We start from the raw sequence: 144,179 nt of genomic DNA, 5'->3' as shown, positions 1-144,179 counted from the left end.
AGGAGGGAGGATTTCAAACACACGTTCATGAATACTCGTACGCTTTACTGCTCTTGGGTGCGCATTCTGTTGCATTTTCACCGCTTTGACTTTCTTTGTTCAGCCAGCTGACGTTGCGTATACCAACGGGAGCAAAACTCAGTTTTCAGACGCTGTGCGTAGCATCATGTGCACCTCCAAAAAGATCCTCCAGCAGCGACACTGGCGCTTAAAAGAAAACCGCACTTTTTTGGGGAATTTTGCCCATCATCCACAAACCTTATGTGAGACATGAACACACGTCTTTCTCTTTTCTGTGCGTTCTAAAGATGTAAAAACAGATAAAAAGAGGCAGCTAATTAATACACGTAATGGGACACACCTATTCCGCCTAGCAAGGCCGCTATTAAAACACCTCCAACAAGGTTTTATGGTTTTCTATGCAGGTACATTCATGATAACATGATAACATGTCATACTTACAGTATTTTGCCCTATTTTGGTCATTATAAGCTTTGAGTTTTAAGTTTTAAGCGCACAGGGGGGCTAAACTCAAAGCCTACTTTAGGTTGTGGGCCGAACTGGCCGAACTACCCCCCACCCCCCCAACTTTGTATCTTTATTATGTAGCCTGACATTTTCAACACTTGTATATTTCTGCATATTGAAAGTATTAAAAAGCTTCTTGTCCTTTTAAGCAACACAATTGGTGAATGAAGCACACTCATATGGAAGTACACACACACACACACACACACACACACATGCTCGTTTGAAGTTGCCAACATGACAAGACATGCTCCAGAAGGCTTTACAGGGGTCGCATTAGGAGTATGGGTGATGGGCAAACATTTTTGTAGTTTTCCTTTAAGGGTGTGATTGGTCGGCTTGTGATATGTTATTTCCTGAGTGTATATGACTCGTTAAACAACTCCGCAAACGCCTTGTCCTCCAATTTCGGATCTACTGACAGCTGTCACTCGTGGATTAGTTCCAGCAGCAATAACACTCCGATTCTCTCATTCACTCACAACGGGAGGCTAACAAGCCAAATAGTGGACGAGGTTGTTTACCCACAAGTCAAGGTTTTTCAAGTACTCATGAAATGTCTGCAAGGTTAGCAGGTCTTCTTTCACTCCGTCCCACTTCCTGTTTGCCTATCAGATGAACGACAGCAGAGAAAAGGCTGTCAAAGACTAGAGGGAGAGGAAAACAAGCTACCGTGTCAAATTCCCCAGAGAAGCCAGAACCACTCTGCATGCCATTTCTCCACTCGGAATCACGGCCTGTCTCTCGACTCAGCTCCTCATCGCTCGCCAGCTGGCCCCCCACCACACCCCAATGCTCGCTTAAACCTTGTTAGCCACTCCACCAGTCTTTTTCCCAGCCGCCTTCTGACTCTCATGTGCCACTTTCGCACAGGAAGGGCTTTCATTCGTGAGATGCAACATCTTTCTTTCTTAGCGTGTGTGCACGTTAATGCATTAAAGTTAATCATGCGATGTTATGAAGCGATTGTCCTCACTCCACTTTTAACGTTCGGCTGGGTTTGAGTGGCTGAACGAGCAATAAATACCTGTTTTATCAGCTCAGGTTTTTAGCACTGGTGACCAGATGTGTCCATCAAACGTGTTGATGATCAAATTTATTTTCATTTGTGGAAAAGCAAAACCTCGTAAACACAACTGAGACCAAAGCTGTCATGACTTTGTTTGAACGATTCAAGTAGTATGGAAGCCGCTGGAAGGGATGGTCATTGTTGACACCGTCATAAGAGATCACTGATATAAACAACACAGAGCAGTCGTTAGGGTATGTTTTTGTGAAATAACCGCTTCTCTGTTCAAACACTGAAAAAAATTACCTGTGTCTGATCAGGTCAGGTACAGGGTCACGGTTGATTTGTGTCTGTCATCACTCTCTTCTTTCTGCCTCTAGGGATCCAGTCTGCTCTGAAAACTCACAGCACTGAGCAATGAGGAAAAGGGACAGGAAGTGCTCGTCCAATCAGAGAGGCAGACGCCCACGAAGGACATGAGGGTCGACCACTCGGGACCGATTTAAAAACCTAAAGGAGCCTTGGTGGATTCCTGACACAAGCTTGTGATATTCTAGAAGAAACGTCTCTTCTAAATGTGTTCATCCATAAGTAAATGTCCCATGGCGACAACCTCTCGGCGACTTTCTCCGATGGATACCCTGGCGCCGTCCCCTCAGACCCAGAAGGCAGCACCGGGAGGGCTGAGACGAAGCGGGACTTCTAGGTTGACATTCCTCGGCTGGCTGGCACTGCTCTCCGTCTTGGGCTTACCGACGGTTGCGGCCGATTGTTGGCTCATCGAGGGGGAGAAAGGCTTCGTGTGGTTGGCCATCTGCAGCATGAACCAGCCGCCCTACGAGGCCATACCCTCGCACATCAACAGGTAAGAAGACCTGCCCGTCACTCCCTCAAAACACGATTACACCAAGTTGTCCAGTTCAATTTGGTCTGCCACGGTACGGTTCTGCTATGTAACCACCTTGCATTTGCAAACGGTATAGAAGCGGTATAGAAAATGGATGGATGGATGGATGAGCTGGATGGATGGATGAGCTTCATTAAAACTTGGTTGAAAGCCTGATCCTTATCTGCGCAGCACCATTGTGGACTTGAGGCTGAATGAGAACAAGATCCGCTCGGTCCACTATTCCTCTCTCAGTCGCTTTGGCAACCTCACCTACCTGAACCTCACCAAGAACGACATCAGCTATGTGGAGGACGGAGCTTTCTCTGCACAGTTCAACCTGCAGGTGAGTCTGATCTGATTTGTCCCATGTGAGCCAGTCTGATGTATGACAAACAGAAAAAACACCTTCAAGGTTATCTCAGGGTACTTTCCATATGAAGCAGGTCTTCATACGTTAAACAAAACCAACCACATGGTCGAGCACTTTGGCAACAGAGGCAAGGGAAAACTCCTTCATCTTTATATCTGAATCAGGTTTTGATCATATGTGGATAAAACTGATATTAACGGGCCCAGCTATACATTAAATAGAGTGAAAGACCACAGGTATGTAGACCATTAAATAGTGAAAATGATGTGAAGTAATGTGGAGGTTACCAGACCAAACTAAACATCATATAGCTCCTTACATGTGTAACACAAGCTGCTGCGCCAGCAGGTGAAATGCAAACATGAGACCATCTAAAGCGTCAGCAGCTTTGATCAGCATGCAAAACATGAAGTGTGCTGCTGAGCCCGTCATCTTGCAGCTCTGTAGCGAGCTGGCCGCCTCTCTTTGGAGATTAGGAGTAATCCCACTTGTCTTTGTACCGACCTCCCACCACCCCCCCACTCACTTCTCAAGGTTCTCCAGATGGGCTTCAACAAACTGAGGAACCTGACAGAGGGGATGCTGCGAGGGCTGGGGAAGCTTCAGTACCTCTACCTGCAAGCCAACCTCATCGAGACGGTCACGCCCAACACCTTCTGGGAGTGCCCCAACATTGAGAACATTGATCTCTCCATGAACAGGTATTTCGGTTTTGTCATGAACAGGAAAAGTTCATCATGGCAGTCGCTAACAAGATTTGAAACGGGCCACAATTGAAAGATTCGCTGTCTTAAAACCAGGCTGAAAATGCGTTTAATGTGAACTGTGCATCATTAAAAGTAACCCAGGCCATTTAAACCTTAAAAGCCGCTCACTGATGTTTAAAAATTAACCCTGAACAATTATTATACTCAAATGTAGCCCTTTTTGTTTCCCAGTAATATGTCTGAGCAGAAACCCCATACTATTTAAAGCAGGGGTCTCAAACTCAATTTCACTGGGGGCCACTGGGGTAGAGTTTGGGTGAGGCTGGGCCGCATCAAGTATTGGGAGTAGGACTGGGAATCTCAGGGTACCTCACGATACGATACAATTCACAATACATCCATGTGATAACACCACTGTTAGTTCAGTGTTGGTGTTTACTTGCCCCTGTAAGTATGTAAGTAACACTGAGCTTGCCCGGATGTTGCGGGCTGCAGTTACACTACTCTTTGATGTCCAGTCGCGGGCCGCAAGATACGATTTGGTGGGCCACAAATGGCCCGCGGGCCACGAGTTTGAGACCCCTGATTTAAAGGGTCCCTGACATGACTCATCAACTTTGCTTGTTTGTAATTATGTTCTACATTCTTCCATTTTTGAAAGCGAACAGTAAATTCGCAAAAATGACATTTATAGTTTATGGCGCCACCCACGATTCTGAGTTTCGGAAGTGATGTCATCTGTCGATGACATCACTGTCACTCAGGTAAACAGTGTGGTGTACGGGCTGGAGGATGTTTACAGTGATTATAGGGAAGATTTGAGCCATGTGTCAATAGTTTTCGAGGAGAAAAGAAGAAACAAGCATTTGGAGGCTAGAGAAGCACTTGAGAGCAGACCTCCGCCAAGCGCCATAGTTCCCCCCCATATTGTGATTCACACCAAAATAATAGCAACAATTTTTTGGGATCAGTCTGTGATATTTTATAGAACCTGTTGAAATTGACCATTTTTTGTGGAGTTATATGCGAAAATGACGAAAATGGTTCTCTTGCACAATGTTAAAGAATCCTTTAAAAAAGTTCTGGATCCAGACGGTGATCCAGATACAACCCAAAATTCAGTTCAAAACAGTTCTTCCATATCCCATTTCTGACAATTCCTGAAAATTTCATCCAAACAAACAAACAGACTGGCAAAGACACTGGCAAAGACATACCTTGTCGCTATCATGGAATAGTGTTTAGAGTATAGTGCATAGTATAGAGCAGGGGTCACCAACGTGGTGCCCGTGGGAACCAGGTAGCCCCCACGACCACATGAGGTGCCCGCAAGCCTGCTTTTCATTCAGGTTTTCAGTTAATAATGTGAGAACACTAGAAAGAAAAGTATTCTGAAACATAAAATGTGAGTTGTGGATACCAGCATTTTGTGAATGTTTTGGTAAACCAAGCATATTTGATCTGTTTGGGTTGAAATAAGGTATGAAAAGCATTTCTACAAAAATGAGTAGCTCGTGGCCATTTTCATTTTCTAAAAGTAGCTCTCGCAAGGAAAAACGTTGGTGACCCCTGGTATAGAGTATAGAATAGTGTGTGTAAAACAACACATGACTTACTCTCTTGTGCCAACTTCGATGTAGTGGTCGTTCTTGTTTTTTTTCTAGTGTACCGGCGGAATAACATCCCTTTTCAAAAGTTGTTTATACCGTACTTTCAAGCCAAATGCTTCTTGTAAAGGTGTTCTGTCGAAGCAGTCATCAGTAAAATGATCACTGCAAAGAACAGAACTCGAGGTGGGCGTCCATCTGTCTCTCGTTCGTTGCACTTGCATCGTCCATTCTTGTCCTAAACCTTCCTCTTTTGGAAAATAAAAGAAACTTACACTTTCTCACCATCTACCTCGAGAAGTGTTTATTTTTACTCTGCTTTAGCTGAGAGGTGTCACCCCGATGACAGAAGTGAGACCGAACTACGAGAGCTAGTTCGTCATGATTGGCGCCATGAACTATATGTAAAGTTGATGAATCCTGTCAGGGACCCTTTAAGATTGATGTGAGTGGCTTCGTTTGCAGTTCACCCGCCCACTTTAGGGACATCTGGCATAGTTGATTGACATGTAGGTCAAAAAAGAAGTAATGCAAAAGCATGGCAAGCAAGGGCCGCATGGTGGCCTAGTAGTTAGCATGTTGGCCACATAATCAGGAGATCTGGAAGTTCGAATCTCCATTGGGCATCTCTGTGTGGAGTTTGCATGTTTGCATGTGGGTTTATGCCGGCTTCCGCCCACATTCAAACAACATGCATGTTAGGTTAATTGGCAATTTAGGTATGAATGTGAGTGTGAATGGTTGTTTGTGATTGGCTGGCTACCAGTCCAGGGTGTGCCCCGCCTCTCACCCAAAGTCAGCTGGGATAGGCTCCCTGCCACCCTAGTGAGGACAAGCGATATAGAAAATGAATGAATGCAAAAGCAATAAAACGAATAAACTAGATTTTTGGCTTTTTGCCGTATTTTCTATTAAATTTAGGGTTGAGTTCTGATTTGTTTGGCAGTGGAAACATTCCCTCCCTGAGAAGCCACTGGGGTTCCTGATTTTGATTCTGATTTTGCATTCACCTTTAATGGCATTAATGGATTGTTTATACCTGTGTTCCTTCTTCAGGATTCAGGTGCTGGATGGCAGTTTGTTCTCTGGACTTTCCAAGCTGACCACTTGCGAACTTTACACCAATCCCTTCAATTGCTCCTGCGAGCTGCTGGGCTTCCTGCGCTGGCTTGGCGCCTTCCCCAACAGGACCAGCGAGAGGATGGTGTGCGACTCCCCTCAAGGATTCTCAGGTTACAACCTCTTGAGCCAAAATCCCCGCATGCCCACGCAACGCAACGCCCTGCACGTGCTCAGTTTAGTCTGCACAGAGGTCGGCGGTAACGCTACATCTTTTTACATCAACGGCTTGTTAGACGTCACCACCCTGTCCCCAGATTTCTCCCCATGTGGACTGGACGACTGCGCTTCGGGCACGCCTCCCGACGAGGTGATCTATCACACCATTTTCACGGAAACCAACCCCATCATGACTCTGAAGCAGGTGCTGCACTCGAGCGCTGTGATCACGGTGGAGATCCCTCATCCCTACAGAAAAATGTACATCCTGATGCTTTACAACAACAGCTTCTTCACTGATATCCAGAAGTTGAAGAATCAAAGAGAAGATATCGAGCTGAAGAACTTAAAACCCAACACGGACTACACATACTGTGTGGCCTCCATACGCAACTCTTTGCGCTTCAACCACACCTGTCTGACCATTTCCACTGGCCGTAGGGGAGGACCAGAAAGGGTAGCCAATCAGTCGTCAGCAACCCACTACATTATGACTATTCTAGGATGCTTATTCGGAATGCTGCTCTTCCTCGGACTTGTTGTCCACTGCCTGAGAAGGAGGAGGATCATGGAGGAGAAGGAGCGCAAGATGAGCAGGATACAGAGAACTCTGATAGAGCTCAAGTACGGTGGTGAAGGGGATATCGAAGGAGGGAGTGGCGGTCCTGTTTCTCAGAAGCTTGCCAGCGGGGACAGTCTGTCCAGGATGCCCTACCTACCTCAGGGTGCCGAGATAGATCCATACCAGCTGCAGGAGGTGGTGGAAACGCCCCCACACAAGCCTGCTAAGCTTAACTACATGGAGGTCAGAGGGTCCGGCGTGGAGCGAGATATGTCGCCGCAAGCCAACCCCCAGGGATCTGTTGCAGAGATCTCCACAATCGCTAAAGAAGTGGATAAAGTGAACCAGATCATCAACAACTGCATAGATGCTCTCAAGTCTGAATCTACCTCTTTCCAACAGGGGATCAAATCCCCATCTTCAGCAGGTGGAGGTGCTGTGTCCACAGCAGAGCCACAGTTGGTGCTCCTCTCTGAGCAAGGAGAGCGAGGAGACAGAGGAGGTGAGTTCCTCTCCCCGGTCTATAAGGGAGGGAGAGGAGGGCGAGGCTACCATCACTCACTGCAACGACACCACAGCATGGAGGCTCCCCCGACCTCCAAGCGGCCCAGCACATCCTCGTCTCCTGGTTCTGCCCGGAGCCCACGCTCATTCCACTCTGAAGGAGCCTATCACGCCTCAGAGACTCGCTACATCGAGAGGACCTCGCCTGGAGAGAGAGGAGACAGGGGAGGTGAGGAGACCATCCGCACTGTCAATCCGGCAGCCGCTATCCTGCGAGCCGAAGCCCAGAGAATCCGTCAGTACCACGAGCACCGCCACTCCTACCCCGGCTCCCAGCAACACCTCCAGGAGCTGCAGCACCACCCCCAGATCATGCAGGAGCTTCACTACCACCCTGGCGGTCGCAAGCCCTCCGTGTTAGACCCGCTCACACTCAGCCGGCAGGCCAAGCAGCGAGAGTTGGCCTACTCGCAGCTGGCGCCGCACTACCCTCTGTCACCGCAGTACCACAACCTCAGCTACTGCTCCAGCCCCGAGGAGGACGAGGAGGAAGAAGAGGAAGGGCTACTCTGCACCCCGACTCTCGGACTGTGGGAGCGCTTCAAACTGCACCGCAAAAGGCACCGGCAGGCGTCTATGGAGGACGAGGGCTACGTGGCGGCCGGGCATGCGCTGCGGAGGAAGGTTCAGTTCGCCAAGGATGAGGATCTCCACGACATTTTGGACTACTGGAAAGGGGTGTCGGCCCAGCAAAAGGCCTGAGGGAAACCTACACTGTGGACACAGACATGTAAATATACACAAACTCAGAAACCAGGGTGTGAAGGAATCGACACACATCTTTCAAAGCCTTCTCAAAAACATGTCATGGAGGACCAAAGTGGAGTTATATACAACCACAAAATTCATAACTTATACAGATTTCTTTTCTAATGTAATGGAACTCACAGCTCAAACATATGTAGCTCTTTGTATGTTTTCAGTGAGGGGAGAACAAGTTAGCGGGCGACACGTCCTGAAATTTGACTTAGCTTAGACAGGAAGGGACTGACGACTTTTTGTTTTTACACTCAGCAAAAGACATGATTCAAAAACATTCTCAGGATGGGTCGCCCGGCAACGCTAATGCCCTTTTTCCACCGCACTACTCGGCTCGACTCGTTAGTAATGAGTTTTCACTGGCAAATCCTCTGAGGTACTATTTGTAGTAGCGCTGGTAGATTGTTGATGGAGGATATTCAGCGTCATCGTGGAATTGATGCCAGCCAGCGTGGCTGCAAGAGTGTACGTTGGTAAACCTCATTCTCTGAACCTTGAGAGGTGTGCTGGGTGTCGAGTTGCCAGTCCAGCCTTTTAGCTCGATGCCTAGCGCTCTCGACTTTCATTCTGAAAGGTCCTTGGTTTGAGTCAACAGCAGTGTGCAGGGCTGGCTGAACCAGGCGGTTACAACCGCATACGTGAGAAAACATACTTATAGTGTTGCCACGTCTGCAACTTGCAACACAAGAGCCGTTCTACTCCATTGTTAGCGCGTCTTGACCATCAGAGAAGTTTCCCATGACTACGGAGCCAGCGCTACTTAGAGTGGAAAAGCGAAACCCCCAAAGCGGGCCGAGCCAAGCTGAACCGTGTTGGTACCATGCAGTGGAAAAGGGGTCATAAGAAGGCGCTTGGAGAACTCACAGAAAAGTGAGTTCGGTGTAACGTGCCAAAAGCCAACAAGGGATAGCGGAGTCCTTTTCTAGCATCTCCTTGCTTTTATATAGAGAATTTGAAGAAAAAGATATTCCAATATGTTGCTATTATTCTTATTCTTACTACTATGAATTCTTCTTCTTACTGTTCCTACAATCCTCATCGTTACTCCTCTATTATTTCAATGTGGCATGGCTCCGTGGTGGCGTGACTGTGCCCTGACTGGTCGGAACCTCTCAGCCGAGGAAGACACAACAACAACAAGAGACGTTTGAGCGCATCTTTCTACCAGGAGGTAGCTCCTCGGCTAACAAAAGGACACGCTGTCCAGATGTGAGCTAAAAAAGTTCTATATTTGCAGCAGAGGTTTGTACCATGTGCTTTTTGAAAACTGTTAGTTAGTTAGCCACCTGCTCAGTTACAATGGTTTTTTTTTTATTATTTTGACGTTGAACTTAAAAAAACAACAACAAATCTTCAAGTGAATGTCTTTAATTCCCACAAGGGGAAACCTATCTGCACTGTTTAAAAAAAAAAAAAAGCAAAGGAAAAAAGAGCTAGAACTCTTGTCGACTTCCTTCCTGAAACACCGTAGCTCCACTGTGTCTCATCTCCCAGCGTGTCCCAGTTTGGAACTGGGTTATTTGCTTTTTCTTTGTTTTTGGTTTTTAATCTCTGGTTCCACTGTGGTGCCGTCGTGCCAACTTGACAAATCAGAAAAGCGAGTGTTTTGGAAAACAATTTTTTTTGCACGATCTATATACAGACCTCCTCACGTGTATATACAGTTTAAACAGTATGTATACAGTATACCTATGAAACATCCAACCACAATTTGCACAAGATCGCTTCACCTTTCAATCGTCCAATCATTCTGAAGACCAAAGTACTGTGGAAATCAATTGACCCTTGTAGACCACCCCTCCCCTGCCCCCCGAACCCTGAACAACACAAATACATACGCTCAAGTGTACTCATGCGGAGTCAGCCGCTAACACAGATGATGAATGTATTCTTTGCCAACAGTTAAACTGATTGGATTGTTTCTCGTGTCAAATATAGATGATCTGTCTATAGACCACAAGGGCCGCATCACAAGTCCACGGAAGTCGTGCATTTACGGTCACCTGTTGAATAAGTTGCTAACTTTCTACACTTGTGGGTTTTTTTTTAGTTGAAATCGGTGTTGTCAGAATGTGAAAGGCGGGAAAGGACAAACAAATGTTTGGCAACAGCAGAGGTTAAATATTTCAATCTGTGCCAAAACCATCCAGTGGAGTGCAAATCAAGCTAAGGCAAATGTTGACGTTGACAAGTTGTGACAAGATTTTAATAAGATTTTGTACAAAAAAGTGCAAAATCGGTAGCGTAGAACCTCCAAAATTGACACTTGAGCTAACCCCAGCCACAACCCCAAACCCAGTCCTATAACTCCAACCGCAACCCCAGCCCCAACCTTAAACCCAAGCCCAATGCCGAACCTATCCCAACCCCAGCCCCAACCTTTAAACTCAAGCAAAACTCTGAGCCCATCCCAACCCTAAGCCCAGGCCCAAACCGTTCAACTTTAGAGGTTCCACTGCAGCCTGTAGAAAACTTATAACTAATTATATATGTTATTTTTTCTACTTTCAAAAATATATTTTTGAAATGAAACAAGTTCATTTTGACCAGAATCTAGTGCTTAACATTTGACTAAATTCTGTGGAGAACAGACTGGCCAATGTTGATTGTTGTGTGATGAAACGGTACAAAGACATCTTTTTGAGCGCAGGTAACGCCACAGTCGAGGGCGACGACATCACAGCGTTTTGTTTTTTTTATGTAGCTGGACGTCTTTCACGAGCCGATCCGAAAGCAGAGCAATGAGCCGGCCCAGATCGTGGCTTCAGCTCCACAGCAGCCTTAAAATATTCCACTTTTTCTGGTGTTCTTTTCTGGGTCTGTCATCTTTTCAACGTGTGCTTTCTTCTTGTTGACTGACGGGAAAGACGCTGTTATCCATGCGGCCGTGTGCGACTGCTTGTGTTGGACTTGTCCCGCGTTCACAGGTCATCGCTTGTCAGAGCGGCAGATTCCAAGTTGTCGATGAGGATGCTGATGGGAGTGCTGCTGCTAATCTGGACTTTTAAAACGCGGAAAGGGAGAGACGGACACAAACGATAGCGGAGACATCTCAGCGGAAGACAGGACAGGACAGGACAGATGCTTTCTTTCTTTTTTCTTGTCAAACCATCAAAAAGCACAATAAAGTACCCTTTCTTTCATCGTCTCCTTTCTTGGACAAATCATTCATGGATTCTTTCCATGTTGTGACTGCATGCAGATCTCGCTGGATGCAATCATTTGTTCACCCAAGCCAGATTTACTAGAAACAAAAAGACATGCCGAGTCATCGTTTCCATAGTAATGAGTAGGGGTGGCTACCGAAAACAGTACTTTTATAGGCATCAACTAGGGATGCAGCGATAGATTGGCCACCGATCAGTATGGGCCGATTTCCAAAAAAAAAAAATCACGTGATCACGTGTATGTTGACTTTTGGAGGCTCACGGTAGCTAACGCAGTGCGACAGTTAGATGGCTAAGCTAAGTTGTTTTTTTCATATCATTGGCCAGTAGCAGGGGCGCAACCATGAATACTGGGTCCCATGAAAAAAGTAATGTTGCCCCCCCCATTATTTAATTACTAATTTTTATTAAAAATGACCTATTTTTGGGCCCCCTGGCAAACAAGGGACCTTGGAAGTGTCCTGACGTTTCCCCTTTATACAGGACTCATAAAGAAATTGAAGAATGTATAATTAATCCATATGATCAGTATCTGTATCGGCCGATTTCAGTCCTTGATAAAACCCTGATCGGAGCATCACAAGCACCGACCGAATTCCGCCGATACAACCGAGCACCAGTCTACGTGGAGTGTCATGCCGCCGCTCCTAACATTCAATTCACAGGCCAAGAAGACGACGGCAGAGGGAGGTCAACAAGGAGACAAATTAAAGCTACAGAAGCTGAAATAAGTCATTTTTTAAGTATATGGGTACAATAAAACCTACCTGTTTAATAAATGTCAGCATGTTCTTGACGCCTGGGCACGTCCTGTTGGGTAGAAACGTAGCCTTCACTAGAGTAAACGCCCACGAGGCCATTTATTTCCATACTGGAAACAAATGGCCTCCATCACCAGCACTGTTTGACTGCAATTTCCAGCTTTAATTTGAGTTGTTCTGATTATTTTTGTGCGATCTTTCCGCTGCCATCAATTATGAATGAAACGACACATCTTTATCACGCACACCAATGTAGTCGTGGGCAGGGGCGGACTTACCATTAGGTCAACACAGGCAATTGTCTGGGGCCCCCAGAGATTTCCAGGGATCCCCAAACGTCTCATAAAAACTGATTATTTTTCTTCGATTTAAAGTACACACTATTTTAGTCTTAATTCACGTGCCTAAGACTACATCAAAATGCGTAATCTTTCGTAAGCGTTTCGACGATGCCCCTCCTTTCTCATGCAATGGACTATTCCATGTGCACATTGATTATGGAAGACGGGAGAGTTACTCCAGTGGAGCGGAGAAGGGAAGGCGAGAGGAAAGCAAACAGTTTTAGCAAAACTACCGGAGGTGTCAACCGTTTTCAATCACAACAAACGCAGACATGACGACAGCAGTGCCGCTACTGTCAGCGTCAGGTGAGGAGAATGCAGTAGATGAAGCTGAGCCTGACGCTTTTCATCACAAAGATGTGAGTATTAAAGTGGTAAACTATGTCAAATGTTGCTTCATGTTCGTATCAATTCCAGTAGTAGCGTTGAGATGACTGACTTGTTAGGTAACAATAATCCCCAGGAGGACTTTAAAGGACTTTATCTAGTGCAGGAAACAGCAGAATTTTGTCATATTAACACTTTTTAGAAGATGATAAACATTCATATTTGAAACTATTTTTCGGGGGGGTATATAAACAAGGCTATGTAAGTAGCACCTTAAGCTGACAGATAACTGGAACAGGTTTCAAAAGCAGGAAAAAAGTGGCCTAAATTACATACTCCCATTTTGTAAAAAATGTAAGAACAAACAAAAATAAAAGGATGCGCAGGGCCCCAAAGACTAAGTTTGTCTTGGGCCCCCAAATGACTAAATACGCCCCTGGTCGTGGGTGAGCGAGCGTGCTGCGGGTTTGACTTTTGGGTCATTTGGAGGGATATTGGATATTACTATTGTGCATGAAGAATGTGCACGGTGCCGTCACATTACACTGCGCTGTTTCAAGATCCGCTGATGTACGTCTGAGTTTTTCATTTATTTTCCATCTAGTTAACGGACGTATCTGGATGCTGCTACGCGTTCCAAACTTTGGACAAATCAAGCTTTGAACAGGTGCTCAATGTTACTTTTTTTTTGTACACCCACACACCCGGATGTGTTCCCAGCAGGTTTTACCAAAAACACTTTTAAACACTCAATTCCAAAACCAAGCACACTTCAGCATGCAACTCATGCAGCAAGCAAGTTGGAGAAATGACAAGAGTTGGTGTCATTTAGTCTCCTTGGACGTCTCAAAATCACCACACAAGGTGCACGCGCGCACACACACACACACACGCACACACACACACACACACACTCACACATAAGCAGGCCATATACAGAAAGGTGATGGTGAAGATTGTTGGAGGTTAAGAAGGGAGATGAAGGCTGTCCAAATGAATAGTGCTCTAATTAGCCAAACTGTCACTACCCTGCCATGGCAACCATGTTGGAGGCGGAAGGAGGAGGATCAAGGTGAAGGAGAAGAAAAAAGAAAGGAGGACCAGAAGAAAGAGGAGGAGGAGGAGAAGAACAATCAGAAGAAGGTGGAGGAGGAGGAGGAGAAGAACAGTCAGAAGGTGAAGGAGAGTGCATGCTGACAGTCTCACACACATGCACACAATTAATGTGCAAAGAGGTCTTTAAATGGCGGGCAATTGTTAGACAGGAGCTGGAACATTACTTTTTATGTTTTAGATACCAGCTGTAAGTTTACTTTTTGTTTTCTATATACTAGGTGGAAGTTGATTTTGTTTTTTTAGATACTTGTCAACCACGACAGCTATCACTTATGCATTTTTTTTAAAGAACACAATAGAGTGAGGGAGCGATGTTTGAACTGTGATGCATCGAGGGAAGACTGTCCGTTTATTTTTATTTTGTAGATACTAGCTGTCAAGTTTCTATTTACTTTGTAGAGAGTAGCTGGATGAGTGCTTTTTACTGTCAAGAGCCTTTAAAAAGAAGGTGACTGATTCTGTTCTTTCAAGTACAGTGTTCCCTCATTTATCGTGGGGGACAGGTTCCCAAAATAGGCCGCAATAAGTGTAATCCACGAAGTAGCCAACGCTATTTTTTAAAAATGACTATATGTTTGGAGATATATATATATGTGTGTGTGTGTGTTTTAAGGCAGAACATTTTCTCACATTTCTTTGTTTAAACACACTTAAAGTTGAAATTTCATTTTAATTTTATGATCAACCTACAAGGTTGGACACAAGAAATGATTAAGTCACTCACGTGTATTTCACTCCTCTGACCGCACCTCTTCATCCTGGCCCTTTCGGTTGCAGTGTTTTTGTATCCTTGTTAAAACATATTGCTCCTGTCATATTTTCCTCCTCCTCGTCCTCCATGAAGCAAAGATTTTGCCCTCCTTCAGCATGTCCAGAAGTCCAACCTTTTGTGTGATGGTTAGCTTCCTCTGCCTTTTGGGTGCAGAACGTTTCGTCAACATTGTGGGTTTAGTCAGGGAGAAAACTTGCAACCATACAGCGTTCAGAGTCACACGCGGTTAGCTTCTTCTATTGTTTACAGTATTGGCGGTTAACAAGCAGCTCACACGGTTAGCTTGTTTGCTAGTCATTAACACAACAAGAAACAACACAAAGGAAATTGACAATGGTCTACAGCCAATCAGGATGCAGAAGACAATGGGCGGTGCAGACAGAAGAGAGAGAATAAGAGCACAGAACTACAACACTCAACTTCCCACAATGCAGTTCTTCTTAAAGGGCCAGGCTAGCCTGTAACAGCGTTCATACACTGTAAAAAAAAACACACAAACACAAAAATTGCACCAAAAAAAAAAAAAAACAGCGAGCGAGTCATTGAAAAGTTAACCGCAATGGAGCGAGAGAACTGTACGTTTATTTACTAGCTGTTAAGTTTATATTTTGTAGAAGCTAGCCGCTAAGTTCATAGTTCTTTTGTAGATAGTGGCTGCACGAGTGTACTGACAAGAGCCTTTTAAAAGAAGGTGACTTGGATTGAGGGGGGAAAAAGTACCATGCAGTTCTGTCTTTCAAGTAGTGACAAGGTTAATCACTGCTCAGAGCTCCCCCTACAGGTTTGTGGAGGAACTACTGTCCGAGCAGAACCCGGAAAGTCCAAGTGGGAGGTCTTACGCTTCACACTTCAAGCAACAATTGAGACGAGTACGCCACAAAGAAGGAGAAGAGGAAGAAAGAGAGCAAGAGGAAGACGGAGGAGGACAAGAAGAAAGGAAAGGAGACGAACTAGGATCAGGATGAGAAGGAGAAAAAGAAAAATGAAAAAGAGACAAAACCAAAGCAGAAGGAAGGGAAGACACAAAAGAGGAAAATGGGGAGAGGTAGAAAAAGGAGAAGAGTGTGTAGTGTGTATGAAAACGAGGGAAAAAGGCTGCTGTGCTTTAAGTGTTGTGATGAATTAAAGATGGAGGAAGAATTGCTTTGAAACATTTAGTGGGGAGATGATTTCCGTAAAGCAACCTTTCCAACGTCTTTACTGCTCACTCACTCTGCATGTGTGTGTATTTGTGTGTTGTCTTTCTATCTGTGTGTTATCAACATCAACGTTGGGGACACAAGGAAAATACCAAGACTGTATGTACACTCTATGTACTGTACTGTATATAATGTACTGTACTGTTTACGTACTGTACTGTACTGTATACGTACTGTACTGTATACATAATGTACTGTACTGTATATAATGTACTGTACTGTATATAATGTACTGTACTGTTTACGTACTGTACTGTACTGTATACGTACTGTACTGTATACGTACTGTATACATAAAGCTCCCCCTGTCCTATAGCACTCACTCCTATTGTAATGAAGTGCTTTGAAAGAATAGTCATGACCCACATCAAAAAGAGCATCCCGGTGGCAACTGTGGACCCTCTACAGTTTGCATATCGCCAGAACCGGTCCACGGATGATGCAGTCAACACTGCCATCCACACAGCCCTTTCTCACCTACAAGGCCAGGACACATATGTCAGAATGCTATTTATAGACTATAGCTCTGCTTTTAATACAGTCAGCCCCCACAAACTCACAAATAAGCTCCTCACACTTGGCCTGTCTCCCTCCCTCTGTAACTGGGTGTTTAACTTTCTCACAGGCAGGCCCCAGTCAGTCAGAGTCCACAATCGCACATCCAGCTCAAGAATTGTGAGCACTGGGACCCCACAGGGGCGTGTGCTGAGTCCTCTCCTCTACACGCTCTTCACCTACGATTGCGTGGCCTCCCAGAACAACACCAGCATCATTAAATTTGCGGATGACACTACAATCATCGGACTGATCACTGGTGGTGTTGAAACATCATACAGAAGAGAGGTGGCGGACCTCATAGCTTGGTGTCATGATAACAATCTCCTTCTCAATACAGATAAGACTAAAGGGATGATCATCAAACCAAGAACAAGGGAAAAGGAGCCACATACACCCCTGTTTATTGATGAGACTGAGGTGGAGAGGGTGAAAACCTTCAAGTTCCTTGGCACACACATCAGCGAGGACCTCACCTGGTCTCACAACACCCAATAGATCATCAAGAAGTCCCAAAGGAGACTGTACTTCCTGAGAAGACTGAGGAAATTTGGCATGCCCACCAAAATCCTTAGTTGCTTCTACAGATGCACTATGGAAAGTGTCCTTACCGACGCTACAGGAGTTTGAAGTCCAGGACCACAAGGCTGGCAAACAGCTTTTACCCACAGGCCATCAGGCTTCTCAACGAAGCACTCACACACGCCGCACGCAACACACACACTCATAGCACTTTATTTATTTATTTATTTATTTATTTATTTATATTAATTTTTCGTGGGAGAATGAACAGAATAAGATTTTCATTGCATGGTATAACTGCTGTTTTACCATGCACATGACAATAAAACTCTCTTGAATCTTGAATCTAATGTACTGTACTGTTTACGTACTGTAATGTATACATAATGTACTGTCCAGTATACGTAATGTACTGTACTGTATACATAATGTACTGTACTGTATACGTAATGTACTGTATACATAATGTACTGTACTGTATACGTAATGTACTGTATACATAATGTACTGTACTGTATACGTACTGTACTGTATACATAATGTACTGTACTGTATACGTAATGTACTGTACAGTATACATAATGTACTGTACTGTATACATAATGTACTGTATATAATGTACTGTACTGTATACATACTGTAGTTACTGTGTATAGCAGGGGTGTCCAAAGAAAAATACTTGAACATTGAACAAGAAAACAAAGGTAACGCTTTACAATAAGGTACACACAACTCCAGTAGTTAATGAGGAAAGAACCTACCTAACCCGTCACCACTACACATGCGTTCCTCAGTAACTACTGTATTTTTGTGTACCTTATTGTAAAGCGTGACCACAACAACAAAAATGGAAACACAAACTGCAGTAAGTTCATGAGAACAAAGGTTGGTTGAAAGTCATAATATTATGAGAAAACGTTGTCATTATACAAGAACAAAAAAGTTATTTTAGAAGGATGAAGCCGTTTTTACAAACGTAAAGTTGAAATATTATGAAAAAAAAGTAAGTTGCTAAAGTTGTTATACAAAACAAAGTTGCACATTTTGGAAAATTTGGTTGGGAAAAAGTTAAGATATTAGGAGAATGAAGCCAAAATATTATGGGAATAAAGTTTTAACATCACAAGAAAAAGAAAATGTAAATGTCGAAATATTTGGGAAAAATTTGAGGAAATGTTGATATTAATAACACGCTTTTTCACCTTTGTGACAAAGCTAAGATAAACATATCAAATATAAATACAAAATATACAAAACGTCTTAGCATTCCTACATGTGTTGCTTTGCAAAATATCAAACTTTCATTTTTCAGTATGTGGCCCTCGCACCTGTGGTGTAGCATCTACAAGCGTGGTGTAAGGACACTGCAGGTGAGTTTGGAATGGGAACTAGGACACCCGTGGTGTGTAGGGTACGTGGAGTATAGGACACTGCAGGTGAGTTTGGAATGGGACGATGTGCGGCCAAGTGAGAAAGTGCTGCCTGGGCACTTTGTCAGCTGATGAATATTTAATGAGCTATCAGCGTGAGTGCTAATTGTTTTGGACGGCTGATGAGCTGATGAAGTCCAGATAAGCAAGACTGCACCTCAATCATGAGCAATTCATATTCATTTTCATGTTCATCCACAGCAACACCACACTGCAAGTTTACATTCACCATTAGATGCATGATTTTAGCAACGCAACATGAAAATACTTCAAAGTACAACCTGGGGGCCATGTATGTCATCTGCCCTCTGCATGATGTAAACATGGCCAAAACTGATGAATGAGATATAACATATTACACTCATTTGCTTTGCCATCCATCCATTTTCCTCTGCTTACCCGGCCGGGTGCAGGTCGCGGGGGCCGCAGTCTCAGTAGGGAAGCTCTTCGGCTGCAAAATCTGGTTCTTGCTTTGTTATCTTTAACGTAAAGCTAAGATGGTTAGCGCTCGGTGACCTACATTGGATTGCTTTTAGCATCTTTCATGTACAGTAGAACCTTGGTTAGTGTCCGCCCAGGTTAGCGTGTTTTTCAGATAAGGTAAAAAATGTACACCAACATTTGGCCTCAGTTTGCGTACATTCCCGCAATTAGCACGTGTTGTCGTACTATTAATACACCGCTGGAGTCCAACTGTATTCATGTATTTTTATCACCAAACATCCTGAGCTTCTAACCGTTGTTACCAACTATTCAGTAAGAAAAGTAGCTATTGGCTGTCCTAGAAGTGGCATAATGGCACATATCTAATTTGCATATTATTTGCATATGATGGAACAGATACTGTAGGAAAAAAGCAGAAGCTTGTAGGAGAGAAAAAAAGGGAGTAGAAACACCTTACTTAAGTTTAGAATTATTATTTTAAAATAATTATTTTATATTGTTGGTTTTCTGGAACACGCACATTGGATTTTCATTATTTCTTATGGGGAAAAATGGATTGGGTTAGCATCTGTTTCAGTTAGAGTAGGAATTAATGACGCTAACCAAGGTTCTCCTGTACTAAACAGATGTACTTCCTGGTTGAAGCAGGGTGGGCGGCACCAGGATGATACTTCAAGGGTGCAAGCTCCGCCTCTCTATCCAACCTGAGGAAAAGTGGCCCGGCCCATTTTGACAGTCAAACAAACGGCACCAAAGAGCAGCAAAAGCTCCTTTAATAGGCTTCATAGTGTGAGTAATGAATAAAAGAGCGGGGAAGATGAGGAGAGGAAGGTCATTGGAAGGCAACGTGGAGGAGGGTGGAACTGAAGGCACATTGCTTTCACTTGACAGGTTTGTGTTTGTGCTGCAGGATAAAAGGGTTGATTTAGCACAATGGAGAACTCAAAGGCTCCTTCTTCCCACAAAAGAACATATTGAACAACACAATCGCAAAATAAAATCCTTGACAACAGTGATTTCCAAGCAGGGGTAAGCGTACCCCTGGTGGTACACAAGCACATGGCAGGGGGGACGTGGACAATTTTAATTTCCAATGCACTACAACTAGTTTCCCCAGGGAGACAATAACCTGTGGCACAGCTGCGCCTAAATCGTAACAGTTGTGTTTCTACTTTTGACGAATCATCAACACGGATGGGTGAGGGGGTACTCATGGTATCGGGCCGATATGAGGGCATTATGACATCATACCGATAAATCTGATCACATTAAAGATACAGTCATGGAAAGCATGATTAGACCGCCCTTGTTTCTTCAGTTTATTGATCCATTTTAATGCCTGGTACAACTAAAGGTACATTTGTTAGGACACATAACGATGATAACATGAATAGCTATAGCATTGTACTGCAAAAAAAAAATAACTTTCTCAAAAAAACAAAAAAAATAGAGAACTTGCAGAACATGGATTAAAGCCTCAAAGGAAAAGTGTGCACTTTTTTTTGGAATTTTGCCCATCATCCACAATCCTTACGTGAAACATAAACACATATGTTGTTCTCTTTTCTGTGCGTTTTAAAGATATGAAAACAGATAAAAAAAAGCCAGCTCATTAAGGCACGTATGGGACATACTTATCCCTCCTATAAAGTCGTCTGAAAAAGTCTCCAAAAAGCGCCAATAACGCTCCATTGACATGCGTATTAATCAAGCTTTAGCAACATTGTTATCAACACTGTTACGCCAATCGAACTACATTACTGGCGTATTGACACTTCGCCATAACACACCAGCTAGCTACGAGCCGGCTTGCCTTAACTTGCCTTGTGTTTAGCAAAGTTCGTTCAAACGCAACATAAAAGTAAAATAAAACTCACCACGTCATCTCTGTCAGACATTTCACTGTTTTATCGCCCACCAACTGTAGTTTGCTCCGAATAATCCCTTCACCACTCTGCTAGATGGAAATACTTTGCAGCATGGAGGGCAGCAGTTCGCACAAGTCAACCATATCAAAGTCAAATGCAAAAAATTAGGAAATAAAAAAAGATAACACGCTCACTAGCTAGACAACTTGCTGAGCAACAGCTCGAGTTTATACTTACCGTGTTACTTGTAGCTGCACCATTCGATGGCTGCAGGAGAAGCCGGACGTTGAAGTCCCGAAGATGCCGTCTTCTTCTTGTTGTCTGGCAAGCAACGTATGTTGAAGAAGCAGGACTCTTTGTTCGTGTGTAGCAACACGTCTGCAATGCTCTGGCAGGAAAACTTTCCCGCACACGCAGCAAATAAAAAAAAAAATACTGTAACTTACGGTAATTGATGGCATTAACATACTGTTTAAGACCTGTGTGCTGCTGCTGCATGTTCAACAGCCCACAATGCATTGCAAACTACAGTATAAAACCGTATTACATTAATACATTAGTACATTACTGGTGGAAATTGGCCGTAAATTTACAGCAATTTTTTACAGTGTAGCTTTGGTTTCAACGTCCATTGAAAATATAAAACTCTTTCTGTAAATAAAGTGTTCACGCTAACTGTTAGCATTATTTGCGAAAGGATCCTTCTATCCACTGAGAAATGAAATATTGGCATCGATTTATCTGTACAAACCAATGTAGGCGTTGCTGGCAGCGGCATCATTTAAGCGTGAATAAAGCGACTTATTTGCTAACCTTGAAGACATTTTCTGAGTAAAGAAACTTCACCATTTGAGAGGCGCTGCCTCAATCCAATACTAAAATGTGTCAACAAGCCAGCATCCAAGCCTCAAACACAGTCACTGATCACATGACCTTGCCAACAAAAGGCTGTAAAACTAACCCTGGCATCTGAACGCCTCAAAACAACCTGCAATGGTGTGACACCTGACACAACACAGCAAATTCGGGGGTCACAAAAAAGAGAACAGTTGCGCAATTGTTGACTTAACAACGGAACAAACTTGTTAAGTCACCTCGCCCTGGCATTTAATGGCCGACTTTCTCACGTCTGCGGCGCCGTGATAAAATGGCGGAGGAGGTACGTTCATCTAATGGGATGGATGAGAAATATAATATGGCACCGCCTGTGACCTTCAGCATAAAGGACGTCCATGTGAGAGCAATAAAGAAAAGCTGGTGGAAGGAGACGGAAGAAGAAGAGTCTGCTGAGCCTCAATGTGTTCATTCTACACTGACAGCATCTTCTTCTTGCTACAGCCTTCACACATCAACATCTGCCAGCTTTAGCATGAAGGAGGAGAAGCTAATGAGGAATTGGCACTGATATTCCATCAATTTTCTACCATTATGGGGTCCTGCCATAGTAGGACCATAGTGCCATAGTGTAGGAGGTTCCCCTCACCTCCCAAAACAGAAAAGTGCCAGGAATGGGACATAAAAAAATATTTTATGAGAGGAAACACAATGAAAGTCAAAACTGAACCAAATATCAAACACACGGATAACTACAATTTTCTGCCAGGACCCCTGATAAGGGTGCAGGAAGTTTCCCCCACCTCCCAAACCAGAAACATGCTGAAGATCCAACATTTCAAAAAATTATGAGAGGAAACACAATGACAGAGTCAAAATTGAATCAAAGATATAAACCACATGTAAAACTACAATTTTCTACCAATTATGGGGTGCTGCCAGGATCCCTGATGAGGGCGTAGGGTTTCCCCCACCTCCCAAACCAGAAACGTGCTGGAGATCCGACATAAAAAAATATTTTATGAGAGGAAACACAATGAACGAATCAAAATTGAACCAAATATCCACCACATGGAAAACTACAATTGTTTACCATTTTGGGGTCCTGCCAGGATGCGTGATGGGGGTCTGGGAAGTCTGCCCCCACCTCCTGGACCAGAAAGTTGCACTGGAAGCAACATGGAAAAAAATGATTTATTTAAAGGAAACCTGGCGAAACAGCAGAATATTGGCTCATTAAAGCAGCGTTTTCTGCCATTTAGGGGTCTTGCAGAAACCTCAGATGAGGATGTGGGCAGACTTTCACATGCTAATTTCTGCCAAGCAGGATTCTTTATTTCTAAACAAAATATTTTGGTAGCAAGAGTATAGAAAATCTGTTTACCACCTTTAAAATATTAATAATAAATTATTAGAGCCCTCTAGACATGAAATAACACCCTTATACTGTTCTGCACAGTATTCCTACGGTGGCTATTGTCTCATCAGTGTAACATTACCAGTGACCAGTGTAGAATATCTTCTTTGAACATGTTTTCTGAATGCCTTTTACTTGTATTTTACTTTATTTAGCCATTTTATAGTTGAACATTTAGCCAAAAAAAGAGTAATATTTGCTTAAATATGCACGAGTGAAGCTGTGAAATTGGAAGTGTGAAAATTTTGGGGTCCTGCTGGGACCAGTAGGTTCCCCCCACCTCCTGGACTAAAAAGGTGGCGTGTCCAATCTCCTTCCTGCTCCCTCCAAAAAAAGACCACAAGGAGAAAGTGTGATAACCTTCAGTTTCAAGTTGATGTTGAACAAACACAAAAAAAGGTGAAAGGGTCAGAAGTTAAAAAGAAAAACAAAAACAAAAAAAACATGAAAACTTTGTCATCAAGTCATTAAAGAATCATCTGGCAATGCGGAAGCACTGAAAAGACATTTGTAAAAAATGTCAGGCGGTGGTTTGCCGGCCAAAGAGTTCAAGGGTCACGGCCGAGATGAAGACGGGGATGCTGTTCTGGTGATGAAGATGAAGATTCACCATCTCATCCAGGCTTTTGGAGAAGGCCGTCTCCATCAGCTGCATGTTTCCTGTGGGGCCCTGCACACACACGCACACGCACACGCACACAAACACACACACACACACACACACACACACACAGTTGAAGAGAAATACTTTCAAAGTAAAAGTATCACTTCATGTTGTTTTCATCTCCTGGGAATTGTCACGATAGTGCATGTGTGTGTGTGTGTGTGAGCATCCACGGCAGACTGAAGGTGTCTAAATCTGTGTGGATTAATTAGAAGGAGCAGCTCGGGGCGATAGAGTGAAGGAGAAAGTGATGAGGGAAACGAGGGATGGAGTAATTAAAACATTGCATGAAGGAGCCAGGGCAGGGAGGAAGCGAGGAAGCGAGGGAGGGAGGAGCAGAGCGGCGTAGCGTGCTGGGAGACGTCTTCCAATCAGCCCACGCACACGCACGCACGCACGCACACACACACACACACACACACACACACACACACACGCACGCACGCACGCACGCACGCAATCACGCACGCACGCACGCACACACACATATGCAGTATTTGACAAGAAGCATATAGATCTATCACACAATCATAGTCCAACATTTTAAGCACAAAGATTGCATAATACTGCTTTTTGATTGACGTGTCAGGGAGGTGTTCATCAAGCTAAGCCCGCAGGCGTCCAGCCATCATTGGGTTTCACACTCACTGCTCTTCCTCATATTTGGCTTACTTGCCTCCGGGAAAATACGGCTGTAAAGTCACACAAAGCATCAGCCGCCATGTCACGCATGACGTCACGCCACACACGCACACGTCTGCTCTAAACATACATGTTAGCTTTGCGAACATGTATGTTTCAGCCAACGTGTGTGAGACCCCGACTTGCATCGGCCCATTCAACGCTGCTTGCATCTATAGCAAGTTCACAAGGGACGCATTTCTATACAGCCCCCTAACCAAGGTCAAGGGGTGTCACAAGATCTCATAAGATTAAAATGTTTCTAGTTCAGAAAAAAAAGACTGTCTTGCGATCATAAATATATTAATTCATCACACGATAAATGAAAATGAACTTGATCATTTTGCCCGCCTCCATATTATTGCCATCTTCATGTGTGTCTGTTTTCCTCGTCTCTCGCACCCAAACAGGCAGGAAGAGAATTCACCCTGGGCATTGGTTCAGATGCTTCATAGAACAACAGCGAACAAAGTAAGACCTCTTGTCAGTCATCTAGTTGCTTTGTCTCTGTGGGGGGAGGTGGGGTCGCTAGCATACACACACAGCAAAAGAGTGGAGCCTCGTGAGGAACAATGCAAGGTAACGTAGAAATTAGGAGGGGAAAAGATGCTTGCAAAGCCAAACGCCACAACCCCCATGTGGGAATATTAATAATGAGCAAGGTGAGCCCATCAACACCAACCAGCCAGTATGCCCAATTTATTCGAAAGCGGTAGCAACATAAAAGGCAACAAAACCACCAAAGACTCAAATTGCCAGCAGGGAAAAAAACTACACATGGAGAGGCAGAGCCTTCGCCCTGGCAGTCAACACTCACTAACATGCTTGGTCGGCACAGTAGATACAATCAGAATAGCGCAACATGGTGTGCGTTCACACAAAGTCACGTTGAATGAAATGCTTCTCTTAATGCAGTTGAAAAGCCAGCATTTCAAGAAATGCTGCAAATGTTTGACTGACAAATTGCCGGTGAGAAAAAATGTCAAACGCCAATTTCATATCTTTACAGACTGAAAGATGACATATTAAAGGAAATACTGCATTATATTATTTTTATTATTATTATAATAACAGTGGTTTATTTGGTCTCCAAAAATGTTGACAATAATATTGTTTAGCGTGAATTTGAATGTGAACGATTACCAGTGGCGGAGCTACGCGATCACCAATGATGGCCACTCTCCGGTCACACCCACGGCTGGGGGACATTTTTGACAAACGCGGCTCTGTGGTTCAGAACATTAGTTCCGCCTAACTGCCATTTCCGGCACTCGGACGCATTTTACTGCAGCACACAAGTTTCCGCGGGAGGAGAGCAGAAGGGAGCTGCCTATTGTGTGGAGGAGCTGTCATTAAAACCGCGTCTCACATGAACTGCAAGCGGTCGTTAAGTTTTCCATTTACTTTGGTCGGTTCCGGTCATGTTTTCTTACTTTGTTGACTTTGACTTAACTTCGGAAGTGTTTCAGACAGAGACATCTGGTAGTCTCTTGGCGGTAGCAAACTAGCGTACAGCCTCCAGCCTCACTTACATTACATTGTGTGTGTGTGTGTGTGTGTGTGTGTGTGTGTGTTTGTGTGTATGTTCCGTGATTTTTAAAACAAGTCCTCCTGTACAGTTACAAAATTAAACATCCATTTATCATTGATTGACGGCAGCAGCAATGTTTTAATTCCACATTCAGCACATAAATCTGTTAATAGTGGAAGCTCTCTGTAGCAGCATGAGTGGGCATGTAAACATTCATCCAGTCATATTTTGGTGGTCTTTACCTGTCAGGCCAAATGAAAAGAAAAATTACTGCCTACTTCAGCAAGTGTATCAACTTATTGCCACCCCTATGTGAGTAATGGTCTCACCTTGGCCACACCAATGAAACTTTTCTGGCTCCGCCAGTGACAACCACTAAAAAAAAAATCCAAATTGGGCATCATATCCTGCTGTGTGAACATGGCCGAAATCATTTTCTTTCTTACAATATACTGAGGACCAATAAATATCAAGCTGTGTGCCAAAAATGGCCCCCATGCCGCACTTCAGACACCCTTGTGTCTGAAGTGAATAATCACTGGCGAGGCTGTGCTTAAATGTAGAGAAGACAAAGTGCATACAAAGTTGAGGATGCTGTATCATATACAGTATATACTGTACATATATATATATGTATATATATACACTGCTCAAAAAAATTAGAAGAACACTTCAAAAACACATCAGATCTAAACTGGGGGAAAAATGATCTTGAATATCTTTCCTGATAATAAGTGGGTGATGTATTAGTAACAAAATGATGCCACATAATTTGATAGAAATGAAAATGATCACCCTATACTGTAGATACCATTGACTGGCCCCCACGTTCACCTGACCTAAACCCAATAGAACACCTCTGAGACATTATGTTTAGGTCCATCCGGCGCCGCCAGGTTGCTCCTCAGACTGTCCAGGAGCTCAGTGATGCCCTGGTCCAGATCTGGGAGGAGATCCCCCAGGACACCATCCGTAGTCTCATTAGGAGCATGCCCCGACGTTGTCAGGCATGCGTACAAGCACGTGGGGGCCACACAAACTACTGAGAATCATTTTGAGTTGCTACAATGACATTTTAGCAAAATGGACCAGTGTGCTGCATCATTTTTTCACTTTTATTTTTGGGGTGTCTTTGATTTCCCCCCTCTATAGGGTGATCATTTTCTATCAAATTATGTGGCATCATTTTGTTACTAATACATCACCAAAACGATTTCAAATGTTTATTTGTTTATTTTTACATAATTTGGGCTTCCAGCTCATTAAACCCACGAAAACAGGAATTAAAAAATTAGAATACTGTGAAGAAATCGGCCCAAATTTTGCAGGGCATGAATGTTTTAAACTGAGTGTCACACACTAATCATCTACTAAACTCAAATCACCTGCACAGGCTTCCCCAGGTGTCATTAAATTGCTTCAGTTTGGTTCAATATGGGGAAGACTGCAGACATGACAACTGGCCAGAAGACCATCATTGATACCCCCCATAGGATGGGTAAGCCACAAAAGTTCATAGCTAAGGAGGCTGGTTGTTCACAGAGTGCTGTGTCCAAGCATATCAATGGAAAGTCTAGAGGAAGGGCAAAATGTGGCTGGAGAAGATGCACCAGCAAAAGAGATGACCGTGGGCTTCAGCGGATTATCAAACAGGGAAGATTCAAGAATCTGGCAGAGATCCAGAAAAAGTGGAATGAGGCGGGAGTCACAGCTTCAAAAACCACCACATTCAGACGCATCCGGGAGATGGGCTACAACTGTCGGGTTCCTCGGGTCAAGCCACTTCAGAACCTGAGCCAACGTAGGAAGCGTCTCCACTCGGCCAAGGAGAAGAAGGACTGGACTGTTGGCCAGTGGTCCAAGGTCCTCTTTTCTGATGAAAGTAAAGTGTGCCTTTCATTTGGGAATCAAGGTCCAAGGGTTTGGAGGAAGACGGGTGAGGAACAGAACCCAAGCTGCCTGAGGTCCAGTGTGAAATATCCACAGTCCGTCATGATTTGGGTGCAATGTCCGGTGCAGGTGTTTGTAAACTCTGCTTTCTTAAATCCAAGGTCACCGCAACAGTCTACCAGCATGTTTTAGAGGACTTCATGATTCCTTCTGCTGAGGATCTGTATGGAGATGCAGATTTCATCTTCCCCTGCCCATACCGCCAGAAGCACCAAAACCTGGTTTGATGCCCATGCCATCACAGTGCTTGACTGGCCAGCCAACTCACCGGACCTAAACCCCATTGAGAATCTATGGGGTATTCTCAAGAGGAAAATGAAAAAAACAGACCCAACAACAAAGAAGAGCTGACAGCAAGCATCAAGGAAATCTGGGCTTCCATAACTCCCAGGCAATGCCACAGGCTGATTGCTTCAATGCCACGTGGCATCGAGGCAGTGATTAAGGCAAAGGGATTCCCAACCAAGTATTGAAGATTGACATATCGTTTTGAAAGTACCATATTTTGATTGATTTGATGTGATCCTAATTTCTTTTTTTTTCCTGCAAAAACTGAGAAGTAAATGGTGATTTCTTCACAGTATTCTAATTTTTTGAATTCCTGTTTTCATGGGTTTTATGAGCTGGAAGCCCAAATTACAAGAAAAATTGTGGGCCCTGAATCTATAATGTATGAAAGTTTAACTTTTTGAATGGAATTATGGAAATGAAACAACTTTTCCATGACATTCTAATTTTTTGGAAAGGGTCTGTATATATATATATATATATATATATATATATATATATATATACACACACACACATAGATACATATATATCATCACTAAAGGCAGATTATTACCAGCTGCTGACTTTCTAATGAGTTATCCAAGCCTACTGTACACACACGCGTGCGTGCGCCCCCCCCAACCACAATGTAGTGCCTCATCACTGTCTTCATCGTATCACCGCATCACTCTGTAGGTGCCCTCCTCCCTCTCTCCATTTTCTTCTTCTCTGCCTTCTCTCAGGCTCTCACTCGCAGCTTCCTGCACAACTCTGCTACATCAAAGACAAGAACCCCCCCAGTTACTATGGAGACCAGAGCTTGCCCTCCCAGCAGTGCTGTGCTGACATGAAGCTAACATGCAGATTAATGAAGACACGCACGCACACACAAAGACTTTTGAAAGGATGAGTCACAGGTCGCGTTTCCTAGCAGATTTTGAGCCTCCAAATACACAAACAAACATCCCAAAACTATTTCAGCACGTACAAATGTTGTGGAGTATTTTGAAAAGTCAATTTCAAACATTCCTCACATTCAATTGCTACATAATTGCTATGTAGCAAGGGTCGGCAACCTTTACTTTAACCTTTAAGAGAGACATTTTGCCATTTTCTTATACAAAAAAAAAAAAACGTGGAACCGCAAACTTTAACTTATAACAGAATAAAAAATTTTAATTAAACGTAGTCCACTTTAATATAATAAAAACAAAACATATAGCTGCAGCTTGGCAGTGAAACAAAAAATCAAACAAATTGAGGAATGTTGTTTGACGGGTCTGAAATAAATGTTTTCTTCTGAAAAAAGGTCTCTCATTTGTGACCGATATTGATGAATGAATTATATTGTTTGATGTATTCATGGGGCCGCATGGTGGTCTAGTGGTTAGCATGTTGGCCAACACAGTAACAGCCTGCAGATCGGGAAGACCTTGGGCATTCTGTGTGGAGTTTGCATGTTCTCCCCGTGTGTGCGTGGGTACTCCGGTTTCCTCCCACATCCAAAAACATGCATGTTAGGTTCATTGGTGACTCTAAATTGTCCATAGGTATGAATGTGAGTGTGAATGCTTGTTTGTCTATATGTGCCCTGCCATTGGCTGGCCACCAGTCCAGGGTGTACCCCGCCTGTCGCCCGAAGGCAGCTGAGATAGGCTCCAGCATAACCCCGCGACCCTAAAAAGAGGAGAAGCGGCATAGAAAATGGATGGATGGATGTATTCATGGTTAGCTTACCGTGGGGATTGCACGCTCAAGAAGCAGCCTGCAGGTAAAGGCAAGGGCCATAAACGTGGATGTGACGCATATTTTCATTGACTAATTATAAACTTTTGTCAAAATTCAATGAAAAGGTTTCACTTCGAGATCCAAGATATAAAATAAACCAAAGTAAGATAATATATACACAAGAATTGACTAATAAATAACCTTTTTTTTCCTCCCTTTTGTCATGACCAAAAGGAGCCACAGCAAAGAGGCTGATGCCCGTGGCTCTGGGGCCTATATAGTGCTATATAGCTGGAGTGCTATATAGAGCAATCGCTTACTGTGAGTGTGCTTCCACCACATGCGCACTACAAATATCAACGTATACAAACTGCACTTTACTCAGCCACACTGACATTAAAATACAATCATAAAGAAATAATCATAGAAAATAATACATTACAAATGTCATAAAAACAATATTGGAGTATAATAATTTTTAAAAAAATGCAAACGTTAGCATCATTAACAAGCAAAAAACCCCTAATGTAAATCATATACATGACATGTTTTGAATTGAACTATTTTATATCCATCTATCTTCTGCTTATCCAAGATCGGGTTGCGGGGGCAGCAGCCTAAGCAGGGAAGCCCCGACTTCCCTCTACCCGGCTAATTCGCCCAGCTCCTCCGGTGGATCCCGAGGCATTCCCAGGCCAGTTGAGAGGCATAGTCTCTCCAACGTGTCCTGGGTCTTCCCCGAGGCCTCCTACCGGTCAGACGTACCCTGAACACCTCCAACAGGGGGGCGTCCGGGAGGCATCCTGACCCAATGCTCGAGCCACCTCATCTGGCTCCTCTCAATGCGGAGGAGCAGCGGTTCTACTCCGAGCATCTCCTGGATGACAGTGCTTTTCACCTTATCTCTAAGAGAGAGCCCAGCCACCCTACGGAGAAAACTCATTTCGGCCTCCAGTGAGAGTGAAGATCACGGCCCAATGAAGCCAGCAGGACCACATGATCTGCAAAAAGCAGAGACCCAATCCTGCAGCCACCAAACCGGAACCCCTCAACGCCCTGGCTGCGACAGAAATTCTGTCCATAAAAGTAATGAACAGAATCAGTGACAAAGGGCAGCTATGGCAGAGTTTAACCTTCACTGGAAACGAGTCCGACTAATTGCCGGCAATGCCAACCAAACTCTGACACCGGTCATACAGGGAATGAACCACCTAAACTTGTGGCAATTAGTACTCCCGGAGTACTCTCCACAGAATTTTTCGAGGAACACGGTCAAATGCCTTCTCCAAGTCCACAAAATACGGAAAGTCAGCATCAACAATAAGTTCCATCCATTCTTCATTTATTATTATTTTGCATAGTTTCCTGTATGCAAACTATATCATTATTTTCTATCAAATTTATATTTTGTTCATACACTCCTGATCAAAATTTTAAGAACAGTTGAAAAATTGCTACAATTAGCATTTTGCACATTTGGATCTTAATGAGGGTTTAAGTAGAGCTACAATATGTAAAAACAAGAAGGGGGAGTGAGACAAAAAGCACTTTGAAAAAGTCATTGATTGAAAACAACAATTAAACTGAATTAGGCTGTTTATCAGCTGATCAAAAGTTTAAGACCATCGCTCAAAAAATAACAACAAAATCTCCAAACCAGAACCAAAAATGTTCTCAGTTGGACTCAGTAATGAGTAGCTCCACCGTTCTTGTTCATCACTTCCAAAATGGCTTTGGGCATGCTTGATGCGAGTGTTTCCAGGAGGCTAGTGGGAACATTGCTCCAATGGTGAAGATGGCTTCACCAAGGGCATCAACTGTCTGGAACTGATGGCCATTTTTATAAACTTCCCTTGCCATCCATCCCCAAATGTTCTCTATGGGATTTAAATGAGGGGAACATGCAGGATGTTCCAAAAGAGTGATGTTATTCTCCCTGAAGAAGTCCTTGGTCAAGCCAGCACTGTGAACTGCAGCGTTGTCCTGTTGAAGAACCCAGCTGTTACCACACAGACGAGGGCCCTCGGTCATGAGGGATGCCCGCTGCCACATCTGCATCCGTTTGACGACCCCTCACCACCTGAAGCTCCGGTGTTCCACTGAATGAAAAAGCACCCCAGACCATGATGGACCCCCCTCCACTGTGCCGGGTAGAAAACATCTCAGGTGGGATCTCCTTGTCATGCCAGTAACGTTGGAAGCCATCTGGACCGTCAAGGTTACATTTTTTCTCATCAGATAATAAAACTTTTTTCCACCTTTCAATGTCCCATGTTTGATGCTCCCTGGCAAAGTCTAAACGGGCACTTTTGTGGCCTTGAAGGGGACGAGGTCTTTGAATTCCTTTTTTGTTTTTTTAAAGCCTTTTCCCGCAGATGCCGTCTGATGGTTATTGCACTGCAGTCGGCACCAGTAAGGCCTTAATGTGGGTGGAAGACCACCCTGTGTCTTGATGGACAGCCAATCGGATCCTCCGGCTCAGCGCAGGTGTGATTTTTTTGGGTCTACCACTTGACTTTTTTGTTCCATAATGCTCAGGATCTTTAAAAAAATGTAGAAAAACTGATTTACTGCTCCCAACCTCAGCAGCAATGGCACGCTGCGAGAGGCCTTGCTTACGCAGCTCCACAATCCCACCACGTTGAAAAAGAGAAAGCTTCTTAGCTTTACCATCAGGAGGGCATGACAGTGGGAATGCCTGACACAAAATGAACATTTGGAGCAGATTTTGGCTTTTATAGCCTGTGGTATTAAATTTTGATCAGCTGATAAACAGCCTATTTTACTTTAATGCTTCTTTGCAATAAATTGCTTACGCTAAACATTTTTTGTCCCACTTGCATTTGCATTTTGAAGCTCTACTTAGAACCTCCTTAAGATCCAACAGTGCAAAATGTACATTCTTGACATTTTTCAACTGCTTTTAAAATTTTGATCAGGAGTATAATCACTGTGTTTGTCTATATGTGCCCTGAGATTGCCAGTCCAGGGTGTACCCCTCACCCGAAGTCAGGTGGGAGAGGCTCTTGCATACCCCCGCGACCCTAATGAGGATAAGCGGCATACAAAACGGATGGACGGGTGTATATCACCACATTAATGAACAGATGAGTCATAATGTGCGACCAAGTCAGCTGTGGTGGATTTTCAGACATCTGATTGGCCAAAATTCGCAGTCACAGCCAGTGAATGTGTTTTTATGTGGACAGACTTTCAAAACCGTGTTGGTGTGGACGTAGCCTAAGACAACAGAGAAAAACTCCAAAGTCGCAAAGAAAAGCTGGCGGTAAAATCACCCATATATTCAAATAGTGACCTTATCAATGCTCATTTGCATACTCGGCCAGCCATCCCTACACAAAGTGCGGTAAACAATTTCTGACCTTTCTGGCAAGCAACAAGGTTCAGGTGTTGTTTTACCTTCCAGTCAAGTAAAAACAAACGTATAAAGCCAAGACATCTAACAGTTGCCGTCAAAGTTCCAACAATGGACAAAAGGAAAGCTACCACATCCAGCCTCCTCTTTTCATTTGTCTATCCAATTAAAGGGAATAAATACTTCCTGCCCCAGATGCAGGACGGGGCTTATTAGTGACCTCATCCAAGCACTGAGGCCGCGTGGAGCCTGAATGCTTATGAGGTGCGGGCCCCGATGAGCGTGAAAGGTGGACGACTGACAGAAAGAAAAGTGGGCATACGAGGAGAAAGTTGCTGCTTCCGTGTGACTGATGTGATCTCTTTGACAGAGACGTGAGGATGTGCTTTTCATTTGACATGTATTGATCGTGACTTCATATACTATTCTGCTAGGGTAAGGAGGCAACTTCAGACGTCCGCAGTCCTACCTCCCACTTAAAGGAAAGAAAAGACGACCAAGGATGGCTGTAGAAAACCACAAAGTATTCCGCATGGTGTGCTACAATAGGTTGGGCAGTTGTGTAAGTACATGTATCACATTCATAGATATATCATATTCATATTCTTTACACGGGAAACTCACATTTTTCCAACAATAAAGTCAGCTCCAAAAAAAGCTTTTATTGACATCCAAACTTGTTCATGACAACATTATGGAAAGATCAAGGATTCTATCCTCAAAAAAGAAACAGGCCTCTCTCCCTCCTCTTCCCCCAGTTCGGCCTCCACCATCAGCGCCCGCAGCTGTTATTCCCAACAGCATCATTGCTGTTGTCTAGGACACTAAGAGCCTCTGCGTTGCTAAACCTCATATCAACCCGAGGCCCAGGGAGGGAGTGTTCTTGCCTAAAACAATAACTACCGTCAATCCACATCGCTAAGTTAAGCGACAGTTAGGCTGTCCGATCAAAGCCAACTAATCCACATCTCTTGCAAGAACACAGGGCCAAGTTCAAGTCAAGCTCATGCCACATCTTTAAGTAATAATCATGTTATTTTACAATTATGATTTTATGGTTTTGGAGACATGACAAAAACACAGCTAATGTTGTCCTGATTAGGTCTAGTCCTCCTCATTTCAACTTTGTTTCTGAAACGCGACAAAACCAGAGGGGTGGGAGTGGTCGTGCCATATTCATGGACTATATACTCACCCAAAAATAGTCTTTTGGGCTTTTTTGTTCTTTTGAGTATTCATTGTCATTCAAAATAGTGTTAAAACAGACTTCCATACTTTATATTACCATTTACACACCACAACAGATTTTAAGTCTCAGTAGCGGTATTTATCAGATTTATCGTATTTGTGACCGCGACTGCATTCATTGTAGGACGCGGGTGGGTTTTGACTTGCCGGAATACTTAGGAGTCTTCCCATGTATTTCTTGAATAAATTGTGCCTGTTATTGTATGTGACTGGTTAGGAGCGATTGCTGGGACAGGTGGGCGACAGACGAAAACCTGCAAAGTACTGCTTCTGCCAAAGACTTCGTGTAGATGTGTGTAAAAATAGCAAAGATTGACTCATTCATTTATCATTTTTTAACTCATTCAATACCAAATACGTATTTATACAGTTTTATAAACCCGAAGGCCTGATCCCAACAATGTCAACAAGTCTTTTATGTTTTTCGCGTGAGAGGCGTAAAGAGGTGACGACGCAACCAGAGCAATTTAAAGCCATATAAAACGGCCACAAGGTGGAAGAAGTGCATTTGATAAGCGGCAGAGCTCACGTGGATGGAAAAAACATACATGACATGAAGGAGGAAGTGAGATGGTGGAGAAGTAGCGTGCAGAAGGTTACGCATTGTAGGGAAATTTTAACGCATGCACGCGGACACACGTGCGTGCAGACACATGCGCACACAGCTCTGTTCCAAATGTGAAAACTGTAAATAGCTCATGGTGTTATATTTGTGAATAAATTGTTATTTTGATGTAAAACAAACCATTTTTTTGTGTTGTTTATGTTGGTATAGTTGTTTATTTGTGTCAAAGTCACAAAAAGCTGTTTTTCTCTCTTTTCTAGTCAGGAACTGATGTTTTCTTGAAACTTACCTATTCTGATTACTAAAGAACACAACGAGGTAGAAACAACACTTTTTTTTTCCCTGATGAAAGACGGGAGTCCAATCTTTCCTTTGGTAGGTTCCATGGTTATAAAGCCATAGAACACAATATTCTGTGTGCCTTGAAAGATCAGTCAAAATCATCTAAATTGGCCGGTCCTGAAGAGGTTGTCTTTTGAAAAATGGCTGGGACTGAATAAGTTAATTAGACGTGGAAGTGTTTGAATTGATCCGCTTGCCTTTATTTATTTGACAACGGCAGCTCGGCCTTCTTCCAGAGGTTTCATAACATTGCTTGATAAGATTGGGAGATGGTTTGTCATCATCTGCGTCGCGTGTGTTGATCAGAGACTGATGGTACATAATCCAGGTATGAGGTAATTAACGAGCACGAGGCTGAGAAGGTTTACATCGTGTGTTGACTCCGTGCGCACAGGAAGTGGCACTTTCCGCCTGCATCGATGCACGCTCTTGACGGATCAGTTAACCTTTGTCTCCGCTGTCGGCCGCTAACGAGGAGATGTCTCCAATTTAGGCTGGTTAGGTCTGTCTGTGACAGCTTGCTGCACTGACAACGTTACTTTCCTTATTTGCACCTCCTCTGCACATTCCAGGACCAGCAGTCAACAAGGCTATGGAAGGGCAGAGCTGTCCACTGACGTGTTGACGTGGGAGACACGGAAGACACAAGGCTTTAATTGAATAAACATAAATATGCAGATGAGCGCATTTCAATTTAAATGCAGATTTTGGCATTCAGGAAGGAGTCATTCCGTACAGATCCCAAGAACATTGATTGCAACAGCAGCACGTCTTTCCATATTCAAATTGCAATCAGTGTGGTGTTTACCACTTATGGACGACCAACTGACGACTGCGTGCGACCAGGAAGGAAGCCGTTTGTCTTTGCTGAGCTCAACGCGTGGCTTCAAGAGGAACAATTAAAAGTTTGAAGCGGAACATCGGTTCCGCTTCCTTTTAACCTGCCAAACGTCTGTAACACATCGGCAACGCATCACCAAGCCGCCTGGCCGCCCAGCAAAGGGCGTACGCACGCTGCCATGTCCATTAGCCTTTGATCTCACGTCAAGCCCGATGGAAGAAACAGTGCAGTGTGAACACAGCGTACCCCTTATTTGTTAATTAAGGGCTACGTTTAGTCTGGAGTATTTCTCAAACAGGAAACTCGTGTCATGTCAACGTGTTGTAACGAAGGCTTGAACTGCTTGAGCGATTTTCTCCAGCATGGCAGTAATTAAGATCAATCATTAGCGGCACTTTCCCATAAACATCCAATTACAAAGAGGAGGGCACTTGCTTTTTCTTTCTTTCTTTCACCTGCTAAAGAAATAAGTCACCTGTTATGTTGAAACATGTGCCTTTACAAAGCTCACTTATTAATGGGACAGGGAGCATGTTGACTGGTATTTTGCTTAGCTTATTTAGATTCATCAGAGGGGAAGTTGTACACCCCCTGCAACCATTTACAAAGGCCCCAAATCATGAAAAAGATGTTCTAATAGCGTCCCAAGACACACATGTGGTAAAAGTACATCATCGCCCTCACTTCTTTGCTCCACTCCACAGAGAGGAGCTGCTCAAATGTTCACTCTTCAAGTTGTCATGAAGGAAGGAGCTCCTTCCTCGTGGACATGATACACCCTTCTACCCCTAGATAAGCCAGTTTTATGTATATGCCCACCACTTAAAAGCTAGGCTTCACTACACATCTTAAAATGCACCTCTACCAACTATCCATCAGTCAGCTGCAGACGTGGGAGCTGTTGGCTTGCTGTTCTTCTGCAGCTAACCTAGCATGATGTTGCTGTTAAAATATAATGTTAGCGCTGTAGCTCACTTAGCTACTAGGGATGTGAGCGCTAAACTGATGCGACCAGATAGCCGGTTTGAGCAGGGAACATTTCCGATTGGCCGGAAGAAGCCTCCTGTATTGATAATAATCAGCCATAAATCTTTCGATCAATTGATTGTGAAGACATGCACCGGGAATCACAAGAGAAGCAAAAGGTTGACAGCATCTTATAAACAACGCAAGAGAATTGTCGTGCGTGCTCTTTAACTTGCTATGGCTGAATGGTAGCACGCCAGCGAGCTAGCTAGGGCCAGTGCGTCCGGCTAGCTACCAGCGTGCTGGCTGGAAACAACACGTCATCAGTCGGGTAAAACTAACCTGTCTCACAACGGTCTAATCCTGCCGAAGTTTGGAACGTTTTTGGATTAATTTCAAGAAGGGTGCAAACTTGACCAGCTAGACCAACAGAGGCGAGTATGGTATCTTTTAGAGATGTCCCGATCCACATGTTTTGGCTTCCGATCCGATCCAATTTTTTTTTTAATAGTTGTGCCGATCCAATCCTGATCCTTTTTTTTTTTTTAAATAAGCTTTTGTTACAAACATGAATTTGTGGAATTGAATATGACAAAGCATTAAAAATATATGCAACCAAAAAAATGCAAACGGGGCGGCATGGCTGAGGTGGTAGAGTGGTCGTCTCCCAACCTAAGGGTTGCGGGTTCGAGCCTCCGTCCTCCCGTGATTGTGTTGAAGTGTCCTTGAGTAAGATACTGAAACCCATCAGTCAGTAACGAATGAAAGACCATTTACCAAAGTATTGCGGAATTTACTTTTTTTTTTACACAGCATGAGCAATAATATTGATAGATGGCTAGATAGAATGGGTGTGCAAAAACACTTTTAGGGTAGGACTAATCATTTTACATGGTTATACATCAATTTGTGGTGTGATTTAGAATATGACATTTTTCTTAAACTCATGTAAGCTCTTTTTTGTGACACCCTTATTTTGTACCCCCACAGGATGTGCTGCTATTTTGAAGGCCAGAAGTGTTGTTGTGTGTGTTGAGGTCACTTGACGGGAGCCAGTGGAGAGACGAGAGGGCTAAGAATAAAGGCCTTCTGCAGCTCCAGGTCCTGTCCTTTGTTCACTCTGCACTCCCATAACATTATTGGGAATCCTCACCTGCTCGGTTACTCTCTCTTCAACGCAATAGTAATTTATTGATGGTCCACACTAGAAACAACCAGCGGTTAAGGAGCAGCACTTCCCGTATGAGCTCCCTGCACAACAACACAGCAATCCGGGCACAGTGAGGCAGAACTACCTCTGTAGCTACGGAGCCGAATATCCAACATCCAGTGAAACCAACTTCACCACGGTACAGACATGTCTGCATGGTGCTGTTGCGTTTTCTTCTTGCGGGTGGCGGGAGTCGAGTGGCAACCAACTTTGAGGCGCATTGCCGCACCTACCATGTTGGCGTGTGGCCCAGTGTTACGAAACGATACGGCAACCGGATCGGCCCAATCTCGTGGCGGAAGCCGATCTTCAAAATACAGCGGATTGGCAGCCATTCTCGATCCTGAAGATTGGATCGGGACATCCCTGGTAACTTTTATGCTTTCTAACTTGATTACTTTGAAATATTGCCCCTGGAGTCTGAAATGTTGTACGATTATCACTTTTATGACATTTTGAGTATGGGATTGTTTACTTTCCTAAGCTAAAACAGCATTTTCATTGCATTCATGTGACAAATACTTCCATTTACTGTGCTGGGAAGAGATTTGTGGCAGTCATTATTTAAGGGGCTTTGCACTATTTATTTATTGTGTATTACTAATTGGACTGGTTACAACGCGTTTTTTCATTGTTTTATTATGTATGTATGGACGGATAGATGGATGTTTATTGTCATTGCACACAGTATACAACAAAACCTAGTTTGGTAGCTCCATTTACACTTCTAGCAACATTAAGACACGTTAAAAACTTAAATGTTCCAAATCCAAATTTAACAGGTAACAAAATATACATCAGCAAGTCTGTTTTGTGTCTGTGTCTGTGTCTAAACAATATATATATATATATATATATTTGATATGTTATTGTGTTGACTTTATTTTTGCCAGTGCCTCACAGCAATGCTTGGGAATATACTGTAATGTTCCTTTGACACATTAGAAAATACTGTAAGAATGCCACTTTCATATAATTGGCATCAACAAACTAATCGTAGAATTGAATCGAATCGCATCAGATCGAATTGTATCGTTTGTACACTGCATCGAATCGTTCCGTTTTTAAAATATAGCATTTTTGAATCATACCGTTACCTATGTATCGAGATTCGGCTTGAATCGTCTATCACTAAGAGATTTACATCCCTAATAGCTACGTTAGTGTTGCTACCGTTTGTGTTCTCCATGAGCTTGCGGCCATAAGCGCTGAATACGGTGGGCTGGATGTTTACAGCTTGTTGAAAAGGAAATAAAGCAGAACATTTTCCTGCAGGGAGATGAAGTCCTCTTGTGCTTGACTGAGTGGAGTGACTGACAGCTGTCCAACGAGCGGCGTGTACGGGTGTGCGTTGGGGTTGTATCATGTTGCCATGGCGACTGCAGACATATGCTGTGAACATCAACCAGAGGAGCAAGTACACACACACAGACACGGACACACACCCGTTCCCCCGAGGCAGATCAGGGACAGAAAGCTGTCAACCGGAATCAGAGACAACAAGCTCGTGTCTGGTCTCCTCTCCACTTAAAGCGCCTACATTCTCCTCGGAAGGTTTAAGCACGTCAAGAAACACCCATTGAGAAAGCGCACTTGGTTCGTTAACGCCTGTATTCCCATCGGCCTCTGCTGTTTTTGGGTGTTTGTTTATCTTTTTGGCTGTTTCTGTCAAAACACACGGCAAAGAATTCAGGGCACCAGGTGGCATTTCTTAGCGCTGCTTATTATAATTAAACAAACCAAATGTTCAGGTACGACCTTTTTGCACATCTGCTCTTTTTTTTTTTTTTAGATAAAAAGGAGTTGACTATTTAGCAATTGGTAGGTACCAATTGCTTACAGGGTTAGGAGTTAGGGTTAAGGGTTAGGGGTTAGAGCAGCGGCAGGGAACCTATGGCTAGGGAGCCAGATGTGGCTCTTTTGATGACTGCATCTGGCTGACATTTTAAAGTAAAGCATAGCAGTAATCGCAGTGTTAAAAATAACATTCAAAATATAAAATGTTCTTATGCATTTTAATTAGTGCTGTCAAAGTTAACCCTAACTGGATCTTGCACCAAGTTGACTGGTGTGTGTCCCACCTAGTCATTGAGCATGAACTGATGAAGCCTGCTCGGATGAGAGGCCAAATGTCTTCTAAGACAACCTGAACAGTCCAGTTGCCATCCATTCAATGCCCTGAGAGCATTCCTTACAGAGACTGAGTCACCAACGCATGGATGCTATGTTTGGGCACACTAGTTTGTTAGGTGCACAGTTTACGACAACAGAGACATATACTGTATTTTTATTATTTCTTGTCTTTTCTGCCTTCCATTCGCACAGGGAAGCAAAGTGTGATGGGATGTGTGGGATAACTCGGGACCCCGAACAAAGGAAACATAATCAAACGCATACTCAGTGAAAAATAAACCACACCAAACAAAACAAAAAGGCAGGCAGGAGATGAGAATGGCACAAAAAAAAAAATCAGTGTAGGACCAAAAAGAAGACTAGAAGGTAGAAGAAGATGCATTAGTCAAATTCTCTTAACTGATCTGATCCAGACGTCTTTGCAGACCACAAAGACGAATCTCCTGGCCAAAATGAAACAACCCAATTACGGCGCAAGAAATAAAACACAAACACCAGCTCGTACTTTCCTGGAAGCTCTTATATTGGACTTGAATCAATTTGAAACACAGTCATCAGGGTTGGAAGAGCGCTGCGTCGCTGTGGAGAAAAGCTGCACCAGGTAGCGCTCGTTTGCGTGGTGCTAATCACTCCCGAGAGGCTGATAAAGCAGGAAGGTCATTAAGGCTCGCTCGTGTTCATAAACTCTTTATTAACCGCCGTCCTCCTTCGCACTCTGCTGCCGATACAAATGATTTGGTTTCCTTAAAAAAAACAAAGGAAGTTGGCTTTGTAGACGCTGCGCTTATTTTCAAAGGCATCAGCGTGGCGCCGCCATTGGCCCTTCGCGTTGTCTTCCCCTTCATCGCTCCACTCAGAGAGGCTTGACAGTTAATTGGGAGAATGTTTTAATAAGCCGGCCAGGAGATTCTATCTTCTTTTATTAGCGAGGCAACACAGGAAACTCTTTGGTAATCGAAGGAAGCGGGCGAGCGAGATCAAGGTAGAGGCGGTGCAACAAGAAATGCAGCAAAAACCTAAATATGTCAATACAAGTGGCTTTTTTTTTTTAACCGATGCTGCCGCTGTGTGCTTGTTTTTTATTTTTTAATGAGCTAATCAATAGAAGACGTGAGCGAATCGAGCGGTTGTGTCTTGTTTGCGGCCCACTTTTTACTGCCTCAAGTTTCAGGATGGAGAATAAAACTTAATACTCCGGCATCAAGATTTTCGCTCGCTAATATGTCATTTCACTTTGCCCACATGCTCGTCTCTCATCCGCCATCAAAAGCCAAAAAAGATATCCTGAGTCGATATAAAACATTTGAACCTAAGAAAAATAGAGGCTCACATTTGTCTGTGGAAATCAATTGTTTGGTCATGCGTGAACACCAACGTCCGAACCCCGGGGTGCACCAAGCAACAGTCACACTGAAGTGTTGGGTGGGTCGATCGGTCGGTTGATCTGGTGGAATCCTGGGGTGTTTAATCCTGTCAGTGGTGCACCCTCCTTTGCATGATATGATGGCGTTGCAAATGTTGCACGGCGCCAACCGTACTTTCCAGCGTCGTCGCACACTGTCCATGTTTGACATGTATGAAGACTGAAGAGCGACTGACCGTCCATCCATCAATCATCTTCTTCCGCTTATCTGGCAGCAGTCTCACTAAGGAAGCCCAGACTTCCCACCCTCCAGCCACCTCTTCCAGTTCCACTGGGGGAACATCAAGGCGTTCCCAGGCCAGCTGTGAGACATAATCCCTCCAGCATTTCCTAGGTCTGCCCTGGGGCCTCCTCCCAGCTGGGCTCTGGAACACCTCACCAGGGAGGTGTCCAAGAGGCATCCGGACTAGATACCCAAGCCACCTCAACTGGCTCCTCTCCATGTGAAGGAGCAGCAGCTCTACTCACCAGTCCAGCCCCCCTATGGAGGAAACTCATTTCGGGCACTTGCATCCGCGATCTCGTTCTTTTGGTCACGGCCAAAGCTCATGACCATAGGTGAGGGTGGGTACATAGATCGACCTTCTTCACCATAACAGCACAGTACAGCGGTCGCATTACTGCCGGACCTTCTGCGGGTAGTGATATCGGCGCGCAAGTGATGACGTCGTGCTCCGCACAGCTAGCTAGCTCAGTATGACAGCAATCTGGAATGCCTGTGGATTGTAAATATGGAATTTGCAACGGGGGAGTAAGGTTTCTTCCTAGATGCCTCCCTACTTGTAATCTAATATCACACGTCAGGGAGACTGATTCGGCGTCAGACGCAGCTCGCAGACCTGGAGCAAAATAATAAAAGACCATAGACGTTCTGAAAGAGCCCACTTTATAATTTCATTCATTGTATTAGTCCGCCCTTTACTTTGTTTGTGTAGGGATGTTTGTGTCACATACACTGTAAATGTGCAGCTTTCAAAATGGTATCGTTGCCAGAATTATTTAAATAAGACTAAACTGCGTTACTTGTAGGACATGTTATTTTACATGACGTGATTCTTTTTAATCACTACTTTGTTGAGACTTCATGTTTAAAATAATTTCTATAACTTATGCTGCATATTTCAATAGTTGTCTTATTTTGCATCCTGTGGCATCACAGTAAAAGAAGCATCACCACACCACGTCACATGACATTGCTTTGATGAAAACAGCTGCTGCCCGTATCGACATTGGTTGATATCAGTACCAATGATGAAGTGCTGTTAAATATCAGTATATTGGTACTGGCTGATATCAGTATTGGTAATGAAGTGCTGGACAATATCGCTGTATCGGTATCAGTAATGAAGTGCTGGACAATATAGGAATAGTGTATCGCTTGATTTTGGTGTTGTAATAAAGTTTTGCACGCTATCAGTATATCGGTATTATCGGCAATGAAGTGCTGGACTATATCGATATTGGTTTATATCTGCATTGATAAAGTGCTGTCCAACTGCAGTATATCGTATTGGTTGATATCCATATCGATAATAAAGTGCTGTACGATTGCAGTATATCAGTATCAGTTGATATCGATATTGGTAGTGAAGTGCTGGTCAATATTAGTATATCATTAATGACTGATATTGGTATTAGTAGGTGAAGTGCTGGACAATATCAGAATTAGGGTGGGGCATGGAGCATCAATGGAACCGGGACTAACATTCCGATTCTCCCGGAATCGTTCATTTAAAAAAATGTTGATCCCTACATTCGGTGATGGACCAGCCCATCAAAGAAGAAGCCAGCGAACACAAACAAAGAAGCAGCAGCAGGAAGCTTCTGTGTTCATACATTTCAAATATGGACAGTGTGTGACGACACTGGAAAGTTTGGCTGAAACTCTGCAAAAAAAATGATATCATGCAAAGGAGGGCGCATCACTAACAGGATTAAACACCCAAGGATTCACTGTGTACAGAGTGCCACGTTTTTGACGGACTTCTTCCAACCAGTCCATACGTCCATAATATGGCAACACTGAAGCATCAAACAAATGATACTTTATACTGCGAATACGGTGTTCAACCGTTACCTGACGTTAATGCTAGCTTTAGCCAGTTAGTTGACCACAACCCGCGGTAAGCGTTACTCCATTCACCTTACGTGTTTGACATTGTGCACGCAGGTTAGTAGGAACTCAATAACATGCTCAACTTACACTTTTGTCTAAGACACTCTCCAACACATAAACAACAGGATATGTGTTATTGTTTTTTTCAGGAACTTTTCAAAAATAAAAATCATTTGTGAACGTGTAGGCCTACATAAAGATACTTCAAAACATTTATGATCAAGTTCAATGACTTGATATTTATATAAGGTACACTGGGTTCTCTACTTACGAACATCCGATTTGCGGACATTCGGAGATACGAACGCAAGCTGACTGGTCTATATTTTCATGTATTTTGCCTTGTAGTAACTCCATATTTATACTGCTACATGCTTGACCAGTAGAGGGCACTGTGACACTGCTAATGGGACCAACAGGTAGAGGAAGACGGTGGGGAGAGAGTGTAAAGGGGACATGGAAAGCTAAATTGTAGCTGTACATGCAACCCGGACAGAGCGTGTGATTAAAGTTTATGAAGAGTTAATAGGCCTGCTTAATTCTACACCACCCACAGAACACTACCTCTTTTAGAAGAGTCTAACCACGACGACCATTTGTCCTTTTTCAATATCTCCTCCTCCTCCACCACAACGACGTATGCTCGACCACTCCTCTTCAAAGGTAAATAACATTTATCATTACGTATTATATCACTTTTATGATTGTTTTTTTCATTAATTATCCTCGTTTAATATTACTACTACATCCAAACTCATATTTACATACATACACATATACTGTATATGTATACACGTACATGTAGTACCTATATCATTGGTAATATTACCTTTTGTTCGACTTACGAACACATCGACTTGCGAACGGTCATATGGAACCAATTGTGTTCGTAAGTTGGGACGTAGTGTACTGGTTAAAAATAGCCCCGTGAGAAATTCATAGTGAAATAATTCATAAAAAGTCATTTTTTTATTTTTTAAAAGAAGTCATGGAGACATTCAGACATTTCATCCAAAAACTTCGGTTAGCGGCCTTATTTAAACCATGCAAACTTTTATGAACCTACCTCTGAAAAGAATCAGAATCGAGAATCGAACGGGAATGGAAACAACGAATCGGACCACAAATGTTCAAATTCAAACAATGCCAAACCCTAATCAGAACTTCAAATCAATTGATATTGGTGTTGGAATAAAGTTTGTATATCAGTATTGGTTCATATCAGTATCAGTAATTAAATGCTGGCCTATATCGCTATTGGTATCGGTATTGGCACTAAAATACTGTACAATTTTAGCATCAGTATCAGTTGATACCAGCATTGGTAATAAAGTGCTGGACTATATCAGTATATTGTTATCGGTTGATATCAGTATCATTAATTAAGTGCTGGACAATATCAGAATATCGTATCGATTGATATGGGTGTTGTAATGAAGTTCATACATCAGTATCGGTAATGAAGAGCTGGACTATGTCGCTATATCAATATGGGTTGATATTTGTATTGATAATAAATGTACATTTTTGGTGGAGATCAATAAAGTATCTATCTATCTATCTATCCATCCAGTAAAATGCGGTACAATTGCACTGTATCGTATCTGTTGATATTGATAAAGTGCTGAACAATATCAGCATATCGTTATCGATTGTTACCGGTATCGGTAATGAAGTGCTGGACAATATCAGAATATTGTATCGATTGAGATGAGTGTTGTAATGACGTTAGTATATCGGTATTGGTTCATATCGGTATCGGTAATAAAGTGCTGGATCTCTATATCGATATTGGTATTGATAATGCGCTCAACAATGGCAGGATCAGTATCAGTTGATATCGGCATCAGTATTGTTAATGAAGTGCTGGACAATATCAGTATATTGTTATCAATTGATATCAGCATCGGCAACGAAGTGCTGAACAAAATCGGAATACTGTATGGACTGATACTGCTATTGTAATTAAGTTTTGTCCACTATTGGTATACAGTATCTGTATTGGTTGATATTGTTATCGGTAATGAAATGCTGGACTATATCGGACTATTGTATCGGTCAATATCAGTATTGTAATGATGTTCTGTACATTACCGGTATATCTGGATTGGTTGATATCGGTATCAGTAATGAGTGTTGGAATATATAGCAATATTGTATCGGTTGATATCGGTACTATAATGAAGCTTTGGTTATTGGCAGCTTATTGGCATTGGTTGATATCAGTATCGGTAATGAAGTTCTGTACATTAGCAGTATATTGGTATTTGTTGATATCGATATCTGTAATGAAGTGCTGGACAATATGGCTATATAGGTATGGGTTGATATCGGTATCAGTAATGAAATGGTGGACAAAATGGCTATACTGTATGGGTTGATATCGCTATCAGTAATGAAATGGTGGACAATACGGCTATACTGTATGGAATATGGGTAAAAAAGCCAATATCAGTGATCATCTCTCGTGTGAGGCAGTATCGCCTACATTTGGAGGTCTGCAGCCGCCGATGTAAAAGCATGTAAAAACATCCAAAGGAGGCGTCGTTACGGTTAAAAGGTTAAAACGGTTAAAAGGAGGGAAAACATGAGAAGTCAGTCCTCGGGTCTGAAACTTGTGGAAGAAGAAGAAGAAAATCAGCGTCTGGCGCAGCAAAGGTGTTTATCTCAGTGATGAGCAGGAGCTCATAAACACACAATCACTGATGCTAATCAGCCGTCACACAGAGGCATGCGCTAAAAATAATAAATCACACACAACCTCCCGCCAGGACGATGTGCACTCGCACAAATTGTGCACGCTTTCCTCCACACGCTATTCGTAATACCGTGATCAACTAACAAGTGGCAGTTAGACTCCATTGCTAACTGTGTTAGCTTCTTCTGTGCCAAACATGAAATATACATCAGCATAATGCATGCAAAATATGAACGCAGCAATCAAGGCCAAGCATCAACTTCAAGCGGAAATGATGTTCTTCAAATCGTATCATCAAGATAATATGATGTTCATTTGCATGGTGTAAACACAAACCTGCTAATCAGCGATGGACTGAGACTAGAGGGTCTAATCAAGTTAAACAGTTCGTAACTAGACTTGCGGGGATACTACTCCAAAATGACCTTGGCATATCTCAGGAAAACTCAGCAAATGTCTTCACACTTCAGATCAGGTTCAACTTCTCATGTTTTTGTCTTTGGCGTTTCCTACCGGCGGACACCACAGATGACCGATACAACCACAGGAATGCTCAGTACAATTTGAGAAACTTTCCAACTCAGAAAGAGAACACTTACAACTCCTTCAAACTGTCAGATATTATTTAGGGGTGCACGATAATTATCGGGCCGATATGAGGGAATTATGACCTCATAAAAAACGCTAATATTAAAAATAGCTCAGATAACATTTTTTTTTTTAAATGAGGCAAGATTACCCGTACTGTGCGGGTGAGGAATTCAAGCACTCCTTTTTTCTCCTGCCAGTGACGTTAACGGCCTGTCTTAACGCCCTGAGCTCCCTTGTAAACATTCACTTTCAGAGGAAGGACTTTGTACCAAATGCTCCAAGATGAGGGGGAAAAACCCCATCAAGCACACAAAAAAAACCTTATCAGCCACCTGAAACCGCAACATGTGAAAAGTGCAAAAGACCTCCGTGGCATCACACCAGCTGCTCGGAGTGTGTGCCCGAATACAGTGCACCTTGCTGGGCCACGCCAGGTGGCTCCTCCCGCTCTATACTCCGGTTCTCCTGACCTCCGTAGCAGCACATAGGCTGCTCGCAGAATGCGTCCGAATATGGTGCACTTTGCTGGGCCACAGCAAGAGGCTTCCTTCACTCTATACTCTGGTTCTCATGATAGTCGTGATGTATAGTAGTAATATTTGATCAGGACAAATCACCTATCAATCAAGTACAGTTGGTCATATTCTAATTTGTTCCAGTTTTTCTTACCTCTACGTGTGCACAAACTACACTTATATCAAAATTTAAAAAAGTAGATATAAAAAAAAAGGTGGTTAGCGGTACCACAATCTGTCTTGAGAAGCAGCAGCAGCAAGTTATCAGTTTGAAAAAAGATATGGTGCATCTCTAATATTAGTATGACGCTTAACAGATTAACAGATTCAGTCAAATAGCTTCCTACACATACTCACATGGCACAGTTTAAGCTTAACTTTCACTTTCTAGGTAGTTGCCACGCCCCTCTCGACTGTGTTTACTTACAGCATGTAGACTGTGTATACTTCATAGACTGTGTGTATATAGACAGTGTGTACTTTCATTCTGTATGGGCATTTTGTCCATCTTTGTCATTGATGACAGAATCCAGCGCAGTAACCACATACATTGTTTATTTTTTCGTGCGATTTGCAAACCGTGTGAGCATTGACTACTTCTCCCCATAGCAATGTGGTCCAGAGAACCAGGAAGTTCTCTGGACTACTTCCCACCAGCCAGTTTAAAAAAATAAATAAATAAATAAATATCCTCTCTGGATTCGTAACCCTTGAAACAAAGAAAGAACATGCACAGGGTGGGTTTTCACTGAAACATTTCAGCCGTGTCAGCTGGAGCCTCTGAACAACCTAGAACCTAGAACCAAGCAGGCCCTGACCCGTGACGACCCGCCGCTCCCTACGTCTGTGGATTTGGCCGAGAGAGAAAGTCTGTGCTGATTCATGGAGGGAGCGTGATGTCAAGGAGGTGTGAACATGATTTTACAGGGGAGCCACTGCAGCCAACTTTCAACATAAAAGCACAATAGATGATCTTTGCAGTGTGACTCAGTCATTTCATGTCAATTATCTTGCTTCCATTAGCTCTGAAAATCAAATCTGTTGGCCGTGTTAGACAGTAAGTAGTAAAAATACAGTGTGTATAGTGTGTTAAGTCAAATAATTCACAATTTCATCTAAATGCGCCTCTGAAGTTGATAAAAAAAAAAAATACAGTGGAACCTTATAATAAATAACGTAAATCCAATTCATCCATTCCAGAAAGTCAAAAGTGTCGACACAAAACACGTTTTTATAACTTTACAATTATAGTTTTACATGCAGAAAAAAATTGGAAATGTAATGATGAATAAAAGGGATGAATGAACATTTAAGCTTACTTTTACCTTCATTGAAAACATGATTATTGCCAAAGACACCATGTGGCATGAGATCAACACAGAGACCACCTTCCTGTTTTGCCACGAGTTCATTGTTGAATTCAATAGTGTTTCTCACCCCAGGTCTCAGCCTTTCTTTTGATCAAGGCTACAAAACAAGCCAAAATGGAGCAAAAGAAAGTTGCAAGTGGCAGCATTTTGATCAAGAATGCGAGAAACATTACGGAATTCAAGAAATAAATCATAGCAAAACACCTAGGTGATGTCTGTGTCGATCTCACTGCTGTGTCTTGTCTTTGGGAACACTGACATCAAGTACCACGTTTTCAATGAAGGTAAAAGTAACCTTAAATGTCCATTTATCCCTTTGATTCATCATTTATAAACATTTACAATTGTTTTTTGCATGTAAAACTATCAAAACTTGTTTTCTTTTATTATCTTTGAGACTTGTGGCGTACACAAGTACAGTCAACCACTTATGACATCATAGACGGGAGGCGGAGCTGACTTCTGCTTCCTGTTTCTATGTATTAGCAAGCTAACAGACGGCTTACAAGAACGTTTTGGGGCAAAAAATACATTAAGAAAACAGTCGGACTCACACAGTGCATTAGTAACACGACTAGAAGCATGCCATATAGCATGCTAACAAGAAAATTTACGCAAACAGAGGCAAAATGATGCCGTCAATCCACTACGTTAACCAAAAAACACGCTAATCGGGGAGTACGCTAACTGAAATTCCACTGCACAGTCGCCTGTTGCTATATCGCGGTTGGAATATCGCTCTTAGGCAATTGCGTTCTTTCAAAAAATTATTAATTAATAAATGATGTCTGTTTCGTGATTGACTATGGCCTATTAGTAATAGTCAAAAAATATAGACAAAGACAAGTTGTATGTAGTGTTGTGGTCGCTCGGCATCAGAAATGGCATTATATTCACACTGCATGGAGACCGGCTACTGAGCTAGAGAGCCGAGCAGACATGCAATGGCTGAGACTGAGTGGGGAAAAAAGGTTCTCCTCTCATTCTGTGTGGAAGTGGTAAGTTTGATTTTTCCTTCTTCCCCACTGCGTTTCAAACACTTTCTTCAGTTTAGAATACCATAAAGCACCGTGTATAAACCGCACCCCCATTTTCAGACTCAAGGCGGGGGAAAAAAAAGTTTGTTCATAAATGCTTGCCAACTCTTTCATCTCAAATCAACATGCGTAAAGGTACTAAGCAATTTCAAAAAGAAGAATAAAGGAGAAATCTGAACTTCGGCATCTAGAGCTTTAATATTATGGCTAAGCACAGATTAATAATAATAATAATAATAATAATAATAATAAAAAATCAAAATAAAGAAATTTGCAATTTTCAGAGATGTTTTGATATCTTTCACTGCTTCTCTTTTTCTCTACTATTTTATTGCATTGCTTCAGTGTGAATTTGAATAAACTCCAACGTTGTATTGTATTTGACATTGGAAGTTTAGGTTAGCGTCAGTGTATATAGAGATCGTTTCACTGTGTGAAAATACAGACAGCCGTCAGATAAGTTAGTTGCATACACAAGCATTTTCAGCAACAGTACAGCAGAGGGCGCTAAAGTCAAAGCAAGTGTCTGACCCACAGACGGCTATTCTAAAATGGACTTCTCGTCAATTTCTGCGTCTGGTCACAGACCTGTCATCGTGTATAAACCGCACCACGATTTTTTGCTTCTTACCAATGGAAAAAAAAAGGGCCGTTTATACACGGTGCTTTACAGTAAGTAAATTGGAGAGGCTAACTAGTTACCTCACTAGTTTGTTAAGCTAAGAGGCGGGCATCTATTATGTCCTTCCTGCAGTGATACCACAGCCTGCACAATGTGATGTAAACAAAGAATAACAGGAGCGCAAAAGTGACTACTGAGGTGTTATTTAATGTCTAGAGGTTTTCTATGCTCTAACTACGAAAATATACTGCTTATTGATATTAAATCCTACTTCGCGGAAATTCATTTATCGTGGTCGGGTGTGGAAATAAAAGTGGTAAAGGAGGGACAACTGTATATTTATTGTTTATTTGGGAATTGCATTCATTAGAGAATTCCCTGCTAACAGCTTACACTTTTCTTAAAAGCATGATTATGGCGTATGGTTACAGCCCTAACAACAACAATAATAACAATGATGATGGGGAATAAACAGCATGAGGAGTTGGAGGACTGTGGCAGTGGGAGGTTAAAGAGCTTATAACACCACAGGAGGAGGTTTGGGAGTGGGGGGGGGATTTGGGTGCCTTTGGCTTGACGGGCACATTAGTGGGATTATCTGGCAGCCCTGTTGTGGAGGTGAATAACATTTACAATCCTATTTGTAATAACTTCTATCCGTCCTGGACTGCTTTATTTATTTATTTACTTATATATTTATTTATTTACCCAAGGCCATTTATCCCCACAATTAGTCCACTTGATATTCCTGCAGCACAGATTACACTTGCACGTGTCATGAGAGCAAGTGAGTGTGTGTGTGTGTGTTGTATTCTATGAGAGAAACACACCTCGCTGCTCCCACAGGTCACCAGGAGTGTTGTCATACTTAGACTACAACGAACACCCTGAATACTAAAACTGTTGGCAGCCATGCGTGTGTGTGTGTGTGTGTGTGTGTAATAAAAATCAACAGTGAATGATCTATCCTGGCAGGGTTGCAGGTGGATTGGAAGGAGCGAATTGGACAAGCCGGCTAATGCATGCACTCTTCTTCTTCTTGTGGCGTTGGCGCAAGACATCAGTGGACGAGCGCTCACTCCAAACCAGGACAATTAATCCATAAAGATAATGGCAAGGCCGCCATGGCAGAGAAGGCCCTTATCTTACGCAGCACAACACGGCGATTAGCTGCTACGCACTCGTCAGATCAGACGGCAGGCGTCGTGAGCGGTGGGAGATAAACACAAAGCCACGATGGGGAGCGGAGAGGGAGTAAGGAAGAGAAGTAAAAGCCACGGCGCATTGCAGGAGATTTGCATGGAAAAGTTATGAGAATGTAAAATAGGAATAATCATAATTAAGAGTGCATGATAAATATCAGACTGCTAATTATTGGGCCAATATGAAGGAATTATGACATCATTCTGATAAATCCGACAACAATAAAAATAGCTCAGGTAAGTGATAATTTCAAAACAGGCTCCAATGAGGCGAGATTACACGTACTGTGCGGGTGAGCAAATGAAGCGCTACTTTTTTTTTCCTCCTGCCTGTGATGTCGGCCTTCTACCAGACTGTAGTAGCTGGTGCCCTCCTGTAAACAGTAGTGTGCTGGGGGAGCAGCTTCAAGAAGAAGGATGCCACACGCCTGGATAAAGTGGTGAGGAAGGCAGGCTCTGTCATTGGCACTGAGCTGGACCGCCTGACATCTGTGGCAGAGCAAAGGATACTGAGGAGGCTCCTTTCCATCCTGGACAACCAGCATCATCCAATGCACAGCATCATCTCCCGACAGAAGAGCAGTTTCAGTGGCAGATTACTATCACTGTCCTGCTCCACTGAAAGACTGAGCACCAACTCTAATAACCAAAATCACTTAAGTTCTAGAGTTCCTCCCCCTCAGTCAGAATTGTCCCACACTCAGAGTTTCCGTGCGGAAACTCGCCCATGACTTCAGTTCCGCGTGAAGGGCTTAGATCATTCTAGCAATAAATGTAATGAGAAAATAGTATAAAATATAACCGAAACGGTACGCAAGTGGACCGAACAGACCATGCAGAACTGAAACGGTTCAAAACATCCATGTGAACCGTTACACCCCTAGTATACGGTATATATATACAGTCAAACCTGTCTTAGCGGCCACCTTTATAGAACGGCCACCTGCCTATAGCAGCCACTGAACCCCCCCCCCCCCCCCCCAGTAAATTTACATGTTATAGACCCTGTGTATAGCAGTCACCTATCCAACGCGGCCAGCGGCCACCCATTTTGTCTCCCTTGGTCAATATCTGCCTGCATATAGCGGCCAAATTACATACTCAAGTAGAAGCTTCATGCACGAAAAAGTTTCGTTTTTCAATCAATGAAGCCGTCGTGTGTAGACTTTGATTACTGAGTCGTAGCTCAGTCACAATCATTCACAAGATCCACACAAACTGTCAGTTGTTCCACATAAAAAAGCCGTCTTCTTTTGAGCTTGCTATTTCCTGGTCAAACATGTAACTTTAAGAGCATTTGCACCAAAACATTACCGCAAAGTAGGCTGGGAACAGGACGTGCTCCCAGCGACGCTACAATAAAAAAAAAAAAAAAAAAAACATACAGTGGTATGAAAAAGTATCTGAACCTTTTGGAATTTCTCACATTTGTGCATAAAATCACCATCAAATGTGATCTGATCTTTGTCAAAATCACACAGATGAAAAAGCTGTGTCTGCTTTAACTAAAACCACCCAAACATTTATAGGTTTTTATATTTTAATGAGGATGGCTTGCAAACAATGACAGAAGGGGGAGGAATCAGTAACTGAATCCTCACATTTAATATTTTGTGGCCCCCCCTTTGGCAGCAATAACTTCAACCAGACACTTCCTGTAGCTGCAGATCAGTCTGGCACATCGATCAGGACTAACCTTGGCCCATTCTTCTCTACAAAACTGCTGTAGTTCAGTCAGATTCCTGGGATGTCTGGCATGAATCGCTGTCTTGAGGTCATGCCACAGCATCTCAATGGGGTTCAAGTCTGGACTTTGACTTGGCCACTCCAGAACGTGTATGTTGTTCTTCTGAAACCATTCTGAAGTTGATTTACTTCTGTGTTTTGGATCATTGTCTTGTTGCAGCAGTTATAGCTTCAACTGTCTGACAGACGGCCTCAGGTTTTCCTGCAAAATATCCTGATAAACTTTTGAATTCATTTTTCCATGAATGATTGCAAGTTGTCCAGGCCCTGAGGCAGCAAAACAGCCCCTAACCATGATGCACCCTCCACCACGCTTCACGGTGGGGATGAGGTGTTGATGTTGGTGAGCTGTTCCATTTTTCCTCCACACATGATGTTGTGTGTTCCTCCCAAACAATTCAAATTTGGTTTCATCAGTCCACAAAATATTTTGCCAAAACTTCTGTGGAGTGTCCAAGTGCCTTTTTGCGAACATTAAACAAGCAACAATGTTTTTTTAGACAGCAGTGGCTTCATCCGTGGAGTCCTCCCATGAACACCATTCTTGGCCATTGTTTTACATATAGTTGATGTGTGCACAGAGATATTGGACTGTGCCAGTGATTTCTGTAAGTCTTTAGCAGGCACTCTAGGGTTCTTTTTTACCTCTCTGAGGATTCTGCGCTGAACTCTTGGCGTCATCTTTGGTGGACAGCCACTACTTGGGAGAGAAGCAACGGTGCCAAACTCTCTCCATTTGTAGACAACTTCTCTGACTGTTGATTGATGAACATCCAGACTTTTAGAGATGGTTTTGTATCCTTTCCCAGCTTTATACAAATCGACAATTCTTGATCGCAGGTCTTCAGACAGCTCTTTTGAGCGAGCCATGGTGCACATCAGACAATGCTTACCAGGTGTGTGTTTTATAGTGGGCAGGGCAGCTTTAAACCACTCATCAGTGATTGGGCACACACCTGACTTGAATTGTTTGGTAAAAATTGGTTTCAATTGCTCTTTAAGTCTCCTTAGGCAGAGGGTTCAGTTACTTATTCCTCCCCCTTCTGTCATTGTTTTCATGCTATCCTCATTAAAATATAAAAACCTATTAATGTTTCGGTGGTTTTAGTTAAAGCAGACACAGTTTTTTCATCTGTGTGATTTTGACAAAGATCAGATCACATTTGATGGTTATTTTATGCAGAAATGTGAGAAATTCCAAAAGGTTCAGATACTTTTTCATACCACTGTACGCCAGCATGCATGAGGCAGCGGGAGCAAAACTGAGTTCGGTTGTACTTAATTGAAGTATTTTAGAATGTACTCACGTTATTTTTCATCAATCCTCATCCACAAATCCATCAAAGTCCTCATCTTCTGTATTCGACACAAACAAAGCTGTCTTCTTTTCCGTTCGCTACTAGTCTGTTAACTTGTCAGTGTTATTCAGCTCCCAAGCAAAGAAGGAAACTTCTCCTGTTGCTTCTGCCAACTTTATTTATTGAACGCGGCCACCAGACAGCAGCTCAGAACACACACACATCTCTCAGCATCGTCTCTCCTTCCTGCTTGCTCACAAGGCAAAGGTTAAAAAAGCCCCACTACATAGCTGTCCAGCCAATGCCTGTAAGAAATGACACCGTTTATTTCCTGGTGTGCACTGGTCAATACTGTAATGCCGCTTGTTGTGGGGAAGGAGAGACTCACGTCGCCGATGCACTTTAATGGCTTTATTAACAGCGGAGAACACTGCAGGACTTTACATCCACGCCAACATAAACACACTTCCCAACTCTCTCCAAACTCACAGCTAGCACTGAGCCTAGCTCTCCTGCTCGGGACGCCCACCGTCACTTCCCGTCACTTCCTGATGAACTAAAGCTGTATGACACTCTGCCGTATAAAAAGTAAAATATTAAAAACAAGCGTAAGACATTACTAGCACAGCTTTGTTCTGTGGGTCGTAGATATATTCTATCAGTTATTATTAAGCCTCTAGCTTCCTTTTAGTAAGTAAAAACCTTGGCTATGATTGCACTACATTGTCATGTAGACCTACAAAGTACACTTGGAAGAACAAGAGGTGAATATATGTATTGCAACTGATGTGAAACTGATGAGGGGTAGGATTAAATAAGATTTGCTTCTTCCTACTCCTTTTTGGACATGCAAAATTGTGAATTGTACTATGTGATGTGCTACTGTTTGACTCATGCATGTTCAGGATTAAAACCATGAACCATGATAATAACAAGCCTAGTAGTGTTGTACAACTTTTATCCACAGTCCGCAGTGCCCTCTACTGGTAAACATTATTATTAAAAAATTTCCCCCCCCCTTTTTTTTCCTGTACTGGTCAACATTCAAACTGGACACCAACCTGTCTATAGCGGCCACTTTTGCAAACTCCCTCTAGTGGCCGCTATAGACAAGTTTGACTGTATATATATATATATATATATATATATATATATATATATATATATATATATATATATATATATGTCTAGACGGATAGACAGACAGATAGATATGGATAAGGTAGATAGATACTTTCTTTCCATTAAAAATTCTATATTGTGCATCTCTAATAATGTGACCTGTAACTTGCACAATTCAAGTGAAGTGTTCAAAGTGCAGTCAAGGGATTCAATGCTCACATTTCAATAAATGACAAGCTCCTTGGAAAAAATATTCTGCATTGAAGGTCATATTTATCAGACACATTAAAGAAGCAGAGCTATCTCTTTTAGCACTCGTCAATGCTTCAATTAGCGGCTAAAATAATCAGATACATACACGTTCAAATACACAGAAAACCACAAAAAAGGTGTAAAAACATGACAAAAGGAGATAAAAACATTCCGCCTTCATCAAATGTCTTTTACAGGTCTTAATATAAACACTGGTTAACTTCTTTTAACACTTGTTAGTTACACAGCCTCATTTCCAGGTGTAACATCATCAGGGTAACACCCCTCAGCTACAGCAAAGTGAACAAACGCTTCTCTGCGGTAGATCATCAACTTATATTTTTCATCAAAACATAGTCACCAGGAGTGTCACGAGGTGCTCGGTTCACAAGGCGAGCCAATTCACGAAATTGGGTCTACGACAACAAGACAAGACGGGATTTTTAACAATACTTTTAAAAAAAGTACAATAAAAAAATATTTTAAAAAAAATGTCAATATATTGCAATGTATTAATTTCTACAATGTTACACTCTTCTGCACTCTAGTGTGTATGCTCGCAGCCCCACCTCCACCCACCAAGACAAAAAGACTGTATGACTGGCAAAAGGACTCACTCCATCATGCCATTGTTCCATGGAACAAACTTTGTTACTTTTCATTTATTGTGTGATTAATTAATGAATTTATTAGCGCTCCAGCCCTAGTGCCCACTAGACAGTTTTTGTTTTTGTTTTTGAAAGAGCAATCAAAATGTTGTGTTGCTCATGGATGTTCAAGGCATCCGAGTGATACTGTAAATTGGTTTGTTTCGACCCATCTTCATCTTCATGTCCTAAGGCTTAAAGGGTCCCTGACATGATTCATCAAATTTGCCTAAATATGTTGTAATTATGTTCTACATTTTTTGATTGCTGAAAGCAAACGGTAAATTCTCAAAAATTACATTTATAGTTGACGGCGGCAACCATGACGAACTTGCTCTCGAAGTTCAGTCACATTTCCGGACGTGACATCATCGGGGTACTATCACTCAGGTAAACAAACATAGCGGTGTACGAGACAGATGATGTTTACGGTGATTATAGCCAAGATTTGAGCGATGTGTCAATAGTTTGAGGAGAAAAGTAGAAAGAAACATTTGGATGATGAAATAGAGAACTTGTAGAACATGGACTCAAGGCCTGCTCGCCTGAATACCGCAGCTAGGAATAATGGAATAGGACTCCGGTTCTATTTTGTGGGTTTTTCTCTCCCTGAACTGGGGCCATGATTAAGAGGGACGGCCGGGGGCATTCGTATTGTGCCGCTGGAGGTGAAGCCTTAAGGCATTCAAAACACAGAAAGGTAAGTGTTAATTATTATATTAAAATCGGCTGCTTAATGAGCATAAAGGGCTTTTTATATAGTTTGATTGTATATGTGGACAAATTCCCCCCACAGTAAACCTATGGCTGTGAAAAGATGTTCATATAAGATGTATAATGCTTTACAGCCTTGTTGCTCTTGTGGAATATTATGTAAACAAGATAGGACCTACTCTGTTTTGTGGCAACTTTGATATCGTTCTTCTGGTCTTTTTTTTTCCCCCCAGTGTAGCAGCAGAATAGCATCCTTTTTCAAACTCATTTATACAATACTTTTAAGCCAAATGCTTCTTGTAAAGGTGTTCCTTCATTCCTTCATAGTGAAGTGATCACTACAAAGAACCGAAGTCGAGGTGGGCGTCCATCTGTCTCTTGTTCTCTGCACTTGCTTCAACCATTGTCGTCTTAAACCTTCCTCTTTTGGAAAACCAAAGAAACTTACAGTATCATTTGGATACACCGTAAACTATAAATGTAATTTTTGCAAATTTACCGTTCGCTTTCAAAAATGGAAGAATGTAGAACATAATTACAAACAATATAGAACATATTTAAGCAAAGTTGATACATCATGTCAGGGACTCTTCAAGTCCATGTTCTGCAAATTCTCTATTTCATCTCTAAATGCTTCTTCCTCCTCAAACTACTGACACATTGCTCAAATCTTTGCTATAATCATGTGTCTCGTACCCCGCTGTGTTTGTTTACCTGGGTGATAGTACCTGGACACTGCCATGTTTGTGTGGTCCTCACACCTGGAAATGAGGCTGTACAGAGAGAACCAGGCGTCATGAACTTCAAATGTCATTTTAGCAAACTTACTGTTCGCTTTCAACAAATTGAACGATGTAGAACATAATTATAAACAATATATAACATATTCAAGCCAAGTTGACGACTCATGTCAGGGACCCTTTAAAGCTACGACTGAGTGTTTTATTGTTTATACACATTTAATAAAAGCTGTTTATTGGTTATTAAAACAGTGGGTTAATTTCTTTTTACACTTGTCTGACAGGTGCAAATGTTAATGAAATTAACTTTTACACAACTTTCAACTAGAGACGCACAATTTTTTTTTTCTTTTCAAAACGATAGCAATAACTTTCTGCTTCTCAAGACTGATATGATAACCGATAACTTTTTTTATATCTCATGTTTTTAAATTTTAATTTAAGTGTAGTTTGTACACATCTGGAGGTAAGAAGGAGTGGAACAATATAGGATTTGACCAACTGTACCTGTTGATTTGTCCTAATCAAATATCATGACATTACCACTACCGCATCACTACTATCAGGAGAACCAGAGTATGGAGTGGAGGGAGCCACCTGCTGTGGCCCCGCAAGGTGCACTGTATTCAGACACACGTCAAGCAGCTGGTGTGATGTCACGGAGGTCTCTGGCGAAAATGTTTGCACTCTTCAAACGCTGTGGCAGGTTTTTTGTGTGCCCGCACAGTACGGGTAATTTCGCCTCATTGTAGCGTTTTTTTTAAATGATCAGGTATCCGAGCTATTTTACATTTTTAATTGGTATGACGTCATAATTCACTCAACAAATGTTCAAATGTGACTTAAAACACTGCCTGTGCAATCAAATGATACGGCTTATGTTCAAGTTTATTATGAAGTAAGGTAATATTTATCAGACCAGAGTGAAGGGAAGACACTGTCCAGTCATCAGTCACACACAGAATAAAAGCGTGCACGAGCAAGCAAGTGGGGCACCAAAGCAATAAGATGGAGTAATGGTGCATAAATGTGAATGGTTGCACGTCACAAGGTCAAATTCTACCTGCAACGTTAGGATACTCACACAGACGCACGCGTCCGCTGCGCACGAGTACAATATAATGTACCATTTACTTGTGTGCAACCACAGCTAGCGACGATGACTTCATGAAAGACAAGGAAGGGCACACAACACACACACAGGACAGCAACAGAGCACATTCATCTTCATGTATGCCATGTCCACTTGAATCAAAGCGCACTATTTGGCGGAAACCAGGCTCGCTGTATATCTGAATATCTGTCATGGTATTCATCTGGGATGTGTTTAGTTATTGCACCCACAGTCAAAGCCAACAAACAACACAGTAGAGCAGGGGTGTGCAAACTTTTTGTCACTCAGGGTGGCACGCTGAATAAACAAAGGACGTGGCATACAATATGGCTGTACATTGTACATTGTAAATTACACCTTCATCTAATCCCAGGGTGTCCGTTTGCAGCCCGTGGCTGCTTTTTTATTGGCCTGCGGCACAGTCTAAAAATGTATTTGAAGAAGAAAACAAAAAAACTACAACAGGAGCCATTTAACAGGAATAAAGTCAACATATTAAGCGGAAAATGTGTAATATAATAAGAAAAAGTCAACATTTTACGAAACTGTCGTAATATTACACTATGTCTGTATGTAAGTATGTATGTATAGTACTTTATTAATCCCACAGCAGGGAAATTCACTTGTTACAGCAGCAAGCAAGATACGCAAGTAAAGAATACATAGTGACACATGGTTCAAGTGGTGCAGGTCCCCAACTTACGAACACAGTTGGTTCCAGACGACCGTTTGCAAGTCGATTTGTTCATAAGTCCAACAAAAGGTAATATTACCAATGATATAAGTACTACATGTACGTGTATACATATACAGTATATGCGTATGTATGTAAATATGAGTTTGGATGTAGTAGTAATATTAAACAAGGATAGTTAATGAAAAAAAACAATAATAAAAGTGATATAATAATACGTAATGATAAATGTTATTTACTTTTGAAGAGGAGTGGTCGAGCATACGTCGTTGTGGTGGAGGAGGAGGAGATATTGAAAAAAAGGACAAATTGTCGTCATCAGTAGACTCTTCTAAAAGAGGTAGTGTTCTGTGGGTGGTGTAGAATTAAGCAGGCCTATTAACTCTTCATAAACTTTAATCACACGCTCTGTCCGGGTTGCATCGTACAACTCTTAGCCTTCCTCTCTCCTCTTCCTCGTCTTTCTCTCCTGTTGGTCCCATTAGCAGTGTCACAGCGCCCTCTACTGGTCAAGCATGTACAGTAGCAGTATAACACTGATGGAGCAACTACAAGGCAAAATAAAATAAAATATAGACCAGTCGGCTTGTGTTCGTATCCGCGAGTGTTCGCAAGTCGTAAGTTCGTAAGTTGGGGCCCTAGTGTATTAGGAAAAATAACATTTTAGTAGCATAAAATTTTAATATTAAAGAAAAAAGGCATTAATTTACTATTTTTTTAAGATTGTAATATTATGAGAGAAACATTAAAGTTGTAAATTTTTTTTCAAGTCAAAATATCAGGGGAATAAAGTTGTCATTATGAGAAATTTACAAGAAGATAGTTGAAATAGTTGAAAAGAAAAAAACAGAACAGCAGAAATGGAAAAAATTGTCATGGTCATTTTTTTTAGTTTTCATTTTTTAATGAGATTAAAGTCAAAAATGAGAAAAAAAAAGGTGCAATTTTTAAACGAAATTGCCATAGTAATAAAGAAAAAAACCATGTCGCTTTAGTAGGATAAAGTTGAAATATTAAAGAAAAAAAGAGGTTTTCATATGTTTTTAATTTCTAATATTATGATAAAGAAACAAAACAAAGACTTTTTTAAAGTTATAAAGTTACGAGAATAACATTGTAATATTACAGGCATGGAAAACATGATTAGACCACCCTTGTTTCTTCAGTTTCTTGTTCATTTTAATGCCTGGTACAAGAGTTACATTTTTTGGCAGTACAATGGTATTGCGGGCCGCACGGTGGTCTAGTGGTTAGCATGTTGGCCACACAGTCACAGTCTGGAGATTGGGAAGACATGGGTACATCTCCGTTGGGCATTTCTGTGTGGAGTTTGCATGTTCTCCCCGTGCGTGTGTCGGTTTTCTCCGGGTACTCCGGTTTCCTCCCACATCCAAAAACATGCAGGTTAATTAATTATTCTTAATTGGAGACTCTAAATTGTCCATAGGTATGAATGTGAGTGTGAATGCTTGTTTGTCTATATGTGCCCTGCCATTGGCTGGCGACCAGTCCAAGGTGTACCCTGCCTGTCGCCCGAAGTCAGCTGGGATAGGCTCCAGCATACCTAATGAGGGGAAGATGGATGCTATAGCTATTCATGTAAGAATTAAGTGATTTTGGTTATCATCAAGAAAAGCATGGAAGTTGCTAGACTTCTTATGAGCTGTATTTGTTATCATCATTATATGTGTCCAAACAAATGTACCAATAGTTGTACCACGCATTAAAATGGATCAATAAACTGAAGAAACAAGGGTGGTCTAATCATTTTTCTATGACTATATGAGGAAAAATAACATATTTTAGGAGCATAGAGTTAAAATATTAAAGAAAAAAAAGACATTTCATTTTTTTCTTAATGATGAGAAAGAAACAAAACAAAGTTGTAATTTTTTAAAGTTACAATGTTCCGAGATTTCAAGTCAAAATATCATGGGAATACACTAAATTATAAGCAGAAAATTTACAAGAAAAAAGTTGAAATAATTGGAAAATTGAAAACCCAGCAGAAATGGAAAAAAATAGTAATGTTTTCGAAGTTATAATTGTACGAGAATAAAGTCCAAATATTACGAGAAAAAAGTGCGCAATTTCATGAGATTAAACTTGTATTATAATTATTATAAAAATTGTCTTGAAAAAAATGTCATTATAGCTGAAATATTAAAGAAAAAATATGTTTTTAACCTAAACAGTCCAGTTGCAATGTAATGAATGAATGTACTAATGAATGACAATTTCACAGGCAGTTTTTTTAAGCCGTTAAAACATGAGAAAATATGAAAAAAAAACAAATGAAGTTGGAATTTTTGAAAATTTAGGTTGGGGAAAAGTTATAATATTATGGGAATAAATTGAATATATTATGGGAATAAAGTCATAATTAGGGCTGGGCGATATGGACCAAAACTCATATCACAATATATTCATGTTGAATATCGATATACGATATACTGTATATATATATATATATATATATATATATATATATATATATATATATATATATATATAGACAAAGTCAAACTTGTGTGAAGTTGTTTCATTAAAATAAAAAATATCTTATAGCAAAATAGCCGCTAAAATAAAAGTCCATTCTCTTTGTGAAATAAATAGTACAAACAAAAAGTAAAAGATCATCAATTTGCTTTTTTTTTCCTTTTAGCTATGCTCAAATCCTCAGCTAATAGAAGCATGCCTTTTTACAGTTTTTTACCCCATTTTTGTTGTTGTTTTTTCTTGTTGAATTGTATTTTTAGAATATTCGGAGCTGCGGGCCGCACTTTTGCCATCCCTGACATAAAGGAAATAGGGCAAACCTTTTTGAAGATCAAGCAGTCCTCCATGTGCTCGGCGTAGACGGAGGTGAGCCGGTACTGGTTCTCGATGGGGATGTCGATCTGGTAGCCCGTCAGGATGTAGCAGACGGTGCGGAACTCCTGGATCTTCTTCTGGAACACCTCCTTCAGCCGTTGGTTCCTCAGCTCTGAGCTCTCAATCTGCTTTCGCAAATCTTAAGAAAAAAAGAAACAAACATCGTGAATGTTTTTACAGAACGCAAACGCGAAACAAATAATATAATTTTTTTTTGTTGTGGTGTTGAGGTTTTTATTTGGAGATGCACAATATTTTTTTTTCCTAAACTGACACCAATACCAGTGACTGTGATTCTCAAGACAGATGTGGTACCAATGACTTCATAATTTTTTCAGCTACTTTTTTTTTTTATTTCGATTTAAGTTTAGTTTGTGCACACCTGGAGGGAAGAAGGAGAGGAACAAATTAGGATTTGACCAACTATACCTGTTGATTAGTCCTAATCAAATATCATGACATTATAGAGCAGAGGGAGCCCCTGCTGTGGCCCAGCAAGGTGTACAAACAGTTGACAGTTGAACAAACCTCCCAATGATAACAGTATTTCTTTTTCAAAAATAAAAACTTGAAATGGACAGTTCCACATGATTATGCACAACAGAGTTTCAAAGCATTTCACTGGTTGTTAAGAACCGAAAATGGTCATTTGTTGAATTTGCAGCATAAGAATGTCATATTTACTGAAAGCAAAAGCTATTTCAATCACCAACATTTGAACAGGCCAAGTTACATGTTAAGATAAGATCCCTTCTTTGATAGAACCTTCACAGTTCTTACATTGAACTTGAGAGTTTTTGGAGCGTTTCTGCTTGAGTGTTCTTGTGATCTGTGATCTGGAGGTAGGTATACTTTGAATCATGAGACGCATTGTCATGCATGCAGGTCATTTTGCTGCAGAAGGTACGGTTCTTCATATTGTACCATGGAAGAAAATGGCTAGTCAGAAAGTCCACATACTTTGCTGAGGTCATTTTCACACCTTCAATGACCATAAAGGGCCTACCAACTCTCTCTGATTCCATATTGTTGACATCACAACCTTGTCAAGAAATGCTGGCCATACCCGGACCACCCAAGGTTGCACGGCCCTCATCAGTAAACACAAGTGTTTGAACATTCATCTTCATGTATGTGTTGGCCAACTGCAACCACTTCGGCTTCTGAGTATTGGTTGGCCAAATAGTAGGTTTATGCATAACTGCAAGCCTCTGGAGGATCCTACACCTTGAGGTTCATAGGACTGCAGAGGCACCAGCAGCTCCAAATACCTTATTGAATGTTTTCATGTCTTGTACAAGGCATTGCAATATTTAACGGTTTTTGTCATCATTTTCAAGTTTCTTTTAATGGGGTCACCTGGCAAACTAATTATGGCAGTTGTCCGAGATTGGTATCAGTAATCCAAAGAGCCCCAAGACGCAATGCCATCCATGAATTTCATTGAAAAACAAAACATTTTATCTTTAAATCCTATTTGCACCATAATTTGGAACACAGTGTAAAGCGGGAGGAGCCACCTGGCGTGGCCCAGCAAGTTGCATTGTATCCCGGCACACACTGCGAGCAGCCGGTGTGACGCCAGAGAGGTCTCTGGCAAACCGTTTGCACTTTTCAAACGCTGCGGCGCTGGCGTTTCAGGTGACTGATAAGGTTTTTTGTGTGCTCGATTTTTTTTCCCCCTTAATGCGTTAAAATTTCCCTACAATGCCTAACCTTCTGCACGCTACACTCCTCCGTGCTCTTCCACTTCCTCCTTGCTGTCGAGTGTGTATTTACATATAGAAGAGCCATGCCAAGCTCTTATCAAGTCATTTTTAATGGCTTAAAACTGCTGTAAAAGTGACATCTTTTACTGTGCAATTGCATCATCACCTCTTTTTGCCTTTCTCGCAAAAAAAATCCCACAAAAGACATATAAATACGTCTGGGATCGGGCGTTTGCGTTCGTGAAAACGCATAACTACATCTTTGGTATTGAACGGGTTAATGTTATCAGATTTATTGGTATGACGTCATCCATCCATCCATTCTTTTTCTATGCCGCTTATCCTCATCAGGGTCACATATCGTGCATCCCTAATTTTTATGATGTTCATTTTCACTTCCACGGTGATGGATTTCCTTTTTTGTCGCACTGCCGCTTGGTAGACCTAATGAAGTGTAAAAAGTAATAAAGTAAAGCAATGATTAGCAATGTTCTTCTCAGGCACACGCTGCATGAATAGTTCTCCAGCGAGTTTTGTGTTTATGGACCAAAATGCTGTTTTTAACTCATTCATGGGAGCGCGTTTGTGACCACGGAACGTCGCAACGCCAGGACCACCTGTATACGCTTACTTCACTGACTTACCCAGCACCTCCTTGGGCGGAGGCAAAGTCAGGTTGGCCGAATGCAGGAGGGCATCGAGCTGGGAGTGGCCTCCTTCCTGCAGCTTGCGCACCACGTCCCTGAGATGGTCCACTTCCTGGCGAAGAGACTCAATCTCCTCCTGCCGCTGCTGCTTGGCCTCAGAGGTGGGGTTCATCCTCAGGTGGAGGACTTGGGTCTTGATCGGGTCATAGTCGCCCTGAGATGATAAAGAAAAAAAGTTAAATGCACATTTGTTATCAATCTAACTGCATGGGATTTCTTCAAGCTGCTTCTTTCGGGGCTACGATTCGGCCAGCTATGTTATTTTATGTGGACCTGCGGAAGAATGCAAATAATGCACGTCAAAAAGACCTTATTTTATTTTAGCATTATTTAAAAATATATATTGTATTTGTATTGTACTTGCATTTTTTTTTACTTTTTTAAATTATTTATATATTATTAGTAGTAATTATTTTGTATTATTTTATTCATTATTTTAATATGGCAAATATTTGTACATATTTATTTTTTTATTTAAATATTTATATTACATTAAGTAAAAATTATTTTCAATATTAAAATTAAAGACAATATTTCTTCCTAAATGTATTTGTTAATTTTCACAGAAAAATATTTTTCATTAATTATTTAATGGAATAAATTATTTTATATTATTTATAACATTTAAATATTTATATTACATAAAAAAATGTAATCAAAATCAAAAAGAAAATGTTTCTTGCTAAATCTATTGTCAATTTTCATATAAAAGTATTTTGTTGCTAATTGAATGAATTCATTGTTAATAGAATAATTTATTTACTGTTATTTATAATATAAAATTGTTGTTATTATTATTATTATTATTATTATTATTATTAGGATGATACAATAGCTGTATACTAAAATGTGCGCTTGGCACCTTGACTTCTTTCAATGCAAGTTTGTTGGTGGAAAAGATAAAAATGAAACGTGTCACAATATCATGAAGCAATTATACACAAATGTGGTCACAGTTGGCCCTCTGAGGGTAACCATAGCTGCCATGTGGCCCACGATGAAACCCAGTTTCATGTCAAAGATGTGCCTCACACGTCTCACTTTGCAGCATTCACGTCATACAAGTGTAAAAAGTTGTTGAAGGGTCCAAAGTATTACTGTAGTAGTACCTCTACAAATACAAGTACATGCATGTCCAGACAGTTTGACTCTTTTGTGATGCAAACGACTGGTCTTTGTCTGTACATGCCTCTACCCTTAGATGATAAATACTTTGGATGCTGCACCGAGCCCGCAGACGAGAGCTGTCCTACCTAGTTGCTGAGCAAGAAGTGATGAAGCCAGCTCGGATGAGAGGCCAAACGTCTTCTAAGACAACCTCAACGGTCCAGCTGCCAACCATTCAATGCTCTGTGAGTACAATCACCTGGACCAATGACAACACAGCCGTCCCTCCTTTACGGCAGTTAATTGGTTCCAGATTTAATTTCCACCAAGTAGGATTCAATATTAATAAACAGAATATTTAAGAGCATAGAAAACCTGATTAAGACTTTCTAAATACGCTTTTAAACATTATTAGAGCCCTCTAGACATGAAATAGCAACCCTATATTCACCTTTACACTCCTATTATTCTTTGTTTACATCACATTGCGCAGGCAACAAGATCACAGGGACTTAATAGACAGCCGCTGCTAGCATAACAACATAACTAGTTAGCCTCTCCAATTTACTTATTCTAAACTTAAGAAGACAAAAGCTTCCACACCCAATGACAGGAGAACAGCCATGCATGTGGGCTGGCCTCAGCAACCAGTGTCCATGCAGTGTGAAAGGTAATGTAATCTAACGTCATGTCTCATAACATTACTGATACACAATACTACATATAACTTGCCTTTCAATATCATTTGACTAATAATAGACCATAGTCAACCACAAAACAGCCATTGTTTATTAATTAATTTTTCTCTTAAAAACCGCAATGTAGCGAGGTAGAGATATTCCAACACGGGGCTTGCCACTTCGTGCTTCGACTTTCACGGCTTCACTCCATCGCGGTTTTTCAAAATATATGGATTTTAAAAATCATCACTGTGGCTGACTACGGCTTATTAGTCAAAATATATGCATGTTTAAGCAAATGTTATGTGGGTTTTGCCCAAGTGAAGCATTTTCAAGCATAAAAATGGCTACATAAAGTAAAATACAAATAAGGCATTCGGAAGAGGCATTCATAGATGTTGTGATAATATGTAGCCTTCCACACTGGTCACTAGGTGTCAGTAATGTTACATTGATTAGACAATAGCCACTGTAAGAAGCCAATGTATGTGAGTCCATATTATGTCTTATATGTCTACTATATCGGGTAATAGCAGTGCAAAGGTGACTATGGGGTGTTATTTCATGTCTAAAGGTTGTAAACAGGTTTTCTTCGCCTGATATGTCTTATTTTCTCTTATTATGTTGGCTACATTGGATAATAAGAGTGTAAAGGTGACTACAGGGGTGCTATATCTTGTCTAGTAATGTTATTGTAAGTGTATTTAGAAATGTGGTGAACAACTTTTCTATGTCTTATATGTCTTATCACTTATTATGTCTACTATATTGGGTAATAGGAGTGTAAAGGTGACTATGGGGTGTTACTGAATATCATACCTAATAATGTTAAAAGGTGTATTTAGAAGGTGGTAAAACAAATTTTCTAAGTCTTATTTTCTTTTTTTATGTCTACTATTTTGGGTAATAGGAGTAAAGGCGACAACAGTGTTCACACGCTCTATTGCGGTTCAACGTTCACTTTTGCTGGTTTGCAGAATTTCTTACGTGCTTCTTTTTTTTATTACAGTGTATGAACGCTGTTAAAAACTGAGCCTTGCTCTTTAAGAAGAATTGCATTGTGGGAAGATGAGTGTCTCTCTTCTTGCTCTCGTTTGTCTGCACCGCCCATTGTTTCTGCGCCATGATTGGCCATAGACCATTGTCAATCAATCTCCTTCGTGCTGCCCTGCTGTGTCTCCTGTGTCATCGCTAGCTTGCTTGCTAGCTTGCTTTCTATCTTGTAAATGAATCTTCGGTTCGTCGGAGGAAGACTGCAGCAATACGTCTTAACAAGGATACAAAAACGCTACAGTACAGCCGAACAGCGCCAGGATGGAAAGGCACGACCACAGGAGTGAAATATGAGTGACTTAATCATTTCTTGTATTCGACCTGTGGGTTGATCATTAAAATTCAAACAAAGGTTTGAACTTTGAGAGTGTTTAAACGAGAGAAATGTGACAAAATGTTAATGCCTGTCTGAGAAAAGTGTATAACGTGTTTGTTGAAGGGTTTTACAGCCTTAAAACATATATAATCATATATATATAAATGAAGTTGGCTACTTCGTGGATTTCACTTATTACAGGCTATTTTGGGAACCTATCCCCTGCGATATACGAAGGAACACTGTATTGGAGTGTTATATCATGTCTAATAATGTATTTACAAGGCGGTAAACAGGTTTTCTATGCACCAACTACAAAAAATATTGGATATAAAAATAAGGAATCCTTTCCATTCCATTTTCCTCTGCTTATCCGGGTCCGGGGGCAGTAGTCTTAGTAGGGAAGCCCAATAAGGAATCCTACTTTGCGGAAATTCACTTATTAAACGTGTTAAACCAAGGATTACTGTACTCACAGGCACTATAATCACGAGGCAGCTCCACTTCCTGTCCCTCATTTAATGTGTCCCGTGTGGGATATTGGATTAAGGATAGGTTCTACTGTACACGATGGAATAATTCACGAAAGACGAGATGAAAAACACATGAAGGATGGAAAGATGATTCCTCACAACAAGATTTCCTCTTCTTTGTGTTTTTTGGCCTCGATATCAACTTAATGCCAAGACCGAGCAGCAGGAAACACACAGCAATGTGAGAAAGATTGCTGGCCAAATGAGATTCTGGAAGCCCCTGCGACAGAGAGTTAAAAGATGAACTGGCAGCGATGAGGCGATCGGAAGGAGGAAGACAAGTGGCATAAAAAAGATGAAACGAAAACTCACCACCTCATTAGTAAAACTTCAGGTTGAAATATCAAACACATGGTGAACAAAGAAAATGTGCTTGCGTAATGTGGAGCACGCAGATCAGCAACAACCTAATTAAGTGCTGGTCTAATACAGTCCTCATTTTCCTTTATTTTGAAATCCACATGTGTGTGGGGAGAGCGTCAGCGTGGAAGATATTTACACAATGTACAAAAAAAAACGAAAAAAAAAACATCAAACATAATTTAGGAGGAAACAAAATCCATGTAAATTAGGCTGTAACGTTTATATGGACAAAAACTACAGTATAAAGAACTCCATTATGCTCTTTTAGCTGGTATTTATTCGTATAGCATTTGGAAATGCTTGACTTTACTTGGCACATACTGTACTCAGTTCGTAATGCATGTTAGTTATGTGCGGATCAATAATAAATTACTGATACTTCGATAGCTCTTCAAGCTCTACAATCGATTATTAAAAGAAAACATTGATACTTCAGTCATTTCAGGTAATGTTTGTCTGAAACGTTTATTTGTTGAAACACTGACCGATCCTAAACACAGACATGTGTGAATTGTGAATTAAGTTTTCAATCTTATAGCACTCCTCCGTGAACCACCACCTTACCGTGGTGGAGGGGTTTGTTTGTCCAAGTGATCCTAGGAGCTATGTTGTCTGAGGCTATATGCCCCTGGTAGGGTCTCCCAAGGCAAACAGGTCCTAGGTGACGGGCCAGACCAAGAGTGATTCAGAAGACCTTTATGAACAAACATATGAGGAGGGACCGCACCTCGCCCGGACGTGGGATACCGGGGCCCCACCCTGGAGCCAGGTCTGGGGGAGGGGCTCGTAAGCGAGCGCCTGGTGGTCGGGCTCTCACCCGTGGGGCCCGGCGGGGCTCAGGCCGAACAAGCCACACGGGATCTCCCCTGTAGACTCACCACCTGCGGGGGCAAGCTTAAGGGTCTGGTGCATTGTGCTTTGGGTGGCGGTCGAGTGCGGGCGCCTAGGCGACCTGGTCTTCAGCGGCCAAATCTGGTTCTTGGGACGTGGAATGTCACTTTTCTGGCGGGGGGGGAGCCCGAACTTGTGAGAGAGGTTGAGACATTCCGACTAGATATAGTCAGACTCACCTCGACCCACAGTTTGGGTTCTAGATCCAAACTCCTCAAGAGGGGCTGGACCTTGTTCCACTCTGGAGTTGCTGCAGGGGAGAGGCGGTGAGCTGGTGTGGGCTTATTAATAACCCCCCGGCTCGGTGCCTATGTGTTGGAGTCATCCCCGGTTAATGAGAGGGTCATTTCCCTACGCCTTCGGGTTGGGGAAAGGGTCCTGACTGTCGTTTGTGCGTACGCGCCAAACCGCAGTTTAGAGTACCCAGCCTTCTTGGAGTCCATCAGAGGGGTGCTGGAGAACACCCCAACTGGTGACTCTGTCGTTTTGCTGGGAGACTTCAACGCCCATGTGGGCAATGACAGTGTGACCTGGAGGAGCGTGATTGGGAGGAACAGCCTCCCCGATCTGAACCCATGCAGTCTGTTGTTGTTGGACTTCTGTGAGAATCACAGTTTGTCCATCACAAACACCATGTTCGAACATAAGGATGTCCACATGTGCACATGGCATCAGGACACCCTGGGCCGCAGGTCTATGATCGACTTTGTAGTGGTATCATCAGACTTGCGTCTGCATGTTCTGGACACGCGGGTGAAGAGAGGGGCTAACCTGTCAACTGATCACCACCTGGCGATGAGTTGGATTAGATGGCGGGGGAGGATGCTGGACAGACCCGGGAGACCCAAACGTGTAGTGAGGGTGTGCTGGGAACATTTCCTGTTCGTTGAGTCTTCAACTCTCATCTCCGGCAGAGCTTCGCCTGCATCTCGGGGGAGGATGAGGATATTGACTCCGAATGGGTTCTATTCCGTGCCTCCATTGCTGAGGCAGCCGATCGGAGCTGCGGCCGCAAGGTGGTCGGTGTCAGTCTTGGCGGCAAGCCCCGAACCCAATGGTGGACACCAGAGGTTAGGGCTGCCGTCAAGCTGAAGAAGGAGTCCTATCGAGCATGGATGGCTTGCAGGACTCCTGAAGCAGCTGATAGGTACCGACAGGCCACTCAGCATGCGGCTTCAGCGGTGGGCGAGGCAAAAACTCGGGTGTGGGAGGAGTTCGGTGAGGCCATGGAGCATGATTTTAGGTCGGCCTTGAAGAGGTTCTGGCAAACCGTCTGGCGCCTCAGAAAGGGGAAGCAGTGCCCGGTCCACACTGTTTCCAGTGGGGACGGGCGCCTGCTGACCTCAACTGAGGATATAGTTGGACGGTGGAAGGAATACTTTGAGGCCCTTCTCAATCCCACTGACATACCTAGAGGACACAAATGCGGACAGTTCCATCACCGTGGCTGAGTTATCTGGGGTAGTCAAAACGCTCCCCAGTGGCAAAGCTCCGGGAGTGGACGAGTTTCGCTCTGAATTCCTCAAGGCTCTGGATGTTGAGGGACTGTCCTGGTTGACATGTCTCCTCAACATTACGTGGAAGTCGGGAACAGTACCTCTGCATTGGCAGACTGGGGTGGTGGTCCCCCTTTTCAAGAAGGGTGACCAGAGGGTGTGTTCCAACTAAAGGGGGATCACACTCCTCAGCCTCCCTGGGAAAGTCTATTCCAGGGTGGTGGAGAGAAGGGTACGATCGTTAGTCGAACCTTGGCTACAGGAGGTGCAATGTGGTTTTCGTCCTAGTCGCGGAACACTGGACCAGCTCTACACCCTTGCGAGGGTATTGGAGGGTACTTGGGACTTTGCCCAACCGGTCTACAGGTGCTTTGTGGACTTGGAAAAGGCATTCGACCGTGTCTCTCGCGGTGTCCTGTGGGGGGTGCTCCAGGAGTATGGGATTGGTGGTGCGCTACTACGTGCCATTCAGTCCTTGTACAACTGGAGCAGGAGCCTGGCTCGCATTGACAGCAGTAAGTCTGGCCTGGGAACGCGTTGGTGTCCTCCCGGTGGAGCTGGAGGAGGTGGCTGGGGACCGGGAAGTCTGGGCTTCCCCACTGAGACTGCTACCCCTGCGACCCGGATAAGCAGAGGAAAATGGAATAGAATGGAATGGAATCTTATAGCAGTTCTTAATAATGAATTACTTATTTTAATGGATTTACTCTTTTACTTTTTTTTTTACCATTGTTTGAAATACCAATTTAACATATTTTACAAGATTTTGTCCTGTTTTTTCTGTTGTGTATTAGCGTGGAAACACTGTAAATCACCTCGCGATCTCAACATACTTCAGGGTTTAAAATACATCAATAAATGACTAAAATTAATTATTAAATTATTAATCTATCCAAATTTACATTTTATTTTAATTTTATTTACTAATAATGTATCTAACTCATTCAATACCAAAGACGTAGTTGTACCTTTTTTATAAACCGAACATCATAGCGGTCTGAACATTATAGCGATCTAATTTATCTTATTTATTATGTATTGTGTAAAACTAAAACATGAATAACATCAAATTAAAAGCACAAAATGAATGCCGACCCACCATCCACTAGTTCAAGTTCCAGCCAGGTTTTTCCAGAGAGATGATTACATGGCTGTTTGACGTGTGTGGTAAAAGGCAGTGTGCTAGCATGAATTACCTTGAGACAAATGTGCACATTAGCACTCAATAAGTCATCCAAACGTACCTTTATGCATTCCCACATAGTATCAGCATTTGACACCACATATGAGGTGAAAGAAAAATGGTAAAAATACAGTAGTACTCTATCTGTGCGGCATGAGATAAAGTTTGCACACACACAATGGACATGCGTCAAGTCAGACAGATGTAACAGAGACAAACCAGCCACTTTTCAAAATAAAACATTTAAAAGAAAATGAAATAATGGAAATTATGTTTTCTTTCTGGGGATAATACATTTGTGTTTCTTAACATTGTTGAATTTGCCATAAACTATGTTATTGTGGAGTCCAAATTGTCGATTGTTGTTGACGTCCAGCTGTGATTGAGTCTTTAATAATAGATGGTCTCATCATCAATATTTGTCCAGTCCTAGATGTCTTTGACAACAAGTACTTTGTCTTCCTCCGCTCCCCAATTTAACTTGATGTAGATTTTGTAGTCGGCTCTCCAAGTGCCTTGGCCCGGGGGTTGGGGACCACGGCACTAAAGTATATCACGTTTACCGTATTTTCCCAACTATTAGTCACAATTTTGTGCATACTTTGGCTAGTCCTGCGACTTGCATAAAGTACATCATCATAATACATCATATTATAATACAGTAACCCCTTATCACTTTGCACTGACAATTTCGCAGCCTCAGCCCATCCATTTTTAAATATATTAATAAATAATGCTGTTTCGTGGTTGAATATGGCCTATTACTACTCAAAAAATATGCATGTTTAAGCAATTTTTATGCCTAATTTTTTTTCCCCTACATGAAGCATTTTCAAACATAAAAATGTCTAAATAAAGTTAACTAGAAATATAATGCGTTCAGAAGACACATTCAAAGAGGTTGTGAAGATATCTAGAATTGTACTGGGCACAAGGTGTCAGTAAGGTTACTGTAATGTTGGCTGAGACACAAGCACCAGACCTTCTCCGGCTTTTCTTACTAGTTTGAATGATCTCACAGCAGGCACAATAATCCCTAACACAAGCTACTGTTGCAGCCATAACCAATGCCAAGATAAAATTCAACTCTGAACCGCCAATATCACTTCCTGTCCGTCCCCAAACTCAGCTTCCCTAGAACTGGAGCACATTTACAGCAACTCACCTTAGCACCAGTCTTAATTATGTCTATTTCTTCTTATCATGTCCACTATATTGGGCAATAGGAGTGTAAAAGTGACTATAGGTGTATATTTAGAAGGTGGTAAACAGGTTTTCTTTGCTTATTTTCTCTTATGTCTACTATATTGGGTAATAGGAGTGTAAAAGTGACTATAGGAGTGTTATTTCATGTTTAGAGGCCTCTAATAATGTTAAACAGTGCATTTAGAAGGTGGTAAACAGGTTTTCTATGCATAACATGTCTTATTTTCTTTTATCATGTCCACTATATTGGGTAACAGGAGTGTAAAGTTGATTATGGGGTGCAATTTCATGTCTACAGGGATCTAATAATGTGTATTTAGAAGGTGCTAAACAGGTTTTCTATACTAAATGACTTATTTTCTCTTATTATGCCCCAACATCACTTCCTGTCCGAGCCCCCTCCACTCAGCTCCCCTAGCACCAGAACACATTTACAGCAACACACACAAGCATGAGTCTTACATGTCTTCTTTCTCTTATGCCTAATATATTGGGTAATAGGAATAAAAAGGTGAGAATATGGGTGTTATTTTATGTCTAGAGCACTCTAACGTTAAAAATTATATTTAGACTGGAGCCAATTAACTATGATAAATGAGGATTATATGTATACACAATTAAACAGTGAACATTTGCGCCAACAGTCACAAGAGAATGCTGAAGGCTTGTGACGACTACATGCTGCTCCTGCCATTCAGTGAGGTGGAATGAGATCGGGAGCTCGGTGAACTTGTTCATGATACTTCATGATACAGTACATTTTGGACTTAAGCCACTTATAGTCCAAAGAAACAGAATATTTAATCCTACCCTTTCTCCATAGCTCAACAGCTACTTACAGTTTGTTCACTTGCTGTAAACACTGTCTCGAATTAGTGCCGGGAAAAAAAGATTTACATCAACAGCTGTGGCGGTAGGGAACATCCCGATAGAGAGTTTGATTTTCTTTAAAGTTTTCACATTTGGGAAATAAAAGCCTCCCTCAAATTGTTGGCAGTTTCCAATTAACAGCCACGTTCTATTTGCACTTCAGGTAACTAAATGCCCCGGCTATAATTAGAACATTCAGGGTACATTATTCCGATGTGCGTCAAAACAAAACCACCACAGTAAAAAAACAAAACAAAATGGTCAATCAAAACCGCTGTGAACACATTTGTTTGGAAAAATGATTGCAAAAGGCGCCAAGTTGAATATTCCTGAGGTCATCTGGGTAGGTAAATGGTACCTCAGGTTTAAAATATGCATGATTTATTTATTACCAAGGGTGTCGAGATGAGACAATACACGAGATTGGGTCTGCGAGAACAAGGCGAGGTGAGATTTTAGCATGACTTTTAAGAAAAGTACAATGAAAAAACAAAAATACATTTCAATAGACTAATTTAATTCCGTGGAGGCAAGGAAAACAGACACGCATGCACATGGCAATATACTGAGGCTGGCAAAATGATCCAGTTCATTCTCATTTATAGTGTGATTAATTTATTTATTATAGTCCCAGGCCTAGTGCCCACAGGGCCGTTGTGAAACCACAATTTATTACACTTTACTTGCGCACTGCCGATGCTTCAATTGATAGACGTCATGTTGACGCAAAGACACAGTCTACAAACGTCAGAAAATCGGAATAGGCCCTTCGTAGCATAAAACTGTATGTTTTTTTTTAGAGCCCGTCCGATATGGGATTTTTGGGGCGGATGCAGATATCTGATATATTGTTACATATATGAAATAAATGCATTGATATATATATATATACACAGGATATAAACTGTGAAAATCAACATAAATTCTTTCAATACCCATAATATGATTCAACACAAAGAAGCAGAAGACTAAATTAATTAATTTTCAACTAATACATGTGTTTATAAAAGGCTTCTTCACAAAAACATCTTACCAATATCAATGAGTCATATTTACTAGCTACCGAGAAGTTCTATCGGCAGCCACTGAGTATTTGCAAAAAGCTCAAAAAAAAATATTCAAGCAAAAAAAAAAAAGTTGATTACAAACAAAATAACTAGACTTAATGGAAGGCACTAAACTACATTTTATGTAACAATGTAGCTGCTTTGAAAACATGCAATATTTCAAATGACAACTAAATACATTACTTGGAATATTTTCAAAATGATTTGAATGAAGACATTAGCTTGTGAATGTATGAGCCCCAGGAAATCCTGCATGAAGTATGAAGTGAAGTGGGACGCTGTGTATATCTGCATATATCTTTATTTCACTTTAAAACGCTCCATCGCGGTTCACCTTTCGCAGGTTTTTTTAGTGCAATTTTAGAGCTTTTCTTTTTTTTTTGTACTATGTATGAACGCTGTTACAGGCCAAGCCTGGCCCTTTAAGAAGAATTGCATTGTGGGAAGTTGAGTGTTGTAGTTCTGTGCTCTAGCCGGCGGCGGTGTCTCTATTCTCTCTCTTCTGTCTGCACCGCCCATTGTCTTCTGCGTCCTGATTGGCTGTAGACCAATGTCAATTTCCTTTGTGTCGTTTCTTGTTGTGATCATGGCTAGCAAGCAAGCTAACCGTGTGAGCTGCTTGCTAACCGCCAATACTGTAAACAATACAAGAAACAGAAGAAGCTAACCGCGTGTGACTGTACGCTGTATGGTTGCAAGTTTTCTCCCCAACAAAACCCACAATACCGACAAAACGTTCTGCACCCAAAAGGCAGAGAAAGGTAACCATCACACAAAAAGTTGGACTTCTGGACATGCTGAAGGAAGGCAAAAGCTACGCAGCTGTAGGGCGCCATTACGGCATACTGTAAATGAATATTCGGTTCATGGAGGAGGACGGTGGAGGAGTAAAATACGATGACAAGAGCAATATGTTTTAACAAGGATACAAAAACGCTATGGCCGAACGGCACCAGGACGAGGAGGTAGTCAGAGGAGTGAAATATGCGTGAGTCATTTAATAATTTCTTGTGTCCAACCTATAGGTTGATCATTAAAATTCAGACAAAATTTTAATTTCAGAGTGTTTAAACAAGAGAAATGTGAGAAAATGTTAATGCCTGTCTGAGAAAAGTGTATAAAGTCTATGATGAGGGGTTTTACAGCCTTAAAACATATATAATCATTGTAAAAAAAATATAATAAATTTGGCTACTTCACGGATTTCACTTATTGCGGGCTATTTTGGGAACTTATCCCCCGCAATAAACAAGTGAACACTGTATATAGTAGTCTTATATTAATCATGGTGGACATGTGGATTAACAGTTGCATCTATCTTTGTTCATCTGACAGAGATGCAACTTACAAAACGCTCGTAAAACTTTGGTGGGGAAAAAAAAAAAAAAAACCTAGAATGTTCTCTGTGATGGGCCCTGTCAGCGTGTTTCTGCAAGGACATTACAAGGTACTCTGGCAGGGAGCAGCACAGACACACACAGGATCGGACCGACAGAATCTCCACGGAGCAAAAAAAGTTAATATATCGGTTACATATAGTCACCAATATTGATTAATTAGTGATAAGTCATAATCGGCCTTTTATTTTTTATCAATTTATCTACCTTTTAATTAGTACTGGAACACTGCAAATAAAAAAAAAAAGTTCCAAAGTCCCTTTAATTCTAACCTTGAAGACGCAATAACATTTCAATAAAAAGGCACCAAGAAAATGAATACTGAAGCATGAAGTCTGAGGTCTCTTGCAGAGGCACTGAAGAATCAAATTAGCGCTCGCTGTGCACAGCCGCTGGCATTGGAGGGGCAAACTAAGATAAAGTGATGCAACATAAACGATCATTTAGTTCACACCACCGACAACAAAAACAAGCTGTTTAATATCACAGGATTGAGACGCGTGCCTGCCGTGGTTGACAATACGCCACGCCCCGGGCCGCGCGTCTCTGCGAAGCTAGTTTAGTGGCTTAGCGAGCTGTGTTGAGTGGCAAGCCGGACTTGCGTGTTCAGCGAAGGTAGCTCTCTTTTAAAGCAGCAGTATCACCATGGTAACTTAGGCTAAAGTCATCATCTGGTCATGAGCAGGTTATGTCCAGGCTTTCAGCTTAAAATCGGCTATGAAAGTGCCGCTGTTGCACTGTTTAACTAATCGATGCATCACCATTTATTGAGAACCTGTAGGTTCCCAAGGGGATATGGACAAAAAAAAAAAAAAGAGCATTCCCTGATGATATTATCCATCTATAAGCGAGATAGATTTTCAGCCCAGAGAATACGCTAGATAAGCTCACTTTTTGAGGCGAGCACCAGGAAACAATGCAATATGAAATATTACTAATTAGGCCGATGTTAGCAGATGTAAATGTCACAGGAGTCCTTGTGTGCCTTATTACAAGCACTCTGATGTATCAATCAATAATAAAACATTTGCTTTATTATAACAAGGAAAAAATGAAAAAGGTCGCCACAAAACACGTCACACACAAAACACTGCCAACTAGTGGTCACAACGAGATACAGCATTTGAAAACATTTATTAAAATATAACATGAAAAAAGAAAGTTGTTGTTCCAATGTATTTATTTTTTCAATGGATAAGTGTTAATATGTCAAAGTTGTGCAATGTTGGTGTTGATAAATGAAAAGACTATAGGGTACAGTTAGTGCAATAATCAGTGTTAACTTGCGCATTTACATGCTCAGCATTATTCTGTCAGCGGTCCTCCTTCGCTCAACACCTGGTGGCGACAGTGTTGCTTTTAGCAGTCATAATCTTTTGGGAACTCCTCATAACGCTCCATGACAATTACTTGCTCATCTTGTATAAAACACACTGGCTGTGACCACTTTACTTTTCAGCGGAAGTAGAAAAATATGACGTCAAACGCCCCCTTTCATGTGAACGGACGCTTAGCACAAAACCAGAAACCGGACTTGACAAAGTAAGCTGTTAACCACTGTCGAAGTACTGTTCAACACTGCTTCAGGAAATTTAGGTTTTGTTGAGTTGCATCTTGAGCACAAAGCCTGGGTTGCTTGAGTCACTTTTGCAGAATACCCCCTTAGTCTTTCAACAACAAAAACAGAACGCCTGAAAGCGGCGAGCAGCATGTAGGAGGAGTCAGGAGAGGTACGTCGATGGCTCCCAAATGTTTTACAGTGGCGTATCCCTTCATTTGACCTGAAGTCAAGCCCGTACTCCTGCACACTTAAACATACACCTTTATACATATGTTAACTTGAAATATTGAACAGAATTCTTTGGTTAATTAATTTTATAGTAATTCCGGGTATTTAGCATAGTTACAGTTTGATAAAGTTTCACATGAGCCGAGATAAATAGATAAGTAATCATCTTACATACTGTATATTTTATTCCAGTCTGATGTTGGCATCCTTCCTTTTTAATGGCTTGAATTTGTGCATCACTTTTTTTTGTCAACTCACGATAAACCGACTAGTGTTCCCACAAATCTCCAGTACAACAAGGGGGGTGGGGTTCCTACATTATAGGGATCTAACGTGTCTTATTTATTATGTATCCTGTTAAACAGGAACAACATCAAATTAAAAGCACTAAATGAATACAGATACACCACCCACCAGTACCAGCCTGGACTTTGTTTTTCAGAGACATGATTATTACAGACTACACCAGGGCTGCTCTTTGTCACGATTCTGTTCATTACTTTTATGAACAGCATTTCTAGGTGCAGCCAGTGAGTTGACAGGATCCGGTTTGGTGGCTGCAGGATTGGGTTGCTTTTTGCAGATGTGGTTCTGTTGGCTTCATCCTGGCATTAAATAACACCATTATAGTGACCTTTACACTCTTATTACCCAATACAGTAGACATAGTAAGAGAAAAGAAGACATATTAGACATGGAAAACCTGTATACCATCTTCTAAATACAATTTTTAACACTATTAGAGGCCTCTAGACATGAAATAACACCCCTATAGTCACCTTTACACTCCTATTACCAAATATAGTAAAAATAATAAGAGAAAATAAGACATACCTGTTTACCACCTTGTAAATGTGCTTTTAACATTGTAAGATCCCTACAGGCATGAAATAACACCCCTATAGTCACCATTACACTCCTATTACCCAATTTAGTAGACATAAGAGAAAATAAGGCATATAAGACATAGAAAACGTGTTTACCACCTTCTAAATACACTTAACATTATTAGAGCCCTCTAGACATGAAATAACACTCCTAGAGTCACCATTACATTCCTATTACCCAATATAGTAGACATAAGAAAAAGACATTTAAGACACAAATAAGACTCATGCTTGTGTGTGTTGCTGTAAATGTGTTCTGGTGCTAGGGGAGCTGAGTGGAGGGGGGACCGAACTGGAAGTGATGTTGGGTTTTCAGAGTTGAGTTTTAGGTTGGCGTGGGTTACAGCCGGCGTGGGGGCCTAATTTTCTTGAAACTTTCAGTCATTTCATCAGCTATGAATTCTTTTTCTATGACCAACAAAAGGCACTATGCGATGGCAGCATGCTTGTGTCATGTTCTGCATACAGTATACCAGCATGTGGCAGCAGGCAGAGGCAAATCATCAGTGTTTCCTTCCATCCTGTTGCAGCAGGTGCGCGAGCATGCAGACGAGGCAGGCTTGATGCAATCACCTGCAAGGGCAACAATTTTCCCCGTCTAGACCCTTGACAGCAGCATCACGAAAGACAAAGTGGAGAAATATTCAGCGGCGCCGCCATTACAGCCTGAAGGGGCGTATGGTGCAAAACGAAAAAACTGAATTGAACAATAACAACGTTTTAGGGCTAAATAGCTGTTTGGTGGCTCGCATCACAATTCCAGCATCCGTGTTTGCAAGAGTAGAACAACTGTCATCATCAGTGGTGCAATATGACACTACATATGGGAATATGACGCTACACGAGTTTGGACTCATCAACTGTCAATCACACGACCGGCATCGCCATGCAAAGCATTCACACTTACCCCACCTTAACATTTTAGAATCTTTCATGAACACAACACGCTTTTGTAAACACACAATTTTCAATCATCGATTCAGTCATCCCTCATTTATGGCACGTAACTGGTTACAGACCCGATCGTGATAAGTGAATTTCCGCAAATAGGATTTTTTTTTGTTGTTGTTTTTTTTTTATGGAATATTTTTGGAGTTACAGGATAGAAAACATGTTTACCACCTTCTAAATACGCTAAATATTATTGGAGCCCTCTAGACATGAAATAACACCCCTATAGTCACTTTTAGACTCCTATTACTCAATATAGTACACATAATAACAGAAAATAAGACATTAGAAATGGAAAACCTGTTTACCGCTTTCTAAGTATGATTGATAAGATTATCAGAGCCCTATAGAGATGAAATAACACCCCATAGCCCCCTCTACACTACTATTACACAATATAGTAGACATAATAAAAAAAAAACAAGACATATTGGGCTTAGAAATCCTTTTACAACCTTTTAAATACACTTTTTAAACATTATTAGAGCCCTCATGAGACATGAAATAACACTCCTATAGTCACCTTTAAATTCCCATTACCCACCTAAAAACAATCTTTAACATTATTAGCTTATTATTAGCTTATTAGCTTACCTGTATACCATCTTCTAAATACAATTTTTAACACTATTAGAGGCCTCTAGACATGAAATAACACCCCTATAGTCACCTTTACACTCCTATTACCAAATATAGTACCTAAAAACAATCTTTAACATTATTAGCTTATGCGCCAAACAGCAATTCAGAAAACCCTCAAGGAGCTACTGGAGAGTACTCCCTTAGGCGATTCCCTTGTTCTGCTAGGGGGACTTCAACGCTCTGTGTGACCTGGAGAGGCGTGTTTGTGTTTGTTGAATGTCCACAACAAACACCATGTTAAAGCATAAGGGTGTCCACATGTGCACTTGGCACCAGGACACCCTGGACCACAGTTTGACTTTGTGGTCATGTCATCAGACTTGCAGCCATGTTTTGGACATGTTTTGGAGACGGGCGGAACTGTCAACTGATCACCTGGTGGTGAGTTGGCTCGAATGGTGGGGGAGGATACCAGTCAGACCTGCCAGGCCCAATCGTATCGTGAGGGTCTGCTGGGAACGACTGGCAGAGTTTCAACTCCCACCTCCAGGAGAGCTTCAACCAGGGAGCCAGCGAACATTGAGTCCAAATGGGCCATGTTTCGTGCCTTCATTGTCAAGGCAGCTGATCGGAGCTGTGGCCGTAAGACACTGGACACCAGTGGTGAGGGATGCCGTCAAGCTGAAGGAGGAGTCCTATGGGGCCTTTTTGGCTCATGGGAGTCTGGAGGCAGCTGGCAGGTACCGGCAGGCCAAGCAGTCTGCGGCTCTGGCAGTCGCTGAGGCAAAAACTCGGACATGGGAGGAGTTCGGAGAAGCCATGGAGAACGACTTCCGGATGGCTTCCCAAAGATTCTGGACCACCATGCGCCGTCTTAGGAGGGGGAAGCAATGCACAGTCAACACCGTGTATGGTGGGGATGGTGTGCTGCTAATCTCAACTTGAGATGGTGAGGACAGGTGGAAGGAATACTTGGAAGACCTCCTCAAACCCACCGGCAAGTCTTCCAATGAGGAAGCAGTGCCTGGGACTCCAGGGTGGGCTCTCCTATCTCTGGGGCTGAGGTTGCTGAGGTTGCCAAAAAGCACCCGGAGTTCCTTCAGGCCCTGGATGCTGTGGGCGAGTCTCGCATGGACATCGGGGGAAGTGCCTCTGGATTGGCAGACCAAGGTGGTGGTCCCCCTTTTTAAGAAGGGGGACCAGAGGGTGTGTTCCAACTATTGTGGGATCACACTCCTCAGCCTGGTAAGATCTATTCAAGGGTTCTCGAGAGGAGGATCCACCAGACAGTTCGGATTCAGGAGTAGCAGTGTGGTTTTGGTACTGGTCGTGGAACTCTGGACCAGCTCTACACTCTCTGCGTGGTCCTTGAGGGTGCATGGGAGTTTGTCCAACCAGTCTACATGTGTTTGTGGACTTGGAGAATGCATTCGATCATGTTCCTTGAGGAATTCTGTGGGAAATACTACAGGAGTATGGGGTATTGGACTAGCTAATTCAGGCTGTTCGTTCCCTGTATGATTTTGGTTCACATTGCCGGCAATAAATCGGACCCGTTTCCAGTGAAAGTTGAACTCTGCCAGGGCTGCCCTTTGTCACGATTCTGTTCATTACTTTTATGGACAGAATTTCTAGGCGCAGCCAGCACGCTGAGGGGATCCGGTTTGGGGGCTGCAGGACTGGGTCTCTGCTTTTTGCAGATGATGTGGTCCTGCTGGCTTCATCGAGCCGTGACCATCTCTCAATGGATTGGTTCGCAACTGAGTGTGAAGCGGCTGGGATGAGAATCAGCTCCTCCAAGTCCGAGTCCATGGTCCTCGCCCGAAAAAGGGTGGTGTGCCGTCTCCGGGTAGAGGATGAGATCCTATAACGATAAGCTGTATTCAAGCACGAAAAGAGTACGATTTATGAATTAATATATTTTTGCAAACCGTGATGGAGTCAAGCTGCGCAAGTCAAAGCGCGAGGTGGCGAGGGATTACTGTAGGGGCTACTTCAATGGAAGAGAGTCACAGTCGCAAAGTACAGCCATGACGCGCCAAGTACGTTAAAAGAGCCATGCCGATGTTGGACTGGCCGCTTTGTTGTCACACGGCGAGTTGAAGCACAATATTTTGTCATTCTACCAGCCGGTCACACCTTTTACTGTTCTGGCCCATTGAAACGCACTTCCATTCAGTCACGCCTGCTGTGGTGGTCACCCGGTGAGCATGGGGGTGTCTGAAAAAGCAGCTCCTTGGATCTGACCCGATCCATTCGCTGTGCGTGTGTACATGTACACACACACACACACACACACACACACACACACACAGTGTAAAAGTGCCCACATTCAGCGGGTAATTGCCTTAAATGTGTTGGTCATGCTTGAGAACACAGAGATTCTTTTCACTCCGCAGCTAAATTGAAGCAGAAAGGCTTGCTCACACACGCTTCATTATCAGGCCCGGGCAAAGCTCAGCTGGACCCCAAACGAGTCAGGGGAGTTGGAGGACCCGAGCGGGATGAAATGCTCACGCACGGCCAATTTAAGAAAAAGGAGAGGGTAGAACTGAGGTGCTTATTTAACTAACTTTGGGAGATGAAGGCAGCTGGACTGTTTCATACTGGTGAGGTTGGAAATCTATTCTGATGATACGGGTTCCGGGTGACTGACCTATTACCCAATATAGTAGTCATACAGTAATAGGAGAAAGTAAGACATATTAGGCATAGAAAACCTGTTTACCAACTTCTAAATACAATTTTTTACGTTAGAGCCCTATAGACATGAAATAACACCCCTATAGTCACTATTACACTCCTATTACCCAATATAGTAGACATAAGAGAAACTACGACATAGACAACCTGCTTACAGCCTTTTAAATATGCTTTTTAACATTATTAGAGCCCGCTAAACATGATATAAACACTCCTATAGTGACCTTTACACTCCTATTATCCAATATAGTAGACATAATAAGAGAAGATACGACATATTGGGAATAGAAAACCTGACTGCCTTGCCCAATCCAATTCCTTCCACCTGTAAGGTTCAACTACATCTCCATCTGGCGGAATTACACCTACCCAGCTGTGCTTGGGGAGAAAGTGTGGGCACGTGTGGCTCGTGTGCGGTGGAAAAGCCCTCGGGGGCTTTTGAAATTACTTCTTGGAAGCAGGGAGAGGAAGCAGAGAGCAGGTCTCGCTACTTGCCTGCAAGTTGTGTCTCTCCAGTCGCATCTCCAGGATTTCTTTCTGCCCTTCCAAGCGCTGGCGCTCGGCCTCCAGGTCTTCAATTTTCTGCCTGAAAGATAAGGAAGCATGTGCAGATTAAACAACTAAAGTGTCGTCCAGCTACAGCCTTGCTACGCAACCAAATTGTAGGGGGCCATATTCCAACACAGTTTAACGAAGCTTCTCCCTTCTTCTTCTTTTCTATACAATGTCAATGTAAGGCTCTGTCATACCATCAAGCTTCTCCTCACGAAATGGCTAAACAGTCATAAAGTCCAAAGTTAAAAAGGCACACTGCAAAGAAGCTAGTTGAAGATCCTCTATATGACAGGAGTGCGCTGCTATTTTTAAGGAGCTACTGCAAACACGTCAGTCAAAGATCCTCTATATGACAGGAGTGCTCTGTTATTTTTAAGGAGCTACTGCAAAGACGCCAGTCAAAGATCCTCTTTATGACAGGAGAGCTCTGCTGTTTTAGAGGGCCTGCTTCAAAAACACATCAAAGATCCTCTATATGACAGAACCACTCTGCTGTTTATACAGACCTACTGCAAGAATGATAGTCATAAATCCTCTAAATGTAAGTAGCACTCTAAAGGAGCTACTGCAAAATATTTTTTAAAAACACTATTCAACAAGTTTCTATATAACGGGAGCGCTCTGCTTTTTTTAAAATCCATGAAAAAAGTGTCAGTCAAAAGTCCTCTGTGATAAAAGAATGCTGTGCTGCTTTTAAGGATCTACTACAAAAGTGCCAGTCAAAGATCCTCTATATGTGGAGCACTATACTGTTTTTAAAGATCTATCACAAAAACGGCAGTGAAAGATCCTCTATATGCCAGAAGCGGGCTCTGGTGTTTTCAAGGATTTACTACAAAAGTGCCAGTCAAAGATCCTCTATATGGGAGGAGCACTCTGTTTTATGAAGCTACTGCAAAAATAAACAGCATTCAAAGATCCTCTGCATAACAGGAGCGCTCTGCTGTTTTGCTGACACAAAAAGGCCTACTTCAAAAACACTCGTCAAGATCCTCTATATTACAACACCGCTCTGCTGTTTGTATGGAAGTACTGCAAGAATGCTCGTCAGAGATCGCCTATATGCAAAGAGCACTATGCTGTTTTTAAGGAAATGTCACAAAAACGGCAGTGAAAGATCCTCTATATGACAGAAACGGGCTCTGGTGTTTAAGGATATGAGGAGCACTCTGTTTTTAAGGAGCTACTGCAAAAATAAATGGCAGTCAAAGATCCTCTATATTACGAGGGCTTTGCTGTTTTTCTATCACAATAACGGTAGTGAAAGACACTATATGACAGAAGCGTGCTCTGCTGTTTTCAAGGACATACACGGCAGTCAAAGATCTTCTATTTGGCAGGAGAGCTCTGCTGTTGTCAGGAATCTGCTGCAAAAACGTTAGCTGCGTCCAACAGAAGTGGCGGGAGGTCTGATGTCATTCATGGGTCACGTTTCTAGTCTTTGAGCGCCTGGGAGCAGGTGCCGGTCCAAAACAGCAGGATGAACGTTTGAAAAAAAGTCAGATGGGAGGCGGAGCATGATAACAAATATAGGCGGTCCTGTCTTCTATCTGTTAAACATGTGCTGTCGGTGCAACCTACCTTAGCATGTTGACCTCCTCTTTGCTGACTGAGGAGACCTCATCCGGGGAAGCCTGCTGCTTCCTCAGAGACTCCAGCTCAAACTCCAGCTGAAAGAAACAAGAGACTAAATGACTTGGATGGACATGGACCAGGTTTGGCTCCCGCAGAGGACGGCATAGATAAAGTTGGAAGCATTCATTTGTTTAAAATGTCTGGCTGAAGATTCACGATCCAAGGGGGGACGAGGCCCAAGCCATTATTGATCACACTACTGATTAAGAGCTGTCCCCCTGCAAGATTTCAGACTTTTCTTGCATTCTTAGAGGTTTTTGGACCTGACATTGCAGCTTTTTCCAGCAATTATGTCTCATTTCCATTTACACCAAACCCCCACCCCCACCCCCCACGCGCTTTTCATCCTGTGACAGCATCTGCCGGGCCCCACCAACCCCTGCTAATCCTCACCCCATGCCTCCCCAAGACAGATAAGTAATTACTGCTCCGGCAGACAGGTGGATTTCACGCGTCAATACTCGCTGCCACGGCTGCGTTGACGTCTCCTCGGCAACAAGGGGCCGGTAAAAAGAAAAAAAAAAAGAGTGAGTAGAGGAAGCGCAGACACTGAGACAGTCAGTTTTGTTTTTTTTTTAAATACTTTGATTTTTTGGGACACCACCAGAGAAGTGTACGAGTCATGGCAAAGAGAATACAGTGTGACAATAACCATAGAACCATATGATATTGTCACCAGTCCATTCTCGCACAGTAAGCCCTCTCCACTTCCACACTTCAAATTTCAAAGGCTTCACTCTCTATGGTTTTTCAAAAATATATTAATTTATAATTCATGCAGTTTCATGGTTGAATACAGTCTAATATTAGTACAACAATATGCATAATTAAGGAAATTGTACACGCTTGCCTAAATGAAGCATTTTCCATCTTAAAAATGGTTAAATGAAGTAAAATACAAATTCAGGCATTCAGAGGACGCATTCAAAACAGGTTGTGATGATATGTAGCATTCCACACTGGTCAGTAGTTGTCAGTAATGTTGCATTGATGACAATAGGCACCGCAGAAAGTACTGTACAGAAAAAGAAGTACAAATGTCTTATTTTCTCTTATTATATCTACTATATTGGGTAATAGTAGTGTAAAGGTGACTGGGGGTGTTATTTCATGTCTAGAGGGCTCTAATGTTAAAAAGTGTATTTAGAAGGTAAACAGGTTTTCTACGTCTTACTGTATGTCTTATTTTCTCTTATTATGTCTACTATATTGGGTAATAAGAATGTAAGGGTGACTATAGGGGTGTTATTTTATGTCTAGAGGGCTCTAACAATGTTAAAAAGCATATTTAGAAGGTGGTAAACAGGTTTCCTCTGTCTTATATGTCTTATTTTCTCTTATGTCTACTATATTGGGCACTAAAAGTGTAAAGGTCACTATCGGGGTGTTATTTCATGTCTAGAGGGCTCTAATAATGTTGAAGAGTGTATTTAGAAGGCAGTAAACAGGTTTTCTATGCTCCAACTACCAAAGTATTCCATTTATAGATAACAAATCCGGCTTGGCGGAAACTCACTTCTCACGGTCGGGTCTGGAACCAATGAACCGCCATAAACAAGGGATTACTGTACCAGACACTCCATCAGAAGTGTCCAAAGTGTGGCCCGGTGGTACCTACATTGCATTGCTTTCAGCACTTTAAAAGTGGCCTCCTGCATCCTATCTTAAGTAGTGCATATTTGTATAAATACTAGAGATGCACGATACCGATAACTTTCTGCTTCTCAAGACCGATAGAGTACCGATAACTAGGGTTGGGCATCGTATGAATTTGAATGATTCCGGTTCCGATTCTTGTTTCGATTCCAGTTCCTAACAATTCTCGATTCAGATGCTTTTAAGAGTAAGGGTGAGAAAAGTTTGCATGCTTTAAATGAGGGTGAAATGTCTGAACTTCTCCATGAATTGTTTAATGATATGTACTTTTTTTTTTAAATCAACTTTGGTATGACTCTCTCACCGGGCTATTTTCCACCTGTATATAAATGTCAAACCATTCACCTTGAACATAAATGTTATGAAGTTGCTTTCTACAGGAGTACACTTTCACAAAAGATGCTTACTTTTGAAAAGCTCAGGAAAAAAAATTGTGAGTCTATGATGCTGCAGACACAAACATTTTTGGGGCGCAAAAACGTTTCTGTCCACCCAGTGGGGGCACGACAGAAAAGTGTTAAGAATTAAGTCTCTAATTTTATTTCAAAATTCTCAAGTGTGAGAAAATAGCTTGATTGGGGACCTAACTGACAATCAATAGTTTATGGGTTTATAAGTATGTTTTTATTATACTTCCTGATGCGTGAACACTTAGGCTAATCACAAACTTGTACAGTCAAACTTTTCTATAACGGCCACTAGAGGGAGACTGCAAAAGTAGCGGCTATAGACAGGTGGCCTCTATAGACAGGTTGGCGTCCAGTTTGAATGTTGACCAGTAGAGGGAGAAAAAAAAGGGAATTTTTTTTAATGTTGACCAGTAGAGGGCACTGTGGGACTGCGAATAAAAGTTGTACAGCACTACTAGGCTTGTTATTATCCACGACCCACAGAACAAAGCTGTGCTAGTAATGTCTTTTGTTATGCTTGTTTTTAATATTTTACTTTTTATAGTGTCATTACAGCTTTAGTTCATCAGGAAGTGACGGGAAGTGACGTGGGCGTCCCGAGCAGGAGAGCTAGGCTCAGTGCTAGCTGTGAGTTTCGAGAGAGTTGGGAAGTGTGTTTATGTTGGCGTGGATGTAAAGTCCTGCAGTGTTCTCCGCTGTTAATAAAGCCATTAAAGTGCATCGGCGACGTGAGTCTCTCCTTCCCCACAACAAGCGGCATTACAGTATTGACCAGTGCACACCAGGAAATAAACGGTGTCATTCCTTACAGGTATTGGCTGGACAGCTATGTAGTGGGGCTTGTTTAACCTTTGCCTTGTGGGCAAGCAGGAAGGAGAGACGATGCTGAGAGATGTGTGTGTGTTCTGAGCTGCTGTCTGGTGGCCGCGTTCAAGAAATAAAGTTGGCAGAAGCAACAAGAGAAGTTTCCTTCTTTGCTGGAGTCAGGTCGCCCTTCCTACGGTTCGGAGCTGAATAACACTGACAAGTTAAGCGAACGGCAAAGAAGACGGCTTTTTTTTTGTGTCGAATACAGAAGATGAGGACTTTGATGGATTTGTGGATGAGGATTGATCAAAAATAACATGAGTACATTCTAAAATACTTCAAATAAGTACAACCAAACTCAGTTTTGCTCCCGCTGCTTTTTAAAAACATATGCTCGCATGGTTTTAGCGTGCAGGCATTATTGTATTGTATTGTAGCGTCGCTGGGAGCACGTCCTGTTCCCAGCCTAATTTGCGGTAATGTTTTGGTGCAAATGCTCTTAAAGTTATATGTTTGACCAGGAAATAGCAAGCTCAAAAGAAGACGGCTTTTTGGAACAACTGACAGTTTGTGTGGATCTTGTGAATGATTGTGACTGAGCTAGGACTCAGTAATTAAAGTCTACACACGACGGCTTCATTGATTGAAAAACGAAACTTTTTCGTGCATGAAGCTTATACTTGAGTCGGTAATTTGGCCGCTATATGCGGTCAGATATTGACCAAGGGAGACAAAATAGGTGGCCGCTGGCCGCGTTAGACAGGTGACTGCTATACACAGGGTCTATAACATGTAAATTTGCTGTGGGGGATTTTTCAGCGGCCGCTACAGGCAGGTGGCTGTTCTATAAGGGTGGCCGCTAAGACAGGTTTGACTGTACTTTAATAAAGTGAAAGTTAATGATTCTGTTGCTATGGAAAAACAAAGTCATAGATAAAAGGACTGCTGAGCTCTCAAAAATAAGAACATAATGACCTTGCTTTGACAGACATCCTGTACACAACAACATTCACATAGTGCCTATTTGAACATCAACTCCTTTGTCAACAGGATGGAGTTGGCAAGGGACTTTTTATGGCCCAGTTCGTGTCAGATCGAGGTCCATCCAACTCATTTAACCAGATAGTTCGATTAAGTGACGCCCCCTAAGGTATAAAAGAATACCTCACCCATTTGGGGGCACCCACTTTGTAGGGAAAGATCTTGTAGTACTTGCAAATTGAGACCAGCGCTGTGTTCGCCTTCTATGCGACATTGGTCTGAAATAAATTTTGTAAATAAAACCATATCATCGCCTCGTATCGGCTCACAAACAGTATCGGGTCAGAGCAGAACTACCCTCTTTAAAAAGAATTGAGAACCACTGGTGTAAGCCATTTTTTATGACACCCTTATTTTGTAAACAAGATGTAGCCAACGGAGTTCTTATTTTGAAGGGCAGATGTGTGTTGTGTGAGTTGAAAAGGTGTCTTGACTGTTGCTAAAGTTGCTAAACAAGATTGGCTGTGCACATGAATAAACTCACCTCCTAGAGCCGTAGCTCCCATGCACTGAACTTCCTCATCAGCGGGCACCCTGAAACCCTGGGTTACATTGGCATGAGACAGACTTCCCCGATTCTGACTGCTTCAAGGAAGCCTGACGTAGCGCATCAGAGACGAGGTATTCCGTTAGTTCCACACCATGAATCCAGAGGTGTTTAATCATGTTGACCCTCCTTTGCATGATGTCATTGTGTTGCAAATGTTGCTCTGAACCGACTGCTCTTTTTTTATGATGGTAAGCCAAACTTTTTAGCTGCTTGTTATTCGTTGGTGCTCGCCGGCTTCTTCACTGGTGTTGGCGGGTATTTGTGATGAATCTAGGCATCGAAAAAAAAAGTGTGAACAATCCCAGGGGAATCGCAATGTTAGTCCCGGTTCCCACCGATGCTTGAGGCTACTGATAACAGATATTTTTATATCTACTTTTTTTATTTAGAGTCAACTGTAGTTTGTGCACACCTGGGGGTAAGAAGGCGTGGAACAAATTAGGATTTGACTAACTGTACCTATTGATTTGTCCTCATCAAATATCATGACATTCCTTGTACCACATCACTACTATCAGGAGAACCAGAGTATAGAACAGAGGGAGCCACCTGGCGTGGCCCTGCAAGGTGCACTGTATTTGGGCACACGCTCCGAGCAGTCGGTGTGACGCCATGGAGGTCTCTGGCAAATCTTTTGCAATTTTCAAATGCCGCGCTGCTGGCGTTTCAGGTGGCTGATATGTTTTTGTGTGCTCGATTTCTTTCCCCTCATCGCGGAGCATTTGGTACAACGTCCTTCCTTTTATGGTGAATGTTGTTTACCGGTGAGGTCAGGGGATGTTACGACAGGCCGTTAACGTCACAGGCAGGAGGAAAAAGGAGCGCTGGATTTGCTCACCCGCACAGTACGGGTACTCTTGCATCATTAAATTATTCATTATCTACTGGTTAGCTGTTTGTGTCATCGGATTTATCGGTACATCAATTCCCTCATTTCGGCCCAATAATTAACTCATTAACTGCCAACCATGCCAACCATACTGCCAGAGTTTTTGGGCTTATTTGCTGAACGTTCTAAACCCACAGAATATTGAGTTTTAGGACTACATAAACATTGAAACTATCTAAAGAAACTTTAGACTCTTCTTTCATCAGAAAAAAAAGTTTGTTTCTAGCCTTTTTGGGTCTTTAGATATTGGCAGTAGAACATAGGGTACTTTCAGCAAAAAGACCTGATTTTGACCAAAATACAGAGAAAACAAGCTTTTTCTGCAGGGAAGCAAATTCAAGCAGAGTGACGGTGGGGTCTGCTGGATGTGGGGATGGGGGTTCTGAGTCACCCGACTCGGAACTGCCTCCGGTGTCAGGCCGTGGTGTCACGCCACATGGCTCAGCAACGCTAACCACTAGCCTGTTGTATCGGCTGCCACTGTCAACTGCATTTGTGTCTACGTCACCTACACCACCCATGTCACCTGTATATTTTGCGATCGCGTCCTTACGAAGGCAGATCCACCGCCAGACAAGCTCTGTGACAGTGTTAGCTGCCTGTATTTTTTGTCTCTGCTCGATTTCTGCCGCCATTTTCCTCTCTCAACGCACAATCCGTCTTCTTCATAGACAATCTGTCGCTGCCGGTTAGAGGAAAAGAGAACTGTTGCCCCCTACTGGGACAGAAATACATTGCGTACAAGTCAGAAATTCACACACAAGATGAATAAGACTTTGATCTGTAGCTCCAACAGAAAAAAGCAAAAGATGTCAATAAACGTCTTTAGCAGTCAACGTTACTTTTTGAAAAGACGTCAATAGTCGTCAATAGTCTTTGGCATTGAAAGAATAAATACATATCTTAGATTTCTGCAGAGGGACGCTTGCTGTCATTCATCCAGTGTGCACAGGTGGGAGTGGCAGGTGAGGTAATAAAGATGCTTAAAGAGCCAAACTTCCTTGCTGGTCAGAGTGTAAAAATCCTGTTAGTTGGCTTGGTCGCGGTGGCATGAGCGTATGTTAACATGCAAACACCTGCCAAGTTAGCGCTGCAGACTGCTGGGGCGTCTTCGGAAGATGAAGCGTTTGAAGGGCTGCGCTGCAGTCGTGTCACTGCAAGTTTCAACAACACGGATGTCTGCGACGGCGATGAACAGACAAGCGAGAGAGCAACTTTCTCTTGCAGAGTTCTGCTGCTGAGGACCATATCAACAACAGGGCAGGCTGGACTGGCATGTGAAGGAGAATGTTAGATTGGGTCATTTTGGGAGGCCCGATTTCGAACACGTGGCGAGAGGAGAAGCGAACTGCGGCATTAAGAATCAAGCTTTTTAGCTGGCTCTGTTGATATTTTTAGCCAGCTCTGGAATATAGGACACGCGTGCACACAGCAAACATCAAGGGACTCGAAGGGTTCAAGAAACAGGGGGTGGGGGGGTGCTGAGGAGAACATCAGCCTACCAGTTTCTAGTGACAGCGATTTAGTGCTCAATTTTAAACGCTAGTGTTGAAATCCACATGTTAAAAATACAAATAAAAAACTCCTCCTTTACCGTCTGCAGCTGCACTTTGAGGGTTCCCGTCTCGTCCTCCGCTTTGGTTAGTTGCACCTGAGCAAGAGCACATGACAGGAGCAGGGGTCACACACAAAGCAGCACATGAGAATGGACAGACAGAGATGATGTGTTATATGAACTGACAGACAGATGTTGACATGATGCGTGCATGTGCTGTTTACAATGTGCATACGAGTCGACAGGCGTACACATTATGGATATGTGTGAATGGACTGACGCATATCGTCATATGAGTGCATGTGAATAGACTAATATGTTTACACTATGTGTGTGTGGATGAACAGACAGATGTTTACATTATACAGTGGTGTGAAAAAGTGTTTGCCCCCTTCCCCCCCCCTTTTTTTTGCATGTTTGTCACACTTAAATGTTTCAGATCATCAAACTAATTTAAATATTAGTCAATGACCTACATGGCCCTGTGTGAAAAAGTGCCCACCTGTTAAAACACAGCTGTGATTGAGCTCTATCAGTGTTGAAAAGGTTATAGAGCCATTTCTGAAGCTTTGGGGCTCCAGCAAACCACAGTGAGAGCCATTATCCACAAATGGCCAAAACATGGAACAGTGGTGAACCTTCCCAGGAGTGGCCGTCCATCCAGAATGACCCACAGAGCACAGCCACAACTCATCCAAGAGGTCCCAAAAGACCCCACAACAACATCCAAAGAACTGCAGGCCTCACTTGCCTCAGTTAAGGTCAGTGTTCATGACTCCACCATAAGAAAGACACTGGGCAAAAACGACCTGCATGGCAGAGTTCCAAGACCAAAACCACTGCTGAATAAAAACAACATTAAGGCTCATCTCAATTTTGCCAGAAAACATCTTGATGATCCCCAAGACCTTTGGAAAATACTCTGTGGTCTGACCAGACAAAAGTTTACATTTTTGGAAGGTGTGTGTCCCATTACATCTGGCATTTCAGAAAAAGAACATCATAGCAACATTAAAATATGGTGGTGGTAGTGTGATGGTCTTTTTTGGGATTCATTTGGGCTGAGGATGGTCCCGTGTCTTGACGGGCAGAGAGTGGGATCCTCTGGCTCATTTTTTTGGGGTCTACCACTTGACTTTTTTGTTCCAAGAGCATCAGGATGTTTGAAGAAGTTTGAAATGACTGTCTTACTGCGTCCAACCTCAGCAGCGATGGCGGGCTGTGAGAGGCCTTGCTTACGCAGTTCAACAACCCACCGCCTTCAAAGAGAGAAAGCTTTTTTGTCTTTGTCATCAAGAGATCAAGACAGTGTGAATACCTGACACTAAATCACGTTCAATCCACATTTTTGCCAACATTTTGCCTTTTAAAGGCTGTGCCCTTCAACTTTTCATGAACAGCCTATTTCACTGCAATGCTTCTTTGCAATAAATTGCTTTTTTGTCTCACACCCATTTCTTCTTTTTGCATTTTGAAGCTCTACTTAGGACTTCTTTAAGATCCAACAGCGCAAAATTTACATTCTTGAAATTTCCATGAAGTGTATATGAACAGACATTGGGTTTGTGTGTGAAGGGTAGTGCGATAGGACAAACAAACCTCCATCTCGGCGTTGAGGTTCTGCGTCTTAAGAAGCACCTCCTCCGCCTCTTTGAGACGCCTGCTGAGTTGTGGCGAGTGCTCAGCGGGGGCCAGCTCGCCGTCGTAGGACTCCAGGATGGCACGCATGCCGTCCCGCTCCTGCAACACACACACGCGTGAAAATAACCCTCTTGGGAAATCCGCATGCAGATAAGGTCATGACTTTACGGTATTTTGCGCAACGCGACGTGTGACATTTGCGAGCAAGTGTGGAGTTTTTGGGGGGGGTTTTGTGCCTTATGCGGCTGTCACTTGTGACAAATGTGCGTGACAGGCAAACGCCTTTGTAAATGAGGAACAAAGTGCGAGGCGGCGCTCTCATTCCAGCTGACAAGAGGAGCTCGGGGTCACGCTCACGCTTGCCGCCGTTACGGAGAGGCTGGCGGAGGAGGAAATGAAAGCGAGCCATGACAGAGCGACGTCTGCGGGGGCACATGACATTACACCACCGTGCTCTCTCATGTGAGTTGTGAAGAGTGGCTGTAAAAACTCCAAGTGATGTTTCCTCCTGGATAAAAGCAAAACCAAAGACGCGTCCGGAGAATCAACACAGCTTAAAAAACCAACAACCTCTCTTGGAGACAGAGAAAAAAGTCAGCATCTACACAAGTGTCAGTCACTGTGATGCTGTGTCTCCAAATAGCTCCCGACTGTCACTCAAGCCTTCCTGCGTGCTCATGAATGTGCGTGTGATACACAAAAACTGCTGAGGCTCCAAACACTCCAACTGGACTGCAGGCAAGGAATATTTAGGGATTGCTGGGTTTCAACCATGTGATCTAGAGTGCACGTCGGTGCACGTCGTGGAAATGATATGCTCCCAGTGCGTGGTGTGATGCAGACATAAAATAACTGCAAACAAGATGATGGAAAAGCAGTGAAAGAGTCAGATATAATAAAAATAATGCTTGTAACTACGCATGGGCTGGTTAGCGGTTTCAGGGCATACCACAAAATGAAAACGTCCCGGTTTCAAAACCACTAAAATAGTGTGTCATAGTGTTTCTACGATACGAGATAAAGTCACCAGCGTGGTCACTGCATGGAAATACTTTGTCACGTCCTGTGTTATTTCTCGCAGTCGAAACTGGGCTTTCTATGTGTTGCTGAAAGTCGTTAGCTGCCTTGCTAGCATTGAGCGGCGCCGGTATGGCCGCACCGTTGTCAGTTGACATTAGGGTTGGGCATCGTTTGAGTTTGAATGGTTCCAATTCCAATGGCTTGTTTCAATTCTGGTTCCTAATGATTCTCGATTCCGATGCTTTTAAGAGGCGGGTTCATAAAAGTTTGAATGGTTTAAAATGAGGCCGCTAACTAGAGTTCATTTTGGATGAAATGTCTGAACTTCTCCATGAATTTTTTATCAACTTTACTATGAATTTCTTCCAGCGCTACATTCCAGCAGTATATACAGTAGACATCAAAAGTTTCTTTTAACAGGAGTACACTTCCACAAAAGATGTTTACTTTTGAAAAGTAGTATACTTTGTTTGCTGCCTCTACGTTCGTGTCAGCTATTTTTTTTTATCACACCCTTATTTTGTTAACACAAGTAGCCCAAAGCTGTCTTATTTTCAATAGGCCGCAAGTGTCTTGTGTGAGTTGAGAAGGTCCCTTGACTGTTGCTAACAGAGACGGACTGTGCACACAAACTTCCCTAGCCGGAGCCGTAGTCCCATCCTTTATTTGCACGAACATGAGCTAGCATCCTGAAAGCCTGGCTGACGTTGACACGAGACAGATGCCATTTATTGTTTGACTTCCCGGTTTGTGACTGCTTAGAGGAAGTCCAATGTAGCGCATCCAAGACGAGGTACTGTGTTATTTCTACACCATGAATGTGTGAACATGAATCATGCTGGTGGTGCACACTCCTTTGCATGATATCATTGTGTTGCAAATGTTGCACTGAGCCCACCGCTGTTTTGTTTGTTTGTTTTTTTAAATCAAGTTAAGCCAAAATTTTTAGCCACTTCACTGGTGCTCGGCGGGTTCTTCTTTGTTGGTGTTCGAGGCTATATATAGGGCTGTCAATCGATTTAAATACAGTCAAACTTGTCTATAGCGGCCACTAGAGGGAGTCTGCAAAAGTGGCCGCTATAGGCAGGTGGCCTCTATAGACAGGTTGGCGTCCAGTTTGAATGTTGACCAGTAGAGGGAAAAAAAAGAAAAAAAAGGGAAAATAATAATAATAATAATGTTGACCAGTAGCGGGCACTGCGGACTGCGGATAAAAGTTGTACAGCACTACGAGGCTTGTTATTATCATGGTTCATGGTTTTAATCCTGAACATGCATGAGTCAAACAGTAGCACATCACATAGTACAATTCACAATTTTGCATGTCCAAAAAGGAGTAGGAAGAAGCAAAGCTTATTTAATCCAACCCCTCATCAGTTTCACATCAGTTGCAATACATTTATTCACCTCTTGTTCTTCCAAGTGTACTTTGTAGGTCTACATGACAATGTAGTGCAATCATAGCCAAGGTTTTTACTTACTAAAAGGAAGCTAGAGGCTTAATAATAACTGATAGAATATATCCACCACCCACAGAACAAAGCTGTGCTAGTAATGTCTTACGCTTGTTTTTTATATTTTACTTTTTACAGCTTTAGTTCATCAGGAAGTGACGGGAAGTGACGTGGGCGTCCCGAGCAGGAGAGCTAGGCTCAGTGCTAGCTGTGAGTTTGGAGAGAGTTGGGAAGTGTGTTTATGTTGGCGTGGATGTAAAGTCCTGCAGTGTTCTCCGCTGTTAATAAAGCCATTAAAGTGCATCGGCGACGTGAGTCTCTCCTTCCCCACAACAAGCGGCATTACAGTATTGACCAGTGCACACCAGGAAATAAACGGTGTCATTTCTTACAGGCATTGGCTGGACAGCTATGTAGTGGGGCTTGTTTAACCTTTGCCTTGTGGGCAAGCAGGAAGGAGAGACGATGCTGAGAGATGTGTGTGTGTTCTGAGCTGCTGTCTGGTGGCCGCGTTCAATAAATAAAGTTGGCAGAAGCAACAGGAGAAGTTTCCTTCTTTGCTTCGGAGCTGAATAACACTGACAAGTTAACAGACTAGTAGCGAACGGAAAAGAAGACGGCTTTTTTTGTGTTGAATACAGAAGATGAGGACTTTGATGGATTTGTGGATGAGGACTGATGATAAATAACGTGAGTACATTCTAAAATACTTCAATTAAGTACAACCGAACTCAGTTTTGCTCCCGCTGTCGCATGCATGCTAGCATATGTTTTTTTTTTTTTTTTTATTGTAGCGTCGCTGGGAGCACGTCCTGTTCCCAGCCTAATTTGCGGTAATGTTTTGGTGCAAATGCTCTTAAAGTTACATGTTTGACCAGGAAATAGAAGCTCAAAAGAAGACGGCTTTTTTATGTGGAACAACTGACAGTTTGTGTGGATCTTGTGAATGATTGTGACTGAGCTAGGACTCAGTAATTAAAGTCTACACACGACAGCTTCATTGATTGAAAAACGAAACTTTTTCGTGCATGAAGCTTCTACTTGAGTCGGTAATTTGGCCGCTATATGCAGTCAGATATTGACCAAGGGAGACAAAATGGGTGGCCGCTGGCCGCGTTAGACAGGTGACTGCTATACACAGGGTCTATAACATGTAAATTTGCTGGGGGGGGATTTTTCAGTGGCTGCTATAGGCAGGTGGCCGTTCTATAAAGGTGGCCGCTAAGACAGGTTTGACTGTATTTAATTGCGATTAAACACATTTGGTCCATAGTTAATCATAATTAATCACAACTAGAAAGACGTTTTTAACTAGAATAAGGAGGGATGTAAATCTTTGTGATAAACACTTCCTTACGCATCTACATACACGAGTTAACATACGATTCAAAAACGCTAAATTTTTTAAAAACAGAACAATTCGATACAGTCTACAAACAACACATTTCAATTCGATAGGATTCAACGATTATATTTGTCGATATAGACGTTGGTCTTAAATTATGAAATAAAGAAGCCAATTGTATAAAAGTGTGTGCACATTCGGTATTAGGCCTGTCACGATAAATTTTGCTGGTTGATAATTGTGCTCAAATTTAGCGACGATAATCGATCATTTCGACCTCTTTTTAAACCATGTTATCATTTGGTTTATTATTATTCAATGATCATTTTGTCATGTCACATTTGCGCCACTAGATGGCACTCAAGCATCATCTACCTGTGGCACAGACTCTGCCTACGTGAACACTCACGAATTGCGGGATGTCATCACTTCGCGTTACCAATCCTACTCATGGTGTCACAAGAACGCAGCAACGCAATAGGTGGACAAAAACAGACAAGACAGTGAGCTAAAATGCAATGTTGCTGATATCTCCCAGGAAAATCCTGCTGTTGGCTTTTCAACCAAATTGAAAGGTTGCATTTCTTTTGCAATGTAGCGAGCGACACTGAACGCGCACCATTTTGCGATGTTTCGTTTAATATTTACTGCGCTGATGAAACGCCGCGGTAAGCGTTGGGAAGAAGGCTTTGCTTCACATCCACACTGGAACTGTGGCATTCGTCTTGGAAACGATGACTTTTGTGCCTTCATTCATATTTGCATCCGTTTGCTAACTGCTCGCACTCCGTGTACGTAGCTCCCGCCTCCACTACTGGGACAAAGAGGCTTAATAGCTGAGAAGATGGTGACTCTCTTCTGTGTTCATTTCATACGGAGCCAATGTGCACAGACAAGCAGAGTGAACCCTCTTGTCATCCAGCCTGTGTGCCACAGAGAGACTAGCAGATGGCTCAGACGCGCATACACGTAAATGTCAATTTATCGAGGGCTCATAATTATCGACCTGTTTTTTTGTTTGTTTGTTTGTTTGTTTGTTTTTAATCGTTCCATAAACAATATTATCCATTATCGTGACAGGCCTAAACGGCACTTTTTTTTTGACAAGTGATTAACGTGCGTGCTTCCTTATGACCCTCGGCCCACACCATAGTTTGAGGAAACACAGCGGCGTGGCAGCTGATGTGAAGCCAGAAGAGGGAACAAATATTGAGCAGAAATGGGCAAAGAAAAGGATATTTTGAATGGTAAGTTTAGCTCCACAGCCCTGAATTGTGACATCTACTTGTGCAGTGTGTTCTTTAAAAGCATGATTGGTAACTTAGGCTAGCTGACGGTGGTGTGCTTATATTTTTTGGTTGGAAAAAAAAAAATCAGCTGCATTCAGTCCCTTTGAAGCAACACGCTACCAATCACAATCTTCATCTTGCAAACATTTATGGCCACACCAAAGTACAAACAATATTGATTGGTAGTTTTCTGCGGCCCTCTGGAAAGTTGGGCGCATGCTAGCTTTAAAGGCTGCACTTAGCATGACTAATTGATGTGCAATATAACTGGCGCAGGATGCCACACGTCTGGTAAACGGGCCAATATTTAATTCCAATGCACTAAAGGGACCTAAAAAAAGCCACAGCTTAGTGGGCCGTAACTATTTTACCAAACGTTTCCACGACGCCTTTAATCTTTCATGGTACTCTGGCGATAAATGCGGGCTGTGCTGAGCGCACGCCGTGTGTTATTGCAGCCGTGTCTCTTCACAGCACCTTGTGAATGTAAAAATCAATGAGTAATGGGGCTGGAATTGCTTTGTGAGATGAGCCCGCAGGCTTGTGTCAAAACAAAAAAAATTATCATTATAATCAGACGCTGATTAGGCTCGCCGTCAAATCAGCCCTGTATAATTTCAAAAGGTCTCAAAGGTCAGACGGTGGCAGACAACCACCAAACAAACTGAGAAACGCTGCAGGCTGATGGAGCTGTTCAGAGGTCGTTCTGACTTTTGTATGCGACCCCGACAGCTGAGCCCTTTGGCTATTTACTGTCCATTAAACGTGCGACCAACTTCACTCCATCTAAATCAAATCTGTCAGCCTCGCTACCATTAAAACGCTCCATCCAGACGCAAACAAAGGGCAGTGGTGGGACGGAGTGATAAAAGACTCATTACCATTTTCACCACCTGCTCATGATGCCGGAAAAGACAACGGGACGGGAAACCGCCAGCGGGTCGACCTTAAGAGCAAAAAGTCTTAATTGAAGGCAGGTGAGGAATGGAGCGAGGATGTCATTTCCTATATTTTGATTACAGCAATCCCTCATTTATCGCGCTTTTGTGGTTCCAGACCCGACCACTATAAGTGAATTTCTGCTTCAATTTACCGTAAAGCACCGTGTATAAACCGCACAAGCAAAAAATCGTGGTGCGGTTTATACACGATGACAGGTCTGTGACCAGACGCAGAAATTGACGAGAAGCCCATTTTAGAATAGCCGTCTGTGGGTCAGACAGTTGCTTTGACTTTAGCGCCCTCTGCTGTACAGTCGCTGAAAATACTATTGTATGCAACTAACTTTCACACAGTGAAACGATCTCTATATACACTGAAGCTAACCTAAGCTTCCAATGTAAAATACAATACAACGTTGGAGTTTATTCAAATTCACACTGAAGCAATGCAATAAAATAGTAGAGAAAAAGAGAAGCAGTGAAAGATAAGATATCAAAACATCTCTGAAAATTGCAAATTTCTTTATTTTGATTTATTATTATTATTATTATTATTAATCTGTGCTTAGCCATAATATTAAAGATCTAGATGCCAAAGTTCAGATTTCTCCTTTATTCTTCTTTTTGAAATTGCTTAGTACCTTTACGCATGTTGATTTGAGATGAAAGACTTGGCAAGCTTTTATGAACTAAACATTTTTTCCCCGCCGTGAGCCTGAAAATGGGGGTGCGGTTAATACACAGGTGCTTTGCGGTATGCTTCATTTAGGTCAAGAATAGGTACAATTTGCTTAAATATGCATATTTATTTTACTAATAATGGGCCGTATTCAACCACACAACAGTGACCATCCATTAATGTTTTTTGTTGTTTTTTTTTTTAAAGACATAACTAGTGATACACTCCTGATCAAAATCTTAAGACCAGTTGATAAACAAGCTATTTCAGTTTAATTGTTGTTTTCAATAAATGACTTTTTCAAAGTGTTTTTTGTCTCACTCCCCCTTCCTGTTTTTGCATATTGTAGCTCTACTTAAAACCTCATTAAGATCCAAATGTGCAAAATGCTAATTCTAGCAATTTTTCAACTGGTCTTAAGATTTTGATCAGGAGTGTATTCTTTTGGCTACTTTTGTTGATATTCATCTCGGGGGAGGTAGGTAGCTATGTTACCAGATATTTGCTTTTTTTTTTTTTGGTGATATTCTTTTGGCATGGTTGCATGTCAAAGCAAACAGAGCACTGATATCAGCATTTTATTGGTATCAGCGGATATCCAAATTAAGGTATGGAGACAACTATGTTTGCTAATACTCTTTTGGCTGCTTTTGCTGATATTCTTCTAGCTACGTTTGCTGTCAACATTAAAGCACAGACATGCTCACGGAACAGCAATATCCACAGGTGGTATCGGTAATTTCCAATACATGAATTATGCTGGTATCGGAACCTGAAACCGATACTGGATGGGATCGTCCCCGTCCCAATGTAATTGAAGCATTTTCTCATTCCTGTGTACTTGATAGGCCTCTCAGCCGCTACTGACTGACTTTTTGTTCTTGACAAAAGAACTCCCAACTATTAGAGTGAAGACAAGCATTTCCTTGAAATGTGGCAGCACAGAAGGACAATAAGCGGGGCGGGAAGTTCTTCCTGGAAGAACTTATTTCATCTCCAGTGCATTTCAAAGAATTTTGAGCATCTGTTGCACGGCAGTGATAAAGCAAGTGCATTTTCCCAGGTAAAAAGAAGGAAGGAAGATATTTTAGAGAAAAGTCCATAGATAAATATGACTCATGTTCACCACCGTTAAGAGTCGCTGCCATGCCCACGTTCAACCTTGCATTCTTATTGGGGAACCCGCATCCAATTTCCAGCCAGAAAATTAAATAATAACTTCATCAACTACTCCTGATCAAAATGTTAAGAGCAGTTGACAAATTTCAAGAATGTACATTTTGCACCGTTGGATCTGAAGGAGGTTCTAAAGCTTCAAAATGCAAAAAGAAGAAATGGGAGTGAGACATAAAAAGCAATTTATTTTCAAAGACGCATTACAGTGAAATAGGCTGTTCATCAAAAGTGTAAGAGCACAGCATTTAAAAGGCAACATGTTGGCAAAAGCGTGGATTGAATATGATTTAGTGTCAGGTATTCACACTGTCATGATCTGATGACAAAGACAAAAAAGCTTTCTCTTTGAACGCGGTGGGATTGTTGAGCTGCGTAAATAAGGCCTCTCACAGCCCGCCATCGCTGCTGAGGTTGGACGCAGTAAGACAGTCATTTCAAACTTCTTCGTGCATTCTTGACATTTTTCAACTGGTCTTCACATTTTGATCAGGAGTGTGTAAATAAATAATGGGGTAAAGAGTATGCATTTGGGGATTCAAATTAGTATAATAAATACAAATATCTGCACAAAGTATCATGCATCCTGTTGCACGCCAAGCTAAAAGTCAACTCTGAAAATCACTTCCTGTCCGTGCCACTAAAACACATGTACAGCAACACACACCAGCATGAATGTTATTTCGGTCTTATGTCTGCTATATTGGGTCATAGGAATGTAAAGGTGACTATAGGGGTGTTATTTCATATCTAGGGAGCTCTAATGTTAAAGAGCGTATTTACCAGGTGGTTAAAAGGTTTCCTATGCTCCAACTATGAAAATAATTGATTTCTACATACAGAATCCTACTTTGCAAAAATTCACTTATCACAGTTGGCGGTGTAGCCAATTAGCGGTCATAAACGAGGGATTACTGTATTACCAAACAACATTTCAGTACAATGTTTTAGTACAATGCTGGCACGCGTCTTGTGTATGTGTGTTTGGAGGCAGCAGGATAACCAGAGTGAAAAATCAATAAGACAGTAGAGGGACCTTGTCATGGACTGCAGAGTTGGAGAGTCACATGACCTTCATAGGGCATGGATTAGGGCTTTAATGTTGGCCCTGAGACTCAAGTGTGTGTCACACCTTGGTGAGTAGCAGGACTCTTTTCTGCAGCCGGCGCCGCAGCACGTCCTGACCCTCCCTCTTCTTCTGCTCCTCCAGAGTCTTGCCGTGCTGCTGGGATAGCTCCGCCTGAAGCTCGGACAGCGAGCGCTCCATGCTCCTCAGGCTGGCGTGAAAATGGTGGGGGAAGCGAGAGCGAGAAAAGACAAAGCACTCCGGATCAATAATGCGCCCAGAAAACAATTTACGGCTCATTTATGTTCCCTGAAAACAACTTAAAATAGAACAGTGATTGCGCCGCAATAAACTTTTAGTCATGAATCCACCAACAGTGGTATGTTTGTAGAAATTCAGCCAAAAGTAACAATTTAATATTCTGTAAATGCTGTAATTATAACCCGGGAATTTACTTATTGCCCGCCATAGAAACACAACCAATAGTGGAAAAGAGCTAACTGGGCAGTCAGCTTTAATAGCGTGGACGTCATCCCATGAAGCGTACTGTCCTCTATCCGTAAGCTGTCAGGAGAGGGACACAAATATGGATAGAAGGCGTAGATGCTGAATAAATCAGCCTTCAAGTATCCAAAACATTTGAGACAAGAGACTTCTTGGACGTGATGTGGAGTGGTGGTGTCGGGGCTGATCAATGTGACGGTAATTATACAGGAGGAGGAGAATAATTACCCTCCTTCCGAAGTCCCCCGTGCACGCCCTCCCCCTCAGCCATTCTTCTGTTTCTAATATTGCATAATGAGGCCCATACGCTGGCCAGCAGAGACGCTTGTTAGCTAATGAAAGCTTTTTGAGCGGCAGAGTGGAGCATGCGCACACGCCTCCCTGCAGACTTCACCTCGGCCTGAAGAGAACGCCGTTAATTAGAGAATTTCTTCTCTGTCATATGTACACACACAGAACCATTAGGAGTCCTATCAGAACCGGGGAGCAGTTTAATTAACTTGGTGACAATTAAGGAGTTGTCCGAGATACGCCATAATAATGGTGTGAGGGGGAAGCAGACAGTCAGAACCAAAAAAAAAAAACAAAAAAAAAACAAGGGCGTATCAGCAAGGGAATTCTGGTTTGTTACCGGCTGTTGAGCGTGTAGTTCTGCTCTTTCAGTGTAATCTCTCTCTGCTGGATCTGAATAACCTCCCGGGACAGATCTTCTGGTTTCCTGCAGAAAGACGCGACACAGAAATGTTAGCACGCAGTCAAATGGCGAGTGATCGATACGACAAAGGGGGAAGGAAAACAAAAACATCTCCATATTCCTTTGCCGGGAGGCCAGCAGGGAGCTGGGAAGCAAAGCGTCACGGCCGGCAGAGGCAGAGGCAGAGACGGCCGGTTAAACGCTGAGTGAGCACAAAACAAACCCACAGGTCACATTGTCAAAATGAGAGCGAGAGAAGGCCAGCATGGCTGGAGAACACGAGCATGACTATCGATGTGTCATTAGCTTTTCCATCGGACTGTAACGGGCCACTTAAGCTTCCACTTAGCAGCTAAAAGGTAAGCACCGCGTAAGTCAGGAGCAGTGAAACCTTCAGCACTTCAAAGTCGGAATGTGCAGCGTAAACGGGGAATTCAACCAATCCATGCTATGTTGTGGAGTCAACGAAGACAGAGGACAGAGTTTGCTGCAATAGTTTGCTGCCTAAATGGGCAGCCTTAGAAATGACAAGCACGCAAAAATGGATGAGTGCAGAGTAAGGGTGTCACGAGACAATACGATACACGAGATTGGGTCTACCAGAACGAGACCAGAAGAGGTTTTAACATTACTTTTAAGACAAGCACAATGAAAAATATGACAATATATAGCAACCTACTGACTTACTTTTTACTACGTTACCCTGCATTGCTCTTCATGAGGCTATGCTCTTCTGCACTCCATGTGTATGCTAGCAGTCCCGCCTCCACCCACCGAGGCAATCCGGTCACATCGGTTGATCATTCACAACCCCACTGTAAATGCTGTATTTATTTAGAGGACGGGGTGACAATTGGAAGCAGCTAAAGACACATTGTACTGTATATAACAATTACATTTACAACTTTAACTCATTTGATCCCAGCTGTTTTTCAAAAGACAACTGTACCGTCAGTACCATTTTAGACGAATTTGACTGATCTTTCAAGGCACACAGAATATTGTGTCCTATGGCTATGTAAGCACGGAACCTACCAAACGGAAAAAAAATGTTTGTTTCGACCTTTTTCCATTCTTCAGTAATCAGCAGTAGAAAAAAATAGGTACGTTTCAGCAAAATATTAGATCCCAACTGACAAGGGAGAACACCAGCTTTTTGTGAAGATAAATTTCAAAGATAACATTCACTATGACACAAATCATTTTTGCTTTTGTGACAACTCAAATATCTAAACAACACAACACAAAAAAAGGGTTGTTTTACATCAAAAGTTTATTTACTAATATAACACCATGAACTATTTACAATTTTCACATTTGGAACTGAACTATGTGTGTGCATGCGTGCATTGCGTTAAAATTTCCCTACAATGTGTAACCTTCTGCATGCTACACTCCATGCTCTCTCACTTCTTCCTTCTGTCATGTGTGATTTGTCCGTTAACGTGATCCCTGCCGAGCTCTTATCAAGCGCACTTTTGCCACCTTGTGGCTGTTTTTATGGCTTAAAAGTGGAATCGCCTGTCTGCCCTGCTGGAACATGCGCATGTGACCAGATATGCAACACGTCTTGTGTTGACTTTCACTTTGCTTCTTATTATCAGGAGAATGAACAATAGCCTGTAAAATGTGTTGTCAATTGACGACAGCTTGTCATATGCTAAGCCTATCGACGACAGCGTGTGTGATCGCTCACGTTTCAATATCACTCCACTTTCTGGCATCTTTGTTTACATGCCTGGCTGGTGGCATCTAGCTAACTCGGAGCTACAAGTGGCTATTACGTTCATGGGATACATCAATCATCGATTATCATCACAGCTTACTTTAGCAAAGTGTCACTTAATCTTGCTCTGTTATCATTATATTTAGCTTGTCTTCAAAACACTAGCTGTGTGTCGAAGTTGTGCAACAGAAACATGTCGCATGTACAGCTTTAGCCAGTGACACCATCACAGGGGTCTCCAACAGGTAGATCGTACGCTAGCAGTAGCTCACCAGCTGATGTTGAGTAGTTAACCAAAGAATATTTGCTTCACCTCTTAGTATTTTTCTAAGTCTTCTATTCAAACATGACATGTATTTAATGACAAATGGGCATATTGAGTGGTGATGTGCTTTGTAAATAAAGTGCCATTTAAATGTTGGCAGTGCTCTCAGCAACTTCGCCATTAAATTAACAGATTTGCAATGTTCTCGGTTCATGTTCTGCTATTTTTTGGAAAAAAGTTGAACGGATAAGTTAATAAATAACTCATAAAAAGTTGCAGAGCGATGGCCGTCCTGCCTTCTATGCATTTCCCCACCACAGTTTCAAAAAATCCTAGGGGGAAACCCTGCAGCAGCCCCAACTCCACCCAACAAGACAAAGAGACGATATGACTGATAAAAGAGCACACACCCATTCATGCCGTTGTTCTATGGAACAAACACGCTAAGGTGCTGAAACCAATGCACAGACTAAACCCTTTTCCTGCCTGTTTGGAGGTGGGAGACGAGGAAAACAGACACGCATTCACATGGCAATTTATAGAGGCTGGCAAAATGATCCAGTTAATTTTCATTTATTGTGTGATTAATTCATTTATTTATTATCGTCCCAGGCCTAGTGCCTGCGAGACAGTTTTTTTCTGACGAGAAATCTTGTCACGTTTCAATCTCACAAGATCTTGGGACACGAGATCTTGTGACACTCCTAGTGCAGAGCCATTTTCCACTGATATTTAAGAAAAGGAAAGTGAATAGAGTGAGTTTCCGGAGGCGGGTAAAATTAGCGCTTCAATACATCTGCATCCTCCCAAACAGATAACTTTGGGAGTTATCTTTTGCCGTCCCGCGATGAGTTCTCAGCCACCACAGATGTGCCTCATTCACCAATATCTTCCTTAAAATGTTCGTAGATTTTCTTGTAAGCCGTTCTTAAGAGGGTTCCTAAAAAAACGCTACGCCAGACTCATCGTGTTCTTAAACCGCAGAATTGTTCGCAGCTGTGATCTTAAATTCATGAATCCCATCTCCTCGTAAACTGAAAGCGTGTGCAAATTGACCAAATGAAATTACATTAGCATACGTAACAGCCCATCAATGCCCATAAAAGGGCATGAGATTGACGCAGATTTCAAAATGCTGAAAGCAAAAGTTAAATTCAGTGGAGCAGAGTATGTGAAGGAAAACTGCAGGAAAACTTCCTTCATATGCTGCTTAATTACGCTCAACAAGATTGCCTCAACACTTGTAACCATATGCAATACGCTTAAAGAAATTCATGAAAATTAAAAAATCAAATAAAAGTGATACACTTAGTTTAAGAAATCAGACTGAGATTCAAATGTACTTAATTTATTTATTATTATTATTTATTAATTATTATTTTTAATTTTTTTAAAAACCAAAAATATGACATGACTATAAAATTGCATTTTAATGAGCTGCACAAAAGCGGACTACACAACCAACGTGCCAACATGTTGCCGCTGAAATGTGTGTAATAGTAGTCCTGAGTGTTCGTAGATAATATATCTAAAAAAATCCCCAAAAAATATTCATGAATGTCACAATCTTCGTAAGCAGGACTTCAGAACAAATTTGTTCTGAACGCTGTTACAGCCCGAGCCTGGCCCCTTAAGAAGAATTGCATTGTAGGAAGTTGAGTGTCGTAGTTCTGTGCTTTATCATGAGGTGGCTCTCTCTCTCTCTCTCTCTCTCGTCTGTCTGCACCACCCATTGTGTTCTGTGTCCTGATTGACAATGGGCTACAGCCAATCAATCTCCTTTGTGCTGTCTCCTGTTGTGGTTGCTATGGTGGCCATCGCTAGCAAACTGGCTAACCGTGTGAGCTGCTTGCTAACTGCCAACTGAGTAGAAGAAGAAACAGCTAACTGTGTGAGTCTGAGCGCTGTATGGTTGCAAGTTTTTCCCTGACAAACCCACAATGTCGACGAAACGTTCTGCGCCCAAAAGGAAAGGAATTCAACCATCACACAAAAAGTTGGACTTCTGGAAATGCTGAAGGAAGGCAGAAGTTGCGGCTGTAGGGCGCCATTATGGGAGGAGGAAAATACCACGACAGGAGCAATATGTTTTAAGAAGGACACAAAAATGCTTCAGTGGAACGGCGGCAGGACGAAGAGGCACTGTCAGAGGAGTAAAATACATGTGAGTCATTTCATAATTTCTTGTGTCCAACCTAGTAGGTTGATCATTAAAGTTTAAATGAAATGTCAACTCAGAGTGTTTAAACAAGATAGAAATGTGAGAAAATGTTAATGCCTGTCTGAGAGTGTATAAAAGTGTATGGTGAGGGGTTTCACAGCCTTAAAACAAAGATTTCACATATTGTGGGCTATTATGGGAACCTATTTCCCATGATAAACCAGGGCACACTGTAGACTAAAAGGCTTTGGGTGCAGCAGCTTCAGAAAAGAGAAGTAAAAAAAATATTTACTAATTCGAAACTACAGCAGTACCTCGGTTTTCATACGTCCTGGTTTATGTGGGCTTCGGGGTTTTTTTTGCCGAAACCCCCCCCCCCCCCCCCCCCCCCCCCGCCCCCACACACAAAAAACAGCATGGTGGGGAGGAGCGGCATAGAGAATGGATGGATGGATGAATGGATGGATCCCTGCAAGACCACCGAGGCGAAAGTCTGTCTGAAACATCCGAGAAGGTGAGTCTTTCCTCATACCTACTGTTCCCTGAGTAATATCACTTGATCGAGCCTTTTCTAACATTCCACACTGCAAAATAACTCACAAAATTGATTTCTGCTGATATTGGATTGCACTGATATCGATACTCAAGGCTGCAATATCGGTACTGTATGGGAAATGAAAACGCACCCCGATAAGGAACAGTGCAGTGACTTTCCCACCTAACCTTTTAAAGTGCATACAGAGCTAGATAAAACCACTGGATGCTGGCCATTCATGAGCTACTGCCATCTTGTGGAGTACATTTTTAAAAAACTACATCAGGAGGTTGACTACAGCCACCGCTGTTCATCTCTATTGACCTGGCGCCAATCAGGGACCCCAGATGTTCTTGGGTTTTTTTGTTTTTGTTTAAGACCATGCACCCGGCAACTATACGAGACTCGACAGTTCACTGAAGTGGAGCATTTAAGCTACGTTTGGAATGAACCGCCAACCAAACATAAGCAGTAGCCTCACATTGGCTCTGGAATGGCACTCCAGTAAACAGGACGTCCGCTAGAACAGGAAACAGCAAAGCTGTTGATGTTAGCGTCAAGGGGGGCTGGGATATGTGGAGATGAATTCCTTCCAGTCGGCTGGGCGGAGCCTTGGGTACCAAAGTAAGCTCATGACTAAAACATGAGGCGTTGTGAATCATACGATGGAATAAGTACAGCAGAGACTCCACGTTGGCCCCCGAGCACAGAGATCATCAGCCTCTAATCTCTTTGTGACTAAAGTGGAGAAAAGTACCCTCCAATGAACAATTTATTAGCGTGCTCTTTGCAAAAAGACACAAAGCATGCAAGGGACAAACAATGCCATTTTGCTGTGGATGCACCACGGTTTTGCAGCTCATGCTTGGGAATTCTTCAATCATTCATCTTCATGTCAACAATCAGGCCTTTGTTTCATGTGGCTCCACCTGTCATTTGTTCTTATTTACAGTAATTTCCCCCCCAGATTTACAATTGCACATAGAAATGATCCGTTCTTGGGTCAAACTGCCATCATGAAACCTTACCAACGTTTTCAATGACATTTTATTACGTCATACAAACGTTAAAAAGAACAACTGTCAATAGTAAAAGATAAAAACAGTATGTTGGGAAACTCAGGGAACCTCAGGATGTGATACGATTTGCCACATGGCTCACGATACCGATAATATCTCAATATGGTGATAGGGTGAAAAAAAAACAAAAAAAACTCAATTTCATAGTTAATACTTGGCAGCCTTCACCTGGGATAGGCTCCAGCTTGTGGTATAGAAAATGGGTATACACCGTTCCCTCGCTCCATCGTGGTTCACCTTTCGAGGACTAGCTGTTTCGCGGGATTTTTATGTGCAACTTTAGTGGGTTTTTTGTTGGGTTTTTTTACTGTGTATGAACGTGAATTGTGTTCTGCGTCCTGAGTGGCTGTAGACCATTGTCAATCAATCTCATTTGTGCCGAACTGTCGTGTTTCTCCTTGTCTGATTGCTGGCAAACAGTTTGCAGAGACTCTGAACTCTTTCTGTTTGCACCTTTTGTCTCCGACAACACCCACGTCGATGAAACGTTGTGCACCCAAAAGGCAGAAGAAGATGCTAACCACCGCACAAAAAGTTGGACTTTTGGACATGCTGAAGGAAGGTAGACGTTACAAAATAGATGAATCTTCGGTTGAAGGATGAGGAGGAGTACAATACGGCAACAAGATCAATATGTTTTAACAAGGACACAAAAATGCTTCAGCGGAACGGCGCCAGGACGAAGGGGCATGATCAGAGGAGTGAAATACACACGAGTCAGTCATTTCTTGTGTCCTTGAGTGTGTATAAACAAGAGAAATGTGAGAACATGTTAATGTCTGTCTGAGAAAAGTGTATAAAGTGTATGGTGAGGAGTTTTACAGCCTTAAAACATAATATTCATTGTAAAAAAGTTAAGTTGCCTACTTCACGGATTTCACTTATGAGCTATTTTGGGGGCCTATCCCCGCGGTAAACAAGGGAACACGGTATTGTAGGGGTGTCACAAGATCTCGCGAGATTAAAATGTGATCAGATTTCGTGTTTAGAAAGAAAGCTCTCTTGTGGGCACTGGGCCTGGGACGACAATGAACTAATGAATTAATCACACAATAAATGAAAATGAACTGGATCATTTTACCAGAGTAATTACAAGCTGTGTTTTAATTGTAGTTAGGCAATTCTGCATTTTGTCCCCTGGCAAATACTATTTGACACAAACCTGAATTTAAATTTGATACATGTTTTGGAGTCATGTGAATGAATACTTGGGAAATAAATTGATTTATTTTTTTAGTTCAAGATAAGAAAATGAAGAGAATAAAATAATATAAATAAATATGTTCATGAAATAGAAATGTGTGGTTGCAGGGGTGTCCAACTTCCATCACTATTAGAGCCACAAACTATTTGTCTTTTATTTCTGACTGGCCATTGTACACCAAGCACACAGTGTGGCCATCATCTTTGTGCTATTTTGTGCTCATTTGTATATTATATAAAAAGGCATAAAGTCTAAATTCAACATTTATAATAAAAACTACTAAGAGTTGAAGCAAATATTCTTTGTGAGCTACTCAAAATCAGCTGGCGAGCTAGGAGACTGTGATAGTATGACAACCATAAGGCTTTATGTTCATGAAAAAAAAACACACACACATATAGTGTTTGGACAAGACATAATTAGTAGTATAGGCTGTACACTGGTTGACATATCCCAGTGTGAGCTGCAACTCGTCTGCCTGAGTGTAAAAAGTGTAAATCTTTGCACGTATCTGAAAGTCGTTTTTTTTTTCCCCCAACCTCAGTGCCAGACTTCAATCAATATTCTGTGCGCTCAATCATTCTGTAACTCCTGATTCTTACGCGAGCGCTGGTATAGGACCTTCTGTGGCCAAAAGGCACGGCGCCCTTGCTCGGCCGGGCCGGAGGTGAACGAAGCTCGGCGGACGACGAGGACAACACGATCAGAACGAGAACGTGATGAGCTTTATTGAAGTGGCTCTGGCGGTCTTGGTGACTGACAGGAGACCATGCACAACTGCAGTGGACTGTTCATTTCCACTTTCTTGCTTTATTACTCTGCAAACTGAACAGAGTTGACGATCCAAAATTCTTTTGGAGCCTCAAGTGTCGGGGGCTGCTGCGCATCGGGGCCACCGCCTCAATGCTTTGGATGAATTTAGAGAGCGCACATTGCGCATACCGCTGGCAAAGGGCAGCCGCCTGACTGAGGCTCACATCATTTGACGTTAAAGGTTAATGCATCTTGCAAATAAATATTTACAAGCCCCTCCTCCCCTTACTGTGGATTATTCCTGGTCTCCCACCCGTCCTCCAAAGGTTTACAAACACATCATGTCTAATTAGCGCTCCTACTCCAACACATTGATCGTGTAACAGTCAGTGCTCCTTTCATTCTTGTGATAGTGTTGATGCTATGAGGTGACGCTTTTAAATATGGTATATATGATGGAAACTACAGTGAAAGTCCATTGTGCAAATCTTGTAAGACCTCAGTTTAGTGCCCATTGAAAGGAGTGTCACCATATAATGCATTTAATTGTCCTTACGCCTGTCATCTTGAATGCAATGACAACGTTGGTAAGTGGTGCACATGCTCTGGCCTGGCTGCTCAAGTCAGATGTGTTTAGTCTCGACGTGGTCAAACTTAATGGACAACTTTTTTAGCGGTGTGACGAAATACTGTATCAATATATTCAACTATCACTAGGGATTAGGGATGCTCCGCTCTCTCAGCCACCAATTCGTTTCGGCACATTTCTGTAAAAAACACCTGATTGGCATATACCGATGAATGCCTTTCAAAGCCAATCAGAAAATACGATTGGCGTGCGGTGGCAAATATAGGGTTGCCAACACTCGTATTGAGCCGACAAGGTATGCACTTTATTCCGTACTGCCGCAAAAATCAAAGTTAGTCTATAAAACCTCAATGGATTCGGTTTGACATCTTAACATGGGCTACGCCAATCCATGCCGGCGTGTTTGCTCACTCCCTTATCACACCAATTGCCGTTCGACTTTTCTTGCAGCTTTCTTTACACGCGTTGCCTGTCTATCACTGGCTGTACTTCACATTGGCGGCAGCTAGCTAGCTAGCTAGCTAGCTAGCCAGAATTATCTACCTAGTTTCTGGTCTTTGGACTCCGAACGTGACTTTTTAACCACAGTGACATTTTGTTTTAAAACAAACAAGCAATGCGGTTAGTTCGAAGCTCGTTTTTGTCCCACAGGGAAGTGGACATCACTTTCATGGGGTATGTACCAACTTTTTCAAGTGTCACTGAACAATTTTGCTCTTTTGTTGTCACTATGACTTTATAGGCGGAATAAGTACGTCCCATACGTGTAGTAATGACCTGTCTCTTTTTATAGCTTTAGAATGCACACAAAAGAGAAAGACGTATGTTCAGGTCTCACATAAGGATTGTGGATGATAATGAAATAGGTGTTTCGTGGTTGAATATGGCCTACTATTGGTGCATAGACGCGCATATTTAAAAACATTTTAGGGATTTTACACAAGCCTTATGCATATCTTATTATGTCTACTATATTGGGTAATAGAAGTGTAAAGGTGACGATTGGGGCGTTACTTCATGTCTAGAGAGCTCTAATCATGTTAAAACCCATATTGAGAAGGTCATAAACAGGTTTGCTATCAATATACGGCTTATTAGTCCAAAAATATACATATTTAAGCATTTTTTTACGTATTTGTTGCCAAAATGAAGCATTGTCATGCATAAAAATGGCTAAATGAAGTAAAAGACAAATATACAACATTCAGAAGCAGCATTCAAAGACATTCTGAAGATATGTAGTATTCTACAATGGCCACTAGGTGTCAGTAATGTTACACTAATGAGACAATAGCCACCGCAGGAAGTACTGTACAGAACAGGAAGTAAAAAAAAGAAAAAAGAACAAAAACCTCTCCCAATGCTAACATGTGAGTTTATGTTATGTATTATGTCGTATTTATGTCTTACTTTTTCTTATTTATCTGAACTCAACCACAGTAAACGAGGGTCTACTGTACTGTACTACCCCCCAACCTTAATCTATAAAAGCTGCCGCTTTATTAAAGAACACCTAATCTGAGACTTGTACCTTTTTCTTTTTAGCATGGAAGTCTAGTCACTGCATTACCCCATTACCCTTAACGGCAGCGACGCTACGTTTAACAAAGAACTTTTACTACGAGAGAGAGAAATAAGGTTATCCTTCAAGCCGAATGAACGACGGGCAAAAGCAAATGTGAGACGCGCACCGAGCCTAACTGATTAGCCGTACAAAAGTACAAGTCAATTAAAAGTTAACATTGTGTACCTTTGCCTTCTTGGCACAGGCGCACATGGAAGGGCACACAAATCAGCCGTACAACACCCGCTGGTTGTGTTACCATTTAGCATTCTGCTTGCATCGCTCTCACATGTAATCACTGAGGAACATGTGTGCTGGCGTGTGTGTGTGTGTGTGTGTGTGTGTGTGTGTGTGTGTGTGTGTGTGTGTGTGTCAAGGGCAGCCACGGTGTTTATTATGTGTCATATCTGCTCGGCCGCTAAGAAGGAAACCTGCAATCATTCTCTCATTACCTGTTTGGACTGGAAGCATTAAGACAAACACGGGAAGGTATTTAACACACACGTTAACACACACACGTGCACACCATCCAGTCCATGAAACACTCCTAGTTTTTACATTTTTTTTTTTTACAATACCACAGCTCCACCTGCAGGTCTCTTTGCTCTATTACACACATGAGATGACAAAGCCGTGGTCGTCCTTGAAGGATTAAGTCCATCACTAACCTGATGTTGAGTCCGGTGGACTCCCCAAGGTTTTCCCATGCTCGGATCTTCTCCGACAACCTCTGCGGGGGTGAAGAAACATCAATTAAACATCTGTTCTCCACTCAAAGCCATCGAAAGCCAATAATATACAGAAATGCCTTGTTCATTGGTTCCAGACCTGGTTAAGATAAAGTGAATTCCCACCAAGTAGGATTCCTGATTTATAAATGGAATATTTTTAGTTAGACCTGTTTACCACCTTCTAAACATGCTTTTAACATTATTAGCTCCCTCTAGCCATATAGTCATCTTTACACTCAAATTACCCAATATCATAGACATAAGGGAAAATAAAACATATAAACAGAAATAAGACACAATATTAACATACATACGTTAGCATTAGAAGAGTTCCTTTTTCTTTTTTTTGTGCCTTTTGTGTGTGCCTTTTCGCCACACACATCAAACAGCAACATTCTAATCTTCTCTCTGAAAAACAAACCCCGGGCTCGTGCAGGTGTATGTACTCATTTTGTGCTTTTAATTTGATGTTGCTACTGTCTTAGTTTTACACAATACATAATAAATCAGACACTAGATTGCTATAATGTGTTCCCCGTTCCGCCGGAGATTTGATGACACACAAGCCGGTCCTTGGGTCAAAAAAGGTTGGGGACCGCTGCTGTAAAGTACTTCTTGCGCTGGCTAATTCCTCATCAGAGTAACACTACTGACACCTAGTGAGCAGTGTAGAATACTACATACCAGTACAATGTCTATGAATGCATCTTCTGAATGCCTTATATTTGTATTTTACATAATTTAGTCATTTTTATGCTTGAAAATACCCAATTCAAAAAAATGCGTAAAATCTAGTTGTGTCAAACTTTGCAATGACAATAAAGCCTATAAATAAAGCCTAGCCTTCTACTGTAGCCTATTAGTAACACATGTAACACATGCACATGTTCTGACTAATAACAGGCTAATAACAGGCTGTATCCAGCTACAAAACAGCATGATTGAATCATGTTTTTGAAAAAAAAGTGATAGAGTGAAGCTGCAAAATTCGAAGCACAAAGCGGCGAGAGATTACTGTACTAATAAAGTTTTTGTTAGATTACGTACAGCGTCTGACTTTTCCCAATGTTTTTTCCCCCCAATTAATTTGACTATTTAGGTAATGGTGTAATTTTATTTGAGCATGCATATAAGTTACAATGGAATACATCACATCACGCAGCTCCACATGTCCAAAAGGACTAGGAATAAGTTAATCTTATTTAATCCTACCCACTTCCATTTACATCAATTGCAATACATTTATTCACTTCCTGTGTTTCATATGTGGTCTTTTTAATACATAGAAAAGTGACACGGTAATGTAACAATGTGGTAATATAAGTGTCAAGGTTTTTCCACAATCACAGTAAATAATAATAATAAATAAATAATCAACACAAATACAGACCCTTTCCAAAAAATTAGAATGTCATGGAAAAGTTGTTTAATTTCCATAATTCCATTCAAAAAGTTAAACTTTCATAGTTTATAGATTCAGGGCCCACAATTTAAACGATTTCAAGTATTTATTTGTTTATTTTTACATAATTTGGGCTTCCAGCTCATTAAACCCACAAAAACAGGAATTCAAAAAAATAGAATACTGTGAAGATATCAGCCCAAATTTTGCAGGGCATGAATGTTTTAAACTGAGTGTCACACACTAATCATCTCCTAAACTCAAATCACCTGCACAGGCTTCCCCAGGTGTCATTAAATTGCTTCAGTTTGGTTCAATTGTCTCAGTTGGGTTCAATATGGGGAAGACTGCAGACATGACAACTGGCCAGAAGACCATCATTGATACCCTCCATAGGATGGGTAAGCCACAAAAGTTCATAGCTAAGGAGGCTGGTTGTTCACAGAGTGCTGTGTCCAAGCATGTCAATGGAAAGTCTAGAGGAAGGGCAAAATGTGGCAGGAGAAGATGCACCAGCAAAAGAGATGACCGTGGGCTTCAGCGGATTATCAAACAGGGAAGATTCAAGAATCTGGCAGAGATCCAGAAAGAGTGGAATGAGGCGGGAGTCACAGCTTCAAAAACCAGCACATTCAGACGCATCCGGGAGATGGGCTACAACTGTCGGGTTCCTCGGGTCAAGCCACTTCAGAACCTGAGCCAACGTAGGAAGTGTCTCCACTGGGCCAAGGAGAAGAAGGACTGGACTGTTGGCCAGTGGTCCAAGGTCCTCTTTTCCGATGAAAGTAAAGTGTGCCTTTCATTTGGGAATCAAGGTCCAAGGGTTTGGAGGAAGACGGGTGAGGAACAGAACCCAAGCTGCCTGAGGTCCAGTGTGAAATATCCACAGTCCGTCATGATTTGGGTGCAATGTCCGGTGCAGGTGTTGGTAAACTCTGCTTTCTAAAATCCAAGGTCACCACAACAGTCTACCAGCATGTTTTAGAGGACTTCATGATTCCTTCTGCTGAGGATCTGTATGGAGATGCAGATTTCATCTTCCAGCAGGACCTGACCCCTGCCCCTACCGCCAGAAGCACCAAAACCTGGTTTGATGCCCATGCCATCACAGTGCTTGACTGGCCAGCCAACTCACCGGACCTAAACCCCATTGAGAATCTATGGGGTATTCTCAAGAGGAAAATGAGGGGCACCAGACCCAACAACAAAGAAGAGCTGACAGCAAGCATCAAGGAAATCTGGGCTTCCATAACTCCCAGGCAATGCCACAGGCTGATTGCTTCAATGCCACGTGGCATCGAGGCAGTGATTAAGGCAAAGGGATTCCTAACCAAGTATTGAAGATTGACATATCGTTTTGAAAGTACCATATTTTGATTGATTTGATGTGATCCTAATTTCTTTCTTTTTTTCCTGCAAAAACTGAGAAGTAAATGGTGATTTCTTTACAGTATTCTAATTTTTTGAATTCCTGTTTTCGTGGGTTTAATGAACTAGAAGCCCAAATTATGTAAAAATAAACAAATAAATACTTGAAATCATTTAAATTGTGGGCCCTGAATCTATAATCTATGAAAGTTTAACTTTTTGAATGGAATTATGGAAATTAAACAACTTTTCCATGACATTCTAATTTTTTGGAAAGGGTCTGTAGATGTAACAGAACAAGTTCAGGACTCTTCTTCCTTGAAACATCAACTGCTTGTATCATTTCTTGAAACAATCTTGTTGCTTTTTTGAGTTGCTTTCTTAATCCGTTCCTTAATTTAATTCCACGTACTGAAATGCTGTGGGTTTTAGCATCGTTCTCGCGTTTGAGTGTTTTAAGTTTATTTCCCTGAAATCATATTTCACCTGTGACTTTTTTCAATTAGCTCTTGTGTGCTTTCTCCAGTACAAAAGGCAGTACTATTGTCTGCGAATAGTACTTCCGTCATTTTACAAATGTCATGAATATACAAGTTGGATAGTTTTGGTCCGAGTATTTTTAAATATATACAAGTATGGATGTATGACCAACCTTTTTTTCATATTAATAGTTAATGCTATTAAAACAAAACAACATAATTTCATTTCTAATATAGCTAATGTATTTTCTGTACAAGAATATAACCATTAAAGAATCATATTAGCTAAAATGTTAAAGATATGCAAGGTTCTTTATTACATAGTACATAGTAATACACAATGTGATATGTCTCCATACACTTTATGTGCATACAGTCACAAGATTATCAAGATTCAACTAGGCACTTGTTGGGAACTGAATATAAGTTCTGTATTCAACATTATGTGGCCTACCTTCATTGCCAATTGTGGGCATATGGTATACCACAGGGGTGGTGTATCTTTAAAACAAGAGCTAATGAGCATTTTTAGACATCATTTTCGTACCCAGTGACCCAAAATTTACCAAGAATGTCTACTTTCATTTCAGTAGCATTTTGGGGGTACACCTGTGAAATTGCTCGACAGTGGTGCCGAGTCACATCATCACCTCTTTCTGCCTCACGTAAAAGACGTATCAATACGACTTTGGGATCGAGTGTTCCGGATTTAAAAAGAACGTATAAATACATCTTTGGTATTGAATGAGTTAATTCGTAAATAACAAATCTGCATTTTAACAACTTGTGACACTCCTGTACCTCCTTCTCCAGTTCCACATTGACCAGGTCTTCTTTGGTCTTGGCCATCCGCTCCAACTTCCTCTTCAGGCCCTCCACCTCCTCTTTCAGCAGGCCGCAGTTCTCTCTGCTCTCCCTGCGTTACACATGCAATACGACATTGTGCTTAGAGTCACATGACATAGAAATAAATATCACATGCATGCACTGAGATTTTGTCTTGTGCGCGTGATCCAAGATGGCAGCAGAAGCACACCGGACGGTATTTTGGATGCTTAACAAGCAGGGCAGCGCAAGCCAAGACAAAATGTTATCAAACATTTTGGATGTTAACTGAAAAACATGCAAACCAGGGTGAACGTTAACCGAGGTACCACTGTGTTTTCTATGGGAAAATCTGTTTTGGTTACAGTCCGTTTTGGTTTGACCCGGACCTGCAGGAATGGATTAATGACGCTAACCAAGGCGCCCTTGTACTGTGTTCACTCGCTCCATCACGGTTCACCTTTCACAGACTCACTGTTTCGCTCATTTTTTATGGTGCAATTTTAGTGTTTTTTTTGTTGTTGTTTTTTAAATAAACGCTGTTACAGTCCAAGCCTGGCCCTTTCAGAAGTACTGCATTGTGGGAAGTTGAGCGTTCTGTGGCGGCAGTGTCTCTCTCTAGTCTCTCTCTTCTGTCTGCACTACCCATTGTCTTCTGCGTCCTGATTGATTGGTTGTAGGCCACTGTCAATCTCCTTTGTGCTGTCTCTTGTCGTGGTCATGGCAAGCAAACTCGCTAACCGTGTGAGCTGCTTGCTAACCGCCAATACTGTAAACAATAGAAGAAACAGAAAAAGCTAATCATGTGTGACTCTTTTCTCCCCGACAAAACAATGTTGACGAAACGTTCTGCGCCCCAAAAAGGCAGACAAAGCCAGCCATAGCCAGCCATCACACAAAAAGTTGGACTTCTGGACATGCTGAAGGAAGGCATAAGTTACGTGGCTTCAGGGTGCCATTACGGAATACTGTAACTGAATCTTTTTGAATGTTTTAACAAGGATGCAAAAACGCTACAGCTGAACCGCGCCAGGACGAAGAGGCGCGGTCATAGGAGTGAAATATGTGTGAGTCACTTATTTCACTATTTATTGTGTCCAACCTGGTATGATGATCATTAAAATTCAAATGAACTTTGAGAGTGTTTAAACAAGAGTGAAATATGTTCATGCCTGTCTGAGAAAAGTGCATAAAATGTATGGTGAGAGGTTTTACAGCCTTAAAACATATATTTGTAAAAAAAAAATTAAGTTGGCTACTTTGCGGATTTCACTTATTGCGGGCTATTTATAACCCCTAACTATAACCCCTAATCTAATCAAGCATAAACTGGAATGATGCTGGCTCCCAGCATGCATTGTGGTACTTGGTTTGTAAAGAGTTGCTGAAGTTATGTATAGCTACATATAGTTATATACAGTGCCTATCATAAGTATTCACCCCCTTTGATTGTTTACCCTTTTGTTGCTTTCATAAATCAATCATGGTCAATAAAATTTAGCTTTTTTAATTAAAAAAAAATATTGGAAAAAAAACTCTTTCATGTCAAAGTAAAAACCGATTTCTATAAAGTAATGATAATGAAAGAAAATTATATAAATGAAAATAAATGTTTGCATAATTATTCACCCCCTTTTTAATTTAATGGTTTAATTCAATAGAGGTCCATCAAATTGTTGCCAATAGTCTCACAATTAGTGAAATGAAGATCACCTGAGTGGTGTGGGTGTGTTTCAAGTGATTGAGTTGTAAAACACCTGTGTCTGAAGAGTCCAGAGCGTGGTTGATCAGTATTCCTGGCTACCATTACACCATGAAGACAGAAGAACACTCTAAGCAACTCAGGGAAAGGGTTATTGAGAAGTACAATTCAGGGGATGGTTACAAAAAAATTTCCAAGGCACTGAACATCCCTCGGAGTTCAGTGAAATCAATTGTCAAGAAATGGAAGGAATATGGCACTTGTGTGAATCTGCCTAGATCAGGCCGCCCTCGTAAACGGAGTGACCGTGCAAGTAGGAGACTAGTGAGAGAAGCCACCAAGACCCCTACAACTACTCTGAAGGAGTTACATGCTTCAGCTGCTGAGATGGGAGAGACTGTGCATGTAGCAACTGCTGCCCGGGTTCTTCACCGGTCAAAGCTTTATGGGAGAGTGGCAAAGAGAAAGCCACTGTTGAAGAAAAGTCATATTAAAAGCACGTGGAAGACTCCATGGTCAAGTGGAAGAAGATTCTTTGGTCTGATGAGACCAAAGTTGAGCTTTTTGGCCATCAGTCAAGACGTCATGTTTGGTGGAAACCAAACACTGCACCAAGCTACACAGGAATGGTTAAAAAAGAACCACGTAATTGTTCTGGAGTGGCCGAGTCAAAGCCCAGACCTCAATCCCATAGAGAATTTGTGGCTGGATTTGAAAAGGGCTGTTCATGCCCGATACCCGCGCAACCTGACAGAGCTTGAGCAGTTTTGCAAAGAAGAATGGAGCAAAATTGCAGTGGGCAGATGTGCAAGGCTGATTGAGACCTACAGTATCCACACAGACTCACTGCTGTGATTGTGCTGTGATGATACTGACTTGAAGGGGGTGAATAATTATGCAAACAGTTATTTTCATTTATATAATTTTCTTTCATTAACATTAATTTATAGAAATCTGTTTTCACTTTGACAGTTTTTTTTTCAATATTTTTTTGTTAAAAAAGCTAAAATGTATTGACCATGATTGATTTATGAAAGCAATAAAAGGGTAAACCATCAAAGGGGCTGAATATTTAGGCACTGTATGTTTAGAGTTGTTCATTATTCCTCACAGTAGTAGTTCCCCTGTGTGTGCATATTTACCTGTTACATGTTGTGCTGTCATTTTTTTTTTCATTTTTTTGTGTTACCACCGCGATTGTAGTGTTGTCTAGTGATTTCAAAGACAACGTACATGTCATTATACAGCTAGCATCTCACTATATTGAAGCACAGATGAATTATGATGCTTGATTGCTATATGCTATGTGCGGTTGAGGTGTTATTAATTAAGAAGCAGAGTTGTGTTGCCATCTACTGACAAGCCCCACAATTATAATGTGTTTGAGAGCAAGGGTGAACAAGTCAAATCTTGAAAAAAAAAAATTAAAAAAGGTGTGGGAAACACTTTACTGTATATACAATTATCTAAATGATATGGCATGAAGCGTTTCATGTTATTGACCTGAGAAAAAGGTTCTCCTCTCTGAGGCGCTTGACCTCCTTTTCCAGATCCGGGACCCTGGTGGCCTCGGACTTGACGCTCCTCACGATGGCAGCGTCCTGCTCCTGGAGGTCCAGACGTCTCTCCAGCTCCTGGCGAGGGATTAAAAAAATAAATAAAAATAAGGTAGACTGCTCGGTGGTGGTGGTTCTTCATCCTTTGGCCTATGGGGTGTGTGCTGTACCTTGATCTTGATGATGTGCTCTGAGCTGGTGGACTGGGCGGCTTGGAGACTTTGACAGAGCTGAGACACTTCCTGGTACTTCCTGTTTGAAGAGGCTGCTTTAGTCGTGGTTTCTATGATTATTGTGTGTCTATGAAGTTACCTGCGTTGTAAATCCAGGTGCTCCTGTAGTTCCTGATTTTCTAACTTCTTGTGAGAGATGATGGAGTCCTGATTCTGCAACTTCTGCTTGAGGTCTCTGATCTCGTCCTTCAGACAGATGACGGTCTGGAAACACAACACAAATTGTATGGGACATACGCTTTCATTTAAGTGTTTGTATGCGTGTACCTGGCTGGTGCTGCTCAGTAGGGCATCTCGCTCCTCAAGTTTCTTGCCGAGGCTCTCCAGGTTGTTGTTGAGCGCTCGGTTGGCCTCCACTTGCTCCGTCAGGTTCTTCAGGGCCTCCTTCTCCCGCTCCTCCAGCTTCTTCACTCGCGACGACATTTTGTCGTTCTTTTCCTCCAACAGCTGGACAAGGCCAAAGGAAAAAAATGGCTTTGAAAAGGTTTTAAAGATGATAAGAAGGGTGCATCTCTACCCATAATAGCTGCACATCGGCCATCAGGGATAGACTGTACAAGTTCAAGGTAAGAGCAATGTGAAGGCGTGAGGCTGAGGGTCAGTTCTAACCTTCAGGTTGCATGCAGAGTCACTGGCGCTCTTCTCCAACTCCACGCGAACACGCTTGTGGCTCAGCTCCATCCGTTTCTTTTCCTGGTCCAGCTGCAGGTAGCGGCTCTGAGACTGGACCCTCTCCGCTGCTTCCAACAACTATACAGGACATAAATGTCAGACCTACACGCTTCGTACTGAACATATATAGCGTGTGTGAGTGCATACGTCCATGCTGCGCTTGTACTGGTTCTGCAAGGTGCTGCTTGTGGTCGCTGATGAAGACCCGGAACAGCCGATGAAGGAGTTGAAGGACTTCAAGGTTGAAAACACTGTCGTGTTGTCTTCGGAATCCATTTTAAAAGGCTATCTGGAAGCACAGAATGTATGTATTGGCATTCTTGTGACTAATGTATACACATACAGGCAACACATGCACACCCAAAAAACTGCAGACGATGGTCTGTTTAAAAAATAAAAGTTTGTTATTAATTTAGTGCAGCCGTCCCAGGTGCGTCTAGCAGAGCAAAAGCTGCATGCTCACTGCCAATGTTAACCAAAACAAGCGTTACTTTACGCCAAGCCGAAAGAAAATGTGGACTGATCTGTTAGCTCAGTTTTCATATTAATTCAGCGAACATATGGTGTAACGTACTGCTTGGAGTGCCTCGGCGTCGGCTTGTTTATGACGACTTTTCTTCGCCGGTTGGAGGATGAAAAGTTATCTTTGCAGTGCTAGCTTGCTAGCTACTCAGGTGCGCGAAGACTCCCTCCTGTTTGACTCAAATGCACTTATCGCGAGACACAGCGGGACTTCGTCAGAGACGTTCTCAAAGTGCAGATTCTCACAACAACATGGCGTATCTCCACGCTCCTCACAGTGTATTAACGTCAGTTACTGTACAATACGTGATATTTCAGATGCGGTTTTTTATTGTAGTATATCATTTTAAATTGTACTCTTTACTCTTACTATGCTAAACTTTTTGGTACGTAATGCAGGGTTGCAGGAAAGGGGCCATGTATAAAACTAAAACTACTCTATCACTCGAAAACAACATTTAGGGTTTTAGACGTCGGTATGCTTTTTTTTTCCTAGATTCCACCTTAGCAATCTTATAGATAGAAATACACTATCGTATGTCAAGAGAAGCGCTACAAAAGTATTTTCAAGAAACATTTTGTCCCATTCACGTGAACGCAGGTTAGAAATGACATAAAATATTTGTCCAGCAGATGGCAGCCCTACAAAATGAGACTTTTTGGTCAGCTTTCAAGTACATTCAAGAGTGCAATGACAGATAGGGGGCGCTACAAATGTTAGTACATTTATAGCGGGAGAGATGATGGAGGGGTGTGAACTCCATTTGAAAAGGTCAGAAGGAGAATGGTGACATCAGCGCTCCTTTTCCCTGTGCGGCTGTCTCTTTCACTTCCATCCTTTCACCCTCAAGAGCATTCCGCATATTTCGGTGTCGTTCGTGTTCTCAACCCCTCCGCCCCCATCCCACCTTTGTTTTGTTTTTTTCTTCTGTGCACATCACAGTCTGATTCAGCCGCCTCCCCGCCGTCTTGCCTCCCCCGCAGTGGGCCTGAATGGGTCAAATGACGTAGCCCACATTGGGATATGCGTGCACACGTAGGCACCGCCGGGAGCAAATGAGCAGAAGCGCCTGCAGATGTGTCCTCCATCTGGCCATCTGCTGTGACGCATGCCGCTCGTGGAGAACATCCTGACATAAAATACCTTTTTCTCACTTTGTTAAAGGGGTAGATGTGTGCTCTTGTTTCAATTTGAGCCTTTTCATCACGCCATGAAGGAAAAACCTCCTTCCTCGTTGACATATCGCCACCTCTGACCTGACACTAACAATTGGAAGTATAATATTAAATATATATTTAAAAAGGAGGCTTCTCTACACATCTTAAAATGAGCTAACTGTATGAAACCAGGTTTAGTTTTGCATTCATATTTTTATTTTCCTCCATTCCTGTAATAGACCCTCTATTGTAAACTGTATAGAATAGGGTATGGAATATACTGTAGCAATACAGTCATCCTTCACCACTTCACCGTTTGAATTTCACGGCTTCACTCAACCACAGCTTTACAAAAATATATTCATTCATAAATCATGAAGCATTTTCAAGCATATAAATGGCTAAATGAAGTAAAATCCAAATATAAACCATTAAGATGACGGAGATTGTGATATGTAGTGCTCTACACTGGTCACTAGGTGTCAGTAGGTGAGACACACAAGCACCAGACTTGGTCGCTAGAGCAACAGGCTTTTATTGCAGTTTTGAATGATCTCACAACAGGCAAAATAATCATAACATCATTTTCGCAATCATAATAACAACACGGGCCACAATCCACCTAAAAATCAACTCTGAACCCTTGACGTTACTTCTGTCCACGTGTCTGGAACATGTTTACTGCAACACGCACAAACACAAATGCCTTGTTTTCTTTGTTATTTCTACTATATTGGTTAATAGGAGTGTAAAGGTGCCTATAGGGGTGTTATTTCATGGCTAGAGGGCTCAAATAATGTTTAAAAAGCATGTTTAGTAGGTGATAAACAGGTTTTCTATGTCTTATTTATGTCTTATTTTCTCTTATGTCTACTATATTGGGAAATAGGAGCGTAAAGCTGACTATTGGGTGTTATTTCATGTCTCGAGGGCTCTTATAATGTTAAAAAGTGTATTTAAAAGGTGGTAAACAGGTTTTCTATGCTCTAACTACAAATATATTCCATTTATAAACAAGTAATCCTACTGGGACTCTGTACCATTTGACTTCTTTAAGAAACACATATTTTTAATATACTGTAATCTTCTACTCATGAACACGCCATAAACCTATGCCTGCTGCATCCACCACTTGACAAAGGACAGCTTTGTCAAAAAAAAAAGAAAAGGGCTTTTCTACACATCTTAAAATTCAGCTCTGCCGACTATTCGTCAGCCAGGTAAAGACATGGACACACGTCTCTCTTTTCTGTGCGTTTTAAAGGTATAAAAACAGCTAAAAAGAGGCAGCTAAGAATGCATGTAATGGGGCACACCCATTCCCCCTATAAAGCCTTCTGAAAAAAACTCCAAAAAGCGCCAACAACTCTCCATTTCCATAATGTGACGTGCATATTAACCAAGCTATAGCGACATTCTTATTATTATTGTAACGCACAAGAACTACGTTAGTGGTGTAGTGACACTTCACCACACCACATCGGTTAGCTACTAGCCCGCTAGCGACTAGCTTCACCACACACTTGCTCACAATGCCTCAGGCCACAGGACATGCCCTGAAAAAATAGTAGTTAGCATGGTCAGATTTTGAGAAAATGTCTCATTCGCACTAATGAATAGATAAGTAAGCAGTCTACACACCTTTTGTCTCGGTTCCCCGCGCACCTTTTGTCTGTCACTGTCCGAGCAAAAGCTACACTATTTTGTTTCAACACAAAAACATCACAATCCGTGAGATGTCTAACCCAGAAGAGTTTGCAGCTGTGGATGGGCAGATTACGCATTTGCCAGCATGCTTTGCTGTAGTTCAAATGATCACTTTGGACTGTCTTATGCCTCTTTAAGGTGCTATTTTGTCAAGACAGGGTGTAATAGTTCAAGTGCTGCCGTTTTTAGCTGTGTACAGTTCAATTATTTTGACTTATGCTCTGAATCTGCCACCCTTATTAACTCATTCAATACCAAAAATGTATTTATAAGTTTTTTTAAAACCCCAACACTCGCCCCCAAAGACATATTTATACATTGACGTTTTTTTGCGCAAGAGGAATAAAAAGAGGTGATGATGCAAGTGCACAATAAAATTTTCATGCAGTTTTAAGCCATAAAAGTGGCCACAAGGTGGCAGAAGTGCATTTGATAAGAGCTCGGCATGTATCTTTTGCATGTATTAACGCACTCGACAGGAAGGAGGAAGTGAGAGAGCGTGGAGGAGTGTAGCGTGCAGAAGGTTACGCATTGAGGGACATTTTAACGCATGCACAAACGCGCACGCACGTGTGCACATACACAGTTTAGTTTCAAATGTGAAAACTGTAAATAGTTCATGGTGTTATATTTGTAAATACATTTTTATTTTGATCTGAAACAAGCCTTTTTTGTGTTATGTTGTGCTATAGTTGTTTAGATATCTGAGCTGTCACAAAAGCAAAACATTTGTAACAAAGTGAAAGTTATGCTTGAAATGTATCTTTTCACAAAAAGCTGGTTTTCTCCCTTTTTTAGTTGGGAACTGATCTTTTCCTGAAACTTACCTACGTTCTACTGTTGAAGAACAAAATAGACAGAAACGTTTTTTTTTCTAATGAAAGACGAGAGTCTAATCTTTCCTTTGGTAGGTTCCATGTTTATATAGCCATAGAACACATATTTTATGCGCCTTCAGTCAAAATCATCTAAAATAGCCGGTCCTGGAGGGGATGTCTTGAAAAATGGCTGGGATTGAATGAGTTAAGAATGGTTCTGAATTATATACAATATTGTTTCCACTGTCATCCATCCGTTTTCTATGTCGCTTATCCTTTAAAATGACAATTCCAGAGTAGTAGTTTATACCGGAGGACTCATTTAATTGCGCAGATTGCTGTAAGCACTTTGTTTGAAAGGTTCGTGAGGCGAGCCAACTCAATGCTATTTTCCTAACAGTTCCGCGGTCCGGGTGAAGTTGCAGCTTGGACTGGATTGGACCCCCGGGCCTGAGTTTGCCACGTATGCATTGGAGCGTTTTTTTCTTTTTTTAATTATCAGTTATCGGAGCTATTTTTAATGTTATCTGATTTATTGGTGTGATGTCACAATAACTATCGGGCACCCCTAATATACGGCATCTACTATGTTGTATCAGTGTTGGAAACAAACACAGCTTATTAGCTTTAAAGTTAGACACACATAAAACGGTGCAACACACTACTGTGGGACCTTACAATAAAAATACTTTTAAGAATAAAAATCTAAGAAGAAGTAGGCTGGAAAATGCTTTGATCCCATCTACGTCAAGCATCCAGTGTGTGATATCGATAAAATGATCAGGGCCGTATCATCTGTAAAAGGACACATCCAGTGTAGGCAAACACGCAAGAGAAAGTATTGATTTTGTAGAAAACAGTGTTAGTTATTATCAGATGTGCTCGTTGTGGCTGGTGTGTTGGCCGCAGGATGACCCAAAATCCTGGCGTCGCCTCGGCAACCCACTCAGGAAGCAGAGCAAAGACACAGAGTCTCGTCCAAAGGCGGGCAGTCACCAAACCACATTAGAGATTATGTTAAAAAGGTAAAAAAAAAAATAAATAAATTTAAGGAGGACACAGTCAATAGCTCATTCCTGACTTTGGGGAGCCTGGAAGCAAAGGTTTTAACAGCGCTAGGGGCGCACGTATTGACATATCTTATTATGTCTACTATGTATTATGTCCACTACTATGTAAAGCCATCTAAAGTAGTAGTAGTAGTAGTACTTTATTAATCCCACAGCAGGGAAATTCACCTGTTACAGCAGCAAGCAAGATACACAAGTAAAGAATGCATAGTGACATAGTGACTACAAAATGGTTCGGGTGTTGTAGAGCCTGATAGCGGTCGGTATGAAGGACCTGCGGAACCTCTCCTTCTTACACCGTGGGTGTAACAGTCAACAGACAAAGATGTCATTACAATACATTGATGAGACAATAGCCACAGTGGGATGTACGCTGTTCAGAAAAAAACAAGGAACTGCTAACATGCGAGTCCATGTTATCTTATTAATGTCTAATATGTCTTATTTTCTCTGATTATATCTACTATATTGGGTAATACAAATGTAAAGATGACTTTAGGAGTTCTATTTCATGTCTTGAGGGCTCCAATAATGTTAAAAAAATGTATTTAGAGGGGAGCTTTCTATGCCATAACTACAAAAATAATCTGTCTATTAATATTAAATCATATTTCACAGAAATTTTGGTCGGGTGTAGAACCAATCAACGGTGATAAACGAGGGACAACTGTAAGTGAAAAAGCCTATTATTAGTATCAACTCTTTGCCCTGATTTCACATTTTTGCTGTTGCTGTTTTTTAAAATTTTGTTCATAAATCATTTTCATAAATATTATTTTCACGTTATGACTATATTCCCAAAATATTATCACTTTTCCCCAACCCAATTTTCCAAAAATTACAACTTCTCATCATTTTTTGGCTTTAAAAAATATGTCTATTCTATGCGACCAAAATTGTCCTCATTCTCGTAAAATTCCGACTTTTTTTCTTATTAAAATTGACATTTTTCTCTCCATATTTTGACTTTATTCTCGTAAAATTACAGTTGTTTTTTTCATTTCTGCTGTTGTTGTTTTTCTTCTCCACGCAAGAGGAGAAATATGAACTCTGTGAAAAATGACTCTTAGCTAAAACACTTAGCTAAAAACCTTCAGCAACTCAGTATGTGGAATCAATGTATGGAACGGATTGCGCAAGGAACTCAAACAATGCACTAAAATGAGCCATTTCAAGAAACACTACAAGCAGTTGATGGTTGCAAAGTACAAGGAAGTACAGGAAGGCCCTGCACCACTGTGTACATACAATACTATGTCTAACCACTACTACATTTATTACTACCTCTTCATTCTTTTGTGAGTACATTGTCTGTATAATTTTCAATACTATTTTACATTTATTAATACTTATTATGACTTTTTTTATAAATTTCAAATCTCCGTTGGGCGTTGGGCATGTGGAGTTTGCATGTTCTCCCCGTGCGTGTGTGGGTTTTATCTGGGTACAGTGTTCCCTCGCAATTCACCTTTCATAGTGCTTTTTTTTTTTTTTTTTTTTTTTTTTTACAGCGTATGAACGCTGTTACAAGCCAAGCCTGGCCCTTTAAGAAGAATTGCATTGTGGGAAGTTGAGAGTTGTAGTTTTGTGCTTTAGGCAGTGTCTCTATTCTCTCTCTTCTGTCTGCACCGCCCATTGTCTTCTGCGTCCTGATTGGCTGTAGACCATTGTCAAGCAATCTCCTCCGTGCCGTCTGTTGTTGTGGTCATGGCTAGCAAGCTAGCTAACCATGTGAGCTGCTTGCTAACCGCAAATACTGTTGTATGTTTTTCCCCCGACAAAACCCACAATGTCGATGAAACGTTCTGCGCCCAAAAGGCAGAGGAAGCTAACCATCACACAAAAAGTTGGACTTCTGGACATGCTGAAGGAAGGCAGAAGTTACACGGATGTAGGGCACCATTAACGGAATACTGTAAATGAATTTTCCCTTCATGGAGGACGAGGACGAAAATACAACGACAGGAGCAATATGTTTTAACAAGGATACAAAAACACTTCAGCAGAACGGCGCCAGGACGAAGAGTGAGTCACTTAATAATTTCTTGTGTCCAACCTAGTAGGTTGATCTTTAAAATACAAACGAAATTTGAACTTTGTGTTTAAACAAGAGAGAAATGTGAGAAAATGTTAATGCCTGTCTGAGAAAAGTGTATAAAGTGTATGGTGAGAGGTTTCCCAGCCTTAAAACATTATAATAATTCATTATTAAAAATAATAAAGTTCGCTAACTCACAGATTTCACTTATTGTGGGCTATTTTGGGAACCTATCCCCCGCGATAAACGAGGGAACACTGTATGTCAAAAAAAAAACAACCATGGAATGAGACATCCTCAGATAGAGCTCCAAAAGCTCCAGTATATGAACCTGCATTTGTGATGGATGATGGAGAGCAAACACACACGTCGACACAAATAACACATCCCTTTATTTTGAATTATTATTTTGAATTTATCGTTGTTGTACGTCCGTGGTGTTGCTTTTAACAGGCTTGTTTCAGGCGGTGAGTAGGTAGAGATATCAGGTATGGGTCCCCTGATAATACATGTGGACTAAATACACAATGCTGAGATTGAATTTAATGTAGGTACTAAATTGGAATTGGGCACCTTGGAACATTTATTTCTATCAATAGTGTGTGTTACACAAGCAGTGATGCAACAGATGGGTGTGTGTGTGTGTGTGTGTGTGGTGTACGTAGGCCAGGATGACTGACGCATGAAAATGAAAAGGGTCTGGCTGCCGGTGAGTGTGGCAGATGAGAGGCGTGATAAAGGTACGTATAACACTGCAGGATGATTACATTTCAAGAAGCAGTGGATTAGAAACGTCTTGAAGAACAATAATGCATGCCCACCAACATCTTGAAGAACAATAATACATGCCCGCCAACATCTTGAAGAACAATAATACATGCCTGCCAACATCTTGAAGAACAATAATGCATGCCCACCAACATCTTGAAGAACAATAATACATGCCCGCCAACATCTTGAAGAACAATAATACATGCCCGCCAACATCTTGAAGAACAATAATGCATGCCCACCAACATCTTGAAGAACAATAATGCATGCCCGCCAACATCTTGAAGAACAATAATGCATGCCCGCCAACATCTTGAAGAACAATAATGCATGCCCGCCAACATCTTGAAGAACAATAATGCATGCCCGCCAAAGAAAGCTTCACTATAAAAAGAAAAGTAAGTCTTGAGTACAGAGTTGTTTTTATTGGTTTGCTGGCAGCATAGTCACAGTCATGTGAGGACAGCACATTGAGGAGTAAACACTCCTGATCTAAATTTTAGACCAGTTAACAAATGTCAAAAATGTACATTTTGCACCGTTGAATCCCTAAGTAGAGCTTCAAAATGCAAAAAGAAGAAATGGGAGGCATTAGAGTGAAATAGGCTGTTCATCAGCTGATCAAAAGTTTAAGACCATGGTTCATAAAACCCTCAAAACCCCCATAAAATAGAAACAAAAAAGGAGTGAGTAACGAGTAGCTGTGCCATTCTTGTTAATGAGGTGAAAAATGGCTTTGGACATGCTTGATTCCAGTGTTTCCAGGAGGCTAGTGGCAATGTTGCTCCAGGTGCTGAAGATGGCTTCACGGAGGGCATCCACTGTCGATTTTTGTAAACTTCCCTTGCCATCCATCCCCAAAAGTTCTCCATTGGATTTAGATGAGGGGAACACGCAGGATGGTCCAAAAGAGTGATCTTATTCCTCTGGAAGAAGTCCTTTGTGAAGTGCAGCGTTGTCCTGTTGGACACACCAGTCATTACCACACAGACGAGGGCCTTCAGTCATGAGGGATGCCCCCAGCAACATCTCCATCAGCTCCTGACGCCCCTGCACAACCTGAAACTCCATTGTTCCTTTGTAGGATCTTCTCAGGGGGGATCTCCTTGTCATGCCAGTAACGTTGGAAGCTATCTGGACCGTCAAGGGACATTAAAACTTTCTTCCACCTTTCAATGTCCCATGTTTGGTGCTCTGCTGCAAATTACAAACCTTGAAGGACATGACGCCTTTGACGACCTTTTTTCTTTTTAAAAGCCTTCTCTGGCAGATGGTGTCTGATGGTTATTGGACTGCACTTGGCACCAGTAACAACCTTCATTTGGGCCAAGGATGGTCCCGTGTCTTGACAGAGAGCCAATGGGATCCTCCTGCTGATTTTTCAGTGTTGTCGCTCTGCTACCGCCTGTCTGTGTTGTGTTGTAGTGCACGCTGTCCGGCAGAAGAGGTGCTGATTGCACACACCTGAGCCCAATTACTGGCTCCTTCTTAAGCTGGTGCAAGGCAGCAGTCAGACGCCAGTTGTGCCTTGCTTTTACCTGCTCACCTACCTGTGTTCACATAGCTGGTGTATCCTGACTGCTCGTATTGTGTATTGTTGCCTTTGTCCCTGCGTGCTAATGCCACAGTAGTCCAGCCTTTCGCTAGAGTTAGTTGTGCTATTTTTTCCATCAGCTACCTTAGTTATATTGTGTGTTTTCATCCTGCCTCATTTTTCTTCGGCAGTGTTTTTTTGTTCCTGTTTTTGGCTGTACGCCATGTTTCCTTTGTTAACTTTTTGTACTTCTTTTGTTGCTCCTAGTGAGCCAGTTCTGTAATAAACATATGCTTTTTTGTTACAACACTGTGTGAATCATTCCCTGCATCGTGGGATCCGAAATCCGGCCTAGGCCGAACGTGACAATCACTTTTTTGTTCCCTGATCCTGCGGATGTTTGAAGAAGTTTGAAATGACTGTCTTACTGCGTCCACCCTCAGCAGCGATGGTGCGTTGCCAGAGGCCTTGCTTACGCAGCTCAACAACCCACCGCGTTCAAAGAAAGAAAGTTTTGTCTTTGTCATCAAGAGATCATGACAGTGTGAATACCTGACACTAAATCACATTCAATCCACATTTTTGCCAACATTTTGTCTTTTCAAGGCTGCGCTCTTCCATTTTTTGAACAGCCTATTTCACTGTAATGCTTCTTTACAATAAATTGCTTTTTATGTCTCACTCCCATTTCTTCTTTTTGCATTTGAAGCTCTACTTAGAACATCCTTAAGATCCATCAGTGCAAATTGTACATTCTTGCCATTTTTCGACTGCTCTTAACATTTTGATGAGGAGTGTGGCATGTGTAGTGATATATGCAGCTTTGCTTGTCACAAATCTTTGTCGTACTACCTTTTGTTCTTGTCTAATACAAGAGTTGTTGTCACGGAGTGGCTTACGCCAAAAGGTTGGAACCCGTTATGCAGACAGACACAGCGCCAGTAAAAAATACAATTTATTACACAAAGTAATCATGACAAAAAATACAAAAATAACTACCAAAAGATAACTAAGGAACACAGGGCTAGAGCCAAAAATTACAAAGAACAAAAAACACTGCAAGGCAGGAAAAAGGTACTCACTGAACGAAAGGAGCTGCAGGAAAAAAGTGCAGAACAGGTAAGTGGCAGTAGCAAAATCACTGTTGTGCTGTTTTGTGGTTGAATACAGCCTGTTATTAGTCAAAAGAATATTGAAACAAATTTGACATATTTTTTGCCTAAATGAAGCGTTTTCAAGCATAAAAATGGCTAAATGAAGTAAAATAGTAAAATATAAGGCATTCAGAAGACGCATTCAAAGATGTTGATGATATGTAGTATTGTAGACTGGTCACTTGGTGTCAGTAATGTTACATTGATGAGACAATGGCCACCGCAGGAAGAACTGTACAGAACAGGAAGTAAAAAAACACCAACAAGGAACTCTCCCAATGATAACACATTCATCCAGTCATCCATTTTAGTGCACTTATTCAGGTCCGGGTCGCGGGGGCAGCAGTCTCAGTAGGGAAGTCCAGATATCCCGGTCCCCAGCCACCTCTTCCAGTTCTAACAGGAAGACACCAAGGCGTTCCCAGGCCAGCTGTGAGACATAGTCGCTCCAGCGTGTCCCAGGTCAGCCCAGGGGCCTCCTCCCGGCTGGGCATGCCCGTAACACTTCACCAGGGAGGCATCCAGGAGGCATCTGGACTAGATGTCCGAGCCACCTCAAGTGGCTCCTCTCCATATGAAGGAGCAGCGGCTCTACTCTGAGCTCCTCCTCACCCTATCTCTTAGGGTGAGTCCCTGATCTCGTTCTTTCGGTCACGACCCAAAGCTCATGAACATAGGTGAGGGTGGGAACATAGATTGAAAAATGACCTAACCCGAAGGCGTAGGGGAACAACCTTCTCATGCTAACATGTGTGAGTCCATATTATGTCTTATTTTCTCTTATTACATCTACTACATTGGGTAATAGGAGTGTAAAGGTGACTATAAGGGTGTTATTTCATGTCTGGAGGGCTCTAATAATGTGAAAACAAATGTATTTAGAAGGTGATAAACAAGTTTTCTATGCTCTAACTACCAAAATATTGCATTTACAAATAAGGAATCCTCCTTGGTGGAAATTCACTGATCACGGTCGGGTCTGGAACCAACTAACTGCCATAAACGAGGGATTATTTTAAACACTGTAACTTTGTTCAACGTAATAGATGCAATATACACTGCTCAAAAAAATTTGAGGAACACTTGGAAAACACATCAGATCTAAACTGGGGGAAAAATGATCTTGAATATCTTTCCTGATAATAAGTGGGTGATGTATTAGTAACAAAATGATGCCACATCATTTGATAAAAATGAAAATGATCACCCTATAGAGGGGGGAAATCAAAGACACCCCAAAAATGAAAGTGAAAAAATGATGCAGCACACTGGTCCATTTAGCTAAAATGTCATTGTAGCAACTCAAAATGATTCTCGTGCCTTGTATTCTTCCACAAATTAACGCCGAAAGGTATTATTCTCAAAATTTTTGGAAACCAAATAAACCACTGTTATGATAATAATAATAATAATAATAATAATAATAATAATACAGCTCACTGTTTTTCTCTCATCTACTTGTTTTTGTCTTTTACATCTGGGCTGTACAGCTGTCCTTTGATATTTATAACAAAAAAAACATTTTTATAGTTAAAAAACATTATACATACATATTTTTTAAGTCAAATCTCTGTGTTTTTATTAGTTATTAGTGTCAACATTTTAGCTTTTTCTAGTTACACATTACACTATGGCCACGCGGTGGCTGGCTGGTTAGCATGTTGACCACACAGTCAGGAAATCGGGAAGATTTGGGTTTGAATCGCCGCATGCGTGTTTTCTCCGGGTACTCCAGTTTCATCCCACATTCCAAAAACATGCATGTTAGGTTAATTGGAGACTCTAAATTGTCCATAGGTATGAATGTGAGTGTGAATGCTTGTTTGTCTATATGTGCCCTGCCATTGGCTGATGACCAGTCCAGGGTGTACCCCACCTCTTGCCCAAAGTCAGGCTCCATTAGAGTCATCCTCTAATGAGGATAAGCAGCATTAATGAATGGATAGATAGTTACATTATGCCTTTTTGCTCTTTTTCCACTTTTTCTGTTTGTTTGTTTGTTTATACTTCTGCAATGAACCACGTTCCGCAGATGGCCCCCTGCGCAACACTTTGGACACCCATGCGTGTTTCACCATTAAGACGTGGTGCTGCGAGGTGACAGAGAGGTTAGTCCAAGCTCCACCTTCTTAGCTCAGTTGGTCAAAGACTGGGTTGCGTTGTGGAGGGTTTTTTTCAGCTTTCAGACATGCATTGCACGGCGTTACCAAGCTCAGAGGATACTTCACCTTTGTTGATGGCTTGTATTTAATTACAACACTCATTCGAAACACTTAAATGCACACCCTTACTCGTTAAATATAGCGACCATTAAACTAAATTGTCAACACAGATGTCTTTTATATATGAGGAGTGTTATGAAACGGAACCGGTGATCACGGGTGCTTGAAAGCAATGAGCTTCAATAAAAGTGCTCAGTGATTACGGGTGCAGAGAAGTCCTGAACATCTACATGGGTTGATCTGACAAATCTTTAAGTAAAGTTGATCAAGTGTAGAATTACTACAGCTTCTGTTTGGACATCAACAAGTAGCAAACAGCTGTTTAACGATGAAAAAAACAGCCACGCGTCACTCGCTGACACTGTGAACATCAAGGTAGGCTGGATTGCAGGTTTCAAAGTGCAGGTAAAGCACTTCATGTGCGCTCCCAATAATGCCTTGCAGACTGCCACTTCCATATTATACTGTATTATCATTCATAGTAGCCATGCCGTACTTCACAGTCTGATTTGGCTTCTCGCTGTCGTGTTCTCGCGATACAGTTTTTCCCCAAACGAGAAATCTTGTCACGTTTTTAAATCCGAGATCCCTACAAAATACATTGTGTCACATTTGCATTGGACGGCTTTAGATTGCATAGGTGCCGACACTGGGTTTGGTTTTTTGGTTTGGTTGGTTTAATTTTTATTTCGAACATGCATATGTCCGAAAAGGAGTAGGAAGAAGCAGAGCTTATCCTACCCCTTCTTCGTAGCACATCAGTTGCTAATACATACGTGTGTACATACAAACACGCGCATACATATATACACTTACATCTGCACCTACACAAGTGTGCACATATACACATATACAGTATACAGGTACACAATTCTAAAAAAAAAAAAAAAAAAAAAAAAAATTCCCCTTTTTGCCTCCTTTTCCTTTCTATTTATCCTGTCCTTTCTCTCCTGTTGATATCCACATCCTCTTCGGTATTGCACTGTGAGTGACGCTGGGTTTGTATACCAGAGTTCCTTTTATTAACTACATCAAGGTTATTGCTATGGAATGTAGTCCTTCTCGTTGCATTGGTCTGTCTTGTAGGGTGTTTCCTCCATCATCCTTATTGTCATAGTAATATGATCTTTAATATGCATCCAGATCGCTGATGTCTTGGACAACAAGCACTCTTGCGACTCCTGGACCTCCTTTTAGTTTGATGTAGATTTTGCCGTTAGTGCTCCAAGTGTTTTGAATCTTTCCCTGCTTCCTCAGGTCTCGTGCTTTTTTGGCGATGTCGGAATTGCGTTTTGTGAGATGCTCATTCATGTAGACGTTGGTGCCTCTTAGCTTCTTTCCCTGTTTCAGCAGTGCAGCTTTGGATTCCCTGTTGGTGAACTTAATGATGACAGGTGTGGTGTTGTTCCTGCCATGGAGTGGGACGCAAGTGTCAATACTGTTGATATCTACATCCACCTCCTTCGACTGTAGGAAGTTAGCAATCTGTTGCTTTATTGAAGGAACGTCTCTTGACTTGGGTGTGACTTGGAGCCCTGTGAGGACCACATCATTCATTCGTGCCATCTGATCCATCTCGTCAATGAAGTTTTTAATTTGCTCCTTGATATTCCCCTTTGCTTCCTTCTCTTCCTCAAGGGTAGTGCGAAAGTCAGCATTATCCTTCAATAGTGCCTTGATTTCATCCTGTAGAATGTTGATATCATTGCATAATGCTCTATTTTCTTCCCTGGGGTCTTTAGCGTCCTTAAGATCAGTACATGAGGTGGCTTCCATATGGTTTATAGCCTCCTTGAGAGCAGTGCGCAAGGCAGTGTTATCTTCCAATAATGCCCTGATATCATCCTGCAGAACCCTAGCATCCTTGCAAAATGCTGTATTTTCTTTGCGGTTTATCGCTTCCTGAAGAGCAGAGTGCAAGGCAGCATTGTCATTGAACAGTTCCTTAATATCGTCGTGCAGAGCCTTGATATCTTCCATAGGGTTTTTAACCTCCTTAAGAGCAGCACCCAGGTCTGCATTTTCATCTTGCAACTTCTTGACTTCTTTTCTTAGTTTTTTTATATACTTGTCCTGTGCTCTATTTTCTTCCATAATGTTTGTGACACCATTGCTGACATCCATTGTGACTTCAAGGAGGTTTTTGTAATTACTCTGAACTTCTTTTTCCAGAGACGATATAGCCTTCCTTATAGCTGTATGTGAATCAGAATGTATCTCTGTCATTGAATGCAGTTTGTCAATTGCTTGCATTATTTGTGGTAGAGCGATCTCTCTATTCTGGAAGCGACTATCGAAGGTTTCTTTGAACTTACTGTAAGTCTTTTGCATCTGTAGGTATGCTGGACTCTGTAGGTATCCTGACACTGTTTTTATGTCCACGTCCACTGCGAATTCAGAGCCAGAATCACTTTCCTCTTCAAGTTCAGAGCCAGAATCATTGTCCTTTGTGTTTGACATTGTTGCTAAGCAACCTCTTTGAACTTCAGCAGTTCGCTAGTTAGCTAGACTTGCTAGCAGGTATCGATGCTTGTATCTGTACCTCTCGACTATCCAAGTTAAAGGGATTCAGATGGGGGATTCAGCCAGCAGCACTGATCTTGTGTTCATGAAATGTAGTCAGGAAAGCACCAAAATAGTTAAAATCTACATTATCTTCAACAGAGTTCCTGCCATACACGTCCTTCCCCTCTCTTTAAAAGGATTCACAATAAGAACTCATCAAGAGTAGATGTTTTTTTTTTTCTTCCTGTGATTCATATCCTGCATGTTATGAAAAAGTCTCTGGGTGTCACTTCCAAGATCACCTCAACCTTCACAAGTGTTGTTCAAGTACGCCGAGCCGAGATGAAATGGAGCTTTAAAAAGAGGCACAGCTGAACATGCGACGTTTGAAAAGCCCATCAGCACATTCAGCAGGACACCGTCCCCTGCAAGCTTCCAGTGGGCTCATGCTTCATTACTTGTGGAAAATGACAGCTGCTCTAGCTGACAGTCACACCACAAACCACGCTCGCAACATCAGGATGTTCAAACACGTTTCTTTAGTCTGCTGCCTTTGGTTGATTCAGGTTCGGTACTCACCACTAATACATGATAATGCACCATGATCCATGAACAGATGGAATCACAGTTGTCATGCGTAGCAGGTGCTTCTGCCAGCCCTTACCAGCAGAAGCACCTGTTGGTAATTGTTAACCAGGCTACGATTTAGTTTAGTTGGGACTCTCTGCTAGTCGCCTCATTGTGTGAATGTTGAAAGCAATTTATTTGGCACGCCCAATTACTACAGTGCTCCCTCGCTCCATCGCAGTTCACCTTTCACAGACTCTTTTTTTTTACAGCGTATGAACGCTGTTACAGGCCGTACCTGGCCCTTTAAGAAGAATTGCATTGTGGGAAGTTGAGTGTTGTAGTTCCATGCTTTAGCACGAGGCGGTGGTGTCTCTCTTCTCTCTCTCCTGTCTGCACTGCCCATTGTCTTCTGCGTCCTGATTGGCTGTAGACCACTGACAATCAATCTCCTTCATACGGTCTCTTGTTGTCGTCATGGCTAGCAAAGTATAGCAAACCATATTGCCAATATTGATCAGACCATCCCTAAAAGAGACTGATTTACTTGGATTAAAAAATGTATTGTATTCTAATTGTTATCCGGTACTTCTTAGTCCCATTGATTTATTTTTTATGAACCAAAAAACATTAGTGTTCTCAGTCCTTACCTTTTATCTGTACTGTATATGAAGTACATGCACCCTCCTTCTCCAGGAAAACTTCTGATACTTTGTTGTAAAAGTCTGATCACCTCTTGGTGAGCTTGGAAATATAATCCTCCATCTTGGAAGTCTTCATTCATTCATTCATTCATTCATTGAGCAGAGCATAAAAATATCTTGCATTTGACTTGTTTGCAAAGCTAGCTCTAGCCGACACTACTGTTTGTGAATTTCAATAAAATTAAAAAACGCTGGCTTTTCTTCTGTGCGAGGACGGCTGACAAGCACCTTCCAGCTAACGCCATGCCCCCACTCCTTCAGGATGCACTGGTACTGCATGGGCCTCCCGTGTGACATTTTTATGTCTTTTATTGTCTGATTAGTGACAATAATGATGTTACACTTACATGAAAGACGTTACTCAGGCTGCAGAAAGTCATGGCGTATAATAAATGTTTCTGCAACATTACATTATTGGTGACATGCTGACAAACACAAACCGGCAGGTGCCGTGACCCAACTCACTGAGTGCACTCAGACGGTAGGCGGGGCTTGCGCACTAAGCTCATGGTGGCCTCACCTTGGCTTTCTTTCCCTCTATTTGATCAGGAAATCTGCAAATTCACGCACCTGTTGCCAATTACTGCCTGGCCTTATATTCCAGGCCCACATTACCTCGTTGCCTTGCCTACCTGCTCACCCACTCCGGTCTGACATTATTTCCTTGTTGCCTGCTTTCTGTTCGCATTGTTGTAAATACTCTTGTTCCCTGCTTGGCGTTCTCCAGCTGTGGTATATTTTGGTTTATGCTCTAGTTATTCTTCCCTGCTTGGTTCTCAGCAGTGCCATTTGTTCTTAGGATTACTTTTGTGTCGCTCTCTGCATCTTGGGATCCAAACCCAGCCTTAAGCCGTTCATGACGCAAATATTCATATTTTTTATGTTATGATTTGTTTTTTCCTGCCCCAAGTGGGGGACTTTTAAGTATCTCGGGGTGTTGTTCAGGGTTAGGGTCTACGTTCCCGCCCTCACCTATAGTCATGAGCTTTGGGTAGTAACTGAAAGGACAAGACTGGGGGTATATAATGAGTTTCCTCCGCAGGGTTGCTGGATCTCCCTTTGGAGATGAGGTAAGAAGCTCTGTCATCTGGGAGAAACTCAGGGAGGAGCCAGATGAGGTGGCTCGGGCATTTGGTCAGGATGTCTCCTGGACGCCTCCCTCCCTGGGGAGGCGTTCAGGACACGTCCCAGCGGTAGGAGGCCTTGGGGAAGACCTAGGACGTGTTGGAGAGACTATGTCGCTCAATTGGCTTGGGAACGCCTCGGGAGGAGCTAGACGGAGGAGCTAGACGGAGGAGCTAGACGAAGTAGCGAAGACGAAGTAGGGAAGTCTTGGCTTCCCTGCTTCGTCTGCTGCTCCCATGACCCGACCTCGGACAAGCAGAAGAAGATGGATGGATATTTGTTTTTTTTTTACATTTTTCATAATGGCAAGTGAGCGCGTGTCACTGTGTTGTACAGTACAGTAAATAGAGGACTTGCTGCACTTTTGCAGCGACTGTGTGACACAAGGAGCAAAGAAAAATGAAGTCTGACCTTTACTGTCTGATGAACTGCAAGGCAGACAGAGGCTGATTTTGGCCACCACGAGCATGAGCGCATCAGAGCGAGGGCGGGGAATACTTCTATTCCACACAAGACCTTTCATACCAGCAGCAGTCAGCCCATCAATCAAAGTCTTTAGCCTATTGATTTTCACCTTCCCCCTTCTCCATGAAGACTATCAGCACAGCATCTCACACACACACACACACAAACATGTAAACACATACACAAACATGTCAAAAACACACAAACATGTAAAGAATGTAGCGTGCATGCTAAACAATGCTTTAAATCATCCCCTATGTGCACGAGTAGTCATCCTTTTGCGTTGCAAAGTGTTAATGTGCATTCAGTGACAGTGATTCATTTCTATCACCAACAACAACGCTGGCATTGCCGCTTGGACTTCATCCATCATCAGGCAGCCGCTCACACTTTGATGGCTCATACACTTTCACACTTGATGATACCAACACATGCCACATGTTGGCTCGTACACCAGTGTCAGGGATGTCACAAGATTAGAATGTGACAAGATTTCCTGTTCAGAAAAACAAGTCTTTTGGGCAGTAGGCCTGGGACAATAATAAATTCATTATTTAATCACACAATAAATGAAAATTACCAGCATCATTTTGCTGGCCTCAATATATCACCATGGTGCGTTTGTTCCATAGAAGAACAGCATGAATGGAGTGAGCCCTTTTGTCACCCATACAGGCTCTTTGTCTCTAACCAGTATCATCCAGCACTTCATTACCATGCCAAGATCAACCAATTTCATTGTAGTGATATTGCCCAGCACTTAATGATACTGATATCAACCCATTTCAATATAGCGATACTGTCCATAACTTTGTCAGAGATACCGATATCAACAGATGCCGATATTGTCTAGCACTTCATTACTGATATCGATATCAACTTATATCAATACTGTCCAGCTCTTCATAACAAATACTAATATCAACAGATGCTGATATTGTCTACCGTGTCATTACGGATACCAATATGAACAGATACCGATATTGTCCATATCAACATATCATCCGATATCAACAGATACCCATATTATCCAACACCGATATTGTCCAGCACTTCATTATAGACACAGATATCAACAGATACCAATATTGGGTCTCATTCACGAAACGTTCTTACGCACAAATGTGTTCTTAAAGCCTTCTTATGAAGATTTTTGAGAAACGTGTTCTTAACTCCCAGTTCTTAGATCTAAGAACAAATTCTACGAACGCTCAGGAGGACTCTTACGCCCAAGCAAAGCTTGCACTTTCAATGCGCAATCGCCCTCATGGTGGA

General features: G+C 42.0%; 2 protein-coding genes across 9 annotated transcripts in view; one reads left to right on the top strand and one right to left on the bottom strand.

The window, feature by feature from the left end:
- The window catches only part of LOC129183196 (protein ELFN1-like), a 114,020-nt gene extending 102,145 nt beyond the window's left edge, over positions 1-11,875 (top strand). For all 7 annotated transcript variants that reach the window (XM_054780181.1, XM_054780182.1, XM_054780176.1 and 4 more), the window contains 4 exons: positions 1,918-2,402; positions 2,616-2,769; positions 3,331-3,497; positions 6,167-11,875. In XM_054780181.1, the coding sequence (XP_054636156.1) occupies positions 2,113-2,402; positions 2,616-2,769; positions 3,331-3,497; positions 6,167-8,216 (2,661 nt within the window). In that variant the 5' untranslated portion in view covers positions 1,918-2,112 and the 3' untranslated portion in view covers positions 8,217-11,875. The remainder of the gene's footprint in view (positions 1-1,917; positions 2,403-2,615; positions 2,770-3,330; positions 3,498-6,166) is intronic.
- An 11,280-nt stretch (positions 11,876-23,155) lies between these two features.
- On the bottom strand, positions 23,156-125,250 carry mad1l1 (mitotic arrest deficient 1 like 1). 2 transcript variants are annotated; one of them, XM_054778505.1, is made up of 19 exons: positions 125,119-125,250; positions 124,692-124,833; positions 124,482-124,622; positions 124,140-124,319; positions 123,952-124,076; positions 123,810-123,891; positions 123,587-123,717; positions 120,358-120,472; positions 116,245-116,306; positions 105,638-105,724; positions 104,569-104,713; positions 95,494-95,634; positions 93,934-93,990; positions 86,933-87,021; positions 85,292-85,382; positions 65,660-65,876; positions 63,252-63,445; positions 58,599-58,657; positions 23,561-23,696 (listed from the first exon to the last, which is right to left on the bottom strand). In XM_054778505.1, the coding sequence occupies exons 2-18, from the start codon at positions 124,818-124,820 to the stop codon at positions 58,640-58,642; spliced, it is 2,004 nt and encodes a 667-aa protein (XP_054634480.1). In that variant the 5' UTR covers positions 124,821-124,833; positions 125,119-125,250; the 3' UTR covers positions 23,561-23,696; positions 58,599-58,639. The 2 variants fall into 2 exon arrangements, with proteins under 2 accessions (XP_054634479.1, XP_054634480.1); XM_054778504.1 differs by lacking the exon at positions 58,599-58,657 and having other exon boundaries at positions 23,156-23,696.
- Positions 125,251-144,179: the final 18,929 nt, after the last annotated feature.

This window comes from Dunckerocampus dactyliophorus, chromosome 6 (assembly GCF_027744805.1).
Source record: "Dunckerocampus dactyliophorus isolate RoL2022-P2 chromosome 6, RoL_Ddac_1.1, whole genome shotgun sequence".
Classification (NCBI taxonomy): domain Eukaryota; kingdom Metazoa; phylum Chordata; class Actinopteri; order Syngnathiformes; family Syngnathidae; genus Dunckerocampus; species Dunckerocampus dactyliophorus.
The sequence above is the reverse complement of the archived record's forward strand: the minus strand, read 5'-3'. Positions and strand labels throughout refer to the sequence as shown.

What these genes read in the sequence shown, in the direction of transcription:
- mad1l1 (XM_054778504.1), bottom strand. Translation starts at nt 124,820, where the DNA reads ATGGATTCCGAAGACAACACGACAGTGTTTTCAACCTTGAAGTCCTTC. An exon ending in TCCACCGGACTCAACATCAG is followed by an intron (nt 105,725 to 116,244) that starts GTTAGTGATGGA and finishes GTCTTTCTGCAG; the next exon opens with GAAACCAGAAGATCTGTCCC. An exon ending in GAGTCCTGCTACTCACCAAG is followed by an intron (nt 95,635 to 104,568) that starts GTGTGACACACA and finishes TGTGTGTTGCAG; the next exon opens with GAGCGGGACGGCATGCGTGC.